This window comes from Pyxicephalus adspersus, chromosome 11 (assembly GCF_032062135.1).
Source record: "Pyxicephalus adspersus chromosome 11, UCB_Pads_2.0, whole genome shotgun sequence".
NCBI lineage: Eukaryota > Metazoa > Chordata > Amphibia > Anura > Pyxicephalidae > Pyxicephalus > Pyxicephalus adspersus.
In genome coordinates this window covers 28,897,033-29,041,211 of record NC_092868.1, presented here as the reverse complement: position 1 = coordinate 29,041,211, position 144,179 = coordinate 28,897,033, and the positions used below count along the sequence as shown (strand labels likewise).

General features: G+C 37.6%; 2 protein-coding genes and 1 long non-coding RNA gene across 4 annotated transcripts; 2 read left to right on the top strand and 1 right to left on the bottom strand.

The window, feature by feature from the left end:
- Positions 1–14,284: 14,284 nt before the first annotated feature.
- Positions 14,285–22,073, top strand: UBE2S (ubiquitin conjugating enzyme E2 S). Its single transcript, XM_072425557.1, has 4 exons — positions 14,285–14,576; positions 18,220–18,367; positions 19,074–19,264; positions 21,543–22,073. Exons 1-4 carry the CDS (start codon positions 14,574–14,576, stop codon positions 21,834–21,836), a joined length of 636 nt encoding a protein of 211 aa, XP_072281658.1. The 5' UTR covers positions 14,285–14,573; the 3' UTR covers positions 21,837–22,073.
- Positions 22,074–34,857: 12,784 nt separating this feature from the next.
- SHISA7 (shisa family member 7) lies at positions 34,858–127,620 on the bottom strand. Of its 2 annotated transcripts, XM_072426295.1 has the most exons (7): positions 127,052–127,620; positions 72,130–72,234; positions 67,369–68,149; positions 63,062–63,216; positions 42,741–42,800; positions 41,397–41,552; positions 34,858–38,995 (listed from the first exon to the last, which is right to left on the bottom strand). In XM_072426295.1, exons 3-7 carry the CDS (start codon positions 67,923–67,925, stop codon positions 38,409–38,411), a joined length of 1,515 nt encoding a protein of 504 aa, XP_072282396.1. In that variant the 5' UTR covers positions 67,926–68,149; positions 72,130–72,234; positions 127,052–127,620; the 3' UTR covers positions 34,858–38,408. The 2 variants fall into 2 exon arrangements, with proteins under 2 accessions (XP_072282396.1, XP_072282395.1); XM_072426294.1 differs by lacking the exon at positions 72,130–72,234.
- On the top strand, positions 54,040–69,883 carry LOC140340872 (uncharacterized). The gene is made up of 4 exons (XR_011922754.1): positions 54,040–54,080; positions 54,705–54,806; positions 63,089–63,233; positions 69,534–69,883. It is a non-coding gene; the product is annotated as an uncharacterized lncRNA (long non-coding RNA).
- Positions 127,621–144,179: the final 16,559 nt, after the last annotated feature.

Below are 144,179 nucleotides of genomic sequence, written 5' to 3'. Positions count from 1 at the left end.
ATGCACAGGATGTCTAAAGCAATACAAGCACTGGGAATTATACAATGGTACTTGTACTCTACGATTGTAACCTGATTCCATTTAGTAATTTATTCAATTTACTGGGTTAGGTTTCATATTCAGACCTAAAGTTGTAATACAAAGTTTCCTCCAAAAGAAAATCATTGGTAACGCCTGAAAGAGGTACAGAAACCTAGGAAGTATATCCATTTTTATCTGCGCCTCTCTCCCAAACCATGAATGTCGTTTCCCGGACCAGGTAACTAGGCAAGTCTGCATGTCTTTTAATAGAGGCCCCAAACTCAATTTAATTAAATCTTGTAGGTTAGCTGATATATGAGCTCCCAAATATTTATTAGTAGATGTTTACCATTAAAGGGGAATGTCCGTGATATGAATGTCACTTCGTCTTGAGGTAGGGAGATTCCAAGGCCCACTGATTTATGTGAATTGATCTTAAAATTACTGAACAATTGGAACATTTGCAGTTCCCAGAGGATTGATGGAAAAGCAATTCGAGTGTTAGAGACATAGAACAATAAATCCTATTACGTCTGGGCGTCTGCCAGTCATAGATTGCGTTACTCAATCCTTATAGGTCATAAACAACAAGATGGTTTGGGTCTCCCCTACTTATCATGTTATCAGCGCTGTTAGTACATGTCTTGAACTGGATTCCCCATAGGAAATAAAAACAGTGGGTCACTATTGAGGACTATCTGTCCCCGATACCACTATTTTCCATACCCTGTGTCAAGCCGTCTGACCACCCGACCATGCAGGCATTCCTGATCACAACACGACGGGTCCTTCAAATGTGGATGTCCCTGATTAAAAATACTCAGTTTTTTCCTTTGATAGACCCATGACACTGATTCTTGGTAATCCGGCCTTTCCACTAGAGGTGGCAGTGGAACAATTTTTCTACTGACGTCATGATAATATTTTGCCAATTAGGAGTGCCTTTTGCCGGGCAGATGGCTTTCCTATTTTCAACTAAGAGACTTTGTGGTGGGGTTGAATGATCAGGGGGCCCTAAATAGCGACCTTACACCTTTGAACAGCTATGTACCCAGGTGACTCCTCCTACCTGGTTGATTTCCCAAATATACTCAATACTGATTCAATTGATGGCACCTCTTCCCCCTTATTTTGTGGCAGCATGGCAGCATGACTTTGGTATCAACTTCACCCCAGATGACTTACAAAAAATCTTTACACTCACTCATAAAGCCAGTCTAGCAGGCAATACTCAGAAAGAGATCTTTAAAGTGCTATCCTGGTGGTATCGATGCCCTACTGTACTACATAAAATATTTCCTGATGTTATAGATTGCTGTTGGCGGTGCAGAGTTGAGGTGGGTACTATGTGCCATATTTGGTGGCAACGTTTTCTTATTAAACAATTTTGGGACGATGTGTTCAGACTGTACAACCGAGTGATAGGGAGTTCAATTCCTATGGGGCCTACCATTGGGTTACTATCTATGTTGCCTGGGTTCACGTCCTTGGCCTAGAAGGGTCTCCTACGCTTTTTGTGGCAGCTGCCCAAGCTGTTATACCTCGGTACTGGGGTCAAGGTAGGTCCCCCACCCTAAAGAAATGGGCTGCAGAATTATCATGCATAAAGCGTATGGAGGAGCTTATGGCACAACTTCATGCCCAAAATTACGATTTCATGACTACATGGTCAGTGGGGATTGATTTTGTAAAAACGGATGAATTCGGACTGCTGCTTGCTTAGAAATATTCCCTCAGAGAGTCATTACTCTCAACTACTTGAATAACTGGTTGAAACAGATCTCTTTTTTGCCCTACCTTCCCTACCCCTTTTGGGGACCTTTTGTCTTTTTTCCTTCCCTCCAGCACCCTTCCTCCTCTTTTTTCTTTCCATTTTACCTTGGTAAACATTATTTTGGAATAGGTTTGTACTATGCACAGTGATAGGCAACATATATAGCTTCAGAATATGTTATTCCTTTCAGTTTATAATGTGATTTAATTATTCGTCTACTTATAACTTGCATTTGAAAGTTTATATATTTTTATATGTAACCAATTTTATTGTTGTCTTATATTGCCATGTTCTGTTCTTTGATTTGATTATTTCTTACCAAACCTTCATAATACTGAGTACCCAAAGCTTGCAGGATGGTACTTTTGCACTGTGCTATTGGAATATCTCTAAGATCTCAGATAGTCAGCTTTCCGTCACCACCTGCATTACACAAGCAAGGGTAAGGTTTACCTGCAGTGAATGTTAGTTGAATACCAGATTTACTGCTTGATAAATATGCCACAATTGTTTTCTATGTTTCCTGTTTATGTACATACAATTATTATAACAAGACAGCTAGTAATAACAAAGAAAATCAGAATTAAAGTTTGGCAGCACTTAAGAAACATTTTATAATGAGCAGTTATCATAAAACTAATGTCAGGAATAAACACAGATATGTACAATATTTCCTTTTGGCTAGTGACATTAAGTTTGGGTGTTGCATCTTTTTATGTTTGAGAGTTCATTGCTCTTTGTCGTGTCTCCAGTAAGTCTATGGTCATACAAATCTAATGTTTTTTTTCTTAATTTGTTCTACTTCTGGCCTAATTACTATGTAAAAAAAAAAAACGACAAAATGAAAAGGAAGCCTTATGAAATGAATATTGAAGATTTTGTGTAGGACTAGTCTACACCAAGTGTAATTCTTGATTAGAGAAGGAAGCGCTTTACAGTGCAAATTGGTAATGGATGCTAGAAAGATAGGAATAAGTGTGCGACAATTACTGCTAGGACAATGTGCACATATATGGCCTTTGGAGAATTAGAATTAGGATTTTTTCTGCTCAAAGATTTTGGCACTAGTCATTTTTTAGTAGTGTTGGAGAGAAGTCAGCTTCTAACATAATGGTAAAGCTTACACCTAAGTCTAGGGTCTGTATTTCTGCCCGTGTACTAATTTAAGGTCAATAGAAGAACAGGAATTAAAAATATTAACGGCTAATATATTATATTAAGGGCTAGTATGTGAAACCCATCCCTCCCTTGTAACATGACCTGGCTTCATAGTGCCAGAAAGTAAATGGAATTCTTAACAATAGTATATAAATAGCAATTATTCATCTTATTGAAATATAAAAAATAGTTAAATTAATTTTTTTTTTAATGATTTCTGTATAACGGTATTTCTATACAATGTAACATATAATTATAAATGTTTTTGTCGATTTTTTGTGCACTGTTAAGGCTTGTTTACTCCCATCCAGTCTGGTTGTCATTATCACAGCTTCCAGCCTCCACAGAAACATGCACATGAGGTTTTATGTCAGCTCTATAAAACATTAGTGTTGGTGGAATATCTCACTATTCGATTCATTAGCTATTTGATTCAATAGTGAGATATTGTTCAGGTGATCGAATGCTGAATTCGAACACCATTGAAGTAAATGGTGGGAGAATTTGGGGTATTTTTAGGGACTATTAAGGGCTGCAAAAGCAATCAGATTGCTCTTGCAGCCCTTTACTAATTGTATGTGTTGAACTCTGCAGTTCCACTACGATCCCCGGGGCACTAGAGGTTAATTAACCTCTAGTGCCCCGGGGATCGCACACTCTTCTCAATGATTCCAGCCACGGCTGTTAAAATTTCTTTGGTAGTTTTGATAAAAATTGGATATCGACGAAGGAGACAAGGTAAGTAGATTTTCAAAAACACCTCTCTGCATTGGATTTACCTGAGAGTATGGCCTTATCAATATTTTATAATAAGATATCACTTGCAATAATATAACGGATGAACTGACCAAGCAGGTAGATTATATTTCTCTTTAAGAGCTTGAGAGGTCAACACCCAATGTGTATCTGTATCTAGTCCTGCCAATAATACAGGAATATAATATTCTTTGCCTGTAGGGAAATACTAACCCGAAATCCACGGTATTATACAGCTCATATAGAACTGGGGACCAATCATCCTTCAACATTTTTTAAATTCTGCTGTGTACCCATTTGGGCCAGCCAACTTCCCATTTGCCAAACTAGATATTGTTGATTGTACTTCCATCAGTGTAATTGGTGCATTTAACATTTCCATCTGGGTTTCAGATAGTCTAGGTAAATTCAATTTCTTCAAAAAATCCTCTGCCAATTTTTTATCTATAGGTGTTTCTTTATATGTTGGTAAAATGTGGCAAAGAAAGAGTTTATCTCCTCTGGATGGGAAGTCAGTCAGCCCCCCGGTGTACTCAAAGCAGCTATATGTATCCGTTTAAAAGAAGGACGAAAAAAATTCGCTAGCATTTTACCCGATTTATTACCAAATCTATAGAATTTTACATCTACTATTTTTTGTTTAAATTGCTCAGTCTTTCACTCCAGCTAACAAATTCGCATTTTGCTTCATGCCATTTCTGGTGGTTTTGTACAGTGGGGTTCATAGTTAATATTTGCTGGATTTTTTATAATTCCTTTAAAGCTTTTAAATAATTACCATTTGTCACGTTTTTGCGCTTTGCCATAAATGCCATAATCCTACCTCCTATATATGCCCTATTTGCTTCCCAATACAAAATCTGCTCAGATACATGTTCCACATTATTTATCTTATAATCATTCCAAGCAGCTTGTATCATTGCCCGTAACTCCAATTCCTTATATAAAATGGAAGGAAACCACAATAAATAAGCACCCCCCCTAGGCATCATATCTATAACATCTAACAATATTGGAGCATGATCTGAAATTACCATTTCAGGGTGATCAATCAAAGAATATAATGGCATGGAGCAAAAGAAGTAATCTAACCGTGAATGAGAAGCATGTACATGTGAGCAGAAGGTATATTGCTTCGGGTATCTATCCCTTCATATATCATGTATATTCATAGATTGCACAAATTCAGTTAAATGCGTTGCTTCATTACTATATGATAAGGAATGTCTCTGCAACATATCTATTGAAATTTTTTATGTTTTATCTTCTCTTAAATTCATAACCATATTAAATCACCACCATATTAAATCACCACCATGTAGTTTATATGGATTCTGATCTTGTAAAACCCATGAAGATATTGTTTGAAAGAATTGCATAGTAGGAGAATTAGGCGCATGGATATTATAAATAGAAAATTTCTTATCTGCTAATTCCAATACCAACTTTTCTATTCTACCTTCTTGATCCGAGGAATATGATAAGTTTGTATATTAGATCTGTTTATTCAAAAGTATCAATACTCCTGCTTTTCGCCCAATAGCTGGTGAGCCCTACACCTCTCCCATTCTTTGAAAATCTTTGCTATCTAGATGTGTCTCCTGTAATAATGCTACATTTTATGTGGGGATTTTAACCCCTGAACATTCAATGAAACTATTTTCATAGAAGAGATATATCTTAATACATACCGTATTCTATTCACTGTATAAAGCGCTCTTACATTTCGTATTATCCCATTCTCAAATGACCAGAATAAAAAATGCAAATAGAGTCTGAATAAAGACATCCATCCTTGATGTACTCTGAAAAATTTCCTAGGCAATGATGTAAGACAATGAAAAAAACATATAAAACATAGCCCAAATAGTGCTATTCACATAACACACAAACACATACAAAATCTATGTAGAAGACTTCCTTTTTTCTTCATATCCTTTTCTTAATATCCATCACTAAAATCATCATCATTTGCATACTTTAGGCTCTTACCCTTCATATAGAATTTATAAAACATTTGCAGCAATGTACCCACAATTTAAAAAAGTTGTAATATCACATAGCTAATATGTTATCAATCTTCACTTACTATGGTAACTTGGATATCTATGGAATAACATTAGTATTAACTTATCTAATATGTTGATATTTTTCACTTAAAATAAATACTTCAATAATGTAGCATAAAATTAACATATTTCTTCTAGACTTTTTTTTTCTAAATTATGTCCCGATTGTTTGCGTGTAGCTCTGTCTACCATTCTTTGTTGTTTAGCCTCTGATCCTGTAGATCAGGTGTCAGCAAACTTTTTTGCCTACTAGGCCATTTTAGGAGGTCAAGAAGGCACACTAGGCCGGACTCTGTCTCTCAAGCCCCCCTCTGATGGCTCTGGCTCCCACCAGGAACGCCCCTGAAAGGAAATCCCTCTCTCCTGCAATGCATACAGAGGAGAGGGAACGCCCCTGAAGGGAAATCTCTCCCCTCAGCAATGCATATGGAGGAGAGGGAATGTCTCCTTACCCCGGCAGTGGTAAATAGGGAAGGGAGACATAACAAGGAGGGTCAAGAGCCGCATGCGGTCCTGGAGCCGCCTGTTGCCGACCCCTACCAGCCGGGATTAGGCCTGATCGATTTGGGGGGCATTAGGCTGGAACAGACTACTGGCTAGGCGGTATCTGGCCTAAAGGTCGGAGTTTGCCTACCCCTGCTATAGATCTTTGGGAAGTTTGCGAGCGAGGTATATTTTCCTGTGATTCAACTAGTGCTTTTTCCAGGTTTGCCTGTTTTAAGACTTTAAGGTACTCAGTTGCTTCTTCATCTGACATAAAAGCATGATTCTGACCCTGTTGATCTTTAATATCTAACGTAGCCGGGTATGCTAACGTGAATCAGATCTCTGAAAAAGCTCTGAACAGATTGCATTAAAATTTTTACGTTTGCGCGATACCTCAGCTGAATAATCTGCAAAAATTACAGAGAGTGACCATCCAGGATTAAAGATCGTTTAGCTCCATATGCTTGAATATTCAAAGTACGCTCTGTATAATCCAAGTATTTTGCTATTACAGGCCTCGCTTTTTGTATTTCATTCTGAAAGGGCCCCAACCGATGAGCCCATTCTACTTTACATACATGTGGAATACCTAATAAATCAGGAATAACATTTGCACAAATTTCTTGTAATTTTCTGGTAAACCTATAATTCTGAATTTATTTCGCCTGGCTTTGTTATCTATATCATCTAATTTAAACTACATAGCGTGCTTCAATTCCATTGCTGCTATCTTAGCATTTGCTGCTGTTAAATCATCCTCCAATGCTGAGATACGTGTTTCTGCTGTAGCGATCCCTAAAGATTGAATATAGATTGCCTCAAAGATTGTATTCCTTTTCCAATAGCTCTATCTATCGTTTCCTGCAGTGTAGGAGTTAGGATGGCCGCCACTCCATCTGCTATTTTAGAGCAGTCAGGTATACTGGTGTTAATATCCTCATCTGTAGTATTGGGGGATTGACTGCTTGTCAGCTTAGACTCTTTCTCAGCAGACATTTTGGCTTCACTCACCCTCCGGGCGTCTTGTCTACCTAAGTGAACCGCCGCTGGTTTGGACGTTGTTTTCCCCAGATTTTTTTCCATCCACGTTTGTAGCACCGTCCGTCCGTGTGAGATATTGCTGGAACTGGAAGTCCCAGGGAAGTTCTTCTAAATCAGCACTGTGAAACTTTGATTGAAGACTCATCTGTAGCTTAACTATACTATACCACAGGTAGGCAGAATCACAAGGACTAGATATTTCTTTGTATGATGATTGTAAATTATGAGCACTTTGTTTATTAGAAAATCGATTTACCTTTAAAATTTTAATTTCAAGGAAAAATGTTATTAAAGCGTCTATGGACACTAACTTCTGAACAAAGTATTGTCACCAAAGACTGCTGCTAATGTCTGGTGTGGAGAGAGGAGGAGAGGAGATATATATTGTAGTAGAAAAGAATTAAATTGAGTTTATGATTCATATGGCATCAATCCCAACACATAAATAGTTGTTTTCTCAATAATTTCAGCAGTATATTCATCTCCAATATGACCACCAAGTGAACAATTCTGTTGGAGGTTTATAAAGGTGTCTAATATTATTTGGCAGCAACAACAGCTTTCTGGGCAAAATGAAATATACCAAATGTTTCATGTAAATATGTATAAAAACATAATTATTTGACTGTACTCATTATGCTGGAATATTTGTCCCTGAGAAACAGGCAGAATCATTATCATGTTGTGCTCCTATTTAAACTTAATTATATTTACTTTTATGCCATATATTTTTGCTATAAGATTCTCAGAAATTCAGTTGCACTCTATCTAATATAGGCAGGCAGGCCGTCCTCTTCTAGGAATGGGAGGCAAGGCCAGGAAGTTTATCAAAATCATCAACTGCTACACCACTTCTATGATGATGTTTAGAGCTATATTTATGTATATGTTACTAGTGGTGGACGTAGCCAACAGTGTCAGTTCTGCATGGGATCCCCCTTGCCTTCCCTGTCTATTCTCCACCCTATGCCCGTCCACCCAACAACCATCTCCACTAATGTCCTACACCCATGCATCACCGAATAACAAACACTATCTGTCTCCAACCCATTGCCTGGCATAGAACCACAAAAGCAAGTCAGAAATTTGGATGAGTAAGTGGATGAGTGAGAACTGTTGTTCAAAGGTAAGGGAAAAGAATAAATTAGTCTGCTTTAGTGAACTTTTTTCAGGATCTCATTTCTAAAAAGGGAATGTTGATGGCTTTGTAGAATTGTGACTTACAATTATCAGTTTACCCTTGTTGGTCAATTTATTATAATAGAACCACCAATAGCACAAAAGTTGATAGTGAGCACAAGGGCGCCCTCAGCTGGATGGGCAGCAGGGAGTAGACAGCATGCTGACTTTGTCCTTTGTCATCATGCGCCCCTCCTCCCAACTTTCTGCAGTTTGAGGAAGCCACCTAGGCCAGGGGTCAGCAACCTTTACTATCAAAAGAGCCATTTTGCCTCCTCTTCCACTAAAGAAAAATAGTCTGGAGCCGCAAAACATAACTACATTTTTGGTTTTGTACATCTCCCCATTCCAGAGGAATTGGGGTTCAAAGGAGGGGGATGTCATTGTACACACCCATTTGTACACGCCCTGTGGTAGATTTATTTCACTGGTAGATTTTTTTCATTAGAACACCGGATAGGGAATCCCCCTCCTCCTTGGGAGGAACGGGATCCCCCATCAGAGATCTCCCCGCGGCAGCCGAAGGGAGCCACAACAAGGAGGCTGAAGATCCGCATGCGGCTCCGGAGCCGCAGGTTGCAGACCCCTGAACTAGGCCTCTGACTGCACTCTGCTGTGTGCTCTGGTGACATCTAGTGGCCAATGTGCTAACTGCAGCCCGGGCACTGGATGCAACATGAGATGGTGTGCCATGCTCTGGGTTTTAGAGCATGTCATTTTGACAGATGCAATGTCGCCCCCTAATGGCCATGGTAGTCTAGTGAGAAATCTAGCCCTGGTTGTGCTTGCACAGTACAAGTAGGCAGAAGCTGAGCTGCACCAGAAATTGGCAGACCCTACAAAGTGCAAATCTCTGAATTGGTGGATTGTAGGTATGGAGACTATGATCAATCTATGGGAAGGAGTATTAGATAGAATCCCTGTAATCTACAGAGTACTGATCTTGGGGGTAGAGAGGCTCTTACCCATGGGCCATTAATAAAATATATTGTACTGATAACCCTGAATGGAAATATGTTACCATTCAGACACTGATGACACTGGGATCTCCCTGGTTCTGTGGCCCTGAGATGTTGTGTAACTGAATGTTGAGAATGCGTTACTGGGGTGCCAGTTACTGCAGAAGAATGTGTTACAATACCCATATTTAACTGAAAATCAAAAAGGCAGCATGGCACTTTTTTAATCTGTCCCTATCATGAAATTCCCAATTGGTGATACACACATCACACACACAGGGCCTAATTTAATAAAGATCTCCAAGACTGAAGATAGACTAATAACCCTGTTAATTAAAGTAAAAATGTGCATGTTTTTAATCCTCCACCTCGTTTTATTACTGCTGCGGGAGCTAAGACAGAATGAGAGCGCAGAGCCTCCTGGGATACCTACATCACGTATCCCAGGAGACTTCTGACTGCTCCGTGTGTGCATGTTCGAGATTGGGGGTTTTCCCTGCAATAAAAAAAAGTGCTGATCTTACGCATGCATAGTAAGATTGGCAATCTTTTTTTTACATTTACTGGAGATGTGACCTGATCTTGGGCTTGCACAGGGCGAGATCAGGTGATGTAGGCAGAAGATGGGAGAAGATGGTGGCACCCGGCGCTTCCTTTGTCCCAGGTTGAAAGAAGAATCCAAGATGGCACGTGACCAAGTTCAGGCCAACTATGGAGGAGTCTGCATTATTTTAATGAACGTTCCACTTTAACTTCTTGAGTGCCTTGTCTACAAAAGACTCACCAATTACCTGAGCACAAACTCTTTCCTTGACCCTCTCCAGTCTGGCTTCCAATTCCACGGAAACAGCCCTTAAGGTAGCCAATGACCTCCTCAGAGCTAAGTCTCAAGGCAACTTTTCCCTCCTCCTTCTCCTTGATCTTTCCTCTGCTTTTGACACTGTTGATCATCCCCTTCTAATACAAAACATGCGCTCGATTGGTATCAGTGACACTGCTCTCTCTTGGTTTGCTTCATATCTGTCTGACCGCTCCTTTCAAGTTTCTTTTAATGGTAACTCCTCCTCTCCCACTCTCCTCTCTCTTGGTGTTCCCCAAAGGTCAGTCCTTGGACCGGTTCTCTTTTCTCTGTACACCTCCTCTCTCGGTAGTCTCATATCCTCCTTTGGCTTATAGTACCATCTTTATGCTGATGACACTCAAATCTATCTGTCCACCCCTGACCTGTCTCCCTCAGTCCTGGATAAGGTGTCATACTGCCTGTCAGCCATCTCATCATGGATGTCTGACTGATTCCTGCAAATCAGTAACACAGATTTTCTGTTTAGGAAACCAACTGATTTCTGTTTTTAATATTTTTAAAGCTTTTCTTAATTGGTATTTAATTTTAAGAACATAGAACATAAGACAGTTGTCTGTAAAAGGTTGAAAAACCGACAGACATACTGACTGTGACAGTTACCACATTCTTTGGGTAAAACAATCTAGAACAGCGGTTGCCCTTTGGACCTCATGGACCACTAAATTCATAATTTGAATTCAATATGAATTTTTTTAAAAGATAAATACATTTGTAAAATAATGATCTTCCTAATGGTGCCAGACGAGGAATGTGGAGGCTCTGATTCATTGATCAGCTCACGGTTAAGTGAAGTATTACTATTGTTACTATTACACAGGTCAACAAAAAATTAGTTTTGTTAATCATCAGAAACCACAGCAAACTTTTCTAAATCAGTTTTTCAAACAGATTTTACATCTCTTTTCAGTTTTTCCCTAATACATACATACAGTTCATTAGTTATTAGTTATGAGTAACTAGTTATGAGTTATTAACATTTTGTACTAAAACGTAAGCACCATTGAAGTGAATGGTAATACATCTTCAGTGTGAAGTAAAATAAGGCACACTGTGGTATAGATCTACTGAACAGTGTCAGTCAGGTACCATTGTTTCTTCAGAAATGCTTACAGTATAATTTTCTTGTGTACTCTTTGTATTGATTGTCGCCGTACAGCATCCAGCAGTAGTCAGCCATCATACTTTCATTCTAGAAACCTTGGTAGCGATGCTCCATTAACTGAATGTCCTGGTGAAAACGTTCTCCTTGTTTGTCACTCACCATACCAAGATTTTCCTGGAAGAATTCTAGATGTGAGTGCAAGAAATGTATTTTTAATGACATGCGACAACCCAGTTTCTGGTATGAACCAAGCAGTTTCTGAACTCCTTCCTTGTATGCAGGAGACTTATGGTTGCCCAGGACATTTTCACACAGCCACCTGAATGCATCCCAAGCTTCTAGCTCAGCTGCTGGGAGAGATTGTTTGAAAACATAATCCTGCAAAACAGACTTGATCTGTGGCCCTATAAATATCCCTTCCTTCATTTTTGCAGTGCTTATGTTTGGAAACTTCTCAACAAGGTACTGAATACCCATGGAGTTTGATTTACCCATGGCCTTTACAAGGTTCTACATCAAAACTAACTTGATATGGAGAGGTGGCAGAAATATTTTATGCGGATCAACCAGAGGCAGAAACTTGACACTGCTTGTGCTGGCCTAAAGGTATCTCTTGGTAGCCAATCACGCTTGACATAATGGTGTTATCATTAGTTGCATTAACTTTGGTATTACTAAAGAAAAGAAAAATATTTATTTGCTTTTTCTTACTCATAATGGGTTTATTTCTTTGGAATCTAAGACCAAGCAAGAAATGATATTTATCAAAGTCAAACTATTTGATTCCATTAAATATAACAGATAAAAGAAAGAAAAGAAAATACACAGTTAAGGTCATTCTTACCTAAAAGAGCATCTGAGAAATAAATAAAATAAAACATTCGGATGAGAATCGGTATTTGCGGAGCAGGGTGTTGTAATGGTGGAAACAATACTGAAGTGTACGACTCGGTAACGGTTGCCTCATACAACTAAGGACGTCACGCTGCGCCTCCCTTGTTTTTCCATCTCTAGTACAGTGTGTGAATTTAGTGCAATATTAAGGGGAAAATTGTCATTCAGAATATAGGAATTTATTAGAATATTATTTTTGTTTTATTATTATTAAAACATAAAAGTTGCAAATAATGTCCAAATTTTTGAGGAGTATAAACTAGCGGGATAACAGGTCCCTAGCCCCTATGTGAAGAGTCTAGGAGTCCAGTGCCAGCCTTGGGTTTCAGGCCCACAAGTCCATATTTACTGGTCATTGAACATATTGTAGGATGAATGTGATATTTTGGGGAGGGGGGAGGGTATGATTTGAAAAACTACCCCTCTGTTGTCAACCTGCGATCTGCAGGAATCTCTGACAGTGGAAATCTTCCATGTATGCCAGTTATAATTCCACTGAATCTGTAACCATGGAATGAGCAATAGATGGTTCCATATACACAATCTGAAATGGATTGCAGTCTGCAGCATCTTCAGGCTGATTCACACTTCTCATAACACATGTAACATGCAATGCTTTTCATTTTGTCTGGCACCCCATGTACTATGGCACCGCACCTGTGGCAGGATGGCACGACTCTAGGCAGTGTGTTCATGTGTGTTATCAGGATTTACAAGCATTTGTAACAGGGCTTACTAACATCAACATTTGTATGGCTGGAAAATTAACAATAAAAAGGAAAAAATGAAAGGGAGAGGAAAATAAATAACACAAAGATTTATATGAACTCGGAGACGCTCCTTGATGTTTTTATTTAAAATGCATTAAAGCTGCACTCCGGGAGGATAAAAAGCCGGTGCTCTTCTCTTCCAATGGGCGACTGCTGGACCGACACAAGGTGACATCCAAGAGGTGACAACCCCCGGAACACAAAAGAGAAGCAGCTTTAGGCGACCGATTACTCCGAGAGGAACCTATAACAAGGAGGGATGGGGTGAGTAAAAGTGCTACCCCAGATAAGAACTCAAGCCTTGCACTGCAGGAATGGCCTCAGCTAGACTAGAATATTCCATAGAGATTTATCAGCTCAGGCACAGCATCACGTGGAGAAATCTTCCTTTATTTAACTCACCGACTTTACATGTAAAGGAGCCCCGGAACACAGCATTGGGAAGGAGGGGGAGGGGGTGTCAGGTGGGAATGTGGGCACATGCCCCAGGTGAAAAGTGAAAGCATGAGTTCACTAGCATGAGCTGTAGTAATTTCACTTCTAGCAGGGCGATATAAAAAAATGAATAATTGTATCTGGCTGTGATGGATTTTGGGGAGAAGACGCAGCTTTAGTGACAACACAAACTTCCACCACCAATGCTGGTGCAATGTGCTACAAAGCTCCATATGTGCAGGTTGCATGCAATGCGCTGTAAATTGCGCTAATGCTTGATGGTGGTTTATGTAAAATCTATTTGTAATGTTCACTTTGTGAGTAATATTTCGTGGTTTAAAGAACCTAATAAAAAAACACATGACAAGCGGTGAATAGGGAAACGTGTAACATGTACAGTGTCCCCTGCCATTTTTCCTTTTTTATATAAACTATAAGTGACACCGGAACAACATCACTTCCGGTTCGGTTCTAATCGTCACCACAGCTCAAACAAAAGCAACCGTTACAGAACGGGCCGGCCCCTTTTATTTGGCGTCGCGTTGTACCATTTAAACTAACCAATGGACGACGTTCTGATTTCTCTTGCCGCGCGCCAGTCTTCTTTCTCTGCCCAGCTATTGGTGGAAATTGCTGTCTAAGCACGCTAACCGGGAAACTCTGTCAAGCGCTTGCTGCTATTGGTCACTTCACGTGACGTCTTTTTGTTTTGATTGGACAGCGGGGACTATTTGGAGCAGGCGTGGTTAGAAGGGGACGAAGGTTATATGAAGGGGTGTCGGTGGCCCTTGGAGGCTTAGTGCCGGGGTAACCCTGTGACAGGAGGCAGGCCGGGTGTCTGGAGAACGGGCGTGCTTAAGAGGAGGGCAGCGTGAGGAGGAGAAGAACGCCGGTGGTCATAAACAAGTGTTAGGCCCGAAGCCTCCGAGCTGTATACAACGTCACATCCTTGTCACCACGTACAGATACCCAGGCCTGCCTGTGACCGGAGAGTCCCAATAAAGCATCGATCAGTCGTACCGATACCAAGCCGATCTTCCCTGCCAGAGAGTACCGCACAGAGAGGCATGGTATGTGCTGCCAGGGTTCAGGCCTTGCCGGTCTTTTATTTCCTGGTGTGGGATTAAATCTATGCTCCGTTTTCTCTTCCTCTCATTTCTTTGCTGCTCATATCTGGCCTTGGTGAGAAGCACCAATAACAATCCAAATGGACACAAACCATAGAAGATCTGATTGCTGAGCCCTTGTACCATACACATGTGCAAACATCTGCCAAGCATGGCCACTGCTGGCCCAAATCAGCTCCCATTGGCCTCCTCTGGGGTCTGATTGGGGCAAAGTCTGATCTGATCACCCATAGACAGGTAGACATGTCCCAATTTAATCCTCATTGGTAGAGTTTATTCAAAACTTTTCATAGAGCAGCCAAAGGCTAAAATTCTGCTGATTTCCCTTCCATCACCTGACCCATGTCAGGGTATTCCCGCTGTGTCCCCGCTGCTGGCATATTCTGCTATAGTGTCACTGGGACAGGAAGTGACAGGAAATAGATTGTAAGCTCTTCTGGGCAGGGTCCACTTCTCCTGTGTCACTGTATTTTTCTGTCATTTGCAACCCCTATTTAATGTACAGCGCTGCATAATATGTTGGTGTTATATAATATAAATCCTATATAATATAGAAAGTTGTCAGCGCTGCAATCATGATTTCCTCCAAAGTTCTCCTATACAAACGTTTGATCACACCAAGGCTCTCCTGTTCTTGGTGTGTTTCGTATTTGTAATGCAATTTTAATTTATATTTTTATAAAATAATGGTGATATCAAATCTTATTTTTTAGAATCTGTGTGTCAGTTTCGGGCCACATGGCACTATAGGAATGCGATCTGCCCTCTGTAGTGTACACCAATGTGTATGGGCCATAGCATTGCATGAGGCAGCACAACCCGGCCCTAAGAGGAATCCATTCAGTTCATGCTGGTGTCTGGGGTGCCGAATGTAAAGAGAATATAACCCTTCCCTGTGATATCTTTAGAGAAGTGTATGAGGAGCCAGATATTTTTATAGATTGCGACAGATTGGAATCATTTTATACCAGTGTCGCATGTATTGCACTTTCTTGCCTGTGTTGAGTACCCGATCACCCGCCACGAGCAGTAGTTTCTCCCACCAGTTTGTACAACACTACAGGATGTCAAGCCGATCAGAGAAACCACATTGGGTTGTAGGTGAGACGTGTATACAACCCACCCAAAGGGTCGAGTACTGGACAGGCAGAGAGCAATAAGTGGTGTATACAACATACACGACACCACTGAGTTTATTCCTGTTTTCCTTCTTTTGTAGGTAATCTGGGTGACTTTGTGGTGACAGGGTCACTTTAAATTCTTCTGGTTATTCTTTTGTATGTGGTGTCCTTGTTGTCCAAAGTCTGCACTGGCAATTATATACGTGTATACATATCACCATATTTTTTACATTATATAAAGGGTGGCTAACACTTTTATATAATAAAAAATGTTTTTAAATCTCTCAGGAAGGAAATCTCTTATTAATATACAGTATTTATATAGCACCAACGTATTATGGAGCACTGTACAAAGTCCATAGTCATATCGCTAGCCGTCACTCAAAGGGCATCACAATCTAATGTCCCTCCAGTATTCATATGTCTTTATTACTTCCTAAGGTTGTTTTTTGGGGGGAGGCAGATAACCTAACTGCATGTTTTTAGAATGTGCGAGGAATCTGGAGTACCCGGAGGAAACCTACATAAACATGGGGTGAACCTGCAAACTCCATGCAGATAGTGTCCTGGCCAAGATTTGAATATGGGACCTAGCACTGCAAAGGCCAGACTGCTAACCACTGTGCACAAGAGTGAAGTGAATATTTGCTTACAGTTCTTCATGGTAAAGCGTGAATAGGGAAATCCATACCCTCATGGGATACCTACATTACATATCTGAGGAGGCTGCGGGCTGCCCCTTGAGGTTTCCTGGAATGTATGAAAAGGGCCGATCTCATGAATACATGGCGGTTCGGAGGCTGGGTTCAATCCACTTTGCATTGCTCTGGATGCAGCATTTCGTACAAAGGTGCTTGATAACAGCAAGCAAAGCATGTCTAAAGCAGCCATGCTGAATATGTTCAAATGGAGATGCAGCGTTTGACTTGAATGCCAGTTGACATGAATCCTTTAACCACCAATAGTACCCCATCAATCCCAAAACCTTTACTTGCCTGTCCTTACTGCTGCCTGATCTTGCCTATTTATCCACCTGGGAACCGCACAGCCATAATGTAAGTCTCCTGACTAGAAGCTTCTGCCTACATTCGTTCCTATGGGGGGATCTCCTGTGTACCCGGCCCAGAGACTTGGCATTGACACTTATGTAGTGTTTGTTGCCAAGTTTCTGGTACAGGTGATTCACTTGTAGATATTTATAGTTATTCATAGTGAGTTTGCGTGTATGTTGAGGTGTGTGCTGACAAAGTTCTTTCATTGATATGACTTCCAAAACTTAATCACCCTCTAATGAATTTTAATTACTACATTTTCTGCTGTGGGTGGAATGAGCATTGGGAAGATGATCTCACCTGGTCATCTAAGTATGTGTTGTGTCTGCAACTTTAGTAAACATGCAAGTTCTAAAAGTGAACTAAACACGTACTACTTGCCTATCTCAGTTTCTTTGCAGGGAGTCACCATCTTCCTTCTATGGGAAGCCAGGGTTTCCAGGTTTCACTGTCAACCAATGCTGAACTGCATATGTGTAGCTCACAAAACTTGACAGCTGGGCGGTGGTCAGGCAGCTACGAACAGTTATTGCAGAAGGGACATCGCTGGTCCCTTCTGCATGAAACTCCTGACTGACCGTAGATTTATCAATGTGGGACTTTAGTATGTGGAGGATAAATTCCATGCACTGTCCTTTGTTGGAAAGGAGCGCCACTGATTAAAAAAAAAACTTTTACAAAGCACCACAATGTTCTGACAATTGTAGGTCGGGTAAAGGCTCTTTTTCAGTTACAGAGCACCCTTGCTCTGTTAGTTACAGATAACTATGTGAAAGAGGAGCACACATGGAATTCCTCAGCGCTGGGCGTCACCATCTTTAGTCTTCTCTACCATCTTCTTGGCACGTCACCCAATCTCGCGCTGCTCACATGCAAGATCGGGTGATGTAGCCCATTGTAAATTGGGGGGGGGGGGGGAGAGCCGATCTCCCTGCACTTGCATGAGATTGGCATCTTTCCCTTAATATAAAAAATGCCCCATCTGCGAATGTCCAAGGTTAGGGCACCCAGGACCTCCATGCATGTGTGACGTAGGTATCCCAGGAGGCTCTGCACTACCATTCAGTCTTGATCACCTTTACACATAAGGACTGCCTACTCTTTTATGTAAAGTGCAAATGTTGAGTTTAGGTACACTATAATAGTACAGTTGATATGAATGTTCTGGCAGATGTTACTTTTTTGTTTTGTTCCATTTTGACATGTGCACAGAATGATTTTATTGTCCTATTGACAAGGCAGAATCAAGTGACGGCAGAAAAAATGACTTCATATTTCTAGTTAATTTCTGCTTCTTTAGTCATGTGGGGCCTAGGATTTATTTGTCTAGTATCTAATGTGTCATGACCGTTCCTTGGTAATGAAATTTGCATTAATAATGGTTATGATTTTTTTTTTCCTTTGTGTGTTCAGAATTCAAACGTTGAAAACTTACCGCCACACGTGATTCGCCAGGTTTACAAAGAAGTGTCTACCTTGACATCTGACCCTCCAGAAGGAATAAAGATCATTCCTAATGAGGAAGATATAACTGATGTACAAGTCAGCATTGAAGGGCCAGGTTGGTAAAATGTCTTTTAAAGTAGCTTGTGTCCGAGTGGAGTTTGGATGAATCTGAGCATAGTAATGAGATAATAAATACCAAATAAACTAAAAAAAAAAAAAAAAATACACTTTCAGTCCTACAGGGCAGTCTGATCACGACAGGGGTGGTCCTGCATTGTGTTTCAGATCCGGGTTTCTTTTGGTTCTTTATCCTACGTCACCCGACCCAGGCGTGAGATCGGGTGACATAGGATGAAATAAAAATTTGCCGATCTCACTGCATGTATGTTAGATCAGCAAGTTTTTCTTTTTGTGCAAAAAGGCTCCTTCTGCGCATGCCGGAGATGCTCGGGCACGTGCAGAAGGAGCGCCCAAGAGCCTCCTGGGATGCCTGACGTAGGTATACTGGGAGCCTTTGCACCCCCATTCATTTTCGACCGCATAGGCGGCAAAAAATTAGAGGGCGGTGCTGCACTTTTTAAATTTTTTTTAAAGGGTGTTGCACCAAAAAACAGAATTTTTACCTTACATAAAAGGGTACAAGTTTAGGTATGATGTAACGCAGAAGCCTGTACAAGCATAGTTATTTACTTGATTGCTTACTTGATTTACCCACTTGATTACTTGCATGTCATGTAAGCATGTGTCTTAATGGTATTATTTATAAAGATGAAAATGTTTACCCTGCTGTGGGGTTGCAGTAATTTGCATTGTTTTTGCAGAGGGGACCCCATACGCAGGGGGTATTTTCCGAATGAAATTGATCTTGGGTAAAGACTTCCCAGCAGCACCTCCCAAAGGATACTTTCTTACCAAAATCTTTCATCCAAATGTCAGTTCCAATGGAGAAATCTGTGTCAATGTTTTGAAGAAAGATTGGAAGGCGGAGTTGGGCATAAGACATGTTTTACTGGTAAGTGTAGACTGTTTCAATATGGTCGCCTGTGGTAAGCCGCTAGAAAACTTTGCACACTCGCTGCCATGATGGATGCTAGCTGCAGTAAATTTGTATGATATTAGAATAAAAAAGGTTTTCCTATAAATCACAGAATCCGTACACTATATGGAGCAGCCATAATGTTATACCATTACTTCCCATATTCACACTAATATCACAAAGTCACACTGATAACTCAATAAAGCAGACATATCACCAACATTTTTACTTTACATAAAAGGGTGGGTTTTTTCCTTTAACACTCATTCTTAATAAGAGGTGAAGCCCCAGCCCTTCGGTATCTATTGCCTTGTTGATTGAATAGTAGCGAAGACCCTTCATGGATACTTGTGTCAGAGCTCCTGGCTGCTCCTGCGCATGCCCCATTTCAGAAGTGCAGAATGGCTTTTTTTTATCCCCCAATATAGGAAAAAGCCCCATCTCACACATGGGCTGTGAGGTCTGAACTTCTTTTTTCCTCGCTTTACAGCAGGCTACATTGACCGACCTCTTGCCTGTGCAGTGCAAGATCAAGAGATTTGTTATTTTGGCCTTTAGAGCCTATTTAAAAAGGTGATAACCCCCCCCATCCTAACTTTCATAATGTTGCATTTATGAAAGATAACCATCTGATTATTGTAATCAGGGTGTGATTGCTGTATCCAACATACAGCCAAACAGAAATGCCGTTCACTTGAAAGTAGCAAATAGTATTGACTACTAGGGGTCACTGCTTATATGTAGGTGCATGGCTACAATATAAACGCAATATATATCTGCCCAACAGCTCACAGCAGAGCACACAAACTATTTTAGTGTTTGCCGCATTTTGTGGAGCTCATCCTACAGCCCTATGTTGTAGTGAGTGGGTGAAGTGCACTTGGGAAAGCTGTTAACAATAAATGGCAACACTGTATCAATTCACGTGCTTACATTGTATTAGTACACAGAACTGTGCATGCTGACACAACACGCTAGTGGGACCCAGCCTTTAAAAGCTTGCCCCTGCCCTTCCAATGTGTATTTAATAGTTTACTATAAATCAGTGTAGTTTACATTTTAAAGTTGCTCTTCCTGTATTTTTGTCCCTTATACCTTTACTGATCAATCAATAACATGCGATTGTGTTTTGGCACTTTGTTTCTAGCACTGGCTGTCAGATTGTTGCTGTCTAAATCAAATAGTGTCAAATAGGCAGAATGCTTTCTGTCCAATCAAAGCTCTTACCTGGGACAGGTATGTGATTCCCATGTACTTTGACTGTACCTGGCACATGGCAACGTAATGGCTTTATGCCTGGCCCTGGTGGTGTGTGTCCCACATATCTACAAGTAGAATTGCAGGTACCCAGAGGTGAAGCAGCTTCTCCTCATGACTGAAGTCTCACATTCTGACTCTGTAATGGTCTTTTTAATCTCAACCCACAACAGATTTTTAAAGACATCAGTTGCTGCATTTTCTTATCTCTGTGTTGACCTTATGCTTTCAATAGTGGTTTAGCCAAGTTAAGAATCTGTTTTCGGATTAACGTTTTAAACTTGCATATCATGTTCCTAATCTGAATCTGTGCCGCCCATGTTAGCAGAACTGCTACTGATTTGTTCTTGGAATGATCCGTCAGTGTCATTTCGCCCTAATTTCCCCTTCCCTAGTATTGGTATTTACTGCTTTGAAAACTCTAGAGCAATGTTTCCTGAACTTTTGGACAGGAAGTAACCCTTGAAATAACTGGTATCTTCCAAAGGACTCCTGCTAAACCTAATATAAACACAGCTCAGTTTATTAGCATGGCAGTCAGTAGGAAGAATTCCTCTACATTTCTAGAAAGTGGGAAAAATTCCCTTGCAAATTTCTTGAGCAAATAATTCTTGATCAAGGAACCCCTAGTAACCACGGGGGAACCCTAGGGTTCCATAGAATCCTGGTTGAGAAACACTGTTCTAGAGCTTTAAAAGACTCCTTTGTTCACTGCTTGGAAGGCAGAAACAGTCAGGTGTTTGGAATTCATTTTCCCGGTCAGCGTCCTAATGATTTTTGTTGAAAATAGAAGTGTCTAAGGACCTTCATGATTGAATCACAAATTCTTGTTACATTTAAAACCACATATGAATCAACATTATCATGCTAAAGCTTATACTGGGTTTTTTTTCCTGTAAAAAAATTAAAGCATTAAAGGTCTACATCAAAACTTGCAGCTTTTAAACTCCTGAAGGCTTCTTTCACTAATGTTTTTATATATTTTTTTTCTCTTAAGACAATAAAGTGTTTGTTGATTCACCCAAACCCAGAGTCGGCACTGAACGAAGAGGCTGGTCGTCTCTTACTGGAGAACTATGAAGAGTATGCATCCCGTGCAAGACTCATGACAGAAATTCATGCACAGAACTCTTCCTTAAGGAGCAAGGATCCTACGGACCCGTGCTCCTCTGCAACAGCAACAGTTGCTCTTGGCGATGGACCCATGGCCAAGAAACATGCTGGAGACAGAGACAAGAAACTTGCAGCGAAAAAGAAAACAGACAAAAAGAGAGCCTTAAGGCGACTTTAAGTTGACAAAAATAAACATTACCCAAAAGGGCAGGGAAGTATTCAGGTCAAACTATGTACGAGTGAATTTTAGACCAGGTGGGAGGGGCCGGCGAAGAAAGTCTTGGGAAGCAATTACATCCATATCCTTTTTCCCCACTTTGTTTTGTTTTTTAAAGCCTGCTTTTGTTATAGTTTTTTTTTCCAATCTAAGTTATTTAAATTATAAATCTATTAAAATACTTTTTTTCATAAAGCATTATATGAATGTGTTTCTCTTTAAATGCTGGAAATTGTTCATGAGTACTATAAATAGCTGGAAATCCCAGCTTTGAACATTTCTGCAAAAAAGACAAATGGCTACTTCCTAGTGTGCCTGATGAATACCAACTCTTTTCTGTGATTGCTATACTCCCGGAAACTTGTCAGTGATTGATCTGAAAGTTTAGAATACCAATGATTGAGAGATTATCCTCCTGGGTATACCTGTGCCTTTTCAACTGCAGAGAACTTCTCTTTGTATTTTGTGGTGTTCATAGTCTGGGCAGGGATGACAGCACTGCTTGGGATTTTAATGCAGTGGACACAGAGATTTATTCCTGCTGCTGCTTGGCAGGAGGTTTGTTCTGTAATTGCAGTGCTATTGGTGAAAAAACATGGTGACATGTTCATGTATATTGACTTACTGGATGTTTAGTAGAGGAATGGTGAGCATAATTACTGAAGGTAAGAGCAATAAAAGCATGCGTGCAAAGGTCTGATTGTTCATTCTGGGAATGAGTACACTTTAAGTCTTGACTCTGTAAACTGAAATACAATGTACAATTTTCTTTAGGGTACTCAAAACATGTTTTACCAAAAAATGAACAATTGGAACATCAAACATGAAAGTTGAAAAGGAAGATTTGAACACTTTTAGAAGAGTATTAGATGCATATTGAAAACTGATTAAATGTTCCCTATTAGTAACAATGCTGGTCTTTTCTGTACTTCGTCTGTTGAGGTACATACTAAAACATCTCTAAATTGGAACAAACCTTTTTTTGGTGCTTTTACATGCTTATAATTTAGACAATTGACTTTAACAACAATTAAGCAACATACAGATGCTCAATCATGGTTTCCAATGACAGTAGGATCAGACAGTTGCTGTTTATGGAGGAGGAGTGAGATGTTGGATATCTGATGTTGCAAATTTTTTAGTGCCAGCAAATTATGCAGCGCTGTACTTTAAATAGGGTTTGCAAGTGACAAATACAAAAAGGACACAGGAGGAAGACGAGACCCCTGCCCAGAAGAGTTTTCAATCCAAGGCAGATGTAACTACACAATAGGAGTGGAGATTTGGGGTGGTGAGTAGTGAGGGTTTGAGACGGAAGAAGATGGGTAGTCAAGTTTAAAAAGATGGGTTTTGAGTGCTCTTAAATGTGCAGAAATTAGGAGCAAGCTGAATAGAATGACCATTCCAGAGAGTCAGGGCAGCTCTAGAAAAGGCTTGGAGCTGTGTGTGTCAGGAAGTCATTAGTAGGTTATTGGAGGAGTGAAGAGCACAGCTTGGGGTGCATTTTTTATTTATTTATTTTTTAACCAGGTCAGAAAGGATAGTAGGTCAAGAACTGTGGAGGGGTTTCAAGGCAAAGCACAGGAGCTTGAATTTGATTCTAAGGTGAAATAGAAGCCAATGAAGAGAACCACAAAGAGAAGAGGAGCAATGTGAGTCTGGCTGCAGTGTTCATAATAGATTGTATGAAAGGTTTTTGGAATACCAGAGAGGAGGAGGTTACAGTAGTCCAGACAAGAGATAAGAGCGTGTACAAGGAGTTTGGTGGTCTGTGGGGACAGGTAGGGGGATTGTAAAGATGCTGCACAGGTAAATGTGGCAGGACCTGGAAATGTTTTGAATATGGAGGATGGAGAGGGCAGAGATGAAGGTGGCACCAAGACAACGTGCCTGAGGGAGGGACTGTTAATGTTATTACCTTCCTGGTCTGATTATATAGGTCATTTTTAGTCAAGGTGGTAGTTTGAAATTTCCTGCCCACTCTAGCAGGTGGGCATCACCGGAGGATGCTGGGGGCTTGTAGGGCCAGCCAGGTAAGCTCATTACAATGCCGCCCTGAGTGTGGTTTGGGGTTACCACTTTTGGTCCTGAAAATGAACCCTGAGCCACGCTTGGGAATACTGCCAGAGAGGTTAACAGAAATATGTCAGAGAGGGGGATATGAGTTCTGTTTTATCCAAGTTGAATTTCAGAAATTTGTCAGCTATCCATTGCCTTTATTTGGGCTTTAAAGTTTTTTGTATCAAATAGCAAGTTGATAAGCGAACACCACAATGTTTGAAAGAAAAATGCTAAACAGAATGTTCAGGCTGAATGTGTTTTTGCACTGTTGCAGCTATTTTTGTTATCTGTTGATCAGTGGAAGGGTGAGTTAGATGTCAGCCTACCTTTCCCAGCATAGCACAGAATCCCTGTGTTTGCATGGGTGGTGAGCAAATGTATGACCTCAATCTGTTAATTGAAAATAAAGTGAGAGGTCCTGGCTGTTTGTATATTGCACAGCTACAAAATAGGTTTTTAAATTTATAATCTTTCAAAAATAAAAATTTATATTTTACACTCCACAATGCATGCTTTGTGTTTGCCCTGATTTTGTTAGTTGGGCTTTATTAGTTACTGATGCTACAGTGCCATTGTTGCATGCTTGTTTACACATGGCCAAAAACCTAGGGGTTGTTCATTGATTCACTAGATTACATAGTATTTACTAGTGTATTTTCTGTGCACTTTTGGCAAATGGCCACTAGGTGGCGGAATGAGTCATTGTTTTGGTGGCATTGACATGAGAAATGTAAAAGGATTTTTATTGCCCTGGTACAGGTATCCCATGTGGTACCAGGTGTTGAAAATACATTGTTCATCCAAATCTTTAGAGGTAGGTACAGGGCAGGGGATACATGTGGTTATAGAATATCCACAAAATATTTTATTTGTATTCCATTTTACAGAATAAAACTGCCATGTAGGTTGTACCCACAAACATGACTGTAAAGTCTCATGTCATGCTAAGTGCAGAATGATGGATATTGTGATATGACAGTGTGATATTGGGGATAACATTAATTCCTGATCTGCCCTTTAAAAATAAAATTGTCTTTGTTTTAAAACAGACCAGGGTCATAAATTTCCTCATCTGACAACTAGAATCCTTCCAGGCCCTTTAGTTTACAACACATCGTAAAAGTTGGAGTTTCTAAAACTCAGATATGTCTAGTAGCGTGGCCTTGGATTGAACTCTGTGATGTATTCTGGAACCCAATTATTATCTTTTTATTTCCAAAATACCGTTCTGTATATCGTTATGGTGAGCATTTTGAGACCAAGAACTATTCTCCTAGGCCTCAGGAAAGCCTAGAAACCTTAGTTAGCCCATGACAACTTAAGTCCCAGACATGCCTAGTTTGGTCTTTGTGAACTCCTTATTTTGTAATGATTAATAATCTGGGGGTTGGCAGTTCATAAAACCTGTACTTGTTAAATTATTATTAATGGCTGGAACAAGGGCATTTCGGGAAGCGTCCACGGAGTATCATAACCCATGTGGACACAGTCCTTCAGACAGCCCCCACCCTGCTGTCATTGCATTGTTGTATTAGTCCCACCTCTGTGGTTGGCCTAGAAAAGCCATGGAAGTCTAGCAGGGACAGCTCTCACTGACATCGTGTTGCTAAGGACAACGGCACTGACACATTGAGCACTGCAGGGAGCCCAGTGACTCTGACTGATAACTTGGACTTTACACAGCAACCTGGACCAAGGCAAACCAACTCTACCTAAGTATTATTTCACAGTTTTCCCTTTTATTTTATGCTGTTACTAAAGTTCTGTAATTTTTCTTTGATTAGTCTTTATTTTTCTGTATTTGTTTATGCAATTTTTGTATGTTTTTACTTATTAAACACTATAAAAAGTGTCACCTGAATCTCTGAATACTCTAAGTGGAAATAGTGTAACTTGCTAAGCCAAAACGCTACTATAAACCTTGTGATTGCTGAGACATCCCTGTCTGGAGTGGCACTGGGTGACGCACAGTATTAAAGAAGCAGAAGCAAAACTGCGGTTGTCAAGGGTAACGGTGTGTGCTTCTGTCTGAGCATATAGTGACAGTGTACCTGTGATGGTGTGTTTGGCAAGGGGGTAACAGAGTGGTTAACCTTGCCCAGTGATGGCCCCTCTTCAGCCTGTTGGTGCGTGGACTGTGGCTGAGCGTGCTGGAAAGTCTATGCGCAGGGGTGCGTGCTGAGAGGGTGTTCGTCACATACAATGTAACTTTTTATACAATAAAACACCAAAGACCGTCATGTTTAGGACATTTACTACTCATACAAGTGGCGAAAGTTTTGCTTTCAAAAATTGTGATTTTATTCAAAAAATGGACAGACGATGTGATGTACCTTCTGCAATTAAACATACTTATCTGATCGTCTTCCTCTCCTGTCAAAAAATGCTGACGGGATACCCAGCTTCCCCTGTGCCTACCAGGATTGAGTGAAGTCTTAAGTGGAGATTTATTGCACAATCATTATAGCACAATGCTCCTTAAAGCGGCCCTAAACGAAAATTTTTAGACAACCCTTTTTAATAAAGTGAAAAAAAAAATTATATATATTTTTTTTTTACTGCAGCACTCTGATTCTGTCTTGATTGCCGCAGCAATCTGAATGGAAGTGTTAAGCCTCCTGGGATACATACGTCACGCATCCCAAGAGGCTCCTGCCTGCTCCTTCTGCACATGCCTGATCCCGGGACAAGGGGAGGCTGAGGCCGATCTCAGGCATGCACAGAAAATTCACCAGAAAAATATACCAGAACCTATTAGAAAGTTTTAAACAATGTAGAATGGTTAAAACTGTCATTTTGTACCAAGATTGTATTGCATGGTCTGTGTTTTCATATTTGTCCTGGTGTCAAAAGTGACAGGAAATCCAGAATGTAGCTGTTCCTTGGACTGATGGGGGACACCGGTTGCAATGTTAATGTGAATTATTTAGTGTGTGTGTGTATATGTATATATATATATATATATATGTATATAAGCCTAGAAAGTGATAGAGATTATCTCCTATAGGACAGAATTTATTATTTTCTCCAATCTTTCTCAAAACTGAACAAAAACTTTCTGAGACTTGGTAAACATACATATAGGAAAATGGATTGTGTGATTAAAGTTGAACTCTGCAACATTCATTTAAATACTGCCATAGCCACAAAAGCTATGCAATCACTTTGTTTGTTACATTTCTTTAAAGAAAACCATAATTTGTACGTTGTAAGAATTGTGGTGACATTGACACTGTATATCTGTGAATATCTTCGGGCTGCTAGCAAAAACCTGCAGGTGTGGCTGATACAAGACTGGTCTCCCTATACAAGGGTGGAGAATGGCAGTAACCGGTCTTTTAATAAAGGAAGTTTCTGCTCTGGGGCAGATTTTCCCACTGGACTCCTGCAAAAATCTAGAAGTACCGCAAATGTTTAAAATAACATTTGCTTATGCCAGAGTTCAGCTTTGAATGCTATGACCTCTACTGTTTCTTTAATTGTGGTCACCAAAGCAAAAAAAATGTGGAAAAACCTCTCTCAAGTGCATTTTTTTTACAGCATTGCTGTGCTGATGTGTAAGTCCCTCTGTTATGTTTTTATTCACGTCCTGTGCTGGTGACCACTATAACGGGAAGTGAGGCCAATCTCTAGGATGCAGACATCAATACAGACTTACAATCTGTTCTCATGCTTTAGTAAAGAAAGCAATCCAATCCTTTAGAACCTGTCCGTGTGATATCATTCTAGTTTTGTAAATAATGAAAAGGACACAGAACATGGAAGGTAGAAGGCTTTTAATGTGATTACAACAAACAAATGGCAATGCTGCTTTCAAGTCAACCTGGCTGAGTCACATGGTAAAGGTAAAGACTGGTAACATGAAAAGCAGCAGTTATTAGGAAATGTTCTTGACATGTTTAACCTTTTTGTTGTCAGAATTTCAAAAAAGTAATAAATTTATGAACATCAAATGTTGTACTGAAAATTACAGTAGCAAAATGGAGTCACACAAATACCTGCAATTAAATTTCCTCTTGCAAATTTAATAATGTTTCTGATTCAATCCGTACAATAACTATTAAAGAAAATGTTATTTAGTGATAGATTTCCACCCATGTATTGGACTTTAAAAGAGAAGTGTGGAGAAAAAAATCAGTAATTAAGGAACACATTTTTCCTGTGCCTGACGCACTGGTTAGCAGGATTTGGGCTGCAAACAAAATCATTTTAGTGACACCGCATTGTCTGTGTCAGTTGGTTTAGCTACTTATTGTTGCACACAATGCTATCTGAGCCAAGGCTCCCATATTCTGCTTTTCATTAATGTTTAGATACCTGCAGTGGACATATATATATGTATGTTTATAGCAGACATTTGGGAAAAATACAAAATGTACACTTTTCAGTCCAGTTAGGTTTTCATATAAAAATCAATGCACTCAATAAAGTATATTGACCTGAAATCTAGATTTGCTTACAATAATCCCTCATGATCCTGACCCATCAATGTCATTAATTTTATTACTGTTATGCAGTCTGTATAAGAAGAAAACTATATGTATGTGTGTTTTATCCTGAGTGTTATAAGTAGCCTATTACTGCATCAGGCTGCTGTATCTGAAGATAAGGTCTATAGATTTCATACATTGGGAGCCTTGGCATGGGGGAGCATGGTGGACCAATGAGAACAGTGATCAGGATGCTGCAACCCCAAGGTAAATGTAAAGCTTTTATAACTCATTAAAAAACACACATAGTACAATTTATATCTGGTATGCAGACTGACCAAATAAAGATAGTAAAATAAATAATTTCAATTAGGCTTTAATCATGAGGACCAACAGTGTGAGCTAGTCAGGCTCTATTGCATTGTACAATGATGCCTACCATACACTGTGGGCTACAGGTAGAACCTTACCAGTGAGATGATGCTCAGGTGAGCAGGGTGGAAACAAGGAGGTCACATAGAACCTGCAAGTTCCAAGAAATTGATTTACCATTTGTCCATATAGTGTAGAAGTGTGCAGATCACAAAACTGAATAAGCAGCATTACAAGAAGTTTGACCTATTTACATATCATAGATATCATTTAGCATTATTGTCACCTTCTAGGCTGAAGTTCTCTTGGAGGAAATGTACTGAAATGTGTGGATTACCATTGGCCGACCACCTGAAATTACAAGCTGTCTATCTTTAGTACTTTTTAAATCATTGTCTTGAAACAAGTCAGAACTCTGAATCCTGGTTACACGGAACTCAGTAAGTACTGAAACCAGTGGATTAACATACCATGCCAACTAGTATTTCAGAAGGAATGGTAACCATAGATGTTTATGACAGCGCAATAGAAAATAAGTGCCTGATAAAACAATTACTAATTCATTTTGTCCTGACTAGAGTTTTCCTTTAATGCCTGAGCTTCTAGAGGTCTGGTTTTATTATTTTATTAGCAGCAAAAAGGTTAATGTTTGTAGATGATTGTACAGTATTATGCAGTGCTACTTTCTTTAGGAGCACAGTGTTGCAGCATATTACTGTACATATATCTATGGAATCAGGTCTTTACCTTCTCAGATACTAAAGCAAAGTTTATTAGTATACCTTCAAGTGAAACGATGTTGAGGGAAGCACAACAACTCCTAGAGTACTTTGATATAGTTGCATGCAAGCATAAAAATAGACCCTTAGATTAAACATAAGGTAGACAATGAAGGCTTTAAGTAGTGAAGGATCCGTGTTGCGGTGAAAACAATATGCCCCACTGTACAACAGACTAGTGGGAAGAACATTGAAGTTCACTGTTATTTTTAAATCATTATGCAGGATGAACAAAGAAGCAAAAATAAATCTACATCTGTGCTCTATAAGATATTTTGTTTTCAAGAAAAAAAAAAACGAACTCCAAAATATTTTATACAAAATCTATTTTTCTATACTTAAAATGAACACAAGTACATTGTATCTACACAGAGATATAAATGAATCTTAACATTTCAAACAATTCTTGAAAGAATGAAAAAAAAATTCTGGGACAAAATAAAGAACACTTTACACGCTGAGAAATGGGCACCCAACCACATCGACTGTGCCATGTCGGGTGCCCATTGACAGCTAAGAAGGTTTGAGTAGCAATTATTAGCCCTTACAAAGTTAAACAGAGAACTGCCTTTTAAAGTCAGGCTCTGTATAACATTTATATATTCATATTTTCATTTATAAAAGAGATAGGAAGAAGTAAAAAGCTCCCATAATTCTTCAGTAACAAAGAGGAATGCAAATGGAAATGTACATGATGCTATGGTGCATATAGGACTATGGCAATCTTACTGTTGAAGATTACATTTTGGAAGTGGATATATTACACTGGTGCACAAAGAGAATTTAGACAATGGCCTTGCTAAGATCAAGAACTACCATGGATGTAGCTGTCCTTCTTCAAACAAGCAAATGTTAATGTTGAGGTTTTCATATATAGAAGAAAAAGTATCTTCCAATGCTTGAAGTTTTGTATAACCATTGTCTAATGTACGTGCAGGGAAGTTAGCAACAGACAAAGCAGGAATTTTGAAAATTCCTGCACATTCTAAGCATTCTTACTGTAGATATAAGCTCATGTACTAATTGGTAGGCACAATGAATCCAAACTGAAGTCACAGAAATAGAGATATGCAATCACATTTAAAATTTAGCAGATTAAATTGTATTAACAAGCTCCATGTTTAAAGGCTTACCTTGACTTTTCTAATATAGCATTTGTGATGAGTGTCTAAGTATGACCATGCAGTGCAAGTCAGTTGGAGCCGGTGCTGTAAATAGTTTACTTAGAATTGGTCAGACATATCCTCTCCCTTCTCTACAATACAAGTCTTTGCTAAGGGATGTGGCTGTTACTCAGCATTTCCAGCACAGACCACTGTAGGGTCGGGAGCAGTATTTTCATTGAAATTATATTTTTAAGCATTTGAAAGCAAAAAAAAATCAGCAACAAGCTTAAAAGTAGTTTGAAAAATTGCAAAAATTGTCTTATATTGACCAGGCTTTATTGTATCTAACGGGCTAATCCAGGTACTTGTCATAAAATAAGTCATTTATACATGTGTAGTGTTAAATAATTGGATTGTCCAAGTTCAATGTAAACCAAACATATGCAGTGGGATCAATTCTGCAAGTGTGTAATATGATGGGCGTTCTTAGACAGTTTTAAAACCCAGACGATTGGTCCTCACATACCATAATGCTAGATAAAAGTCATTGGACCATAAATGCAGAAATTGAGCGTGGTAGAGATCACTCTTTTCTCAGCTTTTATAGATATGCAACTATGAACTGTACACATTGTAACAACTACCTTATACATCCATGGTATCAGTGACTTACTGTTCTAGATTAACTGCTACTTTTGTCTTTATCTGTAGTGTTTTTACATTATTATAAGAAACATTATCTTTTACTATTTGAAAGCTACTTTGCCTATAAGAAGTATTCATATCACCAAATAATTATTTAAATTTGATTAAACTACCATAACAACATATCAGGTCAAGTCCAGCCATAGTGTATTACATCCTTTCTCAACCTGTTGAACATGGGGGAACCCTTAAAATAACTTTCAGGTCTTAAGGAGCCCCTGCTATAATTACTAAATCAACAGCTCACAGTATATTAGTAAGTAAGGTTCGTAAGCAAAAATGTCACCTTTACAGATATTCAAAAATATAATTGGTGTCAGTGGTAATTGACCAGAGGGGTACAAATTGCTCCTTGCTTAATGACCCCCTAGTAACCTCTGGAGGAACACTGGTTGAGAAACACTAGTTTATTAGGATATTTCACTACACCTTCACCAAATGCTTATAATAAAGCACTATCTAGAACTAACTTACATTTTCCAACTTAAACCAAATATAATACTTGGAAATTATCTGCCTGCTACTAATGGAGAACTAATCCCCCATTCCAAAGTCTACAACAAGAGGATCTTTGGTTCTCTGGTATTTACAATGATCTGTACAGAAAACTACAATCTTTCAACAATAATGGCCTTCATCATTATATCTGATTGACAGCACAATACTTGACTTTAACTGAATTCCAAGGGAAATGGGGAGGCATGTTACTGTTTAGCACTAGTTATTCTTTTTCTATATATATATATTTCCACTAAACTTGTTCTTGCTTTCAATAGTTGATTTCATAATGCATTTAATGGAAAAAAAAATGAATACTTTTTTTTTATATATATTAACTGTGTTTGTCAGCATGTATGGTGTCATGCCTCAATGTTTTTCTTTTCAAAGTTTTTATCTATCTATTTGATCTATCTGATCTTTTACAGCATTTCTTACCCAATTATTATGCACTTCTTGTTGCAGGCTGGCAATGCTAAGCTTCTTCCTTGTGATTAGCAAAGTTTTACATTTGTAAAGGGCATCACTTATTTAATTACCTCATCCACATCTGGAAAATATCTTTAGCGTTGTCAATTAGCTCTCTTTTGTATATTTTACAGCAAATAAAATGGCATATTAAAGAACAGTTGATTGCTGCTAATGTACAGTATATCTAGAGCAACATTAGAGAAGAAAATGGGATTACAATTTAGTTTGGACCGGTCAGACATGTTTGTTGACTTTCTTCAGTCAGTACTCACAAGTAAGCATAAAACATCTGAACCTTCTTCCTTTACAGTTTAGTAGTGAAGCACTTTTAGAGAGCAGAAAGAGCATGGAAGGTGTGAAAAGGTTCTTGATAATAAGTACACCGAAATTATCATTTAAAGTCACCACTCAGCATTGTTCATCAATCAAACCAAGCCTCTTCTTGTTGTTACTCCTGAACCACACTTTCCACAACATTACTACACTTTTTATGAAATTTCAGGTTTACATGGATTTTATCAGCTTCAGAGGTTCATGTAATTGTGCTTAGAAACTGTTGAGATCCTTAAATAATACTGGCAATACTCGGCATACCAGGGGATTCAAATTGGAATGGCAACATTTACTAAATGAGGCAAAAATATTTTATCCCATCTAACATCCCTATATGCATTGAAGTTGAATAATCATCCATGATAAATCTTTTCAGCATTGGACCAAGGAATTGGCAGCTGTTATTGTTAGGGTTTGATAGTTTTTGTTCTAGTGCTACTTATAGTTAGTAAAATTAAGCCAACTCTAATAAATATATACTCATTTTTGAACTATAACATTTATATACATTGCCTTGCCCTGTTGTCGGCAAATTAGAAATCACTAGAAATACACTGCCTGTCTTCCCATGAATGTGTATTGTTTCACCATCTTTGTTTTTGCAGTTCTGATCATGCAGTAGTTTCAAAGTATAATGGCCAGCCCATGTAAGTTATTTTGGAAATGCTGGCTTCTGGGTTGGTAATTTATCTGTTTACTAATTAGCAGAGAATGGAAAGCTAGGCACATGGAGCGTTATGCTTTATTATAGTGATCCTCAAGGTCCCCAGCCCTTACCAATAGTAAATCATTTGGTAACAAGCCTAAAGGGTAAGGTAATATGGCCTGTAGATAGATAAATACAATGTATGAATTGGTGCACAAAGAACCCCAACTCCCTGCATCCCAACTGCAGATTTGGGGCACTTGATATCAATTCACATGGGTTACTCAATAACAATGCAGTTTATAAAGTACATAGATCCCTATTTAATGTACAGCGCTGCATAATATGTTAGTGCTACTAAAATCCTGTTTAATAATAATATTAGTATAGGATGAGAAATGCTAATTAAAAATTTATCAAAATTGAATCCATATTACCCTTAATATCTGATCCGCTTTGTTTGACATTTATTAAACTGGCAAGGAGCAAGAACATGCAGTAAAACATATTAACCAGACAGATTTAAGCCTTTAACAGTTGATAAGTGGCTCTGTGTTAATGCCCACTGTAGCTAATTATTCATTTTAATTCATAAAGCCCCATGAAAGTAAATGACATTTGTTAAATGACTCAATATTTTTTGTAGCTGTGTTTAGCAGTAAACATCACTGTGCAGCTATACTCATATTTTGGAAATAAAACCTATAGGAGGCTACCGATATTCAGAGAACTGTAGCTTACAGTGCAGTAAAATTGACATATTCATTCTAAGAATGCTCGGGCAAAAAAATTGATGTGCATCTACTTTTTCAAAATATTGTTTTTTACAATATAATATAACTTTTTTTTTTAACAATGTAAGCTTTTCATTATACTTTGTGGTGAAATAAAAGTCAAATATAAATCAACTTGTTCTATCAATACAATCTAACACACGGCTGATCCTACAAATTTGATATGAGGTCACTATAAATGGAGATATGGGTATACGATAGGTCAGTTGTTATTGCCAAAACTATACAATTCCGGGAGTGATTGTATTAATCATTATATTTTGTATCTCATTTTTGTCCAGAAATGGAATAATAAATAATAAAAACATCTACTCCCCTAAAAAAGGATACCAGCAGAGCACACATATGGGCCAATATCTCTTTAGCCAAAGGACCATTTAGTATGCATTTCTCTGTTAAATTGAAAAAAAATAATTTGCTTTTCAACATTGTCAAAATGCTTCAAGGGATTTTCCCTACAAAGATTAATCATCCTAATCCAACTACATGATATTTAAATTTACTTTACACATACAGTAGCTAGTCATACCATGGGAATTAAGCAGTGGGAACTCCTAAAATCTTTCAATTGCTGCAATAATTCAATATCCAGGCCAAGTCACTGTTTCCTTTTAAAGCATCAACTAAATTTTGAGGGGCACACAGGCTGCTATTGGTAGAGCAGGAGTCTTCTATCCTTAATATAATAATTTAACCTTAATACATAAATATAAATATATATATATATATATATATATATGGATAGCTGATGTTCTGGGCTGATTTATGGTGGGGGCGGGGGGGGGGGGGGGAGCAAACATGGCCTAAAAACAATTAGATATAGGAGTGGTGCCAGTAATGAAAATAATTCCCCTGGTACAAAAAGTGAGACATTCTTCTAACCTACCCATAAACAGTAAAACTGTATTAGAAAGTTCATTTCACAGTGAAAATGACGGATAAAAAGCACAGGGAACAAAATGCAGGGGGATAAATATTACTTCCTATTTTTATAAATATTTTAAAAGGTACATTTTACACAGTTCTTTATAAATAGACCCCATTATCAAAAAACATATCCATTAAAAATGATTATTTTATACTGTAGTGCAGGGGTCCTCAACTCCAGTCCTTAAGGGCTGGGATGCACAAAATATTTTAGTATTTCTCTCATAGCCTAAAATTAGGAATGGTTTACAGTCAGAAAATGACCAAAATCTAGAGTGCATGTGGCCCTGAGAGTTGAGGACTCCTGTTGTAGTGTGCTGATTGCTGTAATCTTTCCTTTTATTAAATTCCAGTTTTTCTTTTTACACTAGCCAACATTTCAGAACAATATGACAAATAAGTGTCTGTAGTTGGTACCCAAATTAGGGAGAACAGGCAAAGCAGACAAGATTGGTACAATTCTATCAACAGACATTCGTATATACAGCTCCAACTGTGTTAAATGTTATGCCCTGTCATTGGTGGTGGTGGTGGTGATCAAACAGTTTTAGAGTTTAGACAAAGTTTAAACATATCCACATAATATGGACAGGTGTCAATAGAAGCCTTTCTCAAACTTTTTATACCTAAGGAGCTTATGCATTTATATTTAGGTCCCAGGAAACCTCTGCTAAAACCAATTTAGTGGGGGCAGTGGAAAAAAAGAGTTTATATCAGTGGACAGTGAGATATATGGACCTCGTACATGTGGCTAGAATGCCGCTCTTTTAGACAACATAAAGTATCATTAGTGTCATGCAACTGGTGTGTTTTACATGGTTTTAGCCCCAGAACCAAGCAGGCATCATCAAATATGAGCTCAATCATCTACAGTTCAAGGAACCCCTAGCAACTGAAAGAACCCTGGCTCTGAATAGCTTATAGTGTCATATCTGCTGGGATTTTCATTCAGAGTTGCTGTATTCAGTATGGCTGTGCTGAGTTCAATAGTTAGACAAAGATTTTTTCAGAGTTAACTAAATCCACTGACTGTCTCAAAATGATATCCAATGTAATTATGTTCACTAGATTTCTATTGTGTCAACTAATTATTAAAACACTTAACACATATTGCCCGATACATTTGGGGGGACATTAGTCACATTTTCAAGGCCGATATATACAAATCAAGCTGCCTCCCATTTAGAAAACAGTTTTTCATTTGTTTATGACCCTGTGTTTAGAATCCTGGGCTTCCTACCAAGGTTAATACAAGTCTTTAGTGATAAATGCCCCTCTTAGTATATTTGGCACCCTACAGTATTTGGAACTGTTGCAACCAACGAAAGCCTTCATTGGATCAGCAGCAATTTCCCATGGGGGCAAGGGCTGGTTGAAAAGAAATGCTAGCTACAGCCACTATATATATCTTGAAAGAAAGCCTTTAAAGTTTTTAGTAATTTGAGCTTTTTTTATCTAATGATTTTTTATGAAGACTAACATCTCAGTAACAACAATGTTATTTGAGTTTGACATGGGTGAGACAGCACGTTTGATTTGATGTGTACAAGGAGGCATTCACAGATCTTCAGTTCAAACATCTCATTTGTATAAATAAATCCAAACCCAGCTACAATTGAATCACATTAAGTGAAAGCACTAAATAGTGCAAAAGACATTGCCACAGTGTTGAAAAAGATCCTCATATCATAATCCTGGGAAGATTTGCATCACATCTAGAGCAGCAGAGGTCAATAAGCTTGATGAAAGTTTTAAAATAATAATGCAAATACTTGTTCATATATATTCATGCTACACATTGCAATCCTCCCTTCTCTGGTTGTGAATCAGTCTTTATATCTGTAAATCCACCATAAGATAACAGTAGGATGATTTTGTATTTATTGTGGGTGAATTCAGTATCTTATCAATGTAACTTTAGCAGCAAAACATGACTTCTGAATATATTATGGACAGTCAATCAAATTTCAAGCAAAGCAACATTTTCTGTACAATTAGTTAAGCTAATCACACAAATGTGTTAGTAATGTTTTCAATTCTCAGGAAATTAGATATTCTAGCTTATTGACATCTAGTTTGGTAATGTGGAGGATAGAAAAAAGAAAGTACTTTTCACACGTGGCAGATTAGTAAGTTTGTGCCTGGCAGAGAAAATAAAATCTGGAATTAATCTATTAATCAAAAAAACTGCCTGAGGGGAGATATTATTGAAACAGTTAAGGCCATTCCTGTTTGAGAGCTCTCCATGGAAGTGTATAGAGTAGGAAAGGGGGGAGATTTACATGTCATTTTACCATCAGTGCTGGTCTGAAGATAAAAGTCGAAATAGTAGTCTGAAATACTGTGACGTCATTGAGATAAAAAATATAATAATAATAAAATAAAGATTTCTTTATGGCACGATCCTTATTTTCTTTTTAAATAATACAACCAAATCATATGAAGCATTGATAGCGCTTTAGAAACCAGATGGCTTTTTTTTATGCAAAAATTGTTTTTTTTTAATTAGAGATGATGCAGACAGTAAGCACTGCAAATGTTAGAAGAGAAAACTGTTCAAGATGATCAAACCAATTCTTTCTAGACAAGTCCTTATTTGTATTGATGGAAAGAAAGCTGAATGCAGTTAATTGTAGCCACTTAGATTGTGAAGAAACCTAATTACAATAATATTGTTGTGAATACCTGGCATAGTTTGTGCTGTACCGAACCACCTGTATTGGCTACTAGATTGGATTGCACTTGACCAAGTTATTTTGCTCATAAAAGGGATGAAGTTATAAGTTTGGGAAATTCAAGACTTTAAAGTCTAGTCCTCGCAGTGACATCACTGTGTTTATCCTATACATACATATCGTTGTAAAAAAAAGGTGTGCAACTTATTTTGTCAGTTGGTGTCATATATTGACCATACCCTGATTGAAATCTGATTGCTAGTTGTTTCTTGGGTATTCTTTCACTGGCAAAAACACAACCGGAAATCAAAATTTCTTTTCCTATTTCAAAATCACACCGAATTCCCTTGGGCTAACCAGTCTGTACCTGCCAGCTACGTAAGGTGCTGTATGATCCATATCCCTCGGAGAGTAGGCTGGTGCTAGAGTCACAGCTTTCTGCTTGCTTGTGAACGCCATCATCTTTGACATCATTTGGTGCCATTGACTGTTTCATCAACTTGGCAGAGGAGGCAGCTGCATACATTAAAACAGTAAAACTAAGATGGAAAAAAATAAAAAAAAACTCCCTTTTCATTACTCCAAGGAAACTGGAGCCAACTTTTCTTCGTTTTACTTCTGTATGAGCTGAGAAGTTCAAACTAGTGATGCAAAAATGGTAAGGAAGCCACAGAATAAAAATCAACTGCCTCTTTTTCAGATTAAGGGAAAAAAATAAATTATAATAATATGCAGCTTAAACAGTGACCTCATTCTTGCTCCCGGTACGCAGGTGCTGGCTAGGAAGATGGCCAGGAATAAACTGAAGTTGCTCGATGGTATTCTGACGCTTAGCAGCAAAGGCTTGCCGTCGATTGGCTGTGTGGTTGGCCATATCCCACGTGGTCTTAGGGGAATTGGAAGAAGTAGGGTGGGAATTCATTTTGATCATGTGATGGCGGTCTAGCATAGGAGTGCTAGCACAGACATTGGTATGAGACAGGGCCTTTTGATGTCCAAGACGCATTTCTTGGAATGGTGTTGGCCCACGATGGTGTATTCTTTCCGGAGACAGCAGATGCTCCTGTGAATGCAGGACCTCACGAGAAAGAAGACGTTCTTGAGAAATAAGACGGTCCCTAGGTATAGTGTAATCATAGTGTACTGGGTAGTGATTGTCCGAAAGGATGTGCTCCTGGGACATGACTCGTCTTGGCGTTTGACATTTTTCCAGGTAGCCATCATGATCATAGTTCATCTTCATGACATGCACAGGAAGGGTACCGCGTGTTAATTCTGCTAGGTGTTTCCTCTTTAGATAAAAGTCATCCATATCCTTCTCAGCTTTATGAAACAAAAAAACAAAACAAAATTAGTTATGTAAGAAACATTTAGAAAAGGAATTTTTATGATGTTCTTATTCGCTGTTTGCTCTGTGTGCAAAAGTGCACCGACAGGTCAACATTTATACTCAAAATCACAAGTTCCTTCTTTTTATTTATTTATTGTTTGTACATTTCTTATTTAAAGGTACTTTCAAAGAAATAGTACAAAAACACAAATAAAAAAAACATTTTCAGAGTCAAGCTATGACAAATACACTATTTAAAGGTTTGTACAATGCTGACCTGTTATTGTTTTAATGAAAATGACATACATATTTTAAATACTACTTATTGCTGATCAAAGAGTCACCTGCTATATTCACAAAGTGTTATCAAGAAACAAAAAAAAGGCATAGCAGAAAAAATTTGGGGGGTTCACAATGTACAGAATGCTGAAGGAATACCAATCATCATAAAAGGTCAGATCTGAATTTGTGTTTAGAAAATGAAATGGCTGCACAGTTGCGATGAGAAAGTATTAGCAACATAAAAATTGCATTTAAATGGGTCTATATAATTTATAAAAGCCTATAATGCCCACTATACAACAACTAAAATCAATATTTGCAGACCTTTTTCTTAAATTGTAAGATGTCTGGCTGTTATGTTGACTCATTGGTTTCTATGCATCCTGAGTCACTGACGTAAACACGATATATTATATATATGTATATTGGAAAATCCATATCTGCATGCTTGTTCTGGGTCAGTGATTCAACTTACATAAGCATTTTTAAAGGACAAATCCTCATTGCCAGATTCTGTGTTTCACAAATATTAGGTTTTCACTCACATCCCTCCTACAATCTAACTATGTATACAAAACTTCAAGTAGATCTGTAATAAACATTAGAGTCTGAGGTTTGCTGGATCACCCAGCTTCACTGATGAAAGTATATCTTCTCCAGCCTTGGAGAGCTTTAATAAATTAATAAAGAACAATTGCTTTTTTGGTTAGAATGCTTGCAGCCCTCCATTCAAATATATGTTTTATTTTCTCCCTGATTGCAAACTTGCTATAATAATCATTGGTGGCTCTGCCTGTAATCCCCCCACTATAAACCTCCATGGAATAGTGTACAGTGTCTCAGTAGTGGTATATTTACAGTATATTACTGCTTGCTCTGGTGGGAGGACATGGACATTTTAGACCTCTGGCCTGTTCAGCCCACTTTTATATTATCTTTTGATTGAAAGTATGTAGGCAGCGGTAGAGGAGAGTGAATACAACTGCCCACTTTCCTGGCCATTCACGCCCATAAAAATGTATGACACACAAAAGATAGCATAAAAAAAAAAATCCATCCACCATCCCACAATAATCCCACCCTACCAGAAGACTGATTCCTAGTCACTGATTTTAGAAAGCATTTTTGATTAAATAAAATAAGTAAAACTTTTTTATATACTTCTGGAGGGCTTCAAACAGTGTATTTCCCCTCTCATTACTTAAGTTAAGAAACAATATACCAAAGGCTTGGGAAAGGCTAAGGTATGAAACAATGTAACTCTACGTAGAGCTACATATACAGGTCTGATCATCGCTTCAGGGATGGTATTGGACGAGAATCTGACATGTGTACAACTACTGCAATACAGGTGAAGGGGAGAGAGTGCAGTGGGGTGCCGCTCCATCGTTCTCCCCTCCCCCTCTTCATAGAGCAGAACAGTGCTGTATGTACAGTGCTTATTCATCTTTCAGTCTTCTGTCATTGGAAAGAATCGTGACAGATCCTTTCCAACAACAATTATTGGGTGTGTGTACGTAGTCTGTGTAATTTCTAACTGGTAACATTGTTATTCGTCCCTTTCCTCAAGCACGTTGTCTTGGTGTCACCTTTGATTCTGATCTCTCATTTACCCCCCATATTCAGAACATTTCCAGGTCCTGTCATTTTCACCTACGCAACATCTCCAAAATCTGCCCCTACCTCTCCCCTGAGACCACCAAAATCATTGTACACGCTCTTATCATCTCTCGTCTGGACTACTGTAACATCCTTCTCGCTGGTATTTTTTCCTCTACAATCTATTATGTACGCTGCAGCCAGACTCATCCATTCTTCCCACCGCTCCATTTCATTGGCTTCCATTTCACCTTAGAATCAAATTCAAGCTCCTGTGCTTTGCCCTCCTCAGTTCTTGTCCCACTTACCTTTCTGACCTGATTCCCCCCTTAGCCGCTCTCTTCGCCTCTCCAACGACCTACTAATGACTTCCTCTTTCTCAAAGTAATGAACAGTGAATCATTGGCCATGGATGACACAAACTCTGCCAGAAGTACATTTACAAGCTTTGACTAGAATTACCATTTGAGAAACAAAACTACGACTCAAACATAAAATTGTATCAGAACTTACCCAGTCTTTTAAGTGAAGAATATCTGCTGATGTCTGCCTTGATTGCAGACTCATATGAAGGTGGTAAATGAGACAAATTATGGAAAGAACGAGAGAATGATAATGTATTATATTTTTTGGAAGAAGCTGGAAGCTGAATATTGTTCATTCTGTAATCTAGAAAAAGACGTAAAATAAAGAATTGAAATTCAAATATTAACTTTTTCTTCTTTATTTCTACAAAGTACCAGCAGGATGAAATATGAAATTGTATTTGTATAGTCAGTTGGAGGATGGACTGGGGATTTGGTATGGAATCTATCTAGCCATGAGGTTCTGTAGACATAATCTCATTTCTACTAGATCAGGACTTCAGTGGTGAACCTTCTGACAATGACAAGTGCTAACAGGAGCAATTTGGAAAAAGTCTGATGGAAAAACATCAGGACTGCTTTAAAGAGGGACTATGTACCCAAATACATATATAACAAACAAATACCTAATGAAACATTCAAATGTACTTAAAGCAGAACTTAGTAATAAGTTCTTTTTGCACCCAGCACCATCATTTGCTATCTGGTTGAATAAAGGCAATGACATTCAACTCACTTCTTGTAAGCCCAGGCTGTCATTAACACAGTACTCCTAAATTGAGTAGGGTTTACACATCAACATATGAATGCCACTTAGTTTAGAAGAAAGGACCGACCTTCACTGCCAAGGAACAAGAAGAAGAAACTAATGTCACTGCATGGCCCTGAAAACTGCAGGAAATAAGGTATATAAAATCTGGTTTATCCTAATAAAAAAAGGGGACTTAAGAAGGGGTCGTTTTAAAGAAAATCATTCTTCTATGATTCCTGAACCATATCAAGCATGGTTCAATTAATTTAATAAGTAATTTTTGACCTAATAGCAAACAGATAATTATCTGACTCAACCCATTAATATAGATATATATTCGTGTAAATAACCTTTTAAAAACTTTAAATAGAATGTATAACCTGTTCAAAGTTTTTGTTGAGATGTACAATAACCATGGTTTTCAGGGTTTAATGTAGTCAGGAAGTTGGGAAAGGAAAGTTTCAGGCTGTTGAAATACCAGACATGGGAAAATAAAACAACCTCTTCAGCTAAATTGTGCAGTGTCCTCTAAAGCCAAATGTGAGGTTGTTTTAACAAGGACAATTCCTTGCTGGCCATTTCTTTTTTCATGATTATTCCTATGGGTCAGTAGTGAAGCTGCTTTTTATAGTAATGGGTCAATAGCAATATGTGGGGCGGAAGTTAGTGGCATGCTCGGCCATGGCTTTTGGGATTTGGAGGGTGCTTTGTGAAGTACTAAAATCCATTTTTAAGACTTACCTAATGTTGCTGAATGCTTTGGGCTATTAACAGTGAGGATGAAGTTATGATGCATATTATCTGAAAAACAAAAAAAACATTAATGACATTAAATGTTGTTAAATCTGCTCTCTTTTTCCATAAAACAGAATATTTACACATTATATCTCTATTTAACACTATTTTTTTAACGTTTCAATAAAAAATGAACAATAACATTTACTGTCATGTTTATATTGTTTTTGTGATTCTATTGGGTCATGAAATTTGTGTTTTTGCTTTTGTCCAAAGGAGAAATTTACCATGATTTCCTTTTTGGATATACCTTTCGATTACAATTGCCTGAAGTGTTGTGGACACTACTGTATACATCCAAATGTATTGTATATTCACATATGCTGAACATGAATTCAGTATTTCTCTAAACTGAAACTTCAGTTTTCACTCGGATACTGGAAGTTTGCTATATCACCTGTATTTCTCACTACTGAGTCAAACATGTTCCTGCAGATCCAAGCCTTGAAGGGGGATTTTGTTATCCACAAAATGTGTCGAATTAAGTTGATAATAAAAGACAATTATTCTTCTAGAACATGCAGTTAGGTTAATTGACTTCCCCCAAAAATTGATCTTAGACTGTATTAATGACATATGACTATGGTAGGGACATTAGATTGTGAGCCCTTTGAGGGACAGCTAGTGACATGACTATGGACTTTGTACAGCGCTGCATAATATGTTGGCACTATATAAATACTCTGTAATAAGAATAATAATAATAACTTAGATTTGAAAAGAACACAAAAAATGTATTATCCAAAATGTATTCATTCAGAATACAAATACAGTCCAAGAACATTCACTGAGAAGAGAAAATAGAATGTTTCATCCTTTAAGTGGAAGATTTGTCTCCCATAGTCACATTTTCTTATCTCTACACAGTAAAAAATATTGGTAATAACGGATATGTTATAGGCAATAGAAAAATCTAACACTCCTAAATGTGCCAGATTCTTCTCATTTTAGGTTGCAAGCTGACCTTCACTGCAACGTCGGGAACAATGGCAGGACAACACTGGGGAGTGGTAGCCAACAGTGATCCTCTGCAGAACTGGGGGGCCTAGTGCCTGTCTATAACTCAGTGGTTACAAAATAAAATTGTTCCCCAGAAGAGGCAATAGGCAACAGGTACAGCAAAAATAATATAGAAAAAGAATGTTATACATGACCTACAAATAAAATAAAAGGAACATAGCATTAAAAGATATTTAAAAACGTCTTCCATAAATGTTTCACTAATAGGAGGTGCTAAAAAACATTTGCTAAAAATCTTTATGTGGTCGTTCCTATCTGAGGCCACAAGGTGGCAGCACATGCACATCTAACATCCAGACTGGGCCATGACACTAAGGCATCATACAAGATACATTGATATAGTAGTTTGTATTTTCACCACTTGCTTGGCAATTTGTATATATTTTAAAAATATATATAAGATTTACATTTTGAATTAACAACATTTCCATACAATGAACGTACAGTCAGGTACTTATATGCCTATGTAAGTACTTAAATTTGCAATGATACCTATCTCTTAAGTATTGCAGGGTTGCATTCATTCTTGTACATAACTTTTTTATATATTACCTTGTACATTTACTTAAAGAAACATCAGTAAACGAATTACAAACCATATCCTTGTCTATATTTTATGTTAGTGCTTTTGATGGACCCCATTGAATGGGATGCAATGGGGGCTTTTCAAGAGGCATTGTGGTATTTATATCTCAGAGTTTTAAAGAATGCTATCCAAAAGGCTCAAATTCTGTCATAAAGGTTATACTGGTTCATGCCTCAGTTTCCCCTATATGGTTACCCTGGTACATCATTCCTGTATGGAGAGAGCTCTGTTTGTTCTGGACTATTATATATACTTTTGAAGGAACATTTATGGATGCGAAAGAACATGTAGATGATCCAGGTAGCTGTTTGTAATGTAGCCACATGTATGGTAAAATTATGGCGCATCTGATTCAAGGATACCTGTGATTGAAGAAATGTGTTGGCTGATGTTATTTACCTCCTTGGTGCATAGTAAACTACTGCTATGTGCCCAGGAGTAGCAATTCACACCACAGGTTAATACATCTGCCTGTGTTTCCCTTGCAGTTCACTGAAAGAAAGGCAAGAGTGGTGATCCACTGCAACCACAGCCATGTGGGCAAAATGGTTCCCAACTGTGGTTGAGCCTGTGGTAGAATGCTGAGGTCAACTGCAAGTCTTAAATGGCTCTTAGTGTACCTTTGCAGTCTCACCTGCAGTCTCCATGGCTTTCACAGCAGGCTTCCCACATCTGGTCCTAGTGCCATAGCAGAGTTGTTACAAGGGGGTGCTGAAAAATTCCTGGCTTTGCCCCCTTCCAGATTAAATAAAAAATTGAGTGTGGGGACATATGGCAGCCTAACATCTTAGTATGTAACTGTGCAAATATCAGGTCTTTGCAATTCTTAAGACTGTTTTTTTCTTTTAGTGAGAAGCTGTGATGGCAGAGGCACAAGCAAGTTTCACGTCATTGGAGTTATGTGCTGTCATGAAGTTTTTGTTTCTCCAGGGAAGGTCAGCAAAGGACATTCACACTGAGATGTCACAAACAGTAGGGGCGAAGTGTCAAAACCTGGAAATCTTGTTTCAAGACTGGGCATTTCACCGTTGAAGATGAGCCCCGCAGTGGGCGCCCCCCAACCTCATCTGACCCAGGAACCTGCAATGCTGTCCATGAGCTGATTATTGAGGACCAGCGAATATCCGCAAAAAAGATAGCCCAGATACTTGACATCTCACAGAAGCGTGTTGGGTTTGTTATCACCACTATCCTAGACATGCGCGAGCTTTCAACAAAGTGGGTGCCGAAATGTTTGAACAGATCAGAAGAAGGAACGAGTTGAAGCATCCAAAGCCATTTTGGCCCATTTTGAAGCTGCACTGGACTTTTTGGCTAGGTTAGTGACTGAGGATGAAACCTGGCTCTACATCTATGATCCTGAAACCGAAGAACATTTAAATGAATGGCACCACAGAACCCAGAAATCAGCCAAAAAAGTCATGGCGTCCGTTTTCTGGGACAGAGACGGTATTCTTTTGGTGGACTACCTACCTCAGGGCTCTAGTATCACCGGACAGTATTATGCTAACCTCCTGGACCAGCTGAAGGAGGAAATTAAGAGGAAACACAGTGGAAAGTTGACCAAAGGGATCCTTTTTTTGGCAGGACAATGCACCTGCGCACATGTCTAAGGTTGTGGCTGCCAAGTTAAACACCCTGGGTTTCCAATTGGTCCACTATCCCTCCAACTCACCTGACCTGGCCCCTTCAGACTATTATCTGTTCCGGAATTTGAAGAAACACCTGAACGGGCAACGTTTTGAGGACATTTCTGATGTCAAAGATGCTGCTGAGAGCTGGTTTGCGGCCCAACCAAACGACTTTTATTTGAACGGTCTAAAAAAAGCTGCAACTACGCTGTACCAAGTGCATCAGTCTCAGGGGGGAATATGTTGAATAAATGTGTTATTTCATAACTCTGGCTCTCTTCTTTCTGGGCAAAGCCAGGAACTTCTCAGCACCCCCCTGTACTTTCTGCACCCCTAGACTTATTCTACCCATAACCCAGCTGGTATCACAAGAGATCAATTACCATAGCTATGTAAGGCACAATGGACTGGAGGCCCACTTGCTCACCTAGAGCCCATGACTAGTTTTGTCACCCCAAAAGCTTCTAAGTTTAACCAGGAACCTTATTATCATACCTGTGGGAAAGAGAAGGTCAGTAACCTGTAGCATCTAATGTGGGCAGAGACTTAAGCTAGGTACACACTTCCACTAATTATTGTTAGAAAACGAATGATTACGACCAATCAACGATTATGCACTATTATATTTGAATGATCGTATTGTGCACAATTCTGTACATGCTGTACGATCATTCAAAAATAATCCACCAATAGTGTACACACGCTAGATACAATCGTTTGAACAACGCAGAGAGTGACATGTAAAAGAGAAAGTGTATTGCAGAAACATGCGCGATCACTGAATGACCGTACACACAATAGATCGTCGGCTAACCAGACCCGCCGTGACGGTCATTCATTTCCATTTCCTCATTCGTCTGCGTCGGTCAGTCGTTATTTTTTTTGTGAACGATTTTCGGCCGATCAGTCGTTCGTCTCCAAAGATAATTATTGGAAGTGTGTATGCAGATTTAAAGCGGCATAGGAATGCTTGGTAGGTGGGAGGCACTGGTAGCCCCTTTGGCAGTCACAGGCCACCCTACCCCCAAAGAACATGGTTGGGGTTGGCAGCCTAGACCCAATATTTTGCTGGGGTGTCCTGATTTCTAGTTATGCCCCTAGAAAAGGCCCAATATGTATAAACCATAGGTACACAGTACACTATTTCATTAAAACAATGCACAAACTTTTCAGTGCCAGCAACAAAGATGACTAGCCTGAGTATAGCATAAATGACACTCAGAAACTCTAGTAGTCCTAGAGCCCCAGACAGTGGCCTGTATTGGTTATGCAGACATTTGGCCTGGAATTGATAATAAAGCTCAGCATTATTTACTCTCACACATGTTCCCTTCTGCATTAACAGGGAGCTAAATCCCTTTCACAAACACACCCAGCACAGGAGCAAACAAATATGGGTCTGTATTTTATTCACACTTGTATAAGTCACACTTTTATTTTTTTTACTTGCATAAGTTCAGGCAGTAGCTTTCACTATATAACAGGAATGATATGTTTAAACCAAACACTTTCATTTGTGCTAGTCCAAATATACCAAAAGCAGAAAGTAACTTTTCACTGCATTTGACAATTCATCTCCAATCCCGCTCATTCTTCTAATCATCAATGTTCTTGCCATTGTCTTGTTAATTTAAAGCCAAACTCCAGGCAGATACATAAGACACAACTCTGCAACTCTGTATTCATTAAAAGTACAACAAACTTACAAGTTTACCAGTGATTTCCATCTTGTCTTCTTTAAATTAGGTGTCCTGTACTAACAAGTATATCACACAGTTCTCACATAACTCTACACACTTCACACCAGACTGGTGCGTGAAAAACAACTTTAACAAAGAAAGCTGTGAAATGTACTGCTTAGGCATATATTGAAACATTGCGATTTACTGGAAAGAGCTCTCATTTGTGTTAAAGGAAACCTGGACCAAGGAAGTATAGAGACTTCCATTGCTAATTTCCACTGACAATACTGCTTTCTTGACTGTCAGATCCAAGCCCCATAGGACATTCAGACCCATTGGGCCTATAATAAAGCTCTCCAAGACTAGAGAGGTAGACTATCATGGGAGACACGTGTTGATCTAGCAAATTTGGAAAGCTTTGCTGGCTGGTATACCATGCCATTCCAGACCTGTGACCAACTACAGCATTCAGACATAGGCTTAACCATTATTATTATTAATAATAAACAGGATTTATATAGTGCCAACATATTACGCAGCGCTGTACATTGAATATGGGTTGCAAATGAAAGACGAATACAGACAGTGACACAGGAGGAGAGGACCTTGCCCTGAAGATCTTACAATGGCCCCAATGTCTCCCATTCAGGTGAGTGGGAGAAGTTGGGAACTTTTTCTTGCATGCAGCTGTGAAGTATTATAGTGTGGTTCCCAGAAGCAACATGTTTTGGCCACAAAGTTGTTTGATGATTTGCACCACAGTCGCTGTAGCATGAAAGTTTCATTTCCTGCAGTGCAGTTTGCCACTTCTGTACACATAGAAGCACTTTTCTGTGCACCCAGGAGCTGCCAATTGAGCAGTTTTTCACCACAGGTATGAACTCTTATAGAACCCGAAATGTTATATGCTGTAATATCACTTTATCACACTGTGCATCCAGGGCACATTTCAGACACAAGTGTCTATTCTGATCATTTATGTATATATTTATATGTATTTTATTTAATGGTGAATGTAGCTGTTTATCATTATTATCTGTTATTTATAAAGTGACACCATATTACAGAACACTGTACAATAGCTAGAGGCTGCAAATGACAAACCTGCATGAATAACAAGTACAAACTATGACAGAAGAGGTGGGTATGTTTTACTATCTGCCAGACTAGAAAATAACAAATCCCCAACAGACCTGAAATATGAGTACAGGTATCACAATCTCAACTGCTTACTGTGTGACAGTCCCTATCTCATGCAGAAAGACGAACTGGTGAATATATTAACATTGAATTATTATTAGATGTTAGGAGATGTTACATGTGTTGAGTTGTGTCATGATCCATTATACAAACACGTCTACAGGATGTGAGCACTTAAATGTGTGTGAGCTGCAAAAATCTTTTGGCGCCTGGATCATGTAATGACCTAATTTACTATGTATGGGTGGCTTTAGGTTTGTATGATTTTCCCTACTTGCAGTATTTTAATAAAGTGATGTAAAAAGCAATGCAATATGCCACATGTCATAACCTATAAATCAGAAGACATACTGCAGAGGAATCAGAACACACTTTGCTTATTTTTAAAATGTAAATGATCTTCTCTGAAATGAATATACAATGATAAATGAGTCTTTTAGTGAGATTTTGAAGCTCCTCCATTTAGAGCTCTTCACATTTTCTGCACACGCTGTTAGAATTGCAGCTGTGACTGAAGCAGTCAGGATAGGATTAGAATCAGGATCATTAGGAGATTAGGAAAATGAGATGCGAGGAGGTCTGAGCTGTACATCACACCAGAGCTATATATTGATTCATGTATCCCAATTCATTTGTTTCTGTCAGAGGTCAAGAGGAGCAAATTATCTGGATTTGTATTGTTTCTGAGAATCTCACCATTGTGCTTAAGTATTTCAAGATTTTCTTTGTTTTCAATAGCACTGCAAATGAAGATTTTATCAGCGAGTTTTCCAGTGGTGCCAAGGTTTTAAAATCCTTGTTTTAAGTTATTATTTGCATTATTATTGGAATAACCCCAGCAGGGCTGTCCATATTTTACCTGGGTTCCACTTTGTAGCTGACCTTTAGCATCCTCGCTGAACTCATAAATCTATGGCAAGCTGTAAGAGAAGCATTTCTCCTTTTGTGTGGGTCCATCCGGTAAATGACCAGCACCAACGGGATTCCGTCTGCTTATTTCTTATGCTTCAACTTCTCCCCTTTGAAGCTAATCCCTTATCCACTGGCAACCAGGCTCCCCAGTGGTTACATCTTCAATCCCTAGCCTAGACAGGCCCCAGGGGCCACAGGACCTTATTGACTTGGCTCCCTTATCTTTTTTTAACAACCCAATACCGTGAGCCACATTAGTCTCCATGCATTTGCCCTTTTTCAGAACACATTTAAAAAGGCACCAAACATTGTTATAGACCCAAAAATGAATGTTCTAGGGAAGTGATTGGCTGCTACCTTGCTAAAACTGGGTCCCTCCCCTGTGAAAGAAGGTATCCAAGCATCACTCCCTGCCCAAAATATACTTAGAATAACCTTATCAACCTTAAAGGGACTTCGCTATACTAAAGAGGCGCTACATTTGTTGATGTGTGCTAGATACACATTTTTTCACCTGCGCAGTGTAAGCAATCAGGTCTGACCTAATTAAAATAGTGGACTCCCTTTAAAGCAAACTTGTTTTTTACCCCCCTGGCTGCTGAGAGTGAAAAATTCCTGTGCTCCTGGAAATGGAGACAGTTTTGCTTGGTGATTGACTGCTTAGGGCCCCAACACTGTGACATGAGGACACGAAAGAGTTGTACATCCTGTGTAAGTAAGCTCCTGGTCATTTCTCCGAACATAAACAGGGCTTCCCCCTCTACTTAAGCTGAATTAAGAGGGGATATTTGAAGGATGGAATGGAAATGTTCAACGTTTGGGACCAGTAAATAAGCATTACTTTGCCATGAATATGCACTTCACAGATTCCCCCTCAGATTTTATTATAGCATTAGTATAGCTGTTTCCCACTACTGTTAGGTGATCCACTTTGCCGCATTGCTATATTGTGCACTATTGTTTCTGTGTGGGGGGACACAGTGGGGCAACTCCAGCTCATCCTCCTTCCCCAACAGTTTGTTCTATTGTTGTCCCACATTTGAAACAATTACTAATGATAATTTCTAGCAACTATAATTGAGCATATATACAGAGCCTAAATGGGGTTATCTTAGTAGCCAGTAGAAAAAAATTCCATTCCATTCCTCCAAAATACAAAAGACCAATAAATGGCTTGTTTATGAACCTGTATAAAGGATACAATAACATGGATAAATGTCAATTTAGATCATTTTGATAATTTGCTGTAGAAAAAGCACTAATTCCAACAAAGGATCGTTGGTAGAGCACAAGACTTGCTATAACAGTGTCCAGCTTCTCTGTGCTGTCCATATGTATAATTCAGAGGTGGATCCCCCAAGACCTACAAAAACTGACCTTGCCAGAGTGAGGATCCCTCAGGAAAAAGCTGGAGTAAATCACACTGATTGTAATGAAAATTGTTTCTATGCTTGCAGTTTATTTATAATTTTATTGATAAAATCCAATAAGAAAAATGTCTTCTTAATCGACTTCAGGTGGACCTGCAATGATGTTGCAGCCTCAAAACTGCGTCACCGAGAACTGTTTATATTAGCAGAACAAACTTCAGCTTAATATATGAATATGATTCAAATAAACCATAGGGTTTTATATCTGGGATATGTTTATTTCCCCCAGGATTTGAACTTGATGGACTTATGTCTTTTTTTAACCTGACTTACTATATAACTATGTAACTAATAAAACAAACATTCTTCTAATCAAGGTCTATGTACAACTCCATATGTCATGAATCATAGGATATCCATTGGCCACAGACGAACTGTAATAAATACATGGACACATTAAAACTGAAAACTGACACTTTTAACACTTTCCTTGTCTAATTTAAAAAAGTGTGAGAGATTTTTAATATGCCTTACATATCCAGTTACTCCAGTTTACTTTTTCAGACAGATAGTTATATGCAAACAGGAGGTTATGGTAACTAATACCACTGCTGTGCACTGCTTTTAACCAATAATGAACTAATAATGAATCCCTCAACCACCTACTAGTGTTTCAGCAAATGCTTATGTATGCATATCAATACTTTCCCCACACTGCTCCTGGGCACACAATGGTTTATAATTAACCATCCGACAATGGTTAGCCGCATGGTTGTCAATGACCTGTCTGAGCTAAACCTAATTTTTTCTTGCATTTCTCTGATATCTTTCAGCCAAAATGTTGTCAAACCTCTCTAATATAGGTCAGCACAATAACGTCTGTAAATAGGTCTTATTCACTTCAAGCCTTTACTTTTAAATGTTTGCAAAACCTGCAGGAACCTGGTCAAATGCTGATCAGAAGGAGGTCAAATGAAGGTTCAATGCACCTGACATTGACATCTGAATGATCCAGGATCTTAAAGTGATGTTGGACTGATGCCAATAACACTAGCTAACGCTTGTCAACACACACCACTTTGCACCCCCTGAATCAGTGACTGATGATACATAAAAGTTGCTGAATTGGGGTAAGAACCTGACCATAAGCACAGTAGTTATTGCTACCTATGCAGAACAGGCATTTAGTTCCTTTCCACCCTGAACTTAGTAGCAAACACTGAAACCCCAATTTTTAAACCCCTCAACACAGACCCAAAAGGTTTTGTTATGATGTCAGAGAAACCTTCAAACTGGCTGCATTCTGAGGCTTATTATCTGCCCATTCCTTCCCTGCCCATATAAATGGCAGATCTACTTTATTACCCCCATATCACCCTCGTTACACTATCACTGCCCATACATGCAACACTGCTATTTCTAGTGAGCACCGGCCATGGAACAGCAGCAATGGGCCTAATTTATTAAACCCTCCAAGGCTGGAGAGGATACACTTTTATCAGTGGAGCTGTGTGATCCAGCAAACCTGGAATAGATTTCTTCAAAGTCTACTTGCTATTTGCTAGCCTCCTGGGCGGTCCCCAAGTGTGACTTGGGGGGGAGAAAAAAGATGCTAGGGGCAGTAATCCCGAGTCAAACTTGGGGTAGGTAAACCCATGGAAACAATAGTAAATAAAGTGCATTGTCTTTCATGAACATTTATTTTACAGTATAATATAACAGTATAAGTATATTATTTATTTTTTTAAAAACATTTTTAAAAAAATTAAAAAAATATATATTTTTTTGAATTAATGTATTATTTTGACATGATTTAGTGTTTCAAACTTTACTATACTCATACTACTATATTATATTGTAAAATAAATTTTCATGAAAGACAATGTACCGCTTTTAGATATATAAATCCGGGCAGAAATGAACCACCCAGGAAGCTAGCAAATGTTTTGTATCCTGGACTAGATCCATTCCAGGTTTGCTGGATCACCCAGCTTCACTGATGAAAGTGTATCCTTAACAGCCATGGAGAGCTTTAGTAAATCAGGAGATGCTGTAATATAATTTCTAATCTGATGAACAGCATTGGAGGATATGTCTGTGATTTCAGAGTTGAAATATGCCGAGTTTGTGTTTAAAATCCCTTTAGCATGTACCACTGCTGCACAATCCAGTAGTTCTAGCTAAGTGCAGTGTAAATTAGTGTTGCATTCTGGGATGAGGTTCGGTTGCCTTAGTAACCTATTAGCTGCAAATGCCTTCTATCTATCTGTTTATATAAAGAAGCATTGTACATGGAATGTGATCATCAGCAAACACAAATGTTTAGCACATAGGCATGGCGGCATGCTAGGGACATGTCTGCACGTTTACATATAATACAAAAAAAATATATTTGTGATCAGTTCTATTATCTCCATATTAGTTACCATTACATAAGCTCAGCCTCAGCTTTGTTCAACATAAAATCACTAAAAGGAGCGACGGAACATTGATATATAGGTTTTTATGCTTTACATGTGTTTGCATTGAGATCTGTTAACATTTCAGTGAAATGCTGATGAAAAGCATGTTAAAAAAGATTAACTAAATGTATTTGCAATGTGCAATTACACGTTCATCATAAAGAAACACAGTGCAAGACATAATTATTAGGATTGCTACACAAGCTACTTGTAATTTATTATTGGTTAATTAGTCTTTTTAAATCTAAACTATGATTTTTTAAAAATGACAAAATGTTGCTTCCTGGTAACCATATACTGTATATGTATAAAAACTGCTCTCAGAAATGCAATTTCCTGTTTATGTTTTCCTTGTATAGTAATACTGATCGTGATGATGTGACTACAATATTCAAACCCCCTTCCTTCAGCACACAGGGACAGGTGAGTACAATTCAGATGTAAGTTTCCACCACGCGGTAGCAGGTGAGATTAAGCTCATGCAAAGTGTGCAAAATATATATTAGATATGCAGAGGATAATTTTTTTCCAGCAACATTGGATTATCCGGCAACTATCTTAACAGCTTATAAACAGGAATTGAAATATATCATTAGTATACTGTAAGAACAAACAAGGCAAAAATGTGTTAATTATTGTAACCTTAAAAAAATACACATTTTAGGATGTAATTACTAAAAAAATGTTGATAACCCTAGGGGTATGTTCAGGACGGTGGTGAGGTTGTGGTGTGGGTACTTTCTCCATACCCCTGAACCTAAAAATCCCACAGACAAGGAATGGGAATGAATGGTTCAGTACCACTACTGCCTGTTTAAAATGTGCAAAAGGAGGGTTGGGTTGTCATGTGTAACTTATTAGCAGGAACATGTCTTTTATTTAAACCATGTTTTGGTATTTACCAATTTTCTTTCATTTACAATCCCTATCTGATGCACAATAATACTAAAGTTGTGGGAATCCTTTAAAGTCTGCTAATACTTAATAGAAGTTATTTAATATTTGCCTTAAACCAGAACTAAACTCACCTCTCCTTGTTCCATCCAGGGCCAGAGATTACCTAAATCCTGTGCATGCATTGTAGTTCTTTATTTTCGTCTCCAGGCGCATGAGCAACTCAACAAGTATAAATTAAACAAAGTATTGCAAGTAAGTTTATTTTATTGCAGAAAAGACATAGCCTATCCCTTTGTTTTTCTACTTTAGTTCCACAAAGAGAACATGTTAAGATATGTTCAGCACAGAAAATGTTTTGCCATTGGATCTATCATCCTGCTTTCACACCCTAGCCAGGAACCTATTATGCAAACTCCAAGGTGCACAGGCACTCCTAACTAGTTTTCTAATGCGGTAGCAAATCAGTAATTGCCCATTTTAGATGCAGCCCCTTGTATGCCACAATATAATCCTAAACCATCACATATCTCATTTTGAATACCCATGCTCTACACGAACCTTAATTGCTCCTGAATTCTCTTCTGCATTAATTACCAGAAATGTTTTCATGGTCAGTACAAACTACACTTCACAGCCTAGCCAGGCAACAGCTACAAATATTCTTTTCGCTGATTTTTTCCCGAATATTAGTTTTAATATGTTCAGATTATGTTCGTGGGTGGAATATAGTAGATTTATTATATCTCTTAAACCACTGCCATCTGCTTGTAGAAACATACATATACAAAAAAAGCATATGAAGATTAATTAGGCATTAAGTCTGCCCGTTCAGCTTGTAAATGGCATATACTTAAAACAGTTCAATATTTATTCACTCATGTTTAAATCCCCAATGATAAATTAGCTAAGAGTTATCACTGGTGGGCTGAGTCTTCCACTTGCTGAATTCATGTTTTTAGAAAACCAAATGTGAAATAGCTTTGCCAAAATTGCTGAATCTACATGCATTGCATGCTCTGCTGCAGAAGAAGGAGTAATAGTAATAGTTCTCGCTGTAGCATCAGGACTATATAATGCATAGAAAATACAACATAATGACTGGCAACCCTTCCTTAAAGAGGACAGGTGGGTTGTCCCTAAGCAACAAAGTCTGGTGGCTGATTTACCTTTTTCCACAACCACAAATTTAGTCAGCTGAGACATCACATTTACCTAGATGATGTTTTCCCTATTACTTACTTAGCTACCAAGCCTTGTTCTGCACTGTGTCTCTGTGTAAAAGTGACCCTAACAAAGAAAACAGCAAGCAGCATAGTGATGATATCACCAAACCTAACCAAATCTTCAACATTCAGGGCCCGCAAAGCTTTGGATCTCACACTGCAGATAAAGTCAGTACAACAGTCCCTAAACACACTCACATATCCATATGCACACTACTAATATTCAGGAAGAATTACTGGCAAAAATAACACTTTTCAACATATCACATAATTTATATTTTTGGATGCTTCCTATACAAAAACTTTTTCAGTTCAGGCTATAACTAAGTGCCCCAATGTGAAAGGGTTTCATTGTATCTTGAGCTAAAACTTGTTTTCAGCTTTGAATATGGTGGGGAAGGATTGATGAAAATGTAAAGTTGTTTTATTGCAGTTTGTGACTATTGTTTCCAGAACCTATTACAAGAAAGAAAAGTTAAACAACTTGTCTAATACAGGATTGTAAATATTCCAATGGGGATACCCATTGGAGTGACAACTGTTTAAAGGAGGATTTCCCCACAATTGTGAAAGAAATTTTTCCATTTCCTATTGTGTCTAGAGAACATAAAGTAAAGGGAACTTACCCCCAAGGCATACAGATATAAATAAAAACTGCCAGGATTTTACCCATCCTTTAGATTTAAAGTGGAACCAAACTCCAATGCAAATGCAATGTAGTTACTTCATTCTGCCCTGGCCAATCAAGATAGCTGAAGATCTGGAACCCAGAAAAGGACCAGGTGAGGGTACCAGCACTGGCTAGGGAGCAACAAAAGGTCACTTTAATTAAATGATTGTGAACAGACAGGTAGGTTTAATTTATTGCAGAAGAGACAATTCTTGCCTTTTCTGCAATAAGGAACCTGCCTGCATGCAGCATTGTTTCTTTTTAGGTTTAGTTCACTTTAATATACAGACAGTACATAAAACAAGATGACAGCCTGCTTGACCACCTGATTAGGATATATTTGTAGTTGGAGTTCATTTGCATGAATGCATTGATAGGCATGGTGAATTACCCATGCATTTTAATGTGCTTATTTGCAGTTGTCAATTTTCTCATCTCTAATATGAAATTCGAATTCTGATGTTTGAATGTTAACATCAAGGCATAGACACCTGTTTTCATACTTGAAAAATAGGAGCATTCCTTAGGAGTTTTACCCTTCCTCTATCAAAAACCAAAAAAAACTTAGCTATAAATATACTTTAGTACTATGATGTGTAGTGCTTTAAAGTGATTATTGATTAGAAAGCTTATGTACTGTATGCAGTGATTTAATGGCCCCAGTAGTATGGCTTTAACATATACACTATGAATTCATATATACTCATTAGGTTAGCTTCTATAGATGATTCCAAAAAGGTATATTTCGTTTTTATGTATTGTTTTGTGTTTTGCATTTACTTTTTTGTATTTTAAATTATGATTTATAATGAGATAAAAAGTTATATACTGGTGTTGATACATTCATCATGTTAATTGTACCCAGCCACTGGGATCTACTATAATGTAGTGTAGAAAATGATCTCTGTATGGTTTTAGCTGAGCACAAAGGGGTATTCAAACAGAATGGCAATTAGCATAAAGTGCTATTGGTAAAAAGCTTATTCATTTACTTTGTTTTCGCACTGCTTTTCCTATAATGGGTAAGACGGAGCTCAGTTAATTAGAAAAATTAAAAGCTCCTCATGGGTCCTGAAAGACAAGATTGAAGATGTTCAGTGCTTGTAATTACAATGTCTGTAAGGGTGGTAACTCTTCAGCTTGGAAAGTGTGTGGAATATATAACTGTTTTGATCATCCCGTTAAGATTTTTTTTTTTTGCATCGGTTGTAATGGGGTACTGGAACAGATAGAGTTTCAATACTTTAAGCTCTACTGGACAGAAAATGTATAGAGGGTTCTAGAGATATCATGTATTTTATCACTATTTGGTCGATGTGATGGTGCAAAATCTGCTGTATACAACAATCTCCTAGACAATTAGGAATGTGCTGGAGAAAAGGGGGTGATAAAAAGACTAAGCACACAATGTGTTGTGGCGTACTGGAGGAGTAGAAAAATTAGCTAAATTGGCTTCTATGATATAAGCAGAACTGTGGTTCAGTGGCTATCACTTTAGTCTTGGCAACACTATGGTCCCTGGTTTGAATCCCTGCCAGGATACTATCTTGTTTGTTCTCCCTGTGTTTGAATTAGTTTCTTCCGGGACCTCTGGTTTCCTTCCACATCCCAAAACATACAGTTTAAATTATTTGTCTTTCCCCCAAAACTGGCTTTAGTTAATGACATATGAGTATGGTAAGGACATTAGATTGTGAGCCACTCTGTTGGACAATTAGTGACACGACTATGGACTTTGTAAAGCGCTGCGTAATATGTTGGTACAATAAAAAATAAGGTAATAATAATAATGGTAAGTCGTTCTTGACAGCATATGGCCTTGCCTTCTAGGATACAGCCCACTTGTGCTATGTATATCAGCCTTTCACAACCTTTTTAACATAGGGGAACCCATTAAATAATTTTCAGGTCTTCATGTCTCTAAAGAGACAACTTATTTCTCTCTGCCATAAGCTAATACAAAAGCTAATGTGTAGTCTGTGGAAGGCTTTTCCACTGACCGCTAAAAACTAAAAAAACAAACATATCAATTATTTTTTTTAAGGTGTACTTCAGTAACTTAACCACTGTTCCTAATTGTGGTCCCATCCAACCTTAAACAATTTCAGTATAAATTAGCTAAATATGCCCTAGGATCATCAAATATGTTGTATAGATTGTTTTGATTAAAAAGCTACCACGTTAGGAATAAATGCTCTGCAAGCATACTGCAGTGAAAGACTCTTGTGCTATATATGAAAGAACTAACTAACGGTTAACTCAGAGCTAGAGCTCACCAGTCACCAGGGAGCATGATCTTTGCTCATTGCAAAGCTATAGGTCTGACTCCGCATGGGATGTGCCAGACCCCTGAATGCCAAGGGCCGAGGCATTCTGCCAGAGAACAGCCTTTTTTTTTTTTACATGCAAGTGGAGCTTGCTTTCTAAAAAAAACAGTTATTAAACTTTGTACACCTGTTGTTTTATTACGCTTAGGATATATTCAGCTGATATTGATTTTTATTTTATAGATTTCTAAATATAGACATAGCCTTATATTATGATATGCCTGAATGGAGACATTTTATGTATCTGAGATTTGTGTATATGAGAAATATCACACTTCTATTATTCCCAGACACAAGAAGACAAACTCTCCCACAGTGATGCCGAAGTAGTTGCTCATAAACATGGCTTTGCAAGGGCATTCCGCATTCTTCTGTACAAAATATGTCATCTCCTGGAACATCTTATTTGTAGAGCGATTCCGGCTTGTGTCACTTTCTACACAAGCGACACATCTGAATGGCTGATAAGTGCCAAGTAACAAGACTTAATATTAGTAAATGCATGAAAGTTTGATGAAAGGAGACAATTTCCAATGGAGTGGTGTGCTGATGCGTAAAAATCGAAAGCAAGGCCTCAGGAATGGTTATTGTAGATAGCAGTATAAAAAGAATGCTGAACTGTATGACTAACACATATGAGGCAAAGGATTGTCATCACAATGTGTTCTCTGGGATGTTCTAAATTAACTCTCTGCACACTATCCTGTCTGCTAAATAATTACAGTGTAGCTCGATAGCATAATATGGTGTTTACAATGAAAAAAATCATCTATTAAAATAACACAACATAACCAAGTAACAATCTTTTAAAGTGGAAGAGGAGCTAACACATCATTTTAGCTCTACAGCACCCTAGATCCCTACAAGGTTAGTAAGGTTCTGTTTATTCTCTGCACTACATCTTGCTGACTCGCTACACAACTGATACTCAGGGCAGGGAAAACCTAACGTGCAATATAAATAATTAAAGTTTTGATCCAAGGATATCATCCTAATTAACTCAAAATAAAAAAGCAAAGACATCCACAGCCCCAATTCATAAAGAAATAGGATATTCAACAAGTTCCTAACTCACCATCTCAGAAGGCCATGACCTCCTGCATTGTTTGCAGCATATTTGGCAATAATGAAGAGCTGGGATGACTCCTGTAAACTGGGATGGGATGTTTTGCAGGAGCAATGGCCTATTCAAATCAATAAAGATGTGGGCATACTGGTGCTTGTTTTTTTTCAGACTATGTTGTATACAACCCAGGAGGGCAGCTACTGACAGCAGGGTCAGACTGAGGACCTGGGGCTAAAAAGAGAAATTGAGGAGGAGTGCCCAATAGAACAAAGAGATTTCCTGCCATATTTGAAAAACACTAGGTGGCCAGGCAGCTGTCTTGTAGACACCCCCCCCCCCCATATAGCACCAAAAAACTACATTTGGGGGCATACCCACTAAAGGTTTTTCCAATCTTCGAGTGCGCAATTCTGACCATCAGAAAAAGTAAGACTGGGTGGATAGCTCAATCCAGTGTATTAGGGGACCAGAATATGATGTACTTGTCTTTTCATATTTAAATGCATGCAAAAAAAATGTTTTGTTTCACAGAAAAGTTTTCTGATATTAGAATTGTTTTTTGTTTTTTTTTTTAGTTTACTATGAGGACATAAAAGGGCTTAATGGTGTTTTCTGTTCTACATCTTCATAATTTTCAGTGGGTGGTAAATTGGGCAATGGTGTCAATGTGGCCAAGCATGCTGTGGGCAGAAAAGATAAATGAGAGAATTTGCCCAATTAGATTAGGTGTATGTAAGTGCTACAGGAAGCCCAGTCAGCAGTTCTGTGACTAGCAGGACCTTTACACATAAATTTGTTGGGGCAGCACAAATGGGGACTCAGATTGCATTTATAAGCTTGCATTAATTTTAATTTGTATCAAAAGCAAAAATCTTTTTTTTAAACTTTTATATAGAGTAGGGAATGTGCGATCTGTTCCCTGTTGCAGAGGAACATTAGCAATTGGAAGGACATTTTTGCAAAATAAGGGGAGCACATATGTCCTTATTGAAAAAATTCCCTCCTGGGACAGCTATAACATTATTGTATTACTTATCATTTTCATCCATGCTGACAGTGGTCACTAGAAATTGTGATGAGCAAATTTGTCCAGGCCAGGTCATACAAAAGCACTTTGAGGTTGACAATGTAAACATTTGCTATGAGTCCTTCTTTGTCAGCTGGAATTTCCACAAAGGTTAGCAGAAATACAGCTGCAGATTCAACTCAAACTCATAATAGAATCAAACTCGATCCTCATTCATAATAACCTATTCTATAAAAAAAAAATGGCTTTAGATATAGTTTTAGGATCAAACTTCAGAAATGACTTTTAACTGTTGGCAAAAGCATTGAATTCCATAAGACTTAACGCATCCATTTATAACTGATGTATTCACTAATAATTGCGTTTTTGCTAGGACAATAACGAAGTTTGTTTAAAGCATAGTGAAATTTGCTAAGCACAGAAGGTGCAAATGATGCTGAGTTACTAGGACAGGCAAAGTGTTAGCGGTTGCTTAAGACTACATTAACACTTTGCTTTTTGCATTTCATTACTTTATTAAATCCAAGAGATAATGTATAATTCATGTTATGTTCTGGGCCTCAAAATCACACATATACTTAACTATTAACATTTACTTTTATAATATTTGTTTTTAGTAGATAACTATGATGTATTACATATTTTCGAATAGGAACCTAACGTTTAGTGGGTTAGGACTCATTCCCACTACAGTTTTACCCTGAATTGTGCAAAACGCAGCATGTTGGCACACTCATTGGCATGGGTTGTGTTAAAGCTGTCCGTTTGTTTGAATCGGTTGCCCAAGGCACCACGTTGTACACATAAAGTAATGTAAAGTACATGTCTGTTTTAAAGAGCACTGCAAGGCAGCACATGACAATATCTTGCACTGTAGTATATTAAGGTGTGTTCAGGGTGCCAATGTTGACGAATGACAACCCAGCGCATCAATGCTCCTGCTGTACTTGGATATTTTTTTCTACTAACACTCTTTTTGTTTTTTTTACATATACATATTTTATATTTACAGTGCTTTTTACTAGGCTAAACCTTGCTGCTTTGTTGAGAAAAACTGCTTGCAGAGATCAAAGGATCTCTCTTGAGACAGAGATTTCTCCATTCTAACTATCTTAAGGTTACCATTGAGCAGTACATTTCTTTTTAAAACAAGTTACAGTACAACCACACATTAGGAATGGTAAGGTCATGGCCAAAATGTTGTGGATATGGATCTGTAATCATATAAAAAATGGCTTCCATATTGCAGACCATGGCTGACAAAGACAAAAACTAAAGATAAGGTTCTCTGTTCACAGAATAATAGATATTTTTCCACAGTGGTACCAATATAGTTAAAATAGTACTATGACCTTGTTAAATAAAATATGTGCGCCCAATCACCTAATTATAAGTGCATCCTTTTTTTTCTTAGGCTACGTACACACGTGCAACGACCGATCGTCCGATAATTGTTAGCAAAAAAGTGCACAATGACTGGCCAATGACGCTGATGAACGAGGAATGTTGCTTGAAATGAACGACCGTCCTGGCGGATCTGATTGGCGGACGATCATTCGCTATCTATTGTGTGTACAGTCGTTCAATGATCGTGGAATGTTCGGTGGTACACTTTCTCCTGTACATGTCACTTCTTTCATCGTTCATACAATTGTATCTAGTGTGTGTACAATATTGGTGGATTATATTTGAATGATCGTATCGTTTTAGCATGTACAGAATTGTGCACAATACAATTGTTCAAAATAATCGTGAATAATCATTGATCAGTCATTAATCGTTCATTTTCTAGCGAAAATTATTGCATGTGTGTACGTAGTCTTAGTCCCGGAAATACCAGTTGATCGTGGCAATGAAGTCTACTTAATAATGCTTCTTTGGGAGACGACAATACTGCACTGCTTCTAAATTCAGGGCATGGTTGCCACTCTCATGTATTGTTTAATTTATGGGGCTCGTGCTTCATATATCAACTGCCTTTCTAAAAAGTTTCAAATATATTATCAGGACCTTTATGTTTAAATTACTTTATGTTTAACCAGATTTTTCAGATTAGACATTTGGTTAATAAATGTTCCTCGAATTTAAACCAGCAGAGAATTGCACAGAATGAGCCCATATATCATAATTACCTTGGCTGTTTCTTTGTCATTATCTGGTAAATCTCCACAGAATCCCTTCCCAATTTACTCACCATGGTTGTTCTTTGCTGACTTTACAGGGTTATAGAGGTTTTTCGGAGGGCGAGATGGTCCATTGTCATGTGGCCCTGAAGTCACAGTTGTGCTGTTATTCCGTTCTCCATGGCTCCCTGCAACGGACTGGTGACGCAAAATGTCCACAAGAGCTCTGAAAGAGTGACACAGGTAAACACCAAACATTAAGCTATAGAAGACAATAAATGTGCAATTGTAGGGGTAAATTGATAAAGAAGTGAGTGTGACTTTTACTAAACATTAACTGGTGGTGAATCAATCAGTGTCCTATCAACTTTTGAATCTGGAAAATTCACCTGCAGCAAATGTTTGATGAAATTCACATTTGCTTTAAAAATATACCCTATGTGCTCATCAGGATTTAATGTGGGAGAAAATCCAAACTCTTCCTTACCCTTTCTAAAAGGGAGCTTTTGAAACAAAAATTAAAATACATGCATTTAAAACTTATTGGGCCTGATTTATTAAAGCTCCTTAAGGCTGGTGAAAAACAGTTCATTAGTGAACCTGGGTTATCTAGTAAACCTGGAATGGATTTCTTAAAAGTATTTTGATATTTGTTAGCAAATGTTTTCAGTCCTGGGCCAGATCCATTTCAGTTTCGCTGGATCACCCAGGTTCACGGATGAATGTGAATCTTCTCCAGTGTTGGAGAATATTAATAAATCAGGCCCCTGTCTCACTTTATTGAATAATACTATGCTATCGCTAAAACATTAAATAACAAAATATCATTGCCATTCATAGTAAATCAGTGATGTTCTGAGATGAATAGTTGTCCATAGTTTAATTTACCCATGACCTAATCTATAGAGCATGCAGGCACACAGGACTAGTGTATGTCTTAAATATACATTTTAAAAATTGGAAGAACTCAGTCAGTGCTTACCTCCTTTAATATTCCTCTTCACTGCATTTTGATTGCTGATAAATTACAAACCATTTTCAAACCAAATTACAAAATATTTGTCATCATTCTGAATGTTTTACATTTAAAAAAAAAATGTAATATCAGATAAACAGTTGGCATTGGTTATCTAACACCAACTGGCACCATGTAAAAAAGGAACGGTCCACTTCCACTTTACTGGTTTCAGCACCTTGAGATGCAATGACTGCAACTGAAAGCTTGAAACAATTCATGATCAGTCTTTGTAATCACTGTAAAGATAGCTAAGGCCACTGATCCCTCCAAAACTGCTTTCCATAATCATCCCCATCCAGAGTCACTGGATGAAGGCAGGTTTGCAGGGATCAGTAGGCTAAACAATACTTCACAATCATCAGTATATAATGCTTATTTTAGACCCTGTAAAATCTTCCCTAATTCTTTTAGGGTTGGACTAGATTGAGACAGGATAGATTCATGTTTCTTTTTCAAACATTATGATGCTGATATGCATTTTGGATTATTATTTTTTGGCATGACTTGACGTCCACAGTTTAGTTTGGAGCAGTCATCAGATCTGGGGATTCATACAACATGAATCTGGGGATAAATTAGGTCAATGTTAGGGATTAGGGGATTTAGTTAAAAAGTCAAATTTCAAACTGTCATTTAGTAGGTAGTAAGGTTGTAACTTTAGATTAAATGTTAGGGGTTAAGACATCACTTTAGATTTGGTGTTAGTATGACAGTAATGTATTTGAGTCAGGTCAAGAAACAAGGTCAGGTCAGGTAAATAAATTGTATTTATGTATTGTATGTGGCAAGGTTAGGAATCAGGGTATTATGTAGGTGTGGGAATAAGTATTATGAATAAGGCTCAGAAGGGCTGTATATTTAACATGCTGGGAATAGGACACGGAGCATGATCCTAAACTAGCAGGAAGAAAGTTCAAAACCATCCTTAGTATTATCTTACTGAAAATACAGAGGTAGTCAATGAACAGTCAGTGAGTTTAAGTATGCTTGGGATAAACATAGATCTATAGTCAGAAGTTAAAGGTTAAAATGGGACAGACCTGAATGACTTCTTGGTCTCTTACTGTTATCACTCATCTATGACTCATCACTCATCTATGTTTATTTGCATGTTGCTTAAAATACTAATAACCTAATTGCTTGTTATGGGGGGATAGTTTATGCCTTTTGGGAGGTAGTTCATGGATCTTCAGAAATGCACATGTTCTCAAGCTGTCACTGTACTATTTATGGATTGATGAATGCAAGTCATCTATTCCATAATATTATAATATTGGTCGACCTCCTGTAACACTGAGCTACCACTTGTAAGTTCCCTAAACAGAGGTGATAGCACTGACAGTTCTATCTTCAGTCAGCGCATCTGCATTTAGGCAGCTTGAAAAAATTAGGATAGTGTCCTAGGCTTTTTACTACCTTGGTCTGAACTTTGATGTACAGGTACTGCACGAGCCTGGTAGCAAGTCAAATTCAAGAAGTAATTGTTTGTGCCTTTTACATCTACCCTTATATATGCTCAGCTTTACAAAGACATATACATGGGAACCACCATTGGTGACTTCAAAGCTGTCCTACCGATTATACTATTTTCAATACCTTCACTATTGTTATTACCTGGAACAATCTGAACAGATCCTAAAATGCATTTTGTGGTTTACTAAGCAGTTACTCAGCAGAACAGTCCTGAAACCTACACCTGGAACCTACGCTTTTTAAGACCAGAAGTCAGCAGTGTCAGCTCCTTTACTCATACATTCACTTTATTAATGTTTTGTAATGTTTAACACCTAAGTAAAATACTACAAAACAGATAACCCAAAACCTTTTCTTGGCTATTATTTATTTTTAAAATGATTTACTTTTGTGTATTGTAATTCCCTGTACACCACTGAAGAATTACAATGCATAAAACGGATCTGTTTTTAGAGAAAGAGTTGTACGGCAGCAGCTGTTCTAAATATGGCACACAGGCTTTTGCCCATACATTTGTCATTGCAGATCATATGCATATAGTAAAAGTCTTGCAATTGCTGAATATAATGCAGGTACATTTCTGTATAATACTTTATAAATACCTCACAATAAGTAAATACAATTTACCTGAATTCAGATTTTTTATGATAAAATGCCACATACCCAGCGCCTTCCAGATCGGGAGCCCCTAATCTTTAGATTCTTGGTATTTTACTAAATCTTAAGGTCTAGAGCCTAAACCACCCCCTCTATACCTCTATAAAGCCAGTAAGGCCAGCAATGAGCTTAGATTATTGGAAAAGTTTGGCCCAGTTTCTCAACCACAGAACATAGTTGACATTTCCAAATAAAAAACACCTCAAGCTATCTAATATTGTATAATACTTTGCCACATGGCATCTGACTTTAGCTTTGCTTTAATGAGGATTTCTAACTTCTCAACATTCTAGGCACATATGGCTACCACCAGGGGTGGGCATAGGGAGGTACAAAATGTGCCACTCCACAAGGGCCCTGGACCCTTTTCTGCCATTGGTTCAGCAGGGGGGCTAAGAAAATGCTGCCCAGGGGCCCACTATCTCTGCCACTGGCTACCACTCTTATAGAAATGGTAGGATAGATTTTTTTGTCATTGTGAATCACCATTCTTGTATTACTCCCTGTGCCAGTAAGCTCTGTAATCTCTCTCAGGTCTCCATAGAAATCTCAACTCCTCCACATCCCTGCCTGACATCACTAAAGTGAAACTAAACTTGTTGGTGGGTGGTGAGTCTCTGGCATAATCAGCAAGTATGTACAGCATACTTGCTGATTATGGCAAATACTTACCTTGTGTTATCGCTGCAAGAATGGGGGCCGCCATCTTCACCGCCAGCTCCAAGTGGAGATGACGATCCCCCTCACTGAATAGATGACATTACTCCTATGCATGTGCAGGAGTAACATTATCACTGGTGGCTGGCTCTGTGTGCAATTGCCACCACACACAAAGCCCAGCATGTCTCTTTTGTCAAATAGTATTGCCTCCTGATGTTTTTTTTCCTTGGTTTATGTCCATTTTAAATTTAGGGTAATGGAGAAGATGAGCAGAATTTAAAGGATAACTTTACAAACATATTATACATCGGCTTTGTATAATTTCCCATTTCCAGGCATTCAGTTGGGTATATATTTCATAATATACCTTTAACCTCAATGATTCTGTAGAATACTATTGAACAGTTAAAAAGATACAAAACGTCAATATTAAAATTTATCATATACCACAAGTACAAAAAAAACCTCCTTTCCCAGTGCAATATTTTGGTATGCAATGGGGAACGGCTTTAATGACTTTGCATGAAGCCACAAAGAATAATATCCTGGTAATAATTTCACTCATCTCACCTGGGCACATTAATCTCTCTACCCCGTGGGCGTCGGGAGGCCTTATTAAAGGCAACCTTGGCTCCGATGGCCACGGCTAGAGTGAAACTAATGACACCGCAGATGACATAGACGGTGCTATTGGTTTGGTCTCCATGTCCGTTATTGTTCAGCTTGCTGTTAGCACTGGTGGTAATAGGCTGGGTTGTGTGTGCCCAGAAAGGACTGTTATAGTTTTTACAGCTGTCCTGGTCCAAGCGCTTGTGACGATGCTCACAACAAAAGCGATAATGGCAAGTTCCACAGCAATAGCGATATGTACCCGTGGTACAGTTAAAGGTGGCATCATACTGTCCCATCACATCGTAGTACCCATAGCACATATCCGGTACACTCTGGCTCTTCCCTGAAGAGGCATTTTGGGCTACCTGTAGTCTTTTTATGTGTGCAAGAAGCATTGGCATTGCCTGCGTTTGGTTCTTCTGCCATTGACTTTGGCCAGCGCCAACGCTAAGTGCCGAGTGCACACCGAGGGCATCCAGGGTAACACTGAGCAACACTGTCAACAGATGATACATGGCAGTCCAGAACGGTAGTGTGTAGTGGCAGTAACAGATAGAATTCTCTTTCAGATGTATGACGGAACAGGCCTTTGTTGTTTGGCTGTGGTGCTTTAGAAGTCTTCACATGACAAATGATGAAGGACTATGTACATCTTACTCACTTCAGACATCTGTTTTTGCTTTATTACACTTTATAAAAAGTTGTCTTCATTACAAAAAACAATGACTCCAAACAAAACCTGAAATAAATCAAAAAGAACAAATTAGGTATTGACAGTATTGATTAGGCAGACAGTATTGAAGTGCTCTGAGGAGATGTAAAAAATTTCATATTTTGTCTGTGTGATACAAAGGCTGCAGACAAAAAACATCTAATTAAATAATTTGGAAATATCCATTCACCATTTTATAGTTTTTATTTACCATTTATATATTATTTATAAATATAGATAGTACTTATGACACCCAAGATTACCCATCCTTATATTAGTCTTAGCACAACACCTGGAAAAAATTGGTACTTGCAGAAGATTGATTAACTCTCCCCTCCTATTGTGTGTTACTTCTCCACCTCCTAGATTGTAAGCTCTTCGGTGCAGGGTCCTCTCCTCCTCCTGTGTAACTGTCTGTATTTGTCTGTCATTTGCAACCCCTATTTAATGTACAGCGTGCTGCATAATATGTTGGCGCGATATAAATTTCGTTTAATAATAATAATAAAAATAACAACTAAAGCAAAACTGTCTTTGACCCATGTAGGTCAAAGCTGGGGCGTAAATGTAAAAAAGCATTTTTTAAAAATTCAAAAATTATGCATGTAGGAAAACAGCTTGCTGTGTATACCTGTGCAATGTGGCTTAAGTTAAAGTCAACCTAAGCCAAAGAAAAAAAAAATCACCTGCCAGTAACATACATTTTGTTCTAGGGTGACAACACATATTTATGGAGGAGCAGCATTGTCAGAAAATGTTTGGGCACCACAGAACTCATGTATGTCTATAATCTTTAATTTAAAGGTAATGTGATCTCTAGTCCTTATGTGTGGACAAAAGGGCCCCAGCTGAAGGCCCATTTAGAGTGATCCAGAAATTTTTTTACCACAAAAGGGAGAGCTCTGTGATTGGGGAAGGACTGGTCATGTCATTTTAACAGGTTACATGACTTGGTTCTCTTCCTATTGTTTTGTTTTACCATTTCTATGGCACATGAAGCCATCAGAATGCAATGCACTTTGGTAAAGCTGTGCTTTATAAATGTGCATTGTTTGGACAGTTATACTGCAAGTGTTAGCATTGCTGCAGCATTCACCAGATCAGGATTAATACATACCCATTGGTATACAGTAGTCATGTTCACAATATTATGCTGCACTGAGCTGCAGTGGGCAGATTTCTGGCTGATGTAAATTTCGCTCTTGTGGTTATCAGAAACAGAATCTGTATACATCCTGAACTGAATTACTTCTACAATAAGTCTGAAATGCAGTTGTGTTAAAGTGTTCTAAAACACCAATGATGCACCAGAATCATTGTATGGAGAAATAAAAAAGTATCATTGGGATAATTATCATTCTTTATAGTTCTGCAAAGACAATTTGTGATCAGGCAGGATTTTTTTTTGCAGAAGGGGCTGGGACCAAATGAACGCCTGTGTGGATGAGTGGAAGTTATGCTATCTTGGCCATTTAGGATAGCTGAAGGTCAGGAACCAAGAAGAGGAGCAGAAGAAGAGGCGGAAGCAATACAAGAACAGGGACAGGTAGGTGTACATAAAAAAAAATGTTATCAGTCAGATAAGGTAATTTTATTGCAGAAGAGAGACTGCTTTTTACTTTTACAAATAATGACCTGCCAGGTCGTAATCTTTCATAGTAAGGACTTCCACTATCACTTGGTTCACACTGAATTCACTGGGGCTGATTTACTAAAGAAATTTATGCTTTTTACTCACCAAGGTTAATTATCAGAGAGCACAGAAACTTTATAGCTCACAGTATTTCTATTAGAATAAACTGGTATAATTCTTACTACTGTACAAAAAAAATACACTTCTCATATCAACATCATCTCATAAATGAGAGCCAAAAAGCAAAGGTAATTATTAGGATTTATCTACAAATGGTGTACTATACCCTATGTAGCAGCATTTCCTCAACGATTACATGCAAGATGTGTGGGTTTATTACATATTTTCTGCAATATTTTACAATAAATTTCCATTTCATAACCTGTATGTTAATAAGTACAATAGAGCCCTCTGAGAAACTTTTTGTGCTTGTAAGGTTTATTGTCTGGAAGCAGAATGTTGTCACAGTATGATGTCTGCGATACTTTGTAATGCTGCAGTCAGTTCATTAGAGATAATGCACTGCAATATAATATATGGGTGGCGTGTAAAATGAATTTAGAAATATAATAGAAATTATCGCAGCACAAGCTTGATTTTGTATAGTTATGATCCTTACAGTTTTGATATGCTACGGTAACTCAATTTTCTTGGATTAAAGGGGCTGTAATTGTTTTTTTTACCAAGCCAATGCACATGGCCTAGTGTAGCCAATTAGAACTCATGTTTGGTAAATGGCATTTCAGGGAAAATATTATCGGTTGCTGCAGTTTACTGCATGCTAATATATGGTATTTTATCAATATCATTGCCTATGGTAAAAGCTACATACATATGCTAAAAACTTGTCACTTGAGATAAACAATTGTAGTCATGTCAGGTAACAGTCTAGTGTGTGTATGGCGATCTACTGTGGTGAATCACTAAACGACCAAGCAGGGGTGATCACTGTAATTTCCTATGAGGGGGAATGCAGGAAGGTGGCGCCCTTTTATTAAACAGGATTTAAATAGCGCCAACATATTTTGCAGCGCTGTACATTAAATAGGAGTTGCAAATGACAGACGAATACTGACAGTGACACAGAAGAAGAGGACCCTGCCCCAAAGAGCTTACAGCCATCATTTATAGTCTATTGATACAAAAGGCAGCAGTGATATCACCATGGCTGCACTACTTTTGACATTGTTCTTCTGGGGAAGATCAGGGGAAGGAAAAAAAAAAACAATTTGCCATGTGACTGGTCTGACTTTGGAAAAAGGTAAATGCTGTATGTACTATAGTATAAACCAAGATTTTTTTCCATAAAATCCCATTAAAATTGATTTATACTCGGGTCACACCAGCAGATGATGCTGTGTGTAACAAACTTGCCATCAAAGACAAGAGACATTCATTTTTTTACACACTTTTCATGAGAACACATCACCATCTTCTAGTGGCCAACAACGATGCACAAAAGATCATTTTGGAGCAAGAGACCCATCATAACTAACTTAAAAGAACACCTGCCAAGAGGGGGAAAAAACATTTTCAGATTGAGCCCATGCGAGGGTGTCACTAGTGGGGGGACCATGGACCCCAGAGTTCGCCTGGAGATATTTAATTCAGCTTTTCCTCCATGACCTAATCATTCCATGTGCACCTTACATAGACACATACAGGTCTACCTGCAGTCAGGTCTGGGCGTTAGCAAACGTGAACTTTAAAACAGATTGCAGAAAAATTAACTGGATCAAACAATTGCACTCAGGTTCTACAAACCTCTCCTCTATTATTATCATCAGTCATTCCTTTCTTGTATTCTGTGATAACTTTTGCCCAGAATGGATACTTTTCTTATAGTAAAATGTATGATGTACCTATTAGTTTTTGATTTTGAAAAGCATTACCTGGTATGCAGGCTAATACACGTGTAAGTACATTAGAATAATCATGTAAGCACAGGGAGTATTTATAATTTATGTTTAAAATCTAATGCTGCTAGTAAGATGATGACTGACAAAAAGGGGCTAAATCATTCAGTAATCTATACAGTTTAAAGTAGATGTAAGTTCCTTTTGTTTTTATTGCACAATACCTGTCAGCAGAGCTAGGGCAAATAATCCACCTTAAAAAAGAATTGCAAATATCTTTTTCATTGTTAAGGGCTGTTACATGATCACTCATCATCCTTCCTCTCTGAGCCACTTAATGTGGGGGTGAAGACTGCTCTCTTGCAGCCACTCATTTGATGATGGCTTCTGTGACTATCCCATTAGTTCCATTTTATTTATTTTGCATTTCCATGTTTTTACGTGAACAAAGACTCCAGACTATAATTCATTTCATTAGTAAATGTCTCAATGTGAATGTACTAATAAACATGTCCTACCTGTTATTAGGCAACACATAAGCTGTATTGCTGAATTCTTTCTCCAATTGCTAGTTGCCTTTCTGTCATGTTAACATTTTTGCTTCAATATTTTTGAGTTACTGACTAGGGACAGAAACAGAGATAAAAGATTTGGACTTTAGACATATTGACATTTTGATGAGGAATCAATCAACCGTGCTTACAGCTAAGCTGTAAATTGGTGGTGCCAAATTTAAAAGATTGATTATTGTTTGTTAAAAATTTATGAACTGAATGTCCATAGCCTGACCAAAGGGTCATTAAAAATGAATTGGGTGAAGATTGGCTTATGGTATTCATTCATGTAAATAGAAAAGCATTGATTATTTTAATCATAAATTCATTACCCACATAACTGCTATTCAGAATTAACACCGCTACATTTTATTGTGTGAAGATAATCAACCTCTTAAGCAAATCAAACTAATAGATGAGCAGGATGTATTCATAGCACACAGCTTTAACTACTACTATTTTACTTTTTTACCACTATGTTGATTGGAGATCAATGAGTAAAAGAAATAAAGCAAGTCTTAAAAAGGTCTGCGTCAAATCCTCATAAATCACTTACAAATATTATAATATAGAATTGTCCTAACATGCATGATTAAAATAATTGTTTTCAGATGAACAGCCTGATTGTTATATAGAGATTATTTGATTGTTCTATATGTGTGAAAAATCAATCACTTATGTAATTACTGGGTGATCAAACCACTCATCCAGGAAAGCAAAGATCAATGCACACGTAACAAACATTAGTCAGCAGCTGTGCTTATTCTTGGCAATATAGTCCTAAGGTATGTCCCTGACAATCCCTATACTTAATTCTGCAAATGAAAAATTTGATAGAAAAATGGATTTTGATCAGGGAAATTGGAACCCCTCCACTCCCCTTGCACACGGAACAAAAAGAATGGGCTGCCATATTGCAGTACACCATACTGTATATGTGGTCTCAAGAGCCTTCCATGGGTCAGAAGCTGGCTCTAGATTTTCTCTTTTTTTTCTGTTTGTGAAGGTTATCATTTTTTTCAGGTAATTGTATAACTGGTAATAGTCACATTGAGCTGGATTTCCTTTTGTAATGTTAAAGATGTTTCCAACCTAGTAAAACCAATGAAGTGGCTTATAAGACACAAGTTTTTCTCTTATTGAAAAATCTCTGACCTCTCTATATTTAAGTGACCCTTTCTTTATCTCTCCCCTCCCTGTTTGCACTATATTTCCACTGATACTTTATCAAATCAATACATTCATTCATAAAAGTACCTTTACATAAAATAATAACACACAAACAATTAAATAAGACTTTATCCATACACCACCGCTATATACATCGATAGATATATTTTTCCTATACTATATGGACAACATAGGACAATACACTACCTATATGATTTCCTACAACCAAAAACAACCAAAATGATACTTATAATCTGTATGTATGCCTATGTACTTTTATGACTCTTCTATATGATTATTTAGTGTTACCACATCTTCTACATACCCCTGAGGAACCCAAAAAGGCGAAACACGTCCGGTTACAAGACTTTTGCTATTGTATAATACATGGCACAATATAGAAAACTTACTGTCTAGTCTGAGAGTCCATATTCCATGGACCTATTTGACATTGTTTTGTATTTATAAAATGAAGCACAATACAATTCATTATTATGCTTAAAAAACCCTGTTTCTTCTCTCTCTTTCCTATCTTTCCTGTTTCTTCTCCCTGTTTTCTATGTTTATTTGTACTACAAGTGAATATTAAGGGGTTGGCTAACTATGCCATTGTAGGGATAAAGGGAGACCTCTACGAGAAGGTTGTTAGAATATATTATTTGGGATGGGGCAGGCCTTTTTTAACATTTTCAACCCCTTCAAAATGATTGTGTCAGGATTTTGAGGGTCCATCTACATACAAGGAAGATATAAAAGGAGAGAACCAGCTGCTAAAAAGTGAAGAATAAGTTATCCCCAATTTAAACCTTCTGTAGACTAACAAACAAGCATTTACCTTGCTGTATGAGTTTGTTTAGGGAGTTTGTTTGGGGTTGTAAAGTACTGGTAGTCCTCGGGTTACATAGATAGGGACCGTAGGTTTGTTCTTAAGTTGAATTTGTATGTAAGTTGGAACAGGTACATTATTTTAATAAATGCATTTAGGACAGATGTTTGTCTCAAATAATTTTTAGGCAGTGAGGTGTCAGTTACTGTATAAAATTCTCACTGTGAGTTAATCACAAACAAAGCAAAAAAAAAAAAACTTTATGGAGCCTAGACATTCATTAACGTCTGGAGCAAGCTGTGCTTTGATATGCAAAAAGAAACAACTGCAGAGTTTGTCTTGGTCATTAAAGAGTTACAAGTGCTTGCAGAAGAGCTCCGTCTCAGCTGTGTTTAGCAAAACATTTCTTCTGTAAGTCATGCAAGCCACCCCCTCCCCCCTATCAAGCCTTCGTCTGGCATATTTAGCTATCGTCCTTATGTCAGATGTCCTTAACTCGGGGACTACCTGTACTTCTATTTTATGGGCTACCTAAAGTTTGGCTTTAAAGCAGAACTAAACCTCACTATACCCACCTGCCCCTGCTCTGTCCTAGGGCATCACTATCTTTTTCCTTCATCTCTCCCTAGATGCAATCTTCAGCCATCTTGATTGGCCAGGTCAGTATGACATAACTCCCATGTGGGTGCACAGGAGTTCATTCAGTCCCAGGAAGTTTAGGGTAAGCTGGGATTGATAGGTATCCTGACAACTAACACTGAGCTGCGCTTGCTTTTTGACAGTTTCACTGGTAATAATACTGGTGAAGCAGATAAGTAGTCCCTAAGTTATCCTATTACTGACCGATTCGCTAGTATGACAATATCTTAACGCTTAGTTCACATTGACAGTTCTCCTAGTGCAGCGTCCATGACAACTCTATGATGAGGTTATAAACTGTCTCCATAAAAAATAATTGGAGGCAGTTTACCAGCTGTTTTATTGCAGTTTTTATGTGGTTTGCCATACTTTACATCAAACATTCCTGCATTTTATGGCATCATTTCCTATCATTTCTAATATTAGTTTGCATATCTATGGTATTTACATCAGTGGTTCTCAAACGGGGTTCCTTCAGAAGTTGCTAGGAGTTCCTTAAACAATTTGTTCCCATCAGTTTAAATTCAGTTTAAGTGACATCAATGAACTTTTTGGCTATCTATAAGGGTGGCGTTCTTTCCACTGAACAGCAATTTAAGAGGCATTCTTCCCACTGACCACCCTACCACCATGTGAATATATTGTGATCTGTGGATACAGTAACTACAGAAGGGGTTCCTTAAGAACCCAAACATTATCTCAAGGGTTGCTTTATGTCAATAATGTTAAGAAAGACTGAATTAGTGGGTGGCAAACTATCTAGTTTAGTCACCTGACAAATCCAACAAAAAAGCTACAAAATAACAAAGAAAACCACCTATAAACACTACATCGGCTGTCATGTTGAAAAAACAATTTAAACAAATCCTAAAGGTGCATTATTATATCAATTTAGGAAATAATTTAAATGAGTATGATTGCTTATTTCTTCCTGGTTGTTTATAAATCTTTAAATGTTTACAAAGTGCTTGGATATGGGAGTGCTGAACATTTGTTAAAGCCTGAGCACTGGAGATAATTACTCAGAATGAGAATGTTTATACCATTATCATTACAATATGAGTGATTCGTATTACTGACAGATTTTGACCACTAATGCTTTATCTAATTGATTAATTGTTGCACGTCAAAGACTTGTTTTTTGGAGCTAGATTCTCATTTGTCATCCAAAGAACTGCCTGCCATGTTATCAGGGAAGCATCTCAGATGGCTCTATTTAGTGCACTGGCCAAAGTGCTAAAATCCATGAAATAAGGCTTCATCTTTCAGTGATCTCATGGTAGTAAACTAAAAAAACTGCAAGTTACAGCACTTTAGACATACCCATCATTACCTCATTTATTAAAGTAGCAAGATCATGTTGGGCTTCTGTGTAGTTCTAAAAAAAGGTTGATGATTTACTATGTCACCTGTCAAAAATATATTTTGAATGGCTAACTAAAATATTGAAAATGTTACCTTCCAGGACTATAACCCTCCTTCTTTAGGTATTATGACAAATAAAAAAAATATCTTCAGTATTATATGTGTTATAATACTGGAAGAATGGGTTTTATAGCTCTATATAAGAGCCTTAGCTATATTAAATAACCTTTAATACTTTTATATAAGGCATCATTAAAAAAAACACTTTGTTTGTTGTTGCAGTTTGGCACCTGCAGATGCATAGGGACAGCAGTTTTCTATATGCCCAAGAGCAGCAAACTGCACCACAGCTCAACACAATTGCCTGCATTGCCCTCGTGTTTTGTGGTCGTGGTGCGATTATTCTTCCACAGGAAGAAAGGCAACCACACAGCTGGAAGCAGCTTGTGTTTGCAACCCACCACAATGCAACTGCATGCAAATGTCTGCATAAAATGGTTCCCAACTGCTCTTGTTTCAATAAAACGTAGTTGCAAGGATAATTGGGGTGCTGTGGCCATGCAGTACCATGCAGTAAAAAGAAGACCAAGAACCAATATAACACATATTAAGGCGAAGGGGATCCATGACAGGGGGACAAGGACCTTCAGGAGAGGTAAGGGTTAAAGAAAATGCTAGGGAGGTAGTTAGAGGTGGTTGGTTGGTGGGGATAGGTGGGGTTAGGTAGGTAAGTTAGTGTTGGTAGGGAGAAAGTTTCCCCTTTGATATGGTGCTTGGTGACGGCGTGAGAAGTTGGTGTGTGCGTACTGGTGGCTGGGTTTCCGGAAAGTGGTGATTTTAAAGGTACTGGAGAGTGGGGAGGAAACCGTCTATGTTATGGGTATTCTCTGTTTTGTTAAAATGATGGTGGTGAATACTAGTGTTCATGTTCGAATTCGGGTTGTCCCTATATTCGACCCGAATATGGCTGTTCGAATTTGGGTAGACCCAACCCGAAAAACACGGGATTCGACATCGATTGGCCAAAAAAAAGTGACCAAGGACGCCGACGAACGAGGATTGTTGTTGGAAATGAACGACTGCTGCGGTGGATCTGATGGCCGACGATCTTTCACTATCTATCGTGTGTACAGTATCGTGTCGTTCAGTGATTGTGTATGTTTCTGCGGTACACTTTCTCCTTTACATGTCCCTCCCTGCATCGTTCAAACGATTGTATCTAGTGTGTGGACGCTGTTGGTGGATTATATTTGAACGATCATATTGTTACAGCATGTACAGAATTGTGCACAATATGATTGTTCAAGTATAATCGTGCATATTCGTTAATCGGTCGTAATCGTTCATTTTCTAACAATAATTATTGCAAGTGTGTACCTAGCTTTAGCCTAAATTAATGTGACAGGTGCTCTTTAATCTTCATGTGAAGTACAAGGGTATGTAATAGTGTTATGTATCTTTTTATAATGTATCTTTTTATGTATACTTTTACAATGTATCTTTTTACAATGTATCTTTTTACAATGTATCTTTTATGTATCATTTTACAGTGTATCTTTTTACATCTGTTTGGAGGCTGTAGAAGCTCTACACAGTGCTGAAAAAAACTGAATTTTCCTCCCATTGACTTTAATGCTGTTCGACTTTGACATTCGACCACCCGAATTTTTTTGCTATATTCGAGCGAATAGCTGCCGAATCGAATAGTGAGCTATTCGACCAACACTAGTGAATACGTGATATGTTCAGGCCAGGGTGTAGAGTCTGTGAATGACTGATATCAGTGCCTGAGTCAGGTTGGGCAGGTAGGTGCCAAAAAATAGAGTAATTGCAGATGGGTGGTGTCCAACAGCTAAAAGATTAAGCTTGTACAATGTGGTTTTTAAGGTTGGTTACGGTTGGTTAAGAAAATTGTTATGAGGGGGTCATTTATTGTTAATAAAAAGTAATGATTCTATTGTAATATTATTCAACGTTTTTTATCATAAACCTCCCTAGCGGTTCATTTCTTTACGGTTTTATATGTCTAAAAGCGGTACATTGTTTTTCATGAAAATTAATTTTACAGTATAATATAATAGTATGAGTATATTAAAGTTTAAAACACCAAATCATGTAAAAACAATAAACTGAATAAATTAAAAAATCTATATATTTAAAAAAACTTTTTTTTTATGTTTTTTAAAACAATTTTTTTAAATACTGTAAAATAAATGTTTTTGAAAACAATGTACTGCTTTTACACATATAAATCCAATGTATTGCATTCAATACAGTTATTTTGTATTGAATGCAATACAAATAGATTTTGAATTTCCCACCCCGCCCCGCCCCGCCGGCAACGTACACACGCACCAACGTCACCGGTACTCCCCGCTGACTCATCGGATGCAGAAGCCGGCCGGAGAAAGAAGATGAGATTGCGGCAATGGATGGCGCGGGACGTGGCCGATCAGTTAAGTGCTCTATTTACTAACCTTCCCATAGGTTTACATACCCCGAGTGTTACTCAGGGTTACGACTTTTAGCAACTTTTTTCTACCCCGAGTCACACTCGGGGTTACCTCTAGGGAGGTTAAAGGAGGTCTGTGTCAGCCAATTTGATCCAGAATGGTGTTTGTGATGTTTTCGGTGACCAGCAGGTGGGTGAGGGAGGGGGTGGAAGACTATGAGGAGATGCTCAGAGGAAGGTATCAGGCTACCCTAGTCATGCAATCTACCACACGTCTGTAATTAGATTTGCTGTCAAGAGGAGAAAAAAGATGCTTCCATATAAGCCTGCTCTAAACTTTTACAGCAAAGTATACCATGTAAAGAAATAATGTATATACTTACCTTTTCTACTCCTCCAATCAGTGCTGTGTTTGGGCTTATGTCCTTCAAGACTACAAACAAATATGGCAGAACCTAAGTGATCCAGCACACCTAAAATGGATTTTGTCAAGTTTTAATAAACTGCCATAATATATAGAAAAATGTTGAAAATATTGTCTGTGTCATACCAGACCATAGAGGGAATTGTGGCAAAGTCAGTGAAATAGCAAATATGGTATTATAGTTATATGCACACGCCTACAGTGTTTTTTCTCACTGCAAATGCCTGCACATGACAGTAATAGCATGACTGCAATTTCACTGAAAGTTCTATTACTATCTACTTTAACTTAGTCCAGATTTGAAAACATTTAACACTTAGCAAACAATTTTTAAACAATTCATTCCAGGTTTGCTGGACAGCTTAGGTTTTCCCATGATGGTCTATCTTCTCCAGTCTTTTCTAAATCAGGCCTTTTGTGAGGATTGGACCCCCAAAGTAAGCTAGGAAACTTTGTTTCCTTAGGTGTTAAATTCTGGGTCCCCCACAGCTCTTAATGGTCCCTCCATCAGACCTCACAACACTGAAGGATACTTTAGAGACATGGAATTCAGCAATGGAGTGGTGTTCAGTGGTAAAGGAGGCAAACATATACATACATTTTACATGGGCAACTTTGATAGGAAAGTTTATTATAGCGACAGGATCTACCCACCTTTTTACATACATATTATCAACTATTTAGGTAGGTTAACATACATAATAGAAGTTATATTTCTGGTCCAATAGTTGATTCTGCAGCAGCCTTAATATATCAGCTTGACACTTGTGCCTAATAATTGGTTTCGGTTAATGTGATTTACAATAAAATGCTAGATATAAATCAACTTTCCTGCATTATTGTTGAGACTATATATCATGAGTTTGTGCTTCCAGGGGCCTGTGGATACACTGACGATAATATGCATTCCTTTCCTTGTATGACACAGCAACATCATTTATTCTAAAGAGAAGGATTGCAATTTAACCTTCGTCCTTTATGTTTCTTTTTGAAGGAAGAAACACATATACACCTAGATGGAGATTTTAATGCAGCATTGTTATTACATAATTGGCTCGATTTAGTAGCATAGAGACTTAAGCTGCGTACACACTTGCAATTTTTGTCGTTGGAAAGGATCTTTCACGATCCTTTCCAACGACAAGGGGCTGCAAGATGCATGAACGATGCTGTACATACAGCACCGTTCATGCTCTATGGAGAGGGGAGGGGGGAGAGCGACGGAGCGGCACCCTGCTGCGCGCTCTCCCCTTCCCTTTCATTACGATCGGCTGTCGTCCATCGTCCGTGGATCCGGCAGGTCGGTCGTCCGGACGATGGACGACACCGACTGTACACACGGAAGATTTTCGCCCGATAATTGGCCGATGCCGATTATCGGGCGATAAAAATCTGCCGTGTGTACGTAGCTTTAGTAAAAGTTTACTGAGCTTATTGAATTCAAGATTTCCACCAAAACCTAGGATAATTCAAACACAGACTCACTTTATTTACTAACGGGTTTAAAGCCTTCAGTGAATCAACCTCAAATAAAAAGTCAAAGTGCATATTCACTTAGTAGGCGCTGTGAAGCTGTGCTTGCTTTGAATAAGCCATCATGTACATAGGAAATTAAGAAAAAGTATACAGCTTCTAATCAGTCCATAAATCAACTCCATAAAAATGTATGCAAGCATTGTACAAACCAGTTAGTCATCTTTCTGTTTCATTCTACAACTATCTATAGTTTTCTGTAACTGCCAAAGTAAAATTTCTCATCGCATACTACCAGCAGACTATAGGTATATAATCTAAATATTGCAGAATCCCCAACCCTCTACTCCACTAATTAAGCCATCACTTCTACCTCTATTCTTGCATGCAGCATGTTCTGTAAAACAAAACACCTTTGGCATCTCCTTAGAAGTAAATGAAGAGTATGGGTCCTGGTATGTTTGGTGCTGTAAGCTGGGTTTGTTAGAAAAGTCTGTACACTGGTACAAAATATATAAAATATATAAAACATACAAAATGTATAAAATACAGACATACACAAAGTATGCCTGGTCACATGGTACCTTTTTCGTAGATATTTGCACATCTTTAATATGCAAAGAGTGACTTTCTCCAAAATCACTTTTTGCAAGGTAGCTATTTACAACCTTTTTTCCAAATACAGCTCCCACAGTGTATGAGAGATGGCCTCACCTGGGCAGCAAGAATGAGGGGAGATTCCAAAGAGAATGTATTACAGATGAAGATGCTTTAATGAAAAAGCTTTCTATACAGTACTTGAATTCAATGGGACTTTCTATTTGTTCACATTAAGGATTGGAGGAGACAGGTTTTATAGCAAAGCATTGTTTGGTCAGAACATAACTATACCAATAATGGCCCACATGATGCCATGTTTTTGCTATATGCCCGTTTTTATTGTGACTTTTGCAGCTTTGTCTCTTCAAGGCGGCCAAAATGCAGATTTATTAGTTTTAACTTTTATTAGTTGCATACGCACTTTTGGGCATATACCCAGATACCTAATCGGCGATTTAAAGCTGCACACAATTTACATGGGTATAGACTAACCATTTAATAGTCTTTTTTAACTATAATTCATTGCTTCTTTGCAATGCTATTCTCATAGATCATTTTTTGTCTGTGCAGTGGTGATCCTGGAACATAATGGTGTTGATGCTGGAACAGAAACACCTTCCACATTGCTTCTCATACACACAAAGCTTAATAAATAATGAAAAAACACTGGTACTAACATTATTCCTATATGTCCCTATCAGATTTAGACCTGCCTTGGAAGAATGAACTCAGCTTTACATAGCAGGAGATTAGTGTGACATTAGCAGAGTTGCTCTGTATACTCTATACCAGTGTTGCCTGGAATTACTCTTTAATTAGTGTAAGTAAAAATCTAGGCTCTGAATCACTGTGTGTGTCTGTTATTAGTGCTCAGAAAAGGGTTAACTTCCTCCACATTGTTTTAGGCTTCCAGAAACATTATGGACAGCAGGATATAAACAACACTTGGCATTGTTAGTCAGTCAAATGCCCTAGTATAACAATTTCATTTATTCCACTGTTTATTTATTGTGGTGCATTTGAGGAGTTTGACAAAGTGTTTTGGCACAAACACAGAAAATAAAGCAATATAATATTGGCGTTGTTCTGGGCATTCAGCATGCAGAATTGATGCTGAGAGTCATCAGTATACACTGTCTCACATTGTTTATATCCATCATTCTAGTCAGTAACGCTTGCAGCTGGAGTTCTGTGCAGTATGATGAATCTTGCATATTAATGTTCTCTTCATCCCCAAAGCCTTTATCCAATATTCTATTTTTATTCATATTATCATTTTTACACAATTGCCGCACATTTTCTTTGTGTTCGTTTTTCAATCCCCATCCACATATTTTGTTAAAAAAATGACCAAATTATGGGATCATACATATCACAGCAAGCGTGTTTTGGCTCAGAACATTATCTACTAATATGTCACTGCCTTCATGGCAATGGCAGTGTGTATGTAGCATAAAGAAAAAATATAACACCAACACATTTATTGAAGAAACATTATTAATATGCAAAATAGAACATCCCTGGCAGTCAGAGAGATTTAGTCTGTCGTTTATTCAGTAGTGGGCACATTAAAAGATAACTAGTGACCACCTGCTGTGGGTCACTGCACATTTCACATTACTCTTTGCCTTGTAAAATAAGCCTGGCGTCCTGTATTCAATCACAATGAAGTGATGTGTGATGACCCATATCAAACAACCAGACAGTAGCTTTTATTAGCCAAAATGTACTAAATTGCTTTTAGTTTCATTCTGACAGACTGTTATATGTTTATCTTTGACTGTTTGCTGGATAGATGTTTGGTCTTTGTTGGATCTTCTGCCTGGTTTGGATTACCATACATGCAGGAATCATGGCCAAGTTATTTATGACTTTTGGTTTTATTCCTGTTGAGTGCAGATTCTGTATAATGTTCTGGTTGTCATTATCTCAGTGTTCTGAAAGCCCTTAACGGGATTCAGAAGGCCATATATTCCCAGACACATCAGCATCACTCTTTCGAATAAACATAATTTAAAAAAGTAATAAAAATTGGTATGGTATATAGAACACCTAAAAGTGTTCATTGTGCAAATAGCAGTACTCTTCCTGGTGTGTGGTTTATCAGTTCCATAGTGGTTTATCAGTATGATATTTAACAAGGCATTGCAGCCTCTAACTGCTAATTATAGGAGATTTGGATTGAGATTTTCTTGCTAGAAACCAATGGTAAGCCAGTAATGTGCAAAAACATTGGGTGCAAAAAGACAACAGACGATAGCAATTACTAGTCCTTTGCCCTCTGCCTGCCTTTGTTAGGTTCCAGAGTTAATTTCCTCTTTAGATGGTAAATGATCCATTCATCAAACATCCATTAGAGGCTTTACCACACATGCGAAAGACATTTTCTATGCTTAATAAAGTGAATGTAAACTCTGCTGATGGCGCCCAGGGTTTAGCCATAATGTGGTAATATGCTCAACATATTTGCTTATAATGGCACCCAACGTATCCATCGTTGTTGTCTCTCATTACTCCATCTCTGACGCCGCCATCTTTATCTTGTCTTTTTTATTAATAATAATATTATTATTATTATTATTATTACACAGTATTTATATAGTGCCGACATATTACGCAGCGCTGCACAAAGTCCATAAAAATGTCACTAGGTGTCCCTCATAGTAATATGTCATTAATACAGTCTAAGGTCAGTTTTGGGGGTAAGCCAATTAACTTTACTGCATGTTCTTTTTGGAATAGTCTTCTTCTGGGTTTGAAATCTTCAGCCATTGTGTGCAGGGTAGCTACTTCACCTCAGCACAGAATAATGTCCGCACACTGAGCTACCCATGCACAGTTTGGAAAATGGATAGAATCCTAATTTCCATGCAAACAACTTTTTTTCCCAACGTATAAAAGGGAAATCCATGCCTTAGTAACATTCACACTATTTATAACACAACTAATGCTGAATTTAGCACTCATCAAATAATTCCTATCTATGCAGTAACCTTTTTAACCTAAAGCTTGGGACCACTGAAAGTGACATCCATCCAACACAAACTTATCCCATGTGCTGATTTGTACTTTATGGATAAGAATGAATTGGCCTTTGTTAATAGGCAACACACAGCACCTTTAGGCTGATCCGAATTTGGAGTATGTTAGCTACCCAAGGTTGGAGTAGGTAAGGAGCAGTGATACAGAAGTAGAAGGTTAGGGTTAGTCCGCATGCAAGCTTCGACAAAATATTAATACTTGATCTTTTGACTAGCTAAGATCCTTTTTTTTCAATACCATAGCTTTCTATTCCGCAGATGCATTTTAGGCCATGAAAAAGAACCTTTCTGTTGTATTAAGAAAAAAAAAAGACTTTACATGGGGGTTCTGTGCTTTACATTGTACATTTATGTAATGTACTGTAAATTACAGACTTCAGGTACCTAATTCCAGTGTTTAGGCTGCACAGGAGATTTAGTACATATTATGATATGGAAAAGGTATTATTATTTTGTTGTACTGGTTAGTAAAGAAGGCCACTGGTTTTGTGTGTTACCCAATTTGGTGAAAGTATTACCTGTGCAAATTGCAGGCCTTTAGAATTTAAATCCACTTTACAGCACAAAAGACAAAATAGAGTACAAATGAGTTTTCAAAGTATTTCTAAGTGTTGAAAAGTAATTCCTATGTACAATAAATTATGGTATTCAATGTGTATCGGAACCCTAAAATGTAAAACTTTAAAAAAGAATGTAATGAAATATATTACAGCTAAAAACTTTTCATTTGTCACTAACTGGTGCTTGGTGCAAGTAACACACTTTTTGTCTAGAGATGGCAAGGGTCACTCTACTTTGTCAGGACAATAGAAATAGGATAGGACTAAAGCTGCGTACACACTTGCAATTTTTGTCGTTGGAAAGGATCTTTCACGATCCTTTCCAACGACAAGGGGCTGCAAGATGCATGAACGATGCTGTACATACAGCACCGTTCATGCTCTATGGAGAGGGGAGGGGGGAGAGCGACGGAGCGGCACCCTGCTGCGCGCTCTCCCCTTCCCTTTCATTACGATCGGCTGTCGTCCATCGTCCGTGGATCCGGCAGGTCGGTCGTCCGGACGATGGACGACACCGACTGTACACACGGAAGATTTTTGGCATCGGCCAATTATCGGGCGATAAAAATCTGCCGTGTGTACGTAGCTTAAAAGACTTTGCGCCTTATCTCCATAACATAGACCAGCATGATTAAGTAGTCCTGAGGGACATCCAAGAACAATGTATCTGGTAATAGGCAGAACAGGCAAAGCAAGCAAAAAATAAAGTGGCGATAGACTCACCTCTTCATGCCCCGGGGTCATCTTCATCAAATCTTTATCCAGGTTAAATCTTTGGCCATGTTGGTTGGCCAGCCCAGAATTGCATTCATTTAGTTAGGTATGTTTAGTTAGGCCATCCCCGGCATTCCAGGAAGGTAAATGCACATGTGGAGCTCAGTGTACCTTCAACAGAAGATCACAAACAGGGAGGATTGTTTTATTACCGAACAGACAAAGCCTGTCCTTGTTTTTGAAGTTCAGTTCTGCTTTAACAGTTCTCAAAATTCCGGGTCAGTTCTACATATATTTTTGCATATATCAACAAGATATACCAAAATACTTTAATTTAATATTTAAGACCCGAAATTACCAAAATAAAAAAGTTCATTTGTAGGTTTTACAGGCTTAAAATGACAGCAAATAAATCTGGTTATTTACTGAAGGGGCTGTTGCCTTGCATTTCCTTGGATTTATCATTCACAATCTGGACAGCATGTTAGCATTGCTTTGCCTTTGTTTTCTGTGATTCTTGCCAGAAAAATAAAAGTATATAGTTACATAGATAGTCAGGTCAAAATAACACAACCACCAGGGAAATAAATAAACACACCAGAAAACCTGCATATTCTAGATGGAAATCTATACACACAGTTGATCCAGATGAAGGCAAAAAACCCTTAGAAAGCATGGTTCAATTTACTCGAACAGGGCAAAAAAATCCTTCCTGATTCCCTAAGGCAATAGGATATTCACTGAATCTACAGTCTCTGGTGTCATTCCTTTTAAAATTTAATACACAGTTATATTCTGTGCATTTAGAAATGCATTTAGCTTTAAAATTTATTTATATAGGGTGATCATATCCCCTCTTAAAGCATCTTCTCAAGGGAGAATAGTTCAGTTTAGCTAATCTTTTTTTTATAGCTGAGATCCTTCATTCCTTTTATTAGTTTAGTTGCTCTTCTCTGCACTCCCTCCAATTCCACAATGTCCTTTTTGTGAACTGGTGCCCAAAACTGGACTGCTTATTCCAGATGTGGTCTGACCAATGCTTTGTACAGGGGCAGGATTATGTCTCCATCTCTGCAGTCTGTTCCTCTTTCTAGTTTAAAAGTATTTTTCTTGCTTTAGATATTGGCATTGTATGCTATTATAAAGTTGGTGATTTACCAAAACACTCAGAGTTTTCTCCATTTTTGACTGCCCAAATGCATTCTCCCTAGACCAGTATTTCTTAACCTTCGTAACATTGATGGACCTTTGAAATAACTTTCAGGTCTTCAGAGAACTCCCGCTATAATTACTATATCCACTGCTCACAGTATATTGACCTAAAGGTCAGTGGGAAGAATGCCTCTGACAGTGCTGGACAGTGAGAAGAATGTCACCGTTACAGATAGCCAAAAAGATCATTGGTGTAAGTTAAACTGACCTGAGAGTCACAAATGGCTCATTGCTCAAGGAATCCCTAACAACTCCTGGAGGAACCCTGGATGAGAAACACCAAACACAAAGTCCTCAATGTTACATTTATATTTTATATATTTATATTAAATGTCATTTGCCACTTGGCTGCTAAATTAACAGTGCATCCAGGTCTGCTTGTAGATTAGAAGCATCTTAAGGATTTACTTCCATTACATATTTTGTTGTCATCTGCAAACACAGACATTATTTTTTCAGTCCCAAACTCTGTCATTTATAAAGATGTTAAACAGTAAAGGTTCCAACAATAAACCATGGGGTACACCACTAATAACCTTAGACCATTCACAGTCTTTAGGCCAGTTCTCCAACCATTTACATATTAGATTTTCTAAAAACATCTGTGGGGTACTGTGTACTGTTGAAAAGTACATTATAAAAGTACAGTATATTATAGCAACTGCTACTCCATTGTCTAAGTGTTTACTTACTCCCTCATAAAAAAGAGACAAGATTTGTTTAACAATTTTGGTCTTCTCCACTGACCACCACTTTTGTGTTTGTTCAGCCAAAACTACTCCAAGTGATTTTTTATCAAATTCTCTAGTATCTGTCAAGCTACATAAAATAATCTTACAGGTTTATAGTTACTTGATAAAAATCAACCAAAAATCAATTGGTACCAATTATACCAATATGATTTTCACACTACAAGTTTTTGGATTGAGCATTGAGCATAATTATATTATAATCAGAACCAGCTCTAATCAAAAGGGGTTTATTAACAACATCACTTAAATAGGCAATAAATCAATGTTGAGGTAAAAGATCTCTAAATACCTGCTAATATCCACTGGTTTTGGAAACAAATGAAAGGGTTTGGGTACAGATCTGCAGAATTAGGATGCATAGGTCTGTACCAGAAGTTCATACACCAAAATGTATTCATGTATTCATTTAAGGATAACTGAACGTGATAAATGTAAATTAATTCTACTTTAATTTCATATAAATCCACAATTTCTTGTAACTCCAGCACTGTCTGTAACAAGTTTAGCAGGCATATATTTAGCATATATATGGTAACTAACTCCTAAGGTGAGTAATACTTGAAATATTATTTGCACAATAGCTTCCAATAGTCTCCAGTTTTATGGAACCGAATACCTTTGCCCCTCATACTTTTTCAGTCCTTCTTTGTAGTCTGGTAAAAGACCTTAAAGTAACATACCATTTAACTAAAAACATTTAACTAATTGGTTTAAAAAAACAGTATTAGGGAAAAGAAGAAAGAAGAAGCGTTTTGCATAATTATTCTTTATGGTCCACATTAAACAGGGTTTTGCAGTGGTGTGCTCTTTGGCTAAATTCTGTGCAATAAAGGGTGTGCCTTATTCTTATCCTAGGAAGTTGACAGATATGACTATTTAAATAATAATATTAAGTATTAGTAGCAGTATAAATAGTAGTAAAACCTTTATTAATAAAAAAGGCCATGAATATCCTGAAACATGTTGGGGTGCAGGGGTTATATGCTCATTTTGAGGGCCACCTATATTCCAACTGGAAAAGGAGAACACTCAGAGAACTGCCTGCCATGGGAGAGAGGTCATTGGATGCCTATTCATCTCAAATTAGACCCTCCAGAATAAACAAGCAGCATTTTATCAGAATTTGGGGCTACATGGTAAATGTAAGCTCAAGCCTGGAGCTGGACATTAATGTGTATGAACTCTATGCTATATGACAATATAAGGCTCCCGGTACTCTGTGAAACAAGATTGTGGTCTTAGCAGAAAAAAACTAAAGAATAGCATTATTATAATGCAGTATAGTGTGAAAATTCAATACTGAAATGTGATATGCAGCAATCTTTGGATCAAGGAAGAAAAATGCTTGGTTGCCTTCTGTTGAAACCTCTGTTTTTTATGTAGTGCCCTGCAGATACATAATACATATGCCTTATGTTATCCTCAGTCAAGTTTTATTCTGACCTCTAAAAGAAGTTAGGAGTTAGGAACATGGAATACATACTCATAACAAACTGATTCTGAAGGTTGGGAGTAAATAGCATTTTAAATAGCAAATTGCACATACTCTTCAGAAAAGATATGCATTTTCAGTGTACATTCTCAGTAGATAACATAAATTAATTTTATTAATACAATTAAAAGAACATATGACCCAAGGCACCCTAAAAACACTGGGGGCCCAGGGCGAGCATCTCTAGATGGCCCTCCATACCATCTTGTAATTCCTATTACACAAAAATAGAATACCAGGTATATTCCAGATATACAGAGAGGGGAAAAGTTAACAGCTTTGTAGATCTACAAATACAAGTGGTACCTGATCTACATGTGGATACCGTGCTTCTCTATCTATGTGCAGGGCCAAAGGTAATGAAAAGTATTGATTTATTTCATGTAGTGGTTCTGTGTTTTTCAATTGCATGTAACAAGATCCCAGAGACTCAGTATATAGACGTTTATGTAGCACACACTTACTTAGCACTTAGCAGCGCAGAGGAATAATGTGCAAACTACAGACATCCTTAGACAACCGTAATCACTTTGTAGATCCAGAAATCTGATATCTAAATAATTACTCTATGGTTTACCACTTACCACCCTCTATGCATTTCTTTTTTCATTAGGATTTTTTTTCAAGAATAAATCTGCAAATTCATTAAAATAAAGTTGACCAGCAGGAGATAAGGTACTTGCTGCTTTGAGTATTGTAGTGACATAGGGGCCGACAGATGGAAGGATAGTGCACAACAGGGAACAAGAAATCTGACAGCTGTCAATATTAAAAAGGGCAATAATCCAAGGCACCACCCACCAGTAAGGTCATTATTTTATTGCAGGGGTACCTATATTAAAGACAAAAACAGCTTTAAAGATTAAGTGCACATGCACAGTATAAAGTTCTATGACTCCATTAACCTATCCTGGTCCTCCTTTGTAAATTGGTGATAAACATCTTAGAACCCAAAAAATACTTACGCCTTTACTAAATCCTGTGTTCTGCCTATTGCTGTGCCTTCTCATCACAAGAAGGAGTATTTCTGCAACCCACTATAGTAATCAATAGAATGTCTATTCAAAGGCCGGCAGGGAGACAGGCACACGATTATACTTGCATGGTATGGCTTGGCATGATAGTAACCATCTTTAGCAAGATAGAAATAGTTATAAACCACCTGTGATAATTGTTTTTGAATATACCTCTAATAATAATTTTTACTGTCATATATATAATATTGATAGGTATTTTTATATACCAGTAATGATAATTGTATTGCTATAAATATATTATTGATAGTTATTGGTATATACCACTAATGATAATTCATTGGTTAGATATAGATAGATAGGCTAGATATAGATAACACCGCTCAACAAAAAAATTTTTTTTTTTCACTTGCCAATGATTTTTTAATAAATTTATTGTATTTCAGTCTGCGGAATCCAGAAATGACATCCGTTTCATTGAATTGGCTCCAGTTCTTGTGATGCAGGAATTGGAATAGACAATCTTAACAACAAATGTTAACACTATGTCCAGTTAATATTATTACCAATCTTTATTTACACCAATGTTTTGCATTTTATATGTTAAATGTATCATTATTTTCATGAAACATTTATTTGCCTTCTTTTTATTCATACATTTTCTTTTTTTACAGAAATTTGAGTTCTTCAAGAAGTTGTTTAAATGACCCTAATGTATTTTGCTACATTTGTGGTGAATATTCCCAGCAAAAACAGGGAAGAAACATTACAGGATTTATAAAACAGCATATCTTGCATATTTTGGTATTAAACTGGGGGACCAAGATAAGTATTGGGCTCCCCATATGGTTTGCAAAACTTGTGTAGAGTGTCTACTTCAGTGGAAAAATTAAAAACTGAAAAGTTTGAAATTTGGTGTACCTATGGTATAGGGAGAGTCCAAGATTCATCATATTAATTATTATTTTTGTGCTGTGAACGTAAAAGGTTTCAATCGTTACAAGAAAAACAAGTGGGAGTGCCCTGATTTAGAATCAGCAAGACGACCTGTGCCGCATGGTGCTGATGTTCCGATACCAGTGTTCAGTACACTCCCTGATATTCCTGTATCCGACATGGATGATATACGGGGTTTGGAGTGTAATCCAGGGGTTAGCAGTGGAAGTGAATATGAAGGAAGTGTTTCATCAAACCAGCAGTTCTTCCAAGAAGAGCTCATTGATTTAATACGTGACCTAAGCCTGTCAAAACAAGCATCTGAACTTTTAGCATCCAGGCTAAAAGAAAAGAGCTGTCTGAGACGGTTAAAAGGACAAGGGAGATGACACTCCAACCATATTTCAGTGAAGATGGAGACTTTGTGTACTGTTGTAACATCCCTGGACTACTAGCCCATATGGGAGTACCAGAATACTGAGCAGAAGGCTGGCAGCTTTTGATAGACAGTTCCACTCAAAGTTTGAAATCTGTTTTACTGAATATTGGCAACTGCTATGCATCAATTCCAGTTGGTCACTCAACAAAACTTAAGAATATGAAAATATCCAAATGGTCTTACAAAAGCTTTGCTATCATGAACACCAATGGTCCATATATGTTGATTAAAAATGGTGAACTTCCTACTTGAACAGCAAAGTGGATACACAAAGAACCCAAGTTTTATCTGCTTGTGGGATAGTAGAGCAAAGCAGGATCACTGGAAAAAACAAGACATGGCCTCCAAGGGAAAACATGAAAAAATGTGCAGCGAACATCATTAACGAGCCAATGGTTGACAAAGAAAAATTCATTCTCCCTCCACTACACATAAAGTTGGGATTATTGAAGCAATTAGTTAGAGCTCTGAACAAGGATGGTGATTGCTTCAAATACATTTGTAGATTCTTCCCTGAATTTGGTTCTGAAAAATGAAAAGCAGGAATCTTTGATGGATCCCAGATTCAGAAACTGATAAATGATTCAAATTTCACAAATTACATGACTGATACTAAAGCTTCTGCCTGGCACAGCTATGTCATGGTTGTCAAGAGCCTCTTGGGTAACCATAAAGCACAAAATTATGAAGAACTGGTAAAAAACTTGCTTAAAAACTCTTAAACTTTAAAAAATTTGGGCGCTACCATGAGCATAAAGGTACACTATCTCCATAGGCATTTGCAAAATTTTCCAGAAAACCTTGGCGATTTCAGTGAGGAACAAGAGGAGAGGTTCCATCAATAAATATAAAGGTGATGGAAGAAAGGTATCAGGGCAGATGGGATAGACACATGATGGCAGACTACTGCTGGAGCCTTCAACGTGATTGTCTTGATCATTAGCATAAAAGGAAATCATACAAACTGAGTTTTTCAATGACTTCTTTGTGATTAGTTCTGTAAATATACTGAATATAGAATATATTGACATTAGGTATTGTAAAAATTTAATTTTGTACACATAAGCATATCTAGTTTAATTTTGCCTTATTTTCATGTTTCATTACTTTTCAATAAGGTTATTATTGAGGTCATTATTTCAATAACTTGAGCCAATCTAGCAAACCAATACTATATTTGGAATCAAACATAACCTAAAACGATTTTAATCTGTTTGGCAAGAAAATGTTTGTTGATCAGTGTAATAGCTATATATAGCTATATACCACCAATAATAATTATATATTTAATATATGTATAGATAGGTATTAAATAATAATGTGTTGGAGTTTTTTAGTATCCTAAAGGATCATAATGCCTACCCTGGATCATGGAGTTATTAGGAAAAAAGAGAGGAAAAGGAGGGTTGTAGGCAAAGTGAAAATATTAAATTGAATGATAATTTCTCATATAACAATACAAAACATTGTCATCTTGTGCGCCACAATATATAGCTTGTGGTTTACAAGAAACATTAATTCCAGTTCAGGCCCTATAGGGCACTATACATTAGTCATCTATCATATTGTGCACATTAATAATCATATAATCGACTTGCGGATAGAAAAACATTCGTATAGACCGTGGTACCCAACGCATTTCGCCGTTTTAGGCTTCCTCAGGGGTAGCGGTACGTCAATGAAATTTTACATAAGCAGTTATAGTAATATTGTTTTAGATGTGACTTAATCCTGAAGAAATGATAGTGGAAGAACAAAGGTTGAAAGTATTGGAGAGGAATTGAAGAGTAGTAGACTGTATAAGTATTATACAGTACCTCTGGTGTATCACTGGGGTGTGATTTAAATAATATAGGTACCCAATGGTGATGAGGGTTTTTTTTATTTTATCTTTAGAGCCATTGGTGGCTGTTCCCTTAAAAGAAATATTGGATCCTGGTAGTAGGGTTCCAAAAAGAGAGGGATTTCTGGGGATGAGACAGCAATCTCTCCAATGTAGGCTGCAAGCATGCAGCTGGATGATAGCGTTCAGTATGCCATACTATTAATGTTTCTTGTAAACCACAAGCTATTCTATATGTTGTGGCACACAAGATGACTATGTTTTGTATTGTTATATGAGAAATTATCATTTAATACAATATTTTCACTTTGCCTAAAACCCTTCTTTTTCTCTTTTTTTCCTAATAATTGTATAGATAGGTATAGTTATACAGTATAGTAATTTTTTTTATTACATATATCTGCCTATTGGTGGTGTGTGTCTTGTAACCCAAGAAATGCAGCTGGTGAGTAAAGAAAAATCTCCCCTGCAGTTTTATGATCACATTATACGTTACAAAGAGGAAAGTTTTCTTCGTTCCCCATCAGGTACCCAGTTTTACCCAATACCCAAGTCAGCAATTTTCTTCTTTACAGACTGGTGCACCTGCAGCTTTAATTTAGATTATTATTAAGGCAGCCTTTGCATGCCAGTTGGAGACAGTAGTCTGAAATAAATCCCTTATGTTCTAGATTACCTGCAAATAGTTATTTATGGTAGCCCGTACAATTGATACTTATTCTTTCTCATCTACCGATGCTGCTAAATATTTCATAACATATACTACATATATTATAATCTTTTATATGCATTGAAATAGGATTTTTTTTTGTAAACCTTTTAACGTCAATACTTAATCTATCTGCTTTAATACTCTGAATAACTGCTTTTAGTATTCACAGGCAGTTCTGAACATTGAAATGCAGTTCAAGGATCAGTATTCATGGTTTGATGGAAAAACGTAGAAAGCATGTCTCATTTTCCCAGCAGTTAGGCCCCTTGACAAGGCCACCATATATGAATATAGACGACTATCTGGAACAAACAGGCATATGTTATAGCAAAACTGGAATCAGATGTACTTTTTGGGCCTAAGTACTGTATATAAAAGTATGTACCGCATAAAGACAAAACAAAATAAAAAGAGAGGTATTTATGACATTTATGTTCCATTCAGGAGTTTTGTACTATACTTTTTGTCCCATAGACACAACAGGATTCAAGAGACAAGGCAGTTTCTGGGCATTTTGGTGTTCTAAGTAAGACAATCATGGACACTTCCAATTTCCAAACCAAGCCCCATATTTTAGGAGTCAACTTCTATATATGCCCCAGGTATTGAAAATGAATGAATTAGGTTATGACAAAAGAAAATCTGATGGCAAAAAATATTGTACAACATGCCTAAGTTTGAGAAACCATTGATGCCATTAATTTGGGGAGATTATTCAGGATACCGGTAGCTAGCATTCTTGCCATGCAGTGAGCTAATTTCCCTGTATAAAGAGAGGTACCATTAGGTGTGCACCAGGGAGAAGCTGGTCTGGGCACCATCAGCTCAGGAGTACCCTGGTAATATATTTATGGCTCATGTCTAGAAACTAGAGGAACTCCCTGCAAAGTGAGGAGAATCAGCCCTTGTATAGTTTTACTGGAAGAAAATTGAAGACTTCCCCTCTTTTCCTGTTACAGTAATAATTTAAAAGTTTAAAATGTATCTTACTTTTCACATTGTTAGAATTGTTTTTTTTTCTTATAAGAAATTAGTAATGCTAATTGATAAATTATTAATTTATAATTAATAAATTGTTAATTGATACTCCTGATAAAGCAGTAACAGAACACTGTGAAATGCATTGAGAATATCTAAACCCCCAACTTTTGAAATAATATTTGTGAAAGATAATCTTTATGTCAATTAAAACTTTTCTTATGTAACCATTTGTTACATCTATGCAATTTATGTATATGTATTTTTGAATGGGGAATTTAACAATATACTGGTACATTACCAGTACTACCAGTACCTATTTGTGTAAATTACATTGATCCCCAGTGGGGACACATTTTAAACTATGTCCATAAAGATTGTTGATTTTTTGTTTTAGTTTAAATAGATATTCCATGTTTCTGTGATATATTGACCAAACAAATATTGATGAGTAAAAATGGCCAGTCAAAAATCAAAAACAAAAAGTCTAACATTGTAACTTGTAAAATATGTGATTGGCCACTATTGATATATGTTACTGAACCTATTATCTTCTTAAACATCACATTTATACAAGAGTGAATCTACCCAGAAGAGGGCATATGCAGAAATAAATGAGTATTCACTTCAGTTACCTAATCATGTGCAGATAACAAAATTAAACCGGAATGTGGCTTTTAATACGATTAGGTAAGTAAAGTGAATATTTGCACTATTCATAGTGTAAAGGTTCGCAGGTAAGTCAAGTAAGACAACCCCAATGTCTTCTCCTTCTTTTCACTCCAAAAGCCAGCTTTTCAGTCCAATCATGACCAATCAGGTACAGACTCTATCATACTCACCTAGCTTAACACCGCTGCTTCTGCTTAGTCTCTTACTTACCAGTGTAAGACTCCATTGCAGTATTACACAGAATAGTTCCACATGGCCAAGACCTAACAATATATCAGACTGATCACAGGAAGGCTGAGAAATTCAGACTGATGGATTAATTTACCTATTTGTCCTTCCAAGTCAGACCCTAAACTAAAATTGTAATTTGATAATAAAAAGCAAAACAACGGGTTTGCTGTATTGCCCCTAAGCAGTACATACACACATCTATATCTATTCGAATCGGTTAAGCCTCATGTAGCTTTATAGAGAACCCATTGCTTTACCCCATATAGGCAGGTTTGCTTTTAAGCTGAAGTTTAACCTGCTATCATATCCTTTTCTGTTTTTTTTTTCCTCCCCCTCTTCCAAATGGTAAGAAATTATTAAATAAATCCTTTTCATTGTTTATTCCATAGCTAATTTCAGATCCAGTATTCAAAAAGACTTTGCAATGCAAGCTGATCATGGCTGGTGAGAGAGGCCGGCAGGTTGTTGTACTTAGCGCCCTGAAAATAGGATACACCCACATGATACTGGGCTGCCATATTAGAAAGAAACTAAGTGCAATTAATGAAGGAGGTGACCAAAGAGAGTTCAACTGTGGAGAAGTTGATTTTGGACATCTTCTTTGGACATCTTCCAGGAAATGAGGCCGGCTCTATATGACAGCTGTTTCTAATGCACATTGTGAGAGCTTTATGCACTGTGCTAGGCACAGTCCTTACCTTGGGGCTCAGTCATTGACTTTCAATAACACAAGTTACAATTCATTAGACTATAGTGTTCCTATATATTGTCATATTTCAGGAGTGATGTCAGCCTTATATACTAGAGGAATGCAGTTGTTATATCTTGTTATATGTCACTTATTAGAGTGCATACATGTCAATAAATGCCACTTGCATTTTATTGGTGTAGAGATTGATTTTATGGATTGCTCGTCTTGTAAAAATGAAGCTTGGTCCCACTTCCCCCAAGCCTCCTTATGGGTCAGTGGGGCAGCACTACACCTAAAAGGAATCAATAGGGATTACTGAGAGGTGGCACAGTCAAGCTGGAAGAAGAGTTGAGAAGCCAATCTGCATATAGAAAAGGTTGCAGATATGCTGATAGTGATTTATTATGAGAATTATATTTTATGCAATATATCAAATAAATATTATTATATAATAATATTATTACATACTAGAAAGAGGAAGTTGTTATGCCTAAATATTGGCGAGCATACACTGCGTACTCCATTGTAAAAGTGGAGCTTGGTCCCACTCACCCCCAAGCTTGTAAATTGGTCATTACTCCAGCCCGTAGCCAAAAGGGATTACTCAAGAAGTGAGAGAGTGTATGATCAAGCTCCAATTTTACAGTAAAGTCATGATTTGCATATAGATATTCACCTGTACATCTTACTAAGGTAAAGCCCTGCCTATGCATTAAGAATAAATAGCTCACTTCAAATGGTCTGGATTAGTAACTTTAAATACCACAAAGTAGTGTTTGCTGCAATACATTGGCAGCTTACTGATTATTTTCACTTTTCTGGGACTGTTCTAGTGGACCTTTATGGAGAAATGATGTAAGGTGCAATTTCTGACCTGTTTCTAAATCAATGCTGTGTGCCTGGGTATTCCTCTTATCCTCTGCCTTTAATACCCTCTGTATCACTGACCCAACATTAGTATGTAGCTCAGGGGTTCAGCTAGTTGTGCAGAATTAGCCACACAAAAATGTGCATGTGTGTGACTAAACAACATGTCAGACAAGTTTCCAGCAAGCTATGATTGGCAAAAATCCATGTTTAAAGTCCTGAAGAGAGTTTCAGGTTAAATGTTAAAGAGTCACCAAAAAATGCAATAAACATATTTGCTACGTGTTTGCTAATATCACAGGAAAATCAAACAGCCAATGCGTTTCAAGGCTTAAACACGCACCCTCCTCAGCACTTATGGATAAAAGCAGTGCGCCTGAAAGGACATATTAGCAGTATGTAATACAATGCTATCTAAAGGTATGTTAAACAGGTTCCAAATGGGATATAACCCAGTTTTGAAAAATCATATTAAAAGCACAAATCAATCAAAGTCATATACTAATATTTGAACTTTTATATTAAAACTATCATTGTAATTATGTTTTTTCTTTTAAATATTTATTTTGTATGATCATTTTAAACTATATACAGTAAAATATATTAATTCATAACATAAATAATATACATTCTGTAAATACTTATATACTTATTATATTTTCAGAAGTTCCTTATTATATTTTAAATAATCATCTTTAAATCATATTTAATATTTTATGGATACAAAATAAATATAATACAATTGTATTGTTTGTCTTGAATAACTATCCATCAATGTGAATTATGCTAAAAAAAAATAAAAATTGCACCAAATTATATAGTAAATACATTAAGCCTGATTTATTAAAGCTCTCCAAGGTTGGAGAGGATACGCTTTCATCAGCGAAGATGAGTGATCCAGCAAACCTGGAATGGATTTCTTAAAAGTCATTTTTTATTTGTTAGCAAATGTTTTCAGTCCAGATCCAATCCAGGTTTGCTGGATCACCCAGCTTCATTGATGAAAGTGTATCCTCCCCAGGCTTTGAGAGCTTTAAAAGATCAGGCCTATCGGGTCATGGCTTAAATAGAATATAGCAATATTTTAGCAAATGTTGGGATTTATGTTTTTTTAACAGCCGCATAATAAAACTATTCTTTTGATTCCTTCTGTCAAAAGATTTTGTTTTATGTACCAATTATAAATGATAGCCCAATATCAATAATATTTTTTTCCACAGTAAATTGCAGCACATACGACTGTCAATAAATTACACATGAAAAAAAGATTTTATATATTTCTTTCAAATATGTTTGTAACATTTGTTTTTTTCGGTAGACAGCTGCCATGACCAAATGTTGATAATCATTTTTCCATTAAAATGAGTCTACAGAGCATGTGTTTATGTGGAAATACCAGCAGAATTTTATTTCATAGTTCATTAAAATTGTTTACAGTATTTGGTACATATGTCTGATATATTATACTGTACGGGAAAAGCCAAAAACTGAGCCACTTTGCTGAATTCATAGATACTGGCTTCATAAAATGACACATTTTGTTTTAAAAAAAATTAATGTGAACAGTGTATATACTGGGGTAAAGTATATTTACCTGATTTATTAAAGTTCCCAAGACTGGAGAAGATAGACTAGCATGGGAGAACCTGAGTGATCCAGCAAACCTGAAAAAGAATTTCTGATAAATCATTTGCTATTAGTTGCAAATGTTTTTAGTCCTAGACCAAATCTAGCTGACCAAGCAAGGGTTTTTAAAGTTTATACTTTATAGTTTATATTCTTCAGTCTTGGGAAACTTCATTAAATCAAATTCAACGGTTTGTCGTAGTCTTTTGTAGCCTTGTACATACTTTGTGGCCCTTTTTTTTAATAAACTGATTATTGGGTTCTTTTTAGGATGAACTCCACGCCAAGAGCTAAATATATAGAGAACACCTATAAATTCAATACATTCTACACCCTCTCCCACTGCTGCTGTTCAATGTATAACAAGAAATGAATACAATTTCAAATTCAGGTACTTTCAGAACTTGCATAAACAATGCATCACAAACTAATACAGAGTTGCATTTGTGTCTTTTAAATCTGCTTGGGTTTTCCTTTAAATACAGTGTCTTACCACAACGTTGATGGCTATTTAGGAGAGAGTGTAACCAAAACTTTTTTTTTGCTTTGGTTAGGGCAAGGAATTGGGTAGAAGGGATATGAAGTCTGGTTAGTTTTTTCTATTGGTTGGAATTTACGAAAACTAAACAGAGGTTCTACCTTCAGTCCATCAAGTTATTAGGACAACAGGTGGCTTGCTTTATATTACAGTGTACTACTATAACACTGTATATTAGGTGAAAAGAAGTAAAATCAAGGTCAATGGAGAAAGTGCCATGTTGTTGGTCATTCTTTTAGTATTAGCAAAGTAGTTCTAAATAAGGGGTTTCAGCAAATACCCATCATTCTTCTACATAAAGGATTTAATAACACGCTATTTATAACCAATAATATATACAATGGCTTATGTACATTTCTAATTTTAATCTCCTTGCCTGAAAAATACATGTCCATAGAGTTCAGCCAAAAAAAAGGTCATCATGTCTCATTGTTTATAGATTACCAACAAATTTTCTATATAGACCAATAATACTGTAGATCAGATTGTCATTTTTAAAGTCTCTATTTCCATTTGGTGTAAGCATACATTTGACAGTTTAGCATTAACCTACTTTTAAATTTTTAACATAAATGTATACTAACAATATTCCCTGTTGGATGAATAAAAGAGTAATAAATAACTGAAATAGTTCACGTTAATGCCAATTTGCAGCAAAACCACATACATTTTAAAACATTTTTAGGTAAAGACTTAATTTTGGTGACAATACTAGGTCAGTGAAAAGCTATAAAGATGCATTTTTCCCTACTTTTGATTGTTTCTTCTTACCCCCCCTCCCCCTTCCCAGTCATTATGACAATACTATGTTCAAGGTCTTTGCAATTAACCCATAATGTCAGTGGGAGGTTTAAATCATGTTTTCTAGGCTATACTCTGATTAAAAAAAACAAAATCAGGAACATTTGATCTCAAAATTATGTTTTTTTTTTCAACAAAAACACTTTAGCAAAACCCACCTAGACATTCCAAGTAATTTGTTGTAGTTGTTATTGGCTATTTTGGCTATTATATGGTCATTGGAAAGGATCTTTCACAATCCTTTCCAACAACTAAGGACTGCACGATGCATGAACGAGTGTTGTACATATAGAACCGTTCTGCTCTATGGAGAGGGGAGGGGGAGAACAACGGAGCGGCACCCTGCTGCGCGCCCTCCCCCTTCCCTTGCATTAGGATCGTTTGTCGTCCGTGGATCCGCTAGAACGGTCGTTCGGACAATTGGATGACGGCCGCTGTACACATGCCAGATTCTCGTCCAATATCGGCCCATTGGACGTGTGTATCCAGCGTTAGATTTCTATTTATTATGGTCAAATGAAGATAAAGATATGATTTGGATTTCATCACCATTGTATTCTTCATGACTTTAGTAAGGAAACACCCCATACAGATACAATGTGTAAACTGTCATGATCATAAAAGTATTCCACATGCTGGGGAAAGGCTCAGGGTGCACAGTTTTGTCTTGGGAGTCGAAACAGCTGGTCTTGACACTGCTAACACCCATCCTCCAAGACATCTGTGATTAGCACAGAAGGGGATTGAACAATGCAGATATGGCTCTACAGAGCAGACAATGCTCATTTACTGTATACTCTCATCAGTGTACAATTTAGTGTATTCATTTGCAGTGTATGCATAATCAGCATCATTATACAACACAGCTTGTTCATTATCAGTGCATAGAAATGTATCATCATACATTTCGGCATTTTCATTATCACTTAATGCACTTACCAATTATTATCATACTGTGAAGCATCTTCTTTATTAAGGTATATTCATACAGCTGAATTTCTGCTCTACCAAATAACAGTACTACTGCCATTATATTCTTGTTAACACTTCAGAAGTTGAAGACTAAAATTAGGGGTATAATTTCTGGGATGTGCGATTGTTTGAAGATCCCAGAGAACAAACCGCAGATCTTTTTTGTTTTTCCACTTGGTATAAGTTTGCTTATACAATGCTAAGTCTATATAATCAGCAAGAACTAACTAAAGGAGAACTCCATTTATAATAAAATTCACTTGTTCAGTACAGTTTGTTTTTTTCATCAGAGCTAAGTCTCAAGGCAACTTTTCCCTGCTCCTTCTCCTTGATCTTTTTTGACCTCTGCTTTTGACACTGTTGATCACCCCCTTTCTAATACAAATCATGCACTCCAATGGTATCAGTGACACTGCTCTCTCTTGGTTTACTTCCTATCTGTCTGACCGCTCCTTTCAAGTTTCTTTCAATGGTAACTCCTCCTCTCCCACTCTCCTCCCTGTTGGTGTTCCCCAAGGGTCAGTCCTTGGACCGGTTCTCTTTTCTCTGTATTCCTCCCCTCTCGGTAGTCTCATATCCTCCTTTGGCTTACAGTACCATCTGTATGTTGATGACACTCAAATTTATCTGTCCACCCCTGACCTGTCTCCCTCAGTCCTGGATAAGGTCTCATGCTGCCTGTCAGCCTTCGCATCATGGATGTCTGACCGATTCCTGAAACTCAACCTGGATAAAACAGAACTCATCATCATCCCCCCCTCAAATTCCAAATCTCCCCTTGACATATATCTAACTGTTAACAACACTGTTATTTGGCCCTCCCCTCAGGCACGTTGTCTTGGTGTCACCTTTGACTCTGCCCTCTCATTTACCCTCCATATTCAGAACATTTCCAGGTCCTGTCACTTTCACCTACGCAACATCGCCAAAATCCGCCCCTACCTGTCCCCTGAGACCACCAAACTCTTTGTACACGCTCTTATCATCTCCCGTCTGGACTACTGGCTGGTATTCCACTAACCTGACTCTCTCCTCTACAATCTATTATGAATGCTGCAGCCAGACTCATCCACCCTTCCCTCCGCTCCTCCTCCGCTGCATCTCTTTGTAGTTCTCTCCATTGGCTTCCATTTCACCTTAGAATCAAATTTGAGCTCCTGTGCTTTGCCTTCAAATCCCTACACAGTTATTGTTCCACTTACATTTCTGACATGGTTAAAAAATACTCCCCCAGCCGCTCTCTCCGCTCCTCCAATGACCTACTAATGACTTCCTTACTCATAACCTCATCACACGCACAGATACAAGACTTCTCTAGAGCTGCCCCGACTCTCTGGAATGGTCTTCCTCGTCCTATTCGGCTTGCTCCTACTTTCTGCTCATTTAAATGAGCGCTCAAAACCCATTTTTTCAAACTTGCCTACCCGTCTTCTTCTGTTTTTTGAAACTACCACTACTTCCCACCACTACATATCTCCCATCCCATTGTGTGTGAAATTCCCCCACCTACTAGATTGTAAGCTCTTCGGGGCAGGGTTCTCTCCTCCTGTATCACTGTCAGTATTTGTCTGTCATTTGCAATCCCTATTTAATCTACAGCGCTGCGTAATATGTTGGCACTATATAAATCCAGTTTATTAATAATAATAATAATAATCTGCACTCTTGTATTATGTTTTCTTCTGTCAGCAACAACCTCATGTCTGTTGACTCATTCCTATTACAAAAACCTTTCAAATTCCATATTATCTGGTAAATGTAACATATTCTCTCAGAAAGAAAGAAAATTCTGCATTGCAATGAAGAAATAAGTTAAAATCTCAATCTCAATGTGTAACATAAGCTTTATGGAAATGCAGTAAACTTTGTGCAGCCATTACAAAATTTAAAGTAAACAAATCAGTGTCATCATTTATACATTTATAATATTGATTTGTTAGATGACAGTCTGGTAATCTAGCTCATTTTGGGGGATCTACAATAATCTATTGTCTATGGGTCATTGGTAGAAAACACTAGGCAGGGTTTGACAGCGAAGAAACAATTTGTCACCTTGTCCAATCCTTTTTTTTTCCCTGATCCTGCCCAAAAATGAGCATAGTGTATTATGTGCACCTGTATGACTCTATTAAGTTTCTTTGGTTTACTTTCGTTATTATGAAATATTGCACAGTAAAGTTTGCTATTTCCTTTTAAACCAGTAAGTAAAGCTTTAAGTTTTTTTTTAAGTTTTCAGACATAACATTTAATTTGCTTCTTTGATGCTTAAAACAAATTTACAGAACTCCGTGGCTCGAATAAAATTAAACTTGATTTGGTGTAATGTGTATATTAATAGAAGCCTTGTTATTAAATTAATGGAAAAGCCATTACAGGATTGTCCTGGTGTAAAGTAGATATAATAGGCAAGATAAGAAGGAGGCTAGAAAAGAGAGAACATATTGTCTGATGTTTTTGCTGATAACAATGGCAGCTTGTCACAACTGCTGATCATCTAGTGGGTAACTAAATGACACGCTGGGTCGGATACCGACATTAGAGACTAGAGTGGAATCTGTAACAAAAGCTGTAAGCAGCTATGAGGCCTACAACACAATGCAAATTACATGTAAGAAATGTAAACAAAATCTAATCCTATAAATAGGAAGCTAAGAACAGTGAATGAGACAGCAGTGCTATAGCAACAGTGTACAAGGTAGCACAAGATTCTGATGCAGATAAAAGTCATTCTCAAAACTCAGAAATGACAGGGAAGAAGATGCTTGTCAAATAAAGCAAACTAGGCCCTGTTCACTTGTGTGCTTGGAACTACATGTTTTTGTATGTTATTGTATTGATATGATTATTACCTTACATGTGAGTGCAATGAACAGTGCAGCTAGACCTAATTTCTAATGCATGTCTCTGGAGCCTATGTGAACAGCAGTTGCGGAAAGGAATGAAAACTGCCTCTGTGTGCAATGATGAAGTGGCTTGTGCCCTTGGAAATAGGAAAGGGGGTGTGAATGGTTGTATTCTCTGAGCTGGAAACTGACAAGCTGGGTGGAAGAACAAATAACCATGGTCTCTTAGCATGTGAAACATATCAAGTGAGTGCAGCCAAAAACACTTACTGGCCATAAAAAGATATTCCATCATGGCTGGTCAGTGCCAAACTAGAAAACATGTAGAGGTAGGTAAACACATGTATGCACAGGTTTTACACTTGACAATTATTAATATTAAATAGGATTTATAAAGCGCCAACATACTACGCAGCACTGTACATTAAATAGAGGTTGCAAATGAAATGAGTGATACAGTGACACAAGAGGAGGAGAAGACCCTGCCCGGAAGAGCTTACAATCTAGGTGGTTGGGGAAGTATCACACAATAGGAGGGGGATATGGAGTAGTGGGAAAAAGTGAGGATTTAGGAAACAGAAGAAGAGGGATAGGCAAGTTTGAAAAGATGGGTTTTGTGGGCTCTTTTAAATAGGCAGAAAATAGGAGCAAGCCGAATAGGACGAGGAAGACCATTCCAGAGAGTCAGGGCAGCTCTAGAAAAGTCTTGGAGCGTGTGTGTGATGAGGTTATGAGTGAGAAAATCAGTAGTAAGTCATTGGAGGAGCGAAGAGAGAGACTAGGGGTGTATTTTTCTACCAGGTCAGAAATGTAACTGGGGCAAGAACTGTGGAGGGATTTGAGGACAAAACACAGGAGCCTGGATTTGATTCTGAGGTGAAATGGAACCCAATGAAGAGAACTACAAAGAGATGCACCAGAAGAGGAGCTGTGGGAAGGATGGATGAGTCTGGCTGCAGCGTTCATAAAAGATTGTAGAGGAGAGAGTCGGGTTAGTGGAATACCAGAGAGGAGGATGTTACAGTAGTCCAGACAAGAGATGATAAGAGCATGTACAAGGAGTTTGGTGGTCTCAGGGGATTTCTTAATGCTTGTACAACTGTTAATCAATAACACATATATATTATGACGTTTAGTTAGTCCAACAGTTTTTTGTCTTTTAGTACCTATAATTACTATGAGTGATAACAAGAAGTATGTGTCTTGGAACAGAATGTCAACATAGTGGAATATGAACCAACAACAATTGTTTCTTTAAGGTGAGATTGCCATCTACTGAAATTCTCCTGTTTCCATCAATGTTTGAAAAATACAAAACAGTGAATTATGAAATAAAAAGCTTGTTTAATGATCTAATACATAATGCTTCTGGGAAAATAGGAACTGAAAAAAATATTTAAAATACAGGTACTATAATGTTTTTATATACCAGAAAGACAGCAGAACTTCTATCTAGTAACGAGCAAGTCTCAAATGTTGCTTTTAGACATTTTTGAGAACATTGTTCCTGCAAAAAGACATGGCAAAAAGATATGACTACAATGAATACAATTCTCAATGTCTGTGCTGGCATTGACATTTTTATATACATACTGGAGAATAAGTACTTTTTTCATTTTAGGTTTACTGATCCTTTAAAATAAATGCCAGACTCTACAGGCAGCCATAATAGTACCTGAATACCTGTGATATTTTTTATATTTCTGTGCAGACAGTACTAGGTATTAAAGGTAACTGTCATGCCATTTAGCAGCTTTAACTTGAAGGTTGAAAGTTCTGTTTTCTAAAGCTAACAATTATTTATCTGGGGCTTTGTGTCCAATATGTGATCTGGTGGCTCTATGATACCTATTGTGTGTCCATGGGGCCCCTGAATCATTGTTTTTGTGCTTACTACTGGATAGTATGAAAAATATTTATTTATTGTTTCCAGTGAAATTATTTTAGGTATTTTATATGTTCTTATTTGACATTTGGAATGTTTTCTTTTTGGTATATGTGTGTATTTTTTCTCTGACTTTTTATACCAAGCAGAACATTAAATGTGGGGTAGAGATGCCAACTTGTACAAGGATTAGAAAAGCACTTGTGTCCCCAGCTTCTTGCAGTCTCCTGCAGCAGTCCCCAATCACACCTGTTGCATATCTGCAGACTTTTCTTGTTTCTTTTATTTTGCTTACAGTCTATCTAATGTTGTATGTCCAGGTTCAGACCATTTTCTCTAACTTTATATACACTGTACCTTTTATGCACCCCTTTAGGTGATATTAGAGGCACCCTTTAGGTGACACTTGAGGCTTCCTGTAACAAGTAGGTTGGCCTGCAGTGCTCGAAATTCCATCTTTTTGCTTACTGCCCTATGAACTATGTCTGACATTTTGTGCAATGTCTACATACCTGCCTCACCCAACATTAAGTCATATTCTATTATGATATATTTGTTATATGATATATTCATTATTTATGATATATTTACCCATCGTCAGTATTGTTTCTATTTAAAAAGAAAGAGCAGGAACTGCCTGCCAGCCTTATATTTAATGTCAGTTGCTGTGCAGGGGATGTTGGAAATATAATATTGAGGTTTGTAGTTGGAGGCTATAGCAGAACGGATATGTTAACAACTAGCTATATAACTGCTGCATTGCACAGTCAATTTTAGTAAATTACCGGTAATAAGAAATATGTTTTTATTTTCCATTGTTTCATTTCTTATATTTAACAGTATTTGTTGTGTGTAGTGCCATACTACAGGTATAAGTCCTTAATAATATTATCATTTTATGTTTATAGAAAACTAATCTGATCCAAAATCATTAACATAGTCAAAGGCCTATTGTGAGGAAGAGCCAATTAACCTACCTGCATGTGTTTTGAAAGGAAACCCATGAAAAAAAATGGGGAGAACATACAAACTCCATGCAGATATTGCCCTGGATGACCTGGAACACCAATGCTGCAAAGACAAACGTGCTAGTCACTAGCCAAAAGCTAGCAAGAAGCTTGCATTAATAAAAGGATATACTGAACCTATAGAATGTCAAACGTATATCTTTAGTAGATGTGCCAGAAAGAGAAACTGTATTACTGTAAATTTTTAAACCATATTAATATATCATTAAACTACAATGGTGTCCCCCAATACTTATAAAAGCATAAGTAATCCTAAAGGTGGAATGGCCTTTTATGTCAGCTGTATGGCTGCACTTATTACTAAATGTATACAATATAAAATAAAATAAGAAGTCATATAGTACAATGATGATGAGGGAATTATTTAGCTGGCTTTTTTGTTGGGGCAAATTGGGGTCTTCCTTTTGGAGTTTTTTTGGTTTAATTTGATGAACAGTTGTATCTTTAGTATATTAAGGCATATTTCTTAGCATCCCTATATACCAACCTTTCCAATGGCCTGGGAGTGAGAACAGGGAAGACTCACATGGGTAGAGTCTCAGTCGGTGCTCCCCATGCAGTTTTTGAACTGGTAGACACATTCCTTTACTACTGCAAAAGGTTTGGTGCAATGCACTTAATGTATCAATGTATTGGGGAATAGGGGGTAACATGATAAAGCACCAGATGTCACAGAGCTGCCTCGGTTTATATAGGTTTTTCAATATGGAATAGTTGGTGATGCTTTTAAAAAGGAATTATATGTTATTTTCAAATGATTATACATACATACTGTAAATTTATTGTATACAACAATATATGCTATGAGTATGCATATAGTTAAAACATTTAACATAACCTAATTGTTCTTAACCTTTCACAAACATATGCTTGTTCTATATCTATACCTCTATTATTTTATAAAATATAATTAGATAATCTATTCAGTGGCTAGCAACAACTGATGAGATATACAATGTTACTTGTTTTTTTCTTTTGGTCAGTCAGACCTGACTGGTAGACTAGCACATAAGTATAATCACAATGCAGCAATATATTAAAACAGCCCGATAAAGGGCAACTATAAATCTACATGTAGCATATATGGTCAGTACAAAGACTATAGATTGGGTACAGTGTACAAAAAATGTGGACTCAGACTCTATTTACCTATGCTCCTTTAATCCATTTCCAATATTCAGTGTAATATAGCCACATTCATTTTTGGTGCAACCTCCTACAGGCACCACATGCTTTCTGCGGTAAAATAAAGGGTGTCCCTTTATTTTTAAGTCCAGGTTTACATTTATGCATTATGCATGAACTCCATGTGTTTTAGCTTTTTCTAACACATGTGACTTTTTAAGATTAAAGCTCCTTATGTTAAGACAGATGAGCAGGTACAGCATTTTATTCAAATTGTTGCAACAGAAATAATTCTGGTATGAAACATTACACAATATTACACCTTGACCCTCCGTGTCATATACAAGATGCAATACTATAGCATATACCATAAAACACCTGTACCATGTACATTTCACAATGCTTTTTGACGGGTTAAATAACTGAGCGGTGGTATCACTGGAGGTTTCATGACCTTTAAGTGACATTCAAGCATTGCTGGTCGACAGTGCAGACACTATCTGAGCAACATTATCCAAATGTTTGATGGATTGCTGTGTACAGTGCACTCTATTACTGAATAAACACATACTAGGCAATCTGGGTATATAAAGCTCAATCAGACTTTTAGTTTAAATTATCTAAATCCATTACAGGTGCATCCAATGAAAAGTGTTTAATGGCTTACAGTTTGCTTTATTCCAAAAAAGAAGTTAAATTTGAGTAAATAAGCCTGTTCATTGTTAGCAGCTGCAGAATGAGGTTCTCTGTGTGGAAGCAGTGACCTCCCTGCAGAGGTCCAACACATCCCCAGTGGGTCAAACATTTAGTTGTGCAGTCAGCAAACCTCATGCTCCCTGCTAATTAGAGTGTTCTGGCGGAGCAGCTGGCATGTTGCCCTCCCCCTTCCACACATTGCTATCAATAGGTATCTTACTGGGAAATTGAAATAGGAATAGCAGGAATTTCTGCTTCAGTTTTATCATTATTATTATTATTTTCACAGATTCAGTTTATTCTCTCCTCTTTCTTACTTTCATTATAAAAACAAAACATGACAAAAAAAATCTAGCAAGAACACATTTCGATCTTGCCTGGAGTTCTCCTAAAAAGCAAACTGTTTATTGTGAAAGTGCTTGTCTGCTGCAGCTCATCGCAGATATATCAGTTCTTGACACATGCAAAAGAAAGTGAGAATAACAAAACCTGTTTTTCTGGAGCTGTAACATATACAAAATGGCACATTAACCTTTCATGGCCACCTTCATTTACTAAAAATCATCTCCAGCAATGTTCACATGCTTCCTACAGACATTTCCCACTAGGCAGTGTATAGATACCTAACCGTGTTTATGTCCTCCCCACAGATATATTTTACTAGGAGGTGTCCATGTCCTCCTCACTGACATCTCCCACTAATCCGAGTCTACATCCCACCAATGTCCGTGTCCTCCTCACTAACATCGCCTACTAATCAGTGTCCACATCCCCACCAATGTCCATGTCCTCCTCACTCCACATCCTCAGCAGTGTCCATGTCCTCCTCATAGGCATCTCTTACCAACCAGAATTCACATCTCCAGCAGTGTCCATGTCTTTTTTACAGGCATCTATCACTAGGCATTATTTACATCCTCATCAGCACCAATGTTCCTAATAATGTGCATGTCCTCCTCACTGACATAAGCAGTTTTTACCCTATAAGACCACACTTTCCCCTCTCCATTTCTGTTTACCAGGGTTGGAAGGGGTTCTGTAGTATACAGAGAAAGCCGGGGAGAATTCTGGTAATAAATACCAGTCAGTATTAGCACACAGAAAGGCTGATACATTAGCCCAATGAAGACAGCCAAGCAGTAATAGGAGTCTGGTACCAGGGCAGTTGAGGTTTGAGCTTGGTGATGTCAATAAACTAAATAAAAGGTTTCTACCCTGTAGATCCTGTAGCACAAAACATAAAAATGGAAACAGATTTCAGCATTGCTGATAGCACATGAAATTCACATAGCCCTAATATTAACAATTATTGTGATGACTTTGTATCTTTCATACATGGAGATAAGCTTTATAGACGTTGTCATGTCCCCTAGCCTTGTTAAGGTCAAGAAGCCTTATTTCAATATATGGAATTGTTACATTCTTTATGTATCCAGTCAAGAATGAAGCAAAAACTAAAAGCTTTTCTGGATTGTGGACATTTTTCTACAGATAAAAAATTCTATGTGTGGGGCCAGTGATTTCTATTAGGGGCCATTCAGACACTAGCATTGCATTACTGCAGTGCATTAACCAAAGTTCTATCACATTAACATGCTTTGAGTTGAGGCAGCCCTTTATATGAATGGGCTGCCAATGTACAACAATGCACCCGAAAATTTCTATTACCCTTTTTACTTTTTAGAAAGTGCATTGAGATGAGCTACAATGTGAGTGACTTAGCTGCTACTGTATAGTACATTGGGGGCCTACATAGATGTGTCTTACCACAAAGCAATAGTCTGAATGGGTCCTTGAACTTTCTCCCAAATGCTAACAATGCTGCAGTTGGTTACAGAAGGTATGAATGGTGGGATCTAATAAACAGAGAGCAGATATGTCTCTGCTAAAGCCGTGCTTAAATAACTGGCAGCTAAATGCTATATTATGGCACTGGCTGCATTCATTTCTTACGTTTTTGTTCTTGCTACTTCTTAAGTAATTGTTTTTCTACACATGCTAAAATATTAATAGGTGACTATTTTGCTAAACTTATTTTAGAAGTATATCTGTTGATTTGCTGCTATGTCCCCTCTGCAACTAGTAACATCTACTACCAGAATTGCAAGAGATATACTGAAAGATGACATGGCAAACTAAGGTGAAATAGAACTCATGAAGAACTCTGTTGAAGGCTTTGTCCCATATCCATTTGTGAATAAATACACTATGGGCTCTATTTATAAAACGGAAATCTCGTAGTGGGAATCTTCCAGGTCTTTGTATTTCAATGGCAGTAGTTGATTCTCACCAGGGAAATACTGTAATTTTAAATACAGCTACTGTAAGTTTCTTTATTTTTTGTCAGCCTTTAGTGATCCCAAGCAAAGCAGCAGTCATAGAGAATGAGCTCAGCTCTTTGAGACTATTATTCTGCATATTTTTTTATGTAATAATAGTGAATAGGTGGCTGACCCTGTACTGCTGTGCTGTACTGCTTCTGTACTGTACTTCTATACCTTTATTGTCTAATTCATTGTCTGGGGCTGTGTTTTTGACCAAATTGTGCTGCCATTGCAGTGTAAGAAGTTGGCAATGTTGTCTAAAAAAAAAGCGTGGATTACAAACCTGGCTGAATTACAAATCCTTTGGCAGATAAACAGCTCTCATATACACACATTTCAACTGTAGTAGTGTGGCTGGTGTTAAGCTTTTTGCTGTTCCTATTTGCTTAGGAGTTAAACCACTTTCCATTTTCTTTGTCTCTGTGAATCTCCATTGTGAGATCCCTGAGCTGTAGTCCCAACTTTGCACACCTACCATGGCCAGTATATTAAGGTCCCACACTTCTTTTCACATTTATAGTTTATTTTGTTAGGAATGCAGCAGGAGGGACGAGAACACCCACCAGTGGATGGAGAAAATCAAAATATCATGGTGGGCAGATACGATGGGATCTCCCACCAAATGAGCATTAGGTGTATAATTCCACCAATCCCACCAATTTAAATATTACTTTTAGGTACAGCAGATTCCTAAATGATTGCAGTTGGGTAGGTTCTAAAAGGAACTTATCCAGAAAAATATACTTCCATCATCTTTTGTAGGTTTATGTTCCAGGGCTGAGGAACCGTTGATGCAATTTTCAGGTCTCAGAGAAACCTACTAAAACTACTTTATTTGGGGGTTTGGGGAGCCCCTGATAAAACCAATTATTTAGGGTCGTTGGAGGTACATTGATAACCAGCAAAAAGAATGTTCACACTTACCTAGCTAGACTATGAAAAATAAAATTCATATAAGTCATGCAGTTGGCTCTACCAAGTGTAGTTGGGCCTGGAACTTTGCAGTCATCACCAAATAGGAGATAATTTAATAGCAGCTCGGAGAACCCCCTGGCAACTTCTGGAGGAACCCTGGTTTAAAATGGCTTCTCTATAATATGTAAAGCATTTAATGTCTACAGGTGCACTAAAATAAGTTCTCCATCCCTGGTCCAAAGTAAATCAGCTTTTCAGACTGCATTTCTGATCTTCTAAAAGGTAAAAAAAAGGGAATTTAAAACATTACTTTGGGCAGGGAAAGGAGCCAAGCAATCAATTTTACATTTTTTAATACTTGTCAGTGACTGCCCGGCCGTCCAAATATTAAAAGACAGGATCAAGACAGAGCTCTTGGCAACCGAACTAGATCTGAATAAACATTAGCAGTCATTTACTACCTGGAAAGAATCCTGGAGCACAAAGTGTCCCTCTATGTTCCTCTGCGTATAATTGTATGAATCCTGAATTATAAATAGGAAGCTCAGTGGCATGGAAATGCTGACTGCGCTGGTTCAAACATCACTTGAATTTTCAACCTCCTCATAGTTTAGTGACCTCACCTTCAGTAATTTCAATTATTCATTTTTTTTTTCTTTCTATAAATCTATAAAAAATTCATAAACTTAAGGGCCAGCTTTATTACAGACATCAAGGTTGTGTTCTGTTTTGTTTTTAGATTCATTTGGTGCATGCCATGCCGTGAAAAAATCAGAGGGGACCAGGAAAATGAGGATGTTCAAATTCTGAGCAGGTTCCTCTTTATTCTACAGATACTGTAAATGGGTGAGGGCACCTCCTGATCTGCAGCATGCACTTGAAGCTGAACTCCAGGCAGATAGACAAGACACATTAACATAGCTATGTATTCATTAATAAATCATTTAGTGTTTTTTAAAATGCATCAAGTGTAAGTAATTGAATATGACTTAGTATCAACATCTTGCAAATCTCAATACAGCAACACTGAGGGGGCAAGACTGGGAGCCAATCAAATGTGCAAATGTTCTGACAGCACATTCTGATAGGAGAGAACAGGGTGAGTAAAGGATGACCTCATTTCATTGCTGCTCATGTAATGCCCAATCAGCAGGTAGGTATTGAATAAAGAATGGACATCACTTTTTATCTTCTACAAACTAGAACAGAAAATATGGTGTCATCCATGTAGCTGTGCTGTGTGTAAGGGCTGTTTACATTTCTGAACTGGATAGACATTAATACATATTCTTTGTCAGGCATAACTGTCCCTTTTTTCATTTCATCCAGGTCATTTGCTGTTTGGATGGAGTTTAGCTATAATGATGTTTAATTATTTTACAAATGGGGTAGTACTATCTGTACTATATGACACACACAGTAAACACTGATAGTCATGTTTTTCTGGTCATTAAAGGATGCATAAAGCTTAACAATAAAAATTCTTCTTTTGTTCTGTATAAAATTACGTTTTGCTCATGTAAGAAACACAGTGAGTTCAAACAACACCTCCATATGTTATGTAAGTGACATAAGGGTGAGGTATTCTGTAGTCCTATCATACCTCCCCACATAGGTAAGTTAGTGACCACACTTTTCAGGGCAGCCTTGACTCTGCAATTTTTAACTTAACTGAAACAAATAATTACAGATTTATTGGTGTTGGTTAGCTTGATACTTTGTATTGTTTTGCATACAAGCCTGCCCAGTTTTGGTGCAGAAACACTCAGGAATTCTTCAGCTGCCTTTCAAAGGCAATGTCTAGTTCCCTGGTATATTGCTGAACCTTAAAGGTGAAAGAGGCTGCACCCCTAGCCTTGTCACCCTAGTACAGGAAGTGTGTTACTGACAAGGTCATCAGGTGAAAAGAAAGAAAAAAAACAATTCAGCCATCTGTTTCAGGATTGGTAAACTGCATGACATTCATTATTTGGTATTTAGTATATTGCATTTTAAGCCAATTTATTACAATTCTATTATAACAGATAAACGAAAGGAAAGTGATAGGAACTTAATTCTATGCAGAATGTAATATGAACAAGCTGCTGGTAAATAAATGGATGCAGAGTTATGCAGCAAACCAAACCTTCAGAACTCGAAGAGTAGTATTATGTTCTGTGCACTGTGCAGGGATGAGCTGATGTTTCTGAAAGTAGTCTATATAAGATATTATGTCACAAAACAATTTATCAACATCCTGCAGGATGTTTTATAACTGTAAATAGCTACAGTGTATTTATTACCAAAATAGCCACTTTTGCTATGACCTAGTCCAATCTTGCTTCACCAGAACTTCTCTGAGCAGACACTCATCACCAATAGATTTAGGAAGAGGACAAGGCCAGCTAGCTGGTTCTATTAATGAAATGACTAAATATTTAGATTATGCAAAGCAAGCACAGGTTCTTTTTAATTTTGTCTGCAGTAGCATATGGCCACTTTCATTTAGGAGTTATTATCCATAACTCGTTCTGAATGGCATGCCAATGACCTGTAACAAATATGCAGCTGTTTGAAGAGTGACATCATTGAATGGTATTGGTATTTCTACAGCATATAAAACATGTTTAGACAAAACTGTGCCATCAGCAATGTAGCAGAAGTTTGGTGAAGGTTTTTTTCTGTTTCTGTACCCCTGTGCACTAAGCCAGCTCCAAAAAGATATAGTTTGACCAATCTCTATATAGAGGAATATGGCTGGCCTGCACAGAGCCTTAACCACAACCCTATTAAGGATACATTGGGATGCTGACACAAGGTCTTCTTATCTAACATCATTATCTGACCTCATAAATGCTCTTTTGGCTGAATAAGCAAAACTTCCCACTGACACACTAGAAAATTTTAAGAAAAGTGTTTGCAGAAAATAGGTTGTGTGCCACAAGGGAAGAGCTAGTTGTGTTTTAATATTATGATTGTATAAAAGGGATATCCTATAAGCTCATATAGACATGATGGTCAGGTGACCACCAAATTTAGCCATATAACATAGTTAAATAAAAACTAATTACAGCCAGGCAACTACCATGAAATCAAAAATCATACATGGTGCCTCCCCCCTATACCAGTGGATGAATACTTATCTGCACATTAAATCCGTTAGCATGTTGCCACCACAATGACATATTTAAATGGTAACAGGAGTACACATATGCAATTTCTATATATGCAGCTACAGATATTAATGCTCTTTGCATTCTGATACACTGAGATTGTCAGAAATCATGCAAGTGCATTTTTTAAAAACTTGGAGGCTTGGGATGCCTTAATGGCTGCTGTTATGTTTCTGTCCTGCCAGGATCTTTTTATTATTGTCAAGGGCAAAGAACAAATAGGGGGTCATAAGCAACACATGAGCAATATTTATTATTGGTATATTGTCAGGTTGCATATACAAAAATACATATTACTTTTTTTCACTTTTTTTTGTTTTCAACAAAGTGCTGTGCTTGCAGTACTAGGAGAGACAGACTTTGTCCATTGCACTAATGTCCCCTCAATGTTGCTCTTATTAACAGCACTCTTGTTCTTTGGGCAGCTCTGTTGATTGCAGTAGTGTTCTTAGGGGGCAGTTAGGGCTACATTAGAGCTGGGCCATTGCTTTGTTTGTAAAGCAATAGTCTGACTCTCCTTGTGCTGGCATTTTAACCCTTGCTGCAGTTTTTTTTTTAAGTAAAAGAAAATTAGATTTATTGCTGCATACGCAGCCTAACTGCTTCACAGTAATAAATCACAAGGGTATATTTGGACTTTAAACCAAAAAAGCTGTATTTTAGCTTATTGCTAAGAGCCCCCAAAAAATGATATCAGCTTCTTTTTTATCCAATATCAATGCTGGCTGTACCAGCATGTCCAAAAAACAAAATGACACCTTCAGAAATCCTGCTTAGGCGCTTGCTCCTCTCCCTCATGTCATCATCCAGTGGATTAAAATCAAAATGTATTATCGTTCTCCAGACACTCGCAGTTATCGCCTAAGCCAGTTTCAAGTTAAAGAATTATCATACTTAATACTGACACGTGAAGGCTGTGAAGCTAGATTGGATGTTTACCATTGAGGGAATATCGCTTGCCATTTAAATGTGCTGTGTAAATCAGCAGTAGCTTAAACCCATTATAAAACTTATTAATAAGCAGAAATTGCTGCTGTGCATAGGATTGTCCCCGACTGTCCCCAGCTACACACATAGCTTCATCAACAATCTAAGCACATCAGGTTATATAATGGCTGTGCCCTGTCTTTGTTATGCAGCCCAGACAATCCTTGGTTTTGTCAATGTATCACATACTTTTTAGCTGCTTTATTGTAAGGCTGTGTACACACTTTTGTTGCTGGAAAGGATCTTTCACGACCCTTTCCAATGACAAAAGACTGAAAGATGCATGGACAAGCTCTGTACATATAGCACCATTCTGCTCTATGGGGAGGGGGGAGAACGATGGAGTGCACCCCGCTTCTCTCTCTCCCCTTCACTTGTATTGCAGTCGTTCGTCGTTCATGAATCCCTCAAGGCGGATCCATAAACAACGTCGGACGGCCACTGTACACATGTAAGATTCTCATCTGAAACGATGATCGGACCAGAATTATCAATTATTTCACACAGGCTTGGTACCAGCCTCACATTGCCCTATGAAGCATAGACAGCATGCACCTATGTTGGAGCTTTTTCCTCTGTTATTATTATTATTATTATTACACAGTATTTATATAGCGCCATCATTTTACGTAGCGCTGCACAAAGTCCATAGTCATGTCACTAGCTCCTCAAAGGAGCTCACAATCTAATGTCCCTACCTCAATCATATGTCTTTTTTTTAATACAGTCTAAGGTCAGTTTTGGGAGGCAGCCATTTAACCAGTTTTGACAGCAGTAAAGAGTACCTGTTACAGGTAAATGCATGCAGCAGAGTTAAAAATACTATATTTTACTAAGCATAATTTAGATGCAAAGACTAGCTCAGATAATGGATCTAATTGGCATTTTACAGAATAGTCTGCAAACCAGGAATGCACAAATGTGTCAATTTCCCATTGTCTGCTGCAGTGTTAAGTAATGTTTTTAAGTATTTAAACATTATATTATCACTCACAGCATTTATATCTGATATTTTATTGTTAAAAAAAAATTAAATTTGCTAAATAAAAATACCTTTGTTTTTGTAGTTTTTGGACTGCAAATCTCTACACTGTAAACTACCATGATTGGTTTATATTCACAGCAGTGGCGACCTTACTTCCAAAACGGTCAAAACTTTCCATTACAAAATCAAATCTATAAGGGAAAATGTCGCTATCCCCCCAGTAGCTCTCAAGCAGCTATGGAGAGGCAGTGACAACCCCTGACAACACTGATAGGAAATGGTAATAATACAATGAAAGTGATCCTAAGGCAGTAATGAGGGATAGCAAACTTGCAGGATCAACAGGTTATTTTAGTTTACAAATAATAATTAGAAAAAAATGCTAAAGAAAGAATGTTTTGTGTACAAATATAGATTTGTAACTAAAATTCCAAAAACATTCTTAACTAAAATTCCACTTTAAGGCATGGAAGCTTATGCATGAGGAATATGAGAAAAGGAGAGAATACAATGGCTCAACTGTTGGAACATAACTAGTCTTTACATTTGGCCATAAAATAATATTATTTAAAGAAATAAATAATGCAATACATCTTACATGTTAAAAGATTCGACATTTTGTTTAGCCAGTCTTGTGATTCAGACACTACACGTAGACAGCAATGACGTGCACTGACCTCACTTTTGTTTTGTGTAGATAAGCAAAGCAACTGGGTAATGGACACATTTCAAGCCTGCTGATTGAGCAGCAAAGGATCAGTGCCTGATGGGATTATTCTACTGCTCACTCTTTTGTCTTCCCTTAGCAAGCAACAAGTGATGGATTAAGCTAGTCCACCCTCTTTTAGTATCAGTCCTAATATGTAAGGTATCAAGGAACATCAGCTTTGATTTACAAAAGGAATTTAAATTCATATTGGAGAGTGAATTATCACTTTGCATGGGATATTTCACATGCTCTGCCGACTTCAACCATCCATGTGCAAAAAAAAGTCCATTTTTTTTTTGTTTTTTTTTTTGGATTTCCTTGAATATGAGTCTCTTTGAGGTATTCTATGAGGTATTCTTTGCAAAGTAAATTTTCACTGCATTTAAAATCACTTGCTAGGTTATAATTCACTTTGACAAGTCAACAATTTATTTTAATAAATCAGCCTCATTATGTATAGTTGATTGCTACTTATACTTGCTGTATATAGAACATTTTTAACACACAGATAATAAATAGAATATACATTAGTTTCCTCTCCTCCTGTAGTCCTGCTTTAAAGATATACTCCAGGCATACAGGTAAATACCTACAGTATATAAAACATACATGCAGGTTATCATATCTGGCAGAGAATTTGTAATTCAGTTCTTTATATTATATTATAGCAATTTATACACATTTGCCATGAAGCACAATCAGGAGGGTGACACCACTTTCTCTGCAACGACAGGAAATACAGACGTTTCTACCTGCCCATCTGGAGCGCACTATAAGTCGTTCACTTTGCTCACCGTGCTCTCTATTTTTGTTATGTGCATGCCGAAGAGACTGATTAACTTTTAATATTTTCCCTCCCTCTTGCAGCGCTGCTATTAAGGAATGATTGGAAGCAATTATTAAAAACAGATTGAGGTATTTAAACCAGATGTATGTAAAATACACCTAATTATTTTTAAATCTCAATTTAACCTTCCATTTTAATTATCTAAATTTATTTCAGGTGCAGCATAAGAGTTATTTAAAAAGTCTTACATATTTTGAATAGAAATATTGCCCTTTGCTAACAGACTAGGGCATTTGCTCTTAGTGTGAAAGAAGAGGTCTGACTGCAGAGGTCTAACACATTGGGCCTGATTTATTAAAGCTCTCCATGGCTGGAGAGGATACACTTTCATCAATGAAGCTGTGTGATCCAGCAAACCTGAAATGGATCTGGGCCAGGATTCAAAACATTTGCAAACAAATAGCAAATCCATTCCAGGTTTGCTGGATCACCCAGCTTCACTGATGAAAGAGTGCTCTTTCCAGCCTAGGAGAGCTTTGTCTTCTGAGCTCCTGCTTCTTGCTGATTGGACAGCAAATGCTTTGATTTAGCTGGGGAGAGGTTTAGACCTTTGCAGAGAGACCACTTCTTCTACACAAAGACCAGGAGGTCTTCTCTGCAATGAACAGCCTTTTTTATACACACTGGGGCTGTATTGTAAAACAAAACAAACCTTTATTCTTTGCACACCATTTTTATGTGCCTGGCATGTGTTTAGCTAAAAAGTATAATTTTAATAATTAACTTTAATAAGAGACTTATATCTATACACATGAATTTGTTTTCAGTCCTGCCCTTTTATTTTCTTCTATAAACCTGGTGATCCTGCCAGGTACAGCTTCCATTGTAATTCCTTGCATATGATTATTAGCAAACAAACCATTAAGAGCATTATAGGTTTCAATGCCGAAATGCAGCAGACTCCAAAATCAATCCACTATGACCAAATATTTGGTTATCCTGACAGGCAAAACTCCTGAACTTCCTGAAAGTTTGCCTGCTATGTCCAGCCACCAGCACATAGTTATGGACCAGCAAGTCCTCCTGGGGTAGAAGGTGCAGGGTAATGGCAAGTACAGACTATTTTGGCATGCAATGGTTACTTTCAGATTAATGACAAGGCATTGGCTGCACTGCCCACCACCACAGTGACAAGAATTCTCTATTGAACACATAGTAAACAGAGGCACCTGAAAATGAGATCTGTTTTTATTTATAAACTGCAGGACTATTAAAATAAAAACAGTACATAATTTAAAGAACAGATATCTAATGGATAAGGGGTGTGGCTGGAGGCAAAAAGGCTGGGGAGGAAAGGGCTAAATCTAGGAAATGAGGTGTTCTCTGTCTGACTTGCTGCAGCTTCCAATGAACATTATAGGAAAGTCACAGTGTTCAGTCAATTCAGAGTAACTGATTTATGTAAAAGAGAAGCCTATACAAATGTATAACATTGAAAAGGTTCAATGTCAATTGATGGGACTGTGAATGGCCACCTTGGGTGATCTGGTTATAGTTTTAACTGATCTCAGTTTGAGATGATTGTACATAGAGCATTGTCCATCACATAGACCAGGCTTGGGCAAACTATGGCCTGCGGCCCGTATACGGCCCAATAGCGTTGGTTCTCCAACCCTTTGGGGGGTCCGCAACCAGACCCCGAGCAGGGTCAGGAGAAGGACCCCGCTGGGGGGGGGGGCATTGGCCAGAGCCGCGAAACACGTCCCCCGGATTTGAGCCTGCGATGGGAGAGTGGGGGGGGGGGGTTATGCCATCATGACATCACGTTCATCCCCTTATTCTCTATGAACCGCAATTTCTCTGTAAGAAAAGAAAACTGTATTTGCAAATGCAGGACTCTTGTGGCTAACTCCTTCTAAAATGTCATCACTATGGCGCAATCACAAGATACAAAAACTATACCTGTCACTATACGTGCTACCCTGTCACACATAGCTGGCCACTCACCTTCTGTGAACCTAATTTCTCAGGATCGGGAAGATGTGGGGACCTGAAAATGTAGTTGGAAGAACATGTACCCCTTGGCTGTCTGTCACATGAAATGCATTTCTCTGGAAGTATCTATTCCAGAGATTTTGGGGTACAAAGAAGGTTAGCAGCTCCCTATAACTGACAGGACGATTTGTATGGTGTCGTTTCTGCTCTTTGGTACAGGAATGGTGAGCTGGGAGCAGTATATGACCAATCAGCACTGTAAGATAGCGTTAGTTTTGTATCTTTAAATAATAAAATGAGCATCAAATGGTGTGTGCAGAAATTCTCGATTGTCATTTCCTTTATTTGGTGCATGTACGTTACCGTAACAAGAAACATTTCAATTCAATTTCATTTTACATTAAAACTATTTTAGTTTTAAACATACATCTTTAATGGGCCCACGAGTTTTATCTTAATGTCAACAGTGGCCCCCAGATAAAAAAAAGGTTGTGCACCACTGACATAGACAAAACAGGATTCTAAAGAAAATCTGTCCACAGGAAAATTTTTTCAGACGATTATCACTAGAAGAGGTGTCATCATTGAAAGATTTCACCTCTTTTTCCAGTTTTTGATAATTGCAGGATTTTAGATTTTCTATTATTTTTTGTCCCAATGAGAATGGTCACCGTATATATTAGTGATAACCTTAAGGTTTATAAGGGGAACTAAACCGTGCTATACTCACCTGTTCCTGTTTCATCGCAGGTCACCATCCTCTCTTATATTCTCTCCCTACATACAAATCTTTAGCCATTTTAATTGGCTGAGTCAGGATGACATAACTCATGCACTGACATGTGGGAATTCATTCAGTCCTGACAATGGCAGAAGAAGCCAGGGTTGACAGATATTCTGGCTACATGCAACACTCGGCATGTTTTGACAGTTCCAATGAGCAAACAGGCAGGTAAGAACAATAATGGCAGAAGGGATATCACCTGACACTTTCTGTAATATTACAACATTGCCCTGCCTGATCCAAACTTTTTAAAAGTGGAACTTTAGTTCTCCTTTATTACCTTCTCAACTTTAAAAACTTTAAAAAATGCTTTAAATAAATACTTTGTAGGAAAATAACCCAGATTGGGTAAAAGGTAGTAAAATTTTAAAAATGTCAAAATGTTATCTACCCTGTTGCTCCATTTCCCATTAATGGATAAGTGCCCCACACTATACATTTACAATGCCATCTTATAGTTCAAAGAAAATTCAGAGCCAACATGGTTATGATCACAAAAGACACTAAAGTCAGCCTGGACAGTTGGAAGAATAGATGTTTTAACTCCAGCTATGAATGGAGTTTACTGAAAGAAAATGCTTTTTCCACAAGAATAGTCTGCCCATAGACAGTCAAATGTGTCCCTGAAAGCGGTGGATGGGAAGACGTTTGTGAATCCAAAATGTTAAAAATTATTCTTATGTGATAACAAGCTCATCTAACAGCCGAAGGCAATTGCTATCACCCCCTAAGTAGGGCACAGGCAGCGTGCACTGAGAGCATCACTAGTGAACACCGAACTCTCTATGGCCACTTTGGGTTACACTGCACACACTACAACCACTTACAGAACAGTCGGTGATTTTTATTTATATGATCAGGGTCAGAAAGGATTTTCTTTTCTATTAGTGTAAACTGGAGCATGCTTCATAATATATGTTCCTTTCTTTATTTCTTTGTTTATTTTGTAAATTTGCAACAAGTTATTTTCCCTAGAAGCCACTGTCAAAAAAGAGTTACAAAACTAAACAAATAATTAATATAGAGTGGGAGCAGCATGGTTTCCTAATACTGCTCTTCATGGGCATAGCACAGGTTCTTTTTAAGCTTGCTCTAATCCTGTGTGCCCTCCGCTATGTTCAGACTGGTGGTGAGGCTGTGATGTGGTTACTACTGGGCCTACCCAATAAAGAATGAATAGGGGCATCAATGAGTGGTTCAGCATGTCTGCTCCCATCTGCTGTAAAATGTGCAATCACTGGTTCTTTGGGAAGCCGTGTGGGTAGCCAAGTCAAGGAGCCAGCTGCTGGTAGCCACATGGGAATGCCTTTTTTATCGTGAGTCTGAAGTTAGCCTTAGTATACTAAGAGCAGGTTGTAGGAAAAAATAATATTAAACACAGATTGTAAAGTTGGTGTGACTTTAGGAGAGTAGGTGACACCACAACTTCAACTCTCTATATTAGCATACAGCACAAGAGTAGTACTTAATCACAAGAATACATATCTCAACAGTTCCGAACTTTGGGTGAAGATCCTGCATTTTGCCTCAAATCGCATAGATCTGCCTCTTGTCCCCCTATGCTTCACCTTATCCTACTACCCAGTGTCACTACACTCCTGCACAGGGGGACACCCCTAAACACCATCCATGTCCCTGAGTGGGATTTTCCCCATGTTCTGGTCCTGTTGGTGACACAAGGATTAGAGAATTTAGGAGAAATCAGAGTGGTCTTGGAACAGGATGGAAAGAAGGACTGGAGCAGTGGACTTCACAGTAGGTATAGTCTGCTGCACCTGTTTCAGGTTACAACATTTTCAGGTTACAACATTGTAGTGCACAAATTATCTAAAACGTAGAGGATATGTATGAGCAGAGGCTTTGGGGAAAGAAAGTTTCTTATAGCTGCTATACAAGTATATACGGAGGCAGCTACTGTTGTTAATTGGCCCTGGCTAAGCCTATTGTTCTACAAAACATACCTTCCAAAAGATCTCATACACTTTATAAAGATTATCAACAGCATTGTTTAGTACAATGACATTATCATTGTACTAAGGATACTATCTTTTATTACTGTTTGTGTTATAACCTTCAAAATAGCAGAGTGCTAGCCACTGAGCCACCAGTTTTATAGCATGGCCTAATGTCACCTTAAAGCGGAGCATAACCCTGCTGTACTTACCTGTCCCTGTTGCAGGGTGCCCCATCTTCTGTCAAATGCATGGGAAACCAGAATTGCAAGGTTTTTGACGGTGCCATGGAGCTATCAGGCAGGTAAGAATCTTTTTTGCAGAAGGGACATAGCCTGTCCATTTTTGCAGTAATACCCTGCTTGATCCAAAGTTTTTTTTAGAAGTGGCTTTAGTTCTAAGGATAACACTTAAACATATTCTCCTAATTTTTGCAGTTTATTTGAATGATTTGTATGTGTTGTCATGAATGGCCCTGAATATTTTATATCCTAAATTTAGAATGTTACAGTCATCTTAGGTTGGTTAGGACTGGTTGTTAGAACATTTTAGCATAAAAAACAATAAAACAGTAAATACAGCACATATAACATTTCTATTAGGTGATTATTTTCTACAACAGATTTCTAAAACAAGTAACATTAAATATGTATATCTTTCTATTATTTAGTATTATTGCCTTAGATGTTTCTGTTTTTCAAGTCTTGCTGTGTATGTTGTACCATTATACGAATAATATTTAAACTGAAGATCAGAGCTAAGCACAGTATACATTTTACATGAAAAGTAACAATACCAGGGTCTTGATATAGGCCTCAAATGACTCTGTATCATAAAACTATTGTATGCAATATTAAATAAAAAAAATCAGGCATATGTAAAAAGGGGAGTATTATAAATCTAATCCAGGATTTTTAGTACCTAGGGCTCCTGCTGATGCATGAATGAAGCATCATAGGATATGTCAGATCCATTGCACATTGGTTCTATAGAAGCTCAGACTTCTGTAGTGGAAGAATCTGCCCTCCTGAGCACAAATGAATGCCTGCCATCATTTTATTATCATGTTGTGCTGATATAAAGCCCTTTCCCTACCCACTATACCCTTTCATCACTCTTATTCCCAGCTGTGTTGTGACTGGTCCAAAAATGTGTAGCATTGTCTGAAATATATGGAATGTTTCTCCTGCTTACAGGAATAAAGAAGCCAGATTATCAGTGGCTGCTCTTGAGATTTTCCCATGCTGGTACTAAATAGTAATCAAGCTGAGATGAAATGCTGCAAAGAAATGGACAGTACAGGCAGCAATACTATAGTAAACAGTGATAGTCTTTCTTATACCCTGGCCAGGCCTGATCATGGTTAGTGGCTCCTGTTGCATGCAAGGTAAGTTTTACCCTGACCGGAGCCACGCAACCCTTCCAATTATCGGCAATTATCAGCTGTTGGTGGGTTCCTTGCCCAGCAACAGCCAGCCAGTTCTACCTAGAGACTCCCCCCTATAAAAAGGCTCACTGCACTGACTTAACCCCACAATGACTGCCCAGTGTGAACTAAATCTACCAGGTACTGAGCTGCAACATTGAGCCCTGCAGACCTGGCACCTCTAGACTCAAGATTGTGGCTTTCAAATACTTAGCTCGATTGTACAAATGGGGGTATAGGAAGGAGTAGGCACTGTGGGGTGCTAGGCCAAAACTTGTAGGTACCCAAGCACCCCTAACGTGGTGCCATCCCTGCAGATTGTACATTTAATAAACTCCACAAATTTTTAGCCAGTACCAATTTTGAAAACCTGGTACCAGTGACCTGTACACACAAAACTATAATCATTTATTAAAGACACAAATGGAAGTGCTGCTCATAGTATGTGTTTTGCAGGTAAACAATGAAAAATGGAAAGCGGTGGCTGTTTTGGGCGATATAAAACCCAATATGTACTAGCAGGTGTTCTTGCAATACTGCTGATTGTGAATACACACAGGTGGTGGCAATTGAATCCTTACCTTAATCACAGATACGTTTGGGGTTAGATGGATTGTCATTAGGGGACTTTCATATCTAATTGTTCTACTCATAGGCTAGACCTGAATCATTTATTTGGAGCATCATTATTTTACCATGACCTTTCTTTATCATCATGATGTAATCAGTAATCACCAACACACCATATGACTCAGTGCTAGCAATTGTATATTTTGCTCAGTCCATTTTGAAACAAAGCCATGGTTTGCCTATAAATCACAAATTAATGACTCTGCAGTATTATCTCATCCCCAGCCTTTATTACCTGTGCCGTATAAAGTTAAACTGCTTTGAAAGTGCAGCACTGCCTATGAAATATTCCCATCAGCCTTTGCTTCCTTTATATCTCACTTGCGCTTTTACATAATGCAACATTCGCTGCAATGACTTAAGCTTTAAGTTAGGGTCTTTCTATATCATTTTGCCAAATAAAAAATATCCCTGTACAATGATGTGTAGGAAGCATATTGGTGACATATTGCAAATGCAGCACCAATTCCTATATATTTGTCTATTGGCAACAACAGGACTTTTTTCCCCATCAGCCCTCACTGTTCATTCATTTTACAGTGCACCCAGCCCATATAAAGCATGCCAGCTAGCCTGTACTGTTTCCATGGCAACCAACAATGTGGAAATGGCACCCTTCCCCCTATCTATCCCTTACTGCTGCTTTAGGGATGCTGTTTTTACTCTGATTACACCCCTCCTCCTTCCACCAACTGTACACAAATCCCATATTCTCTACTGGCACATACACAGTGGGCACTGAACACACTGATCCATATCATGTACCACACCATGTGAGAGTCACACATCCACAAGTTGCTACCATGCATTTATTACACCTGTCATAGAAGCAGCAATGAATTAGCTTTGTTATCCATTCTCCATATTGTAATAAATGGTGGGATTAACCAGATTTGCCAAAATGTGCATACCCATTCAAGCACATTGTCGTGTGGTGCCAGCTTTATAGGTGCATCAATCTCCGGCATCGCCGTCCGGAGTCATTGTAATGTAAGCAGCCTTGTTTGCACCCAACCATAAAAAATGAATATTAGTTATTCAAGGCACACACTCACACAAGCATGCTGAACCTGCATGGCACACAAAGAGAAAAAAAAAACCATGGCAGAGAAGGTGTGCACCACATCCATCCATTTATCCATCTATCTATCTATCTATCTTATCCATCCATCTATACATCCATCCATACATCTATCTATTCATCAATCCATCCCTCTATCTATTCATCCATCCATCCATCCATCCAATCTATCCATCTATCTATCCATCCATCTATCCATCCATCCATCCATCCATCCATCTATATATCTTTCTGCTAGAAAAAAAACATGGTTAGGTAGACAGCGCCAGATGCAACTTAAGACAGTTGTCTGATCATACATAAGACAGGGAATTTACAAGTGTGATCTAATCTTCTTACAATCTATAGGTTGAAGCACACAAATAGCTGGAGCACTGGCTTGTGAACTGACTGCTGAATTGGATTTTAGGCACAAAGAGGTGCACAGCCAGTGTCAGTTTAAGAATCATGTTGCTCTGCATGCACTGACATAGGTGGTAATATTTGCAGTAAATTCATACTTTTGACTGTATAACTCATCCTATACGACATATCACACCACAATTATCACACGTTACAATAAAACAGAATACAGCACCTTACCTTTCTCATAGAAAATGTATAAAGTATAAAATCCAATATTGTTGCACGTATCTTGAATTGCCAATGAACAGTATCCATGCAAAAATATAGAAAATTGGAGAGAAAAAAATCTGTTGCTTTTTGTGTCTTTTTTTGTATTTTCTTTTTTTCTTTTTCTTTTTTTTTGCTTAGTCAGTAGTCAGTTTGATACAAAAGAAACAGACAATAAAAATTATGCACTTGTTTTAAAAAATGAAATTCTTCTATGCTTACAAAAAAGACAGTGGAAAAAAATTAGACCTAATGTCTATGTGATGCCATTGGATAAAACAGCCTTCCTCTTTCCCTAACCAACGCCGGTATTGGCTGCAAATGTCAAGGGGTGTCTTTTTTTTCGTAAGCCCACCTCATTCTTTTCTGTTTCCAATAGATCTCTGCCTTTCCAGTAAAGATTGCATTAAGAAGCAGTCAATTCTCCACCTCTGGTTGGTTTTTGCAGGGAGGATGTAGAGAATTGGCAGCTGGATTAACCTTTCTTGGGCCAAGGTGTTGTGCTGCATGCATGCGGATGTTGTTGTATACATCCAACATCTCAGCTTTAGTCTCCAGATGTAAATGCTCTCTTTTTCCCTTCCTCTAATCTGCTAACTCTTCACCACCCACTTTATCTGTCAACTGTCAGGAGAATAGTAGCAGGGTTGGTCCTGTTGGAATATTGATTCAGGGGGTGAACAGCTTGTAGCCTGGAGTAATCTCCCATACCAAGCCTATGTGACTCAATGACACAGATAACAGGGAATGCAGCCCTAATATGACAGAGGAGAACAATGTAACCAGGTGGGGATGTGACACATCCACCAGGGAGGGGGGCTGATGATCACACACTTTGCAATGCATAATTACACTACATGCACCCTAAGGTAAGAGAAAGCAACTTGCCACTGCAGCATTATAGTATTACGTGAAGCGTGAATTAGCAGATTGCTAGCCCCTGTAGGCAAGGTCAGCCCTTTGCCATATGTCCTTATCGAGATGCCTATACCTCAATGTCTTCTCACTGCATCATGTGCACTGGCCTAGTCCGTTATCGTATTTTATTTCTTTCTTTTTAACTATACATAGAAAATGAAAAGCCTGATAATGAACCACAGTCAAAACCCAGAGTAACCAATCAGAGTTCACTTTATATTAGATCACAGGAAATATAATAATGATACGTCGTAGGGATTTTATAAAATGCTCTAAACCTTTGCAGTAAAAAATAAGAATAAAGTGTATTTATTACACCCTGACACTAATAAACCCAACAGGGCTGTTCACATAACATAGTGAATTAATACCTTGCAAGGGGTAATTCATGTAGCTTAGTGAATGGGGTGATAGTTTACTTTGTAAAGAATACCTAGCCATGTGCAAGGAACTCTAAAATATGCATATGATAGGATAATTTGTCAGCAGAGCTTCATCTAACTCGCTAAGTTAAGTCCCTTGCAAGGATATAATTCACTTTGCTATGTGAACAGTTGACATTGCTTTAGCAAATCAACTCCCATATGGTCCAATCAAGATATAAATATTTGTTATAAATTAGTATGACATGTATTTTTTGTAATCATTCGTAATTTCAAATTATATTTCAATTTGTGAGCATTATGCAAGCAGTTCAAATGTCTCTTCCCTGTGTGGCAAATCAAGGGAGTGTCAGATAACAGTGGCCCAAGATAAATGGTCATGCTTATCTCTGGCATGTGTATAGTGATCATTGTCAATCTGCAATGATGAACTGATGAATGACTGATTGGAAGGGACTGCTGTGCACTACTTTGGAGAAGAGCACAGTGGGGTGCTGCGTAGTCCCCCTCCCTTGTCCACAGAACAGAATGGTGCTGTGTGTACAGAGCTTGTTCATTTGTCTGTCACTGAAACACATGTATTGTTCCACTACCTATCTTAAAAATTGAAGGGGGGGGGGGGGTTATTTTAATTTTGCGTTATTGAGGGAAGCCAAGCAAATAAATATTTTTGCCCCATGGCTAACTGTATACCCAGAATCACCGATCTATGGTACAGCCTAATATTGAAGAGCCATTTATCCCAAACTGCACACAGCTGTTTCAGCCATGTTGGCAATCATCAGTACAGTGCATGGGCTTCTATGGATTGAAGTATTATGAATAGAAGCTTAGCACAGCAGAACCTTCTTGGAATAGATCCTATTCCTTCACTATGTCAAAAATTAGGGAAATCTTTAAGGATTTGGAAGCCCTAAATGTACATGACAATGCTCCTTAAATGCAAGTTCAGTAATCCTGCACAATGATAACGCTTCACTGCATGCAGTGCTGTCTGTGGTTTAATATATATATTACATCTTATATAACATTAGAAAGTTCACTGTTCATCTGATGTTCATTGGAAAATTTGGTTCAATGAACCTAAACCTGCAGCAGGTTGGATATCTTCCAAACACACTGCTAAGAATGGCTCCTAATGACATAAATTACGTCTTAAGTGAAGAAGCCAAACATTAAAGCAGACATCTAACAAAAGATGTTTAGTGAAAATAATAGATCCTGTTAGACCGAGACAACTGATTTTCCTGCAGCAGCTATTCAGTTGTTTGTGCCTAGTTTGATGCAATATTTTTATTGAAGAGATGGAAATGCAATTATAATGGGTTTATATTTTTATTTTTATTTTACTACCCTTTTGTCTTATTATATTATGAATAACCATTTACATTACAATGTCTCTTCTACGTTGAACCAGAACAATGCTTATGCAGAACTTTCCTTAATGGCAGTCCCTCCAGCAGTGCAAGCCTGCCAGCAGGAAAAAACAAAGGGGCACATTCATATGTGAGCATGTTAAATGAATGATAGGGCTATAATATTGTTATAGATAGAGCTATTTGGAGTTCTGTTCACAATATGTTTTTTTAAAAAGTCTTGTATGCTCCACTTTTAGCATGTTTAGCAGTAGATTTCACAGGTCTGAATGTAATAATTCTGCACACATCTGAAGATGACTCCCCACTAAGGTATAAAATATACATGTGACAATGCATGGAAATTGTACTGTAACACATCTAAAACATTAACACATAAAGCATTTGACTCTTTAAAATGCTTACTGAAAGCTTTTCAGGTATGGATGAGTCTAAATATGCAGTGTAAATATCTATGTACCTGAGACTTGCTTTTATGTGCGTCATTTGGAACAAAATATTGTCCGATTTTCTTGCATTAACCCGTTGCTCATTTTATTAGGGGTATGAATGCTGCTTAACAAATTGCTGTATATACTTAAATATAAACCAATCTGAATATAAAAGAATGAAGACAAGGCTGGGGGATCTTAATAGGCAAGATTTTTGTGTTAATGATTAAATTGCTTCTCCAAAATACAATATATAAATCATTCAAGAACCTTAATGTTGTAAGTGATCTTATAGTGAGGCCATCAAAAGGTGGCACTATATAGTTAACAACCAATCATAGATTATAAACAGCAGTACAGAAATCCAGATAAAAACCTGGAAATTTGTGGTGAGCAAACGTTCCAGAGAATATCCGACACGTTTTGCCTGCTAGGGGCTTCCTTAGGGGTATTGAAACGTTTGGTGGTACACTGTAGTATACTGTAGGCAATAATTTTATTAAACATAATATTAGTACAGGTAAAGTACAGTAATATAACAGCTCATTTCATAATTATGCTGTTGAATCAAAGATGTTGAATGATTTATATATTGTATTTTGGAGAAGCAATTTATTCATAATACAAAAATCTTGCCTTTTAAGACCCCGCTGCCTTGTCTTCATTGTTTTATAGTTCTACAATTTGGGGTTGGCAAGTACTCCTATGTTTAATTTATTGGGGGATACCTTTTGTACTTTTCCTTGTTTTGCGGCCAAACAATCTGAATATAAACTGAAGTATTTACTGTATTTTATCTTAGAATAAAGGAACCTGTTTTGGCTTGGGTATAAACTTAGGACACAAGTGTGTCCATCATAACATTTAAAACAGTAATCATTAGAAATGCCCAAAAATATAAATACATCCATGGAGTTTAATTTTTTAAAACTTTTAATTAAAAAGGGTAAACATTTATAATAATAAGGGCTCAGTTTATATATATTTTCCCGTTTATAGGTTATTAAATTTTTATATTTTAGTTTATGATGGTTCACTTGCTGTTAAATGATTGTGCATTATGGTTGGCCAACAGTGTCATTTCTCTGAAGACAAGGGTTTGTTACACACTTTACATGAAGATATAGTGCCATCTCCTGGTGGGAACAGAGTATGAACTGCTTATTTTTCTATTGACATTTTTAAAACAAAGGGATCATGGTAATACCTTGGTATTGCCATGGTACAGTTTTGACTTGACTTGGTACAGTTTTTTATATCCTTTCCAACATCAGATGACGTCAGAACAAATAATTACATGTAATATTGTTTCTTAAAAATATATCTCACTTTAGAATACAGAAAAACTCATGCAGGTCCAATTACATATAATGAATTGCAGTTTGTATTTGTCCACATATATTATCTTCCAAAAAAACATTAAAGCCAAGTTAAAACTAAGCCTCAGTGCAAGAGAATATTGTTCTCAAACCCAGCATTCAGCTTTAATATGAATGCTTTTTTTTTTGAGCTGTGATTGTCACATAGGCCCGACCCCAACCCGATTTCTGCCATTTTTCATCACCACTCATACAATTCCTACATCTGTACTTTATTTTAAGCTTTGAACAAGGTGGTTGTTAACAGAACCCTCCAGGATAGACAGAGGTAAATAGGTCCTTAAATCATTGACTGAAACAAATGTAAATCTCAGGTAAAATAGTGATGTATTTTTATATCTCTTCTTCCTTGCTAAAAGGGGAACACTTATAGTGCAAACATCCATTGCAGATATTTCCTTCTGTCGCGTCTGTTTTTTTATACAGTGGCTGATTCACCTGAAGTGAATATTGGTGATTGGTACACTGCTTTGTGTCCCTGTTCCTTTATGTATACCCACCATGTGTCATTGGATTCTGCCATTGAATTTATTAGGGTAAATCAAAAAGTGAATCTAATTCCAATAACAAAAATGTAATTCACTAAAGTGTGGCAGTCCTTATACGTGATGGCTGATTAGTTTATATATTTTCATCCTTTTTTTCCTTTATTGTCACCTAGTGATCCTGCCAATAATATATGTTCTGCTTAGTAATGTGTACCTTTTTTCTGCATTGCAGTCTTGGTTATCACACACGCTATGAATATGTCTACCTGTTTATGTCCATTACATGGTGGATTCATAGGAATATATACTTTTTTCAGCTCATAGAAAGTGGCAACAACACTGATATTCTGGCAAGATGAACAGGGATTTTCTATATTTTCTGAAAATGTATGGAGCCAGAAAAATAGAAACTAATACAGCCACCACATATAAGGACTGGTGACTTGTAGAACATTATATTCTTTTCTTTTTAGTATTTTAAATATATCATTCTGTTATTACAGTATACATTTACAAGACCAGGCCATCAATACAAATTGGACTCAGTGGTCTAGGTGTCAGCAGCTTTAATGAGAACCAGTTATGTATTATTTTATGCAAGAAGTGAATATTCCGACTTTAATTATTATTTTGTATGGAAGTAATTTTTTTTTCTACAGACCAGAATATTGGCTGCATGCATTCTGCACGCAGTTTTTCTTGCTAAAATTATTATTTATTTATTATTATTATTATTATTATTATTAATTATTCAGTGTAACATTCCAGACCCTCTTTATTACTTTCTCTTTCACTGTCTGTCTAACGTGTCATTATTCATTGCCTGTGAATATTAGTTGTAAGCCCTTATACCACCATTAGAGCCCTGCAAAGACCAGGCAATCTTATGTCCTGTCCCCTAACAGTAAATAGGAGGTGATTAATTCTTTGTACACCCCTGGGCCACATGTCATAGCTATCCTCAGTATTACACTGACAATATCAGACATCACAAACACTAGAGGCATAGCCAGACCTAGGAATGGAAAGACTTCTGCTGGTATTGGGGTGTGCAGGTTGTTGGGAGACCTGTCATTTTTTATTTTAATATTTTTAAAGGGCATAGTAGAAATACTGTAATACCTCTAATTTTTTTATGAGCCCCAGAAATGTCAAAAAAGGACCATCGATATGGTAAATTGTTTAAACAAGTAATTTTACTTGGACTATCTCTCCGCTTATCATATAGACTACATACAGTTTTTGTTTGCGTCATCCTTATCTGTTTTTTTTACTGTTTTACACTTACTGGTATTCTTTCTGGATTTGACAAACCTATTGTATTGTTTCATTCAGTTATGTACTTGATAAAATTTTGACAAAAAAATTGTCATTTAATAAAGTGGAATTTGAGAAAAGCAATATAAAATGGCAATATTGTTAAACCGGACCTAAACTCTGTATTTTTACTTTACATTAAAGGGTAGACAACCCTTTTATTTAAAGTAAAAATTTTGTTTATTTTTTTTTTTAAATGCAATACCCATTTTATAAAAAAAAAAGGTCCCGCAAACCTATATTTGGTGGCTTATATTTTATTTCTTAACGAGCAGTGTGCAAATGTACATGCTACTAGTTCTATATTGAAGCTGTCAATGACAGCCATAGGTCCAATTAGCAAGGTTCTTGATATTGTGATTACTTTCACAGCCTATCATGGTGATCACAACTAGGTCAGGCTTATCATTTACACACAATTGTACCCATCTTAAGGTGCGTACACACTTCCAATTTTTATCGTTCCAATCGAACGACGAACGATCGATTGGGCAAAAAATCGTTCGTAAAAAAGTAACCAACGACGCCGACGAACGAGGAAAGTCGTTGGAAACGAACGACCGGACCGGCGGATCGGATTGGACGACGATCGTTGAACATCGTTCGTGTGTACGGTCGTTCGTTGATCGTCCATGGGCTGAGCATGCGTGATGAACGAACGTCCGTTCACTTTCCTGTCGTGCACATAGTTCCTCTATCGCTTAAATGATCGTATCTATTGTGTGTACAATATCTACGAACGATCGTGTCGTTACCTCTATGTGCAGTATCGGTGCTATACGATCGTTCATATATATCGTGCAGGAACGTTCGTCGTTCGTTTTCTGACGATAATAATTGGAAGTGTGTACGTAGCTTTACAGATGGCTGTTCCTCTTTCTGTGCACCAAGAAAGAACTACTATGTGGGTAAAATAAATTAAACATTTTCATTTAAACTGACATGTATATGATGTCCAAACCCCCTATTCTTAAAAATCTTTGTCTATTTGTTTTAAAATAAACATTATCTGGGCATTTCCTATGTTATTAGCGTAGCAATGAAAACCTTATTTGTTATTTTAAAAAATATTGAGTTATTGTCAAGTTAACCGATGCCTACTGAAGCTGATGAATGCAGTCTGGCCATTTAGATAATACTGACCCCGGTCATGAAGAGGTTAACAGAGCTCTTCTACATAATATGCTCAGCCCAATCTGCCAATATGTATATCTGTAAAATGGCCTTGGCTTCGGAATACACTTAACAAGCTCACCCTGTAATGATTTTACCAACTGATATTATAATTCACTATAGTTGGTATTGCCGAGGTGCACATTTACTGGGATGTTCATACATTTCCCTTTGCTTGACAGCAGACATTTGTAGCTGTGTTCATCGTCCCTGAGAGGCTTCAGTGACAGTGATGTATCTCTTACGTACAGTAAGTAGAACCCTAGGGGAATTTGTGTAGTGGAGCGCTGCCAACATAAGACCAGGCCAGTGAGTGCTCAAATACATAGAACTAGGGAGCTCAATACATATTATGTCTTCATGATGGCTGCAGAACACATAACAATCTGCATCACAGAACTTAATGCTAAGTGCAATTTTATTTTATACTACAATACAGCGATGCAAACCATCATGACACACTTCTCTTTTATTGACATAAAATCAGTCGCTGCATTTGGGATTTGTAGAAATGATCTGTGCTTCTCTGTCACATGAATTGGGCAAAAGGGCCAGGCTGTGAGAGTGGAAGCCTGCAATGGTACGCGGCCATATTCTTGTTCTGAATGTATAACATAACTATCATCATCTACAACAAATGCATTGCAGCCATGATGGGGCACATATGTCATAAAAAAAAACTATAAGGATATTATATATATATACACACACACACAGTGCATTGCAAAAGTGTATATCTCCCTCCGTGACTGTTTTGTTGCATTACAACGTTGAATTAAAATAGATTTGGATTTTATGTAATAGATTTCACAGTATAATTCAAATGAAAATAGTGTACCTTGTATAGAAAGATAGATATAGATACAACAAGCAAATATACTTACTTATGTGATTTATCATTCTTTTTGCTATGAAATCCCTACATAGTATCTGGTCCAACCAATTACCTTCAGGAGTCACATAATTAGTTGTTTAGGAGCCACCTGAGTGCATGATGACTTTATATATATATATAGAGAGAGAGAGAGAGACTGGTTCCAAAAGGCCACTGACAATGCCACACCAATAAGCAAACAACATGAGGACAAAATGTACTCCAAACAGGTCAGAGACATGGCACTGCACTGCAGAAGAAGAGATCAGGACTGGGTTGCAAAAGTTTAAATATCGCACAAAGCAGTATAAGCACTACAAACCTGACAAGAGAGCCCACCAAAACCCCAGGCAAGAAGAGCGAGCATTAATCAGAATTGGAGCAAAGACACCAAGAATAACATTGAAGGAGCTGCAAGGTATAATAAAACACATTTGAAATTTGTCAAACAGCAAGTTCATGTCACCTTGCCCACTTCATGTCACCTTGAGAATACCATTACTATAGTTATGATTTGGGCATTGTTTATCTGCAGGGGCCAAGAAACTGGTCAAACGTAAAGGAAAGATGTATGCAGGAAAAACAAGATTTGAAACTGGGATAAAGGTTCAAAGGCCCAAGGATAATGACCATATACATGTTGCTAAAGATACACTGAAGTGGTTTAAAGGAAAAGATTTAAATGTCTTAGAATAGTCAAAGCCCAGATTGAGCTAAGAGTTCTGATCCTCCACTCCCTGGCCTGGGGTGCATTCTGCAGTACTGGAGGTATCATTAGGAGTGTATAGGAAGGTGTAGGAGATCCAAGGGGGTGCTGAGAAGTTCCTGGCTTTGTCCCCTTCCAGATGAAATAGAAAAATGAGTGTGGGGGCATATGACAGCCTTGAGTTTATCACCATTATCCTAGACATGCACAGGCTTTCAGCGTTCAATTTGGCGTCCAACGTTGTGGCTTGGGTTTCCAATTGGTCCACCATCTCTCTACTCACTTGACCTGGCCCCTTCAAACTTTTATCTGTTTCCGAATTTGAAGAAACACCTGAAGGGGCGACGTTTTGAGGACATTTCTGACGTCAAAGATGCTGCTGAGAACTGGCTTGCAGCCAAACTAAAGGACTTTTATTTGAACAGTCTAGTAAAGCTGCAACTACGCTGTACCAAGTGCATCAGTCTCTGGGGGGAATATGTTGAATAAATGTGTTATTTCAAAACTCTGGCTCTCTTTTTTCTGGGCAAAGCCAGGAACTTTTGAGCACCCTCTCATAATCCAGCTCTTCTTGTGACCCAGGGAATGATATTCCCCACTGTACCCTAGGAGGGGAGCATGCCCATTATGGATTGGCAACTAAAAACCATCATCTTGTCTCCCCTTGCAGGTCACCATTCATCGAAACATAAAGTATGGAGTCCCCCTACATTCTCACTGACATCAGTCTCTGTAATAAGATGGATCTTGTTAATAAAAGCAAAAGAATTTGCTTCATACATATCAGCCACCATCAAAAACCATTATGTTACAATTGCCGGTTGCTAAAGTAAATAGCGTGCAACATTCCTAATGACTGATGGGTGTCTGCATTACTTGCTGATTACCTCAACAGCAGCTTTTGTTCAGTTCTTCCAAGCACCAAAACAAGATGGTAAAAAAATTATCAGATGGTAAAATTAACCCAAAATCTAAGTAGCAATACTATAATGTGGCACAGTTTTGATTGTTTGAGGATTTTTATCCCACATCCTACCTGTGATAAAATACAGCAGGCACCCTCATTCATCGCATTGTCAGGGTTGGCTCCAACCAAGCTTTCATCTCAACAATGGTCATATCTGAGGACTCCTGTCAATGTTAGGGGGTATGATCTACATCTTCCATCCTACCAAGAATAAATAATATTTTTTTTAGGTTGTTTATTTCTTCTGTTTTAAATACTGTTCTGTTTATATGTTCTATTTTTGTAGCTTTTTTATTGTTACCTTTAATCTATGAATACATTGTTTAATTGCTCTAAATAACTCATAAATCTAAAAAGATTGTCTGCACGAACCCTATGGGTAATACTGCCTGCTTTGCATGGGGGAAGCCTTTTTTTGCTCATTGTATGTGCAGAGCTTTGCTTTCTGCTTTGCATTGCCAAACAGAGGCTGCACTTTACTGTTCCTTATCACAACTCAGGTTTATGGGTCTGCAAACTGATTGAGAATAAAGAATTCTCTGAGACTCACTAAAGATGCTGAGGCTGTTTACAGCCTAAATAGTTTGAAGTTTTACTTTGATTATCCAATCAAGTGGAATAGAAAAAAAGCCTGTTTACTAATTTTTTCTGTACCTGATTGGATAATTGCAGAAAATATTTTTAACTCTGTTAGTAAATCAGATTCAAGGTTTAACTGATATCCTTATCCTAACAAGAGATGGACAGGGATTGCACAGACAGTTTTTGCTCCCTCTAGTGCCTAAACTAGTAACAAGAATATGAAGAAATAGGAAAAAGATAATGTGAAAAAAATTCCAATGTTAAATACCCCAAAAATTCAAAAAATGAATGTGAGGACAAATAAAATGCAATTCAATAAGTCAGTCATCATACTGACTCCCCATTATTGTTGGCTATTATAAAAAAAAACAGGTTTAAATGATTTAAAAAAATATATGACCTGAAGGTTCAATAGTTTCAAATTGAATTTTGCCATTTAGTTTGCTAAAGCAAGTTAGAAATGATTGACTTTAAAAAAAATACCTTTTAACTTTTGATATTTTTCATTACAGCTGACCATCGCAGTTCTTTGCAGTAACATCCTTTGTAGTTGCTTGTACTTAAGAGGACCAGGTGACAATGCAGGAACACAGCTTGCACCCAGGGACAAAGGCTGTCACCCTATACCTGGACGTACCTGAATAAGGACATTGATGGGAGGATCACAAGATCTTAGTGTGCTGCAAATTTAAAAATATTCAAAGTAGAAAAAAAAAATTGCAAGAAAATACTAAAGTTTAGGAATGAGAATTAGGAGACTGAGTTCTAGTTGTTTTTTTTCTAATGGGTTTTGCTTCACATCCTGTGTAATTCCTAATTCCATCCAATAATTTTGCTCTCTTTAGTAATCTCCTAGACCCATTCTATAAAAAGCCCTCCCCTCTCCTTACCTCCCCAACATACACAAGTAGAGATAACTAATGTCTATCATGGAGTCAAGTCATGAAGTCAAAGGTTCTTTCGTAAAAGTTTCATGTCTTAGTCCTATTTTAATCTTTTTTTACAGCTTCATGTGAATTAATATGCTATCAATATAAATCAATGTGATAAAACATTGTTTTTTAGACGGGCAACTAGGGCAAACGAATTGGGGACAACAAGGACTGCCCAGGCAGATTTAGTGTCTCATAAACTCACATGGATGAATGTAGCTCTTAGATTTGTACTTGGCTGAACACTAATGGAAACATGTCGTATTTATAAATAATATTTTTTTTATTATACAGGGGGGGGGGTTTGAGTAAAGTTTGTGCACCAAACATTGCCAACACCGTTGCACCTTAATTGCTACTTGATAGTAAAAGTAATGTATTTGTTGCAGGATTTTTTGTGAATCATTGGTGATCAAGTAGTGATAATTTAAAGACGTGGTGGGACTCCCTACCTATGCATTACATAGAAATATATAAACATCTTTATACATTCTTTTGTACATTCAGTTTGTGTGAGCCATATACCAACTCTCTAGGACCCCTAAAATGACCTCTTCATTGGTCTGTGCTGCTTTATATTGTATAATTCTTGTATTTAAATGAATATTGTGGTAATAAATATGTATGCTAATAAATTGGAATATATCAGACTATTTGTTGACTCTGAATAATAATATTTTACAACAGACCACTGGGATTCTCGGTTTCGATTAACATCGAGGTGTACTACCCCCCCCCCCCCCTTTTCCTTTCTTTTTTCTCTTTTCTATACTCTCCCTCTCTATACATATTCATGTTTTCTTTATATCTATATATACAACTCATGCCGGGTACTTTAAAGTTCTTCTCTATCATAGCCTATCATCAGGTATGTGGATCTGATGTGAACAGCAAAAGCCACACAAATCGTGTTTTGTCCTTTTTCTTTTATTGTTCCTTTTTAATTAATATATATTGTTTAATAAATGTTGTCCTGTTATGGTCATTTACCCCTCCCCGAAGACCCTTAATAAAACTTAAAATAAAATAAAAAAAAAGAATACACTCTACCAGTATATCTATTTTTGAGCTAGTTCAGTATTGCCTTCTTTAACCTCTGCTAGGCATTTATAAGTCAAAAATATCAAACTCAGCATACACATTTTATCTTCTAGAATTATAGCTACAAGGCCATATTAACATTTGGAATGCAATGCCGTAACTGATGTCTTAATCCTATTCTAGTTTGACTTAAAGAGAAAGTCTATACTAAAACAACAAATGCAATCTTCCCTTCTATATTCATATAAAACAAAATAAATGATGGGTAAACCATGAAATACTTTTCTCCTAAATATTACATGTCTGGATATACACAACACATGAGTAATGAAACACTAGGCAGACTTACCTACTACCACTTTGACTAAAATAGTTTTGTTAGCTTTTCAATATTTCTCTCTTGTTCCTTAGATAGTTCAGTTACCTTTTTATGGAGACAGGGTTACTTTACTAAAGATTTGAAACCTTTATCAGTTTTAACCAATCAATGTTCTATGCTAAATGCTATTTATTGATTTTGCTTGCACATTATTAAGAATTTGGAATAAATACAGATTTACCAAATGTCATTCACTTTATAAGGTGAACATGTTTTTTAATTAAACATTCACTTTGCTAACGGAACATCTTCTACTCCTTTAGTAAGTCAATCCCAATGTGTGATTGTTAGACTTCCTACATGAGGATATAAAGGGTTGCTTGGCTTGCAAGTTTCTCATGCCTGACAAACACCCACCAGAAGTTAAGCAGAAAAATTGCATTGATCGCATGAATTAATGCACACAAGCTGTTAGAGTGATACCAGATCACATTCAGTATTCTCATAGGTTGTAAAATCACTGCCCGACTTGGCAGCACATATGGACTTTTCCATGCAGGAGAGAGAGAAAATCTTTACTGTCTGTGCCCAGCATATATTATACAGTCAGAAGATTGCATTGGGTTCCAAATTTAAGAATTGGCTTAGATGGGTTATTTGTCTTGCAGTGGCCAAACTAAGTATGCACTCTTTTTTTTAAGGTATTGTTACTGATAGAAATGTTAACTCTCAATGACAGGTCCTCATGCAAGTCACCGCTCCCTGCCAATGTAGCTAAAACATGTCATAGAGATTACAGTTTTATAATGAATCTAAATCTTTACCTAGTGTTTTTAAAAATGCTCTGAATGCTTTCTGAAGGTTTTAATTAACTATAGTCTTGTATTAGACAGAAAGGGATAAAGGGTCAAAAATCCCACAGCAAAGACTGAGCTGTTAATTTAATTAGATTCGACAGTCCCATGCTAGTGATCCAGCCCCTAGGGAAGTGGCTTGAGCACATGGACAGAGAGAGCAAATCATATCATCCTGTCTAGTGAGATGGAAACATCGGACAGGGGGTCAGTGGACGAGAACATGCAGAAGAAAATCAGTCATGAAACATAAAATGAATCAGTAGCTTAACTGCACAAAATATTCATAAAATAATCTACAAAAGATGTGATGTAATCCATCCCTAAAACTGAAATAAAACATGAAATTTCAATCTTGGAATAATCAAACACATCATACTTCTCTTTCCAACATATTGATGAAATGCATAGTAGGAAGCAAATAGTAATCTACCCGCCAAAGGCAATTATTTAATTAAATAAATCTCTGATAAGTATTGAGGTGGCAATTTCACAATAGTTTTGCCACCTGACTACATTTTAAGAGACAATAAAAGACAGAACACTAGAAATATGCCAAATATGTGCCCATCTGGTAAATTAGACTTAAATTATTGAATAGGGGTAGAACATGAAATAGGATTAATAAAATTTAGGCGTAAAGACAAAGAAAAAGTCTTAATGAGTTTTAGATTTAAATTGGATGATACTGATGATAAATCATAAAAATAGAACAGAGGTTGATCTGCTACCTACAGCAAATCTGCTTTACTGTGCCAAGGAACGTGATTGCTTAATTCAACCAGCAAATCAACAGTTTTGGTTTTTCATTACTCCAGCTATTACACCTGAATGCGTAACGTATTCTAGCTGTCATATTCTACAACAAAGCAATTCAATTGTCTAAAAGCAACAAACACATATATACTTGTCAGCATCTGTCAGCTTTGAAGGAGAAGCTATGACAAATAGGTCTTTATATATTGTGAGATGGAGATCAATCAAACGTGAGCTTCTTAATAACAAAAGCTGTAGACAATCTAGGTTCATGTTACTTATATCACACTGGGAAGGCAGGATTGTTGGGTAGTAGGAACTAAATAGAAGGGAACACTGCCAGGAGAGATACAGAATATGTACAGAACGTGTATAACACAGACCTAGGAAATGCAGGCACACCGATTATATTGCTGAGGCATACAGTGGGGTGGAGGTCTCCCAATATCCATTTTATGGTGGTAAAAAATTAACCTCTGCTGGCCGCTGGAAGACACCAACATGCTGGTCATGGATATTAAAATAGCACCATTCCAGTGCATGATCCATAGTGCCAATGAGAAGGTATTTTGGCTGTCCTGAATGTTCCCAGCATGTGAATGGGACAAATTGCTCCCAGGGCACAGAAGAGACATTCTGAAGATTGTAACCATGCTCTGCTAATTCATCAGGGTATTACAATGCAGGGTTCATAGGAACAGGATCACTTCTATATACACATCTAGTAGTAGCTTTTTTCACATTTAGATGTACATATTTTACAATATTGAAGACGTTTCATCCAAGTGGGTTCCGCAGTTTAAATTTGTGTTGGGTATCATGTAATGTGTCCGTACAAATGATGATTGCCCTAAAATATAATCAGCATGAGAACGTTGGCATATTCTTGGATTCCCCACAGCTCATCCAGGAGAGCCTTTAGTTACCAAAGGGCTTATTAAATCCTTATGATAGACCTTCACGCAAAAGAAAAGCTAACTGGCCATCGAGTCCTCTCCAATACCCTGGACCATCTGACACCTGTAAGCCATCACCTTTATTAATTTAATAATAGCCATCCTCTCTAATAATTTAAAAGTCTGATGCAACTGGCAGTCATCTCCTGGACACATCCATAAAAAGAAATCCTTTCCAGACACAGTGGGCCTGATCTATTAAAGCTCTCGAAGGCTGGAGAGGATACACTTTTATAAGGTAACCTGGGTGATACTGCAAAATTAGAAAGGATCTGGTACAGGAATAAAAACATTTGCTAACAAATAGCAAATGACTTAAGAAGTCCATTCCAGGTTTGCTGGATAACCCAGGTTCACTGATGAATGTGTATCTTCTCCAGCCTTGGAGAGCTTTAATAAATCAGGCCCAGTGTAACCTTAAAATACACCAAACTTTACCTGGTATCTCTTGCACAAGCCTGTTAAGTTGTTTATTTAAAGAGAAAATTCTGTTTTTTCGAGAGACTATTGGTTGTTCTTAGAAGCCAGGTCTATTTTGATCTTTTGAACTTGGAAGACAAAGACTCTTTCTTTCATTATTCTTCCTGCAGATCCTCATTAAGTATGAACTTCACATCCTGAACCGGCACAGCAGGAGGAATGGAAATGTTAGGACAGCTTAGTATTCCATCTGAAAGAACTGACATTTACAGATGTAAAGGGACCTGAATGGCAAGGAGGTAGCTCAGTTGATACTCGGTATTCCCAAAATGTTACAGAAAATGAATATAGCATTTATAAGACAAAGTGAGGCTATTTTTGAAATATATGCTAATTTCCTAACCACTTCATGACCAGTGGGATTACACTACTAAAAAAAAGATCTTGGAGTCTACACCAGTGTTTCTTAACCAAATTAACATGAGGGAACCCTTGAAATAACTTTGAGGTCTTCAGGGAACCCCTACTATAATTACTATATTCGGAGCACACAGTAAAAAAGATTGGTGGTCAATGGAAAGAATGCCTTCTATATTGCTGGCCATTGAGAGCAATATTACCTTTACAAGTAGCAAAAATGATCATTGGTGTCACTTAAACTGAGAGGCACAAATTGCTAATCTCTATATATAAAAATCTATTTATGTATGTATGTGTGTGTATGTATGTATGTATGTATGTATGTTCCAGCATCACTCAAAAACGCTTGAAGACATTTCAACCAAACTTGCCATACATATGACTGAGACTCATGTGAATAGACCAGTCATTTTTGTACAGAGCTGTGCTATATGTCAGAGCTATATTTGGATGAAATGCATGAAGACAATTCAACCAAACTTGCTATGTTCCACCATCACTAGGAAACGCATCAACACATTTCAACCAAACTTACTAGACATATGACTCAGACTCATGTTATCTTTGTACAGCGCTGTGGTATATGTCAGAGGTATATTTGCATGTATGTATGTATGTATGTATTGCAATCCCAATCCCTTCATTTTTAATCTGTCTTTACAGTGGTAAGGTCAGGGTGTTCATTTCCAAAAATGTTTTGACAAATCCCCGTAGTGTTCCATCATACTTTAAAAACCTTCTAACATTTATGTTGTCTTCTAATTTAAGGAAAAGGGTATCAAAATGCATTATACTATAGCCCAATA

Coding starts and splice junctions, on each gene's coding strand:
- UBE2S (XM_072425557.1), top strand. Junction 18,368..19,073: donor AGTCAGCATTGAAGGGCCAG/GTTGGTAAAATG, acceptor TTGTTTTTGCAG/AGGGGACCCCATACGCAGGG. Junction 19,265..21,542: donor GCATAAGACATGTTTTACTG/GTAAGTGTAGAC, acceptor TTTTCTCTTAAG/ACAATAAAGTGTTTGTTGAT.
- SHISA7 (XM_072426295.1), bottom strand. CDS start 67,925: ATGTATCATCTGTTGACAGTGTTGCTCAGTGTTACCCTGGATGCCCTC. Junction 41,553..42,740: donor AAAGCATTCAGCAACATTAG/GTAAGTCTTAAA, acceptor GTCTTTTTCTAG/ATTACAGAATGAACAATATT. Junction 38,996..41,396: donor TTCTTCACTTAAAAGACTGG/GTAAGTTCTGAT, acceptor TGTTTCATAAAG/CTGAGAAGGATATGGATGAC.